This window comes from Neovison vison, chromosome 2 (assembly GCF_020171115.1).
Source record: "Neovison vison isolate M4711 chromosome 2, ASM_NN_V1, whole genome shotgun sequence".
Lineage (NCBI taxonomy): Eukaryota > Metazoa > Chordata > Mammalia > Carnivora > Mustelidae > Neogale > Neogale vison.
In genome coordinates this window covers 6,551,167-6,691,763 of record NC_058092.1, presented here as the reverse complement: position 1 = coordinate 6,691,763, position 140,597 = coordinate 6,551,167, and the positions used below count along the sequence as shown (strand labels likewise).

The 140,597-nt window shown below is 57.2% G+C and overlaps 2 protein-coding genes across 3 annotated transcripts; both read right to left on the bottom strand.

The window, feature by feature from the left end:
• Positions 1 to 31,111: 31,111 nt before the first annotated feature.
• On the bottom strand, positions 31,112 to 94,712 carry SPSB1 (splA/ryanodine receptor domain and SOCS box containing 1). The gene is made up of 3 exons (XM_044237103.1): positions 94,593 to 94,712; positions 40,131 to 40,973; positions 31,112 to 31,735 (listed from the first exon to the last, which is right to left on the bottom strand). Exons 2-3 carry the CDS (start codon positions 40,822 to 40,824, stop codon positions 31,608 to 31,610), a joined length of 822 nt encoding a protein of 273 aa, XP_044093038.1. The 5' UTR covers positions 40,825 to 40,973; positions 94,593 to 94,712; the 3' UTR covers positions 31,112 to 31,607.
• Positions 94,713 to 109,443: 14,731 nt separating this feature from the next.
• Positions 109,444 to 137,463, bottom strand: H6PD (hexose-6-phosphate dehydrogenase/glucose 1-dehydrogenase). Of its 2 annotated transcripts, XM_044237101.1 has the most exons (6): positions 137,124 to 137,463; positions 133,043 to 133,090; positions 128,904 to 129,540; positions 127,708 to 127,825; positions 117,031 to 117,300; positions 109,444 to 115,890 (listed from the first exon to the last, which is right to left on the bottom strand). In XM_044237101.1, exons 1-6 carry the CDS (start codon positions 137,126 to 137,128, stop codon positions 114,527 to 114,529), a joined length of 2,442 nt encoding a protein of 813 aa, XP_044093036.1. In that variant the 5' UTR covers positions 137,129 to 137,463; the 3' UTR covers positions 109,444 to 114,526. The 2 variants fall into 2 exon arrangements, with proteins under 2 accessions (XP_044093036.1, XP_044093037.1); XM_044237102.1 differs by lacking the exon at positions 133,043 to 133,090 and having other exon boundaries at positions 137,124 to 137,462.
• Positions 137,464 to 140,597: the final 3,134 nt, after the last annotated feature.

Below are 140,597 nucleotides of genomic sequence, written 5' to 3'. Positions count from 1 at the left end.
TGTCCGTAGGAACCCGTGCCCACCGCCCACCGCCAGGCAGCTCATTGCTGTTTCACCTCTCAGGCCCTCTGCCTGGGCCCTCACTGCCCGCCCAGGGCCCTGGAGCCCCCTACTCCACCCCACCCCCGGGATCCTAACTTCCTCCGAGCGAGGACTAATCTTTCAATTCAATTCTCCCTACCTTTGCAGCACCCTGTCCGCTGTGGCCAGGGCTGAGCTCAGGCACCCCATCACCACCGTATAAACAGTGGGGAGAGGGTCCCCAGTGAAACTTCATTCCTGTTTTTCTCTTAATAGCATTTCTTGGAATTAAAGATGGGGGCTTTGGTGTGACACCCGTGTGGGTCCCAGGTCAATGTGTTGTTTCACACCGTAATCCTACATCTGGAAATTTAGGGATTTGACTCCACCTGGAAATTTAAGTATATTAAAAACACGAAAGATTTTTCCATGTGAAGATGTTCACAGCGGTGTTATTTTATTTATAACAGTGAAGAATCGGAAACTCCCGTTATGCTAAGATGGGAGGGCAGCCCCACGGCGGAGTACTGTGCACACATAAATAACAGACAGACGTTTTAGAAGAGGGCGTGAAACTTGGTGGTCACATAGAAAAGTTTTGTAGTAATGGAAAACAGTTATGACTGTGTTAAACATACAACACCCCCACACCCAAAGTGTCTCCATAGGAAAGACTGCAAAATGTTAAAGGTTAGCAGTACTTTGGGTCATTTCTGATTTCTCCCTTTCACTTTCTTTTTTTCCCCTTTCACTTTCTGTAACAAGCATGAATACTGACACCAAGATTAATCGTACCTTAATAATCTGTTTTGTTTTTGAGATTTGTATTTGTCTATTTTAGAGAGAGGAAGAGAGAGAGAGTGAGAGGGAGGGGCAGAGGGAGTGAAAGTCTCGATCCCACGACTCAAGAACACAACCTGAGCCAAAAGCAAGAGTCAGACGCTCAACCGACTGAGCCACTCAGCCTCCCCTTGATAATCTGTTTTCTTCTTTCGAAAGTTGTACGTACTTTTGGTAAGACAATCCAATAAGGAAATGAAGAAAATAAACATGGTAATATTTTGTGTATTTCCTTCCAGTCCTTTCTCCATGCATATTTCCACATCTATAAATAGCTACTTGGTTGACTAGGGAAGAAAAATCCCAAGGAATTTTGGAGGCGTTCCCTCTGGGCTAGGACGTCCCAGTTGCCTGGAAGTGTCCTGCGGCTGTGGGAAGTGAGGCCACTGGCCCAGGCTCATGGGCCAAGAGCTGCTCCCCGCTCAGAATCTCCGGCCAGGGGAACCTGCCACTTTCGAACTGGGAGCTGTCCCTTGGGAACCAGCTTCTTGACCCGCTGTTTCCAGGCCCACCTTCTGCACCAGACTTGACCCTGTCTCTTCCACTGCCTTCTAAGGGACAACGAAGCAATCCCTCTGCTAAAGAATCCTGACCCCTCCAAAGTCTGAAGTCTCCCACCAACAGGGGGAGACTTGCCATTTTCAAGTGGTTTGGGCAGTTTTTGGCCGTGGATGGTGGTGGTAGTGGGGATTTCTACCTTGGTTTCATGCGTTGGCCAAACAAGAGCAAATTTGGCCCTGGAGGTCTGGTGGGGTCAGGTCTGCTTGGTTCTGACTTGCCCTGCTCAGGTGGGGACACTTGCCCCAGGCCTCTGCCAAGGTCGCTGTTGCCCTGGCCCTCTGGGAATCTGCTCCAGGATTCAGGTGGCCTACAGGGCTGTGGACTTCTTTAACCCCATAGGTCGGGTAACCTAACTACCCCACCCCCCACCTCCCGCCCTGGTGATGGCCTTTGCTCTTCCTAGGAAATGCCCTGCACCCTGGGGAGGGGAGGGGACAAAGGAGGTGAGGGGTGAGGCAATGTGCTCTCAGCAGAGGACACCCTCCCCTCCCCATCTCCTCCCTCTCCCCACACCCCATCCTGTGGCCACATCTGCCCCCATGAATAAAATCTTGTGATTCAGAGCTTCTCCATTCCTCCCACATCCCCCCTCCTTCTCCTGGCTCCCCCCCCACCCCCCAGCAGCTTTCTGATAACCACAGCTGTGTTTCTGTCTTGGTCAGAGGTGAACATGAATCAAGTGTCACTGGGTTCTGCCCTGAGCTGACTTTCCTTTGCAGCAGCCTGTTTTCACTTAGAAGGCAAAACAGGTCAAGCTGGCCAAGGCCTGCTTACTGGGGCAGGACGAGGACAGGGTGAGGAGGTTGGGCTCAGGACCAGGGCCGGAGTGGGAGGGCGGGACGGGGCCCCAGAGACTGCTGTCTGCACTGCCCTCCAGCGCCCAGCCCGATACCAGGCGCGCAGGAGGCACTCGGAGTATTTTGGCGGACTAGATGCTCCTCCAGAGCCCCGGGGGGATACTGTCTTGATTTTCTTTTTCAGTGATGAGCAGAAATTATTTGGGGTCATTCTCTAAAATCTTAAATTTACCCAAAAAGCTAAGCAGTCGCGGGGTATAGAATCTGTGCTTTGTTTTCAAGGGAAACTTCTGTCATTCTGTTGCTGAACCGCAACTCAGCCCGGACTTGGAGGGTCATTGTCCCCAATGTCATAAGCCCTCGGCCCTAAGGGGGGAGAGCAGGATGCTCTAAAGACGTGGCCTTATGTCCAGGCCTGGGGTGCTGGAATTTAAGTAAACTTCTTGGCAGGCCTGATCCATCCTCTGTGCTGGGATCGGGTCCTTCCGATTTTAGGGACAGAAAGTCCACTCAGGCTTTCTGCGGAGACTGGGGGACCGCTGGAAGGTTAATTGTGGAGTTAAAGCTGGGAGGGCCTCAATCAGGCCACCCCAACCAGGGAGCCCTGCTGTTCCTATAGGCCCAGCTGCCGCTCTAGCAGCAGCTAGAGCGGGAGCCTCACTCTACCGGGTCAGAGAATAGTCTGCCGCTGCTGACACCCCGCCCTCCTCTCCTGGGATGCGCCCAGGACTCAGAGCCTGCCGGTCAGGGTACCCACTCACACCTCTGGCCGAAGCGATTGGCTTAGGAATCCACAATTAACCCAGACTGGTCAATGAGAACCCTTCTGGGTGCTTTTCTGCTGCATGATGGGCTTCTAGAGGAAGATGTGGAGATGTGGAGAACGATGGAGACTGATAACATTATTTGTGCTCCTAGATCATAATGTACCTGAAGCTGAACTGTGAGGTTTTCAAATAAAGCTAACAGGTGTCCCCTCCCCCCAAGCTGGTATGAATTGTGTTTCTGGCACTCTTCAAGTCCACAGTCACTGCTGCTGTTCCCACTGCTGGATGTGGCTTGAGCGTCCTCAGGAGGAACGAGTTCAGGTTGATTTTTCTTAAAGCTAGACCAGGAGGCACTTGGCTGGCTTAGTTGGTAGAACCTGTGACTCTTGATCTAGGAAGGGTGAGTTCAAGTCCCACATTGGACACAGAGATTACTTTAAAGTAATTTAAATACAGAGATTACTTTAAAAAAAAAAGGAGTTATAATGTTATACAAAGGTTAAAAAAAAAAAGAGTTATAGTCTGGTATACAAAATCTTGATCCAGTTTCTTTCTGCCTCCTCGTGGCCCCCCCAGTGCGGCCAACACACTCTCACACATAAGCTTCTCTTGGCTGACCTCAGCGTGGTAGACAGAGTAATGGCCTCTGAAGGTGTCCACACCCCAGTCCCCAGAACCTGTGATTATGTGACCTCACACAGCAACAGGGACTTTGCAGATGTGGTTTGAGTTAAGAATCTTGAGTTGGGGAGACTGTTTTGGATTATCTTGGGCCTCATGTAATCTCAAGGGTCCTTAGCAGAGAGAAGCAGAGGGTGGGAATCAGAGACAGAGATGCGTCGATAGGAACAGAAGCTGGAATGAACTGGGGAAGGGGCCAGAGCCTAGGAATGTGGGCGGGGTCCTCTAGAAGCTGGAAAGGCAGGGCAACACGTTCCCCCCTCAGTGTTCTCCAAACCCCGACTCTAGCTCACTGTGTTACTCTACTGGGCCTGCGGTAGCAAAAATACCACACTCTAGGTGGTTTAAACAATAGAAATTTGTTTTCTTACAGTTCTGGAGGCTCTAAGTTCAAGATCAAGGTGCCAGAAAATCTGGTTTTGGGTGAAGGCTTTCTTCTGGGCTAGTAGAGAGCTGTCTTCTCGCTGTGACCTCACATGATCTTTTCTCTGGTGTCTCTCCCTCTCTTTATAAGGACTCTAGTCTTATCAGATTAGGGTCCCACCGTGATGACCTTATTTCACTTTAATTATCTCCTTAAATGCCCTGTCTCCAAATATAGTCATACTGGGGGTTAGGGCTTTGATACAGAAATTGGGGAGGAGGGCTATAAATCAGCCTGTATCACCCAGTGAGACTGATTCTAGACTTCTGGCCTCTAGAACTATGAAAAAAAAAAAATGAAGCTCTGTTGTTTTAAGCCGTGAAATTTGTGTTAATTGTTTACAGCAGCCACAGGACACTTGTACAGACAGTCTACAACGCTCTGACTTCCCATATGCTGCACCTTCTGCCTGGCACCTTAGCTGGCTAGCTCCTGCCAGGCCTTCATGATTCAGCTCAGGTGTCCATGAAGTTCCTCTTGGTTTCATGAAACCTTCCGTTTATACATTCGTCTCTCTTCCCCCAACCCCCTGCCAGGCCCCAAGCACCTGACTCCCATTCCTCTAGCAACAGGTTTATATTAAGCCCTTGATGTCAGCCCCGCAAAACCCAATGCTCTTGCCCTCTTGGAGCTGTTGTTCCAATCAGGGAGCGGGACGTGGGGACACAGGGCAGGGTCTCCACCTCTCTCCCCTACGTATCCCTGGCACCTGGCAGCGCCAGGCACCCGCTGGATGCACAGCTGTTAAACTGATCCCAGACCCAGTGGTGTGAGGAATGGGTGCCTAGTCCGAAAGAGGCCCAGCGTTCCAGGTCCCACCCGCGCACTAATCCCTAGGGCTGCTGTTCTGGAAAAAGTCCAGACTTGGAGTCTCAAGGCTGGCTAATCAGGCGGGGCGTGCTTTGCTGGCTCTGATTCCCTGGGTCCTTCTCACTTGCCAAGTTTTCTCACTGCTTGCCAGCATCCGAGGCCTGGCCAAGGCGCCATCTGCCACCATGTTATATTCCTTCGAAGGCTTTCTGTTCAAACTCTGTTCTGGAGGATTCTACATGCTGAGGCTGTGAAGTCTGGAGGCCACACCTCCACTGAGAGAGGGTTTTCACTGGTTGGCAGCAAATCCCCAAGCACACCTGTGGCTCAGTCAGGGCTCATCTGAGCCCAGCTCAGGTGACTGGTACCAACCGAAGTCATCCCGGCGTTAAGATCCTCCTGGGAACAAGACTTTGTCCTGAGCCTCTGAGCTTTATAGCATCCTGATCCTTGAAACAGAGATAGTTAAACCCATCGTTTAGAGCTGCGGGGGAATGAAATGTGAGTTCGCCGGAATGTTGGAGCGGGCTTGTACTGGCTCACGAAAGGCAAATGTTGGATTTCCAGGCATTTTGTGAACTAGTTGCTAAATATAGCTATCATTAATAACTCAGTTCTACAAACTTACCAATTAAATGAATTCTATTAAAAACAAAGCTAATAGATGCTCAAAACGCATCCCTTCCTGAATATTTGACTGTTGTCTCTGCTCTCAAGGATATTTATATTGACTGGAAATAAAATCTAACGGTGGCGGCTCTGCTCCCTTTCTCACCCCCCTGTGACACCCCCGGATGTCACATCCGCGGCTTGGAACCAGCACCGGCGCAAGCATCCCCAGCTTGGAAACTGACCAACGCTCTCAGAACGTGCTTCTTCGTTGTTTTGCTGATCGTCTAGATTGAAGACAGTGACAGAGAAAGGGTAACAATGCAGATGAAACCTGAATGTGAGTTGGGTCTCTGGTCCCTCCATCGTGAAGAGCACAGACAAAAACCCAAGGGAAACCTCTTCCAGTATTCAAACCCCGTGATCCAGTTCCACCAGAAAGTGAAGTTCCAATCAGTCTTCACCGTCTCACTTTTCCTTAGTCTTTCAATGGAAGCATCCAGGAAGCTTCAGGTCAGAATCCCGCTCACTCTTCAATCGCACCAACTATTTCTTTTGCTGAGCTGGTTGGTAATCTAGCATTTGTTTGTAGTAAGATTTGTTTAAGTAGGTTCTGTGCCCAGCAGGGCTTGAACTCACGACCCTGAGGCCAAGACCTGAGCTGAGACCAGGAGTCAGGCGCTTGACAGACTGAGCCACCAGGTGCCCCTATTTGTAGTAAGATCTATAATGAACTTAGGCATATATATTTATGGGGTCATCGCCCCCCCCAGAGGACCGATGGTTGGACATCTAACAGCACAGCATGGGACGCGAGCCTGGATGGGGACATTCTTCATGCAGGGAGACGCTTCCGTAGGGTCGGCACAGCCAACAGCCCCGCAGCTGGAGCTCTGTGTGTCTAAGCTGAGGGGGTGGACTGGTTCTTGCTGTCCTGGCCTGGAGGGTCCACTTTCCCTGCCCACCGAGACGCACCAGAGTGGGCATCCCTGGGGCTACATGGCACACACAGAGGCTATGTGCAGGGCACAGGGGAGCATCAGAGAACCCAAGGTGGGAGCCTCCTGGTTCGGGCAGGTTCGAGACCTACCCACTTTGGGACATGGTGCAGAAGCCCCGGATTCACCTGGATGGAGCTTGTGGGAATGGGAGAGTGTGAGCGTGGGTGGCCTCTGGGGGGTAGGATGGGGGTGTGGGAGGCCTTGAGGGACACACTCAGAGTTAGTCCAGTCTAGCTGGCAAAATGTTGGGCACCAGGCCATTTGCACTGAGCCAGTCATTCAGACAGCATTCAAAAATTATCCTGTCTCGGGCCGCCTGGGGGCTCAGTTGGTTAAACATCTGTCTTTGGCTCAGGTCATGGTGTCAGGGTCCTGGGATCGAGCCCTGAGTCAGGCTCCCTGCTCATCAGAGTCTGCTTCTCCCTCTCCCTCTGCCCCTTCCTCTGCTGTGCTCTCTCAAATAAATAAAATCTTAAAAAAAAAAAAAGTATCCTGTCGTCCAGCTCATTCATCTTTCTTTCTCTGGGAGAGAAAGTGTTCTGAGGCAGAAGGACAGGTCCCAGCGGCTGGAGGGCATGGCTGGAATTAGGGGTGTGGTGGTGGCCTTGTGACCAGACGGGGAAGCTGTGTCACAGGGACCATTGTTTATAATAAACTCTGAGCCCCGCTCGCGTGTTGCTGCTTAACTAGTCAAGCTCGGAAGCAAATGCTGGCGGAGTGAAAGCCATCAGGAGACAGAAGCTCACACTTGAACTTCTGGGGGGAAGGAAGGAAAGGTTCTTTAACGTCTGGGAAGCTCCATGAGCTCCATCCCGGGAGGATAGGCCAAGTGGGAATTTCGAAGTCTGCAAGGGTGCCTACCCACCCTCGCAGAAGCTAAAAGGACAATATCCTCAGTAGGACGGAGCTGCCCAGTGGGCTGTTTGGTGCCCGGGTTGGGGGGGAAGGGGTCCTGCCCAAAACCCGTGCCCCTCCCGCCTGGCAGGCCTGGCGTGTGGGTACCGGCGAGGTCAGCAGGGCAACCGAGGGGAACCCGTCACTGTTTCGCACACCCACCCCTAACGGAGCCAGATTTAGCAAGTAGAATAGGACTCCTAATTACCCTTCAACTTCATAGAAACAACAAATCACATTTTCATCTAAGCGTGGCCCCTGCAAGGTTTGGCAACATTGTCGGTCGGGTCCCTCCCCTGCCTACGTGAACCAGTCCCTGGGCCAGCACCTGTCCCCCCAGCCCTCCCCGCTCTGGGGAGGCCGGCTGCTCTGCGAGGTGGGCTGAGCCAGCCCCAAAGCGGGGAACCAGGGTCAGACCCAGATGCAAGGAGGAGACCAGAATCTGGAAGACACAGAGAAGCAGCGGGGTCAGGCCAAACCTGTGGGTGCAGAGCGGGACCTCAACCAGGATCGGGGGCTCAAACTCTTCAACTCTCGCCTGCTGACGGGCGTGCTGGCCCCTAGCTTCTCGGAGCCCTCGTGGTCCCATCTGTGAGATGGGGAGAATGATACTGCACACAGGTGGTCGTGATGGTTGCGGGGCGTGGGGGAGGGCGCTGAGCACCGTGCGTGGTGTATCTCGAGTGTTCACTAAATGGTAGGCATGACCATAGGCTTACCCGTTACTATATATATCATATCATGTCCTTATCAATAATTATTTACCACCATAATAAGCGATTATTGTTCCAGATTGGACTGTTACACGGCCAGCACTTAGAATGATGGGAAGTGCTCAGTAACTATGTGCTGAAGGACTACACCAAGGGAGTGACAGCTTTGCCTCCAGGTGGCCAGGAAGGGACCCGACATCCAGCATCCCACCTGACTTAGCCACCCAGCAATGCCCAAATGATAAATAAACTAGACATGTGGGGACGTAGAAAACCCAGGCTGAAACGTGTGGGTTCATTTCCGCTGAGTTCTGGGAAATCAGACCTTTCTGACCTGGGACAGGAGGTGGGTGGCCTCCCGGTGGGTCTGGGAATCCTGCCTCATCATGGCCCCATGGGAACGGAGCATGTTGTGATCCTGGCCCTCCCCGGCCCTCCTGGCAGATGGAGAGGAACCTGGGAAAACAAATGCAGGACACGCAGCCATAGTTTCTATTCCAGATGTCCCCGTCCGCTCTGGCCCTCACGAGAGCCCCAGCTCCGTGGACCCCAGTGTGCCTGGCCGGCAGTGCCGAAGGACACAGCAGCCCCCCAGCCAGGGCCTGAGCTCGGAGTTCTGGTCTCCCGGTTATTTGGGCAAAGGCGCTTGCAAATTCCTGGAGCCCTGAGACACCCCACAAGCTCCAAACTTGGCATGTCTGAAACGGAGCTGCTGACCTCCCACTCGGAACCTGCTTCTCCCCCAGTCTCTGCCTCTGACAGTGGCCCCTCCACTCTCTTGGATCTCATGCCAGAAACCCAAAGTTCCCTTGACACTCTCTTGCACACCGTCTCTCCCTACATCGGAGCCAGCACCAGGCCTTCTGAGCTCTGCCTCCCAAGAATCTCCTGATTCTTTCCGCGCCCCCTGCCACCATCCTTGGCCGGCTGCATCCTGCCCTCCAGGGCTCAGCCCCACTCAGCATTCCTGCCGTGGCCCCCCAGACCTCCTGGCCCCAGCTTGCCCTCCGTGCACCAGTCCCTGACTGTGAGCCCCTGTCCTGTGTCCCCTCTCCCCTGCTTCCCACTCAGCCTCCTCGAGGAACACCTAAAAATATTCAGGTCAATCACAGACACAATGACACCTCACTCCTGAATATTTCAACAAGTGCCTTCTAAGATCAAGGACAGCGTCCTACACCACCAAAATTCTGTTTTCTTGTCTTTTTTAAAAAAGATTTTCTTTATTTATTTCAGGGAGAGAGAGTGCACAAGCAGGGTGAGCAGCAGAGGGAGAGGGAGAAGCCGGCTCCCTGCTGAGCAGGGACGCCCCCCATCCCAGGACCCTGGGATCATGACCTGAACAGAAGGCAGATGCTTAACTGACAGAGCCGTGCCAGTGCCGTCAAATTCCATATTCATACCCAGGAATTTAACTTCAGTGTGGGAGAAGTATAGACGGTGCAATCCAGGTTTTAATTCCAATAGTCCCTGAAATTGGTTGCTGTCCTGATTTTGCTCGGATCCAGGACCCAACCAAGAATTTCACCCAATGTCTGATCGTGCACTGCTCTTAGCTCTGTCATCCCTCAGGCAGCACCCGAACCTGCCCACCGAGGCATTTATCCCCCTCTATGGAGCTTTGCTCCTGGAAATGGGACTGAGCCTGGCTCGGGCCTGCAGTGTCCCCCCCAACCTCCCGTTCCCTAGAGTTTCTGGCCTATAGACAGCACACAGGCAATGCTTTCTGAAGTTAAATCGAGGAGATGACACACTTCCTGGGTGCTCACAGCTATCCTGTCCCTGTGGAAACCACCCCTTATAAAGGAGGCACAGCTGAGGGGTGCCTGGGTGGCTCAGTAGTTAAGCGTCTGCCTTCGGCTCAGGCTGGGATCCCAGGGTCCTGGGATCGAGCCCCGCATCGCGCTCCCTGCTCTGCGTGCTGTCTCCTTCTCCCTCTCCTCCACGTTTGTGATCTCTCTTGCTGTCTCTGTCACTATCTGGCTTGCGCTTTCTCTCAAATAAATAAATAAATAAATACAATCTTTAAAAAAAAGTGGGGTGCGGCTGAGGAAGCACTTTGAACTCAGACTCTTGCCACCTATGCCGAGGGTAGAGCAAGCCACGAGGGGAGCAAGGGCAGCTCAGTCTTCCTCGGCGTGGCGTCCTTGGTGTCCTTGTCTGGCACAGAGAGAGGCAAGAGCGGACACCCGGTCGGGGATATGGGGAGAAGGGCCAACCAGAACATCTTTCTGGTTCTTTCTAATCCATCGCCTTAACCACTCAGCCACTACTACAGGTTTTCTGGATCTTTCCGAGAGTCATTCATTGGCACCCCAGGCCCATGAATGCCCAGGAGGCCTGGGAGTTCTTGGGAAATGAGGACGCGCAGCAAGGTCACAGAAAATGCATCCTGGATGAGGGACTCCCTGGGTCACTCACTCTTCAAGGCCCTCGAACTGGCAGGGAGAGGGACACGCCGGCTAGAATAACAATGGCCCGGACCGGGTCTTTGGAGGGGCAGGAAGGCTTTAATGGCCCTGCGAGACAGAGAGGTCATTCGGAGTCACCAATATTTATTGACACAGCCATGACTGGTCCTGGGACAGCTGTGAATCAGAGGAACTGCCGGGAATAGCACTCAAAGGCCAGACTCACACTGTCTGACCAGCAGCCCGCTGCATCCCTCCCTCACCCTTGCCCCCAGCCTCGGGGCAGGAACTTCGCTGGGGCCCGCCCTGCCCAGACTCAAGCCCTGCTCCTGGGGGCTGGACACAGCAGGGCGCCTGCTTCTATAGACACCTGCCCCGTGCCAAGACGACCTTCATGCCTTCGCTTGCTCAATACATCCCATGCAGCGTCTACTGTATGCCAGGCAGGGTTCTAAGCCCTGGATCATCCAGTCTACATTTTCTGAGCGCCTACTGTATGCGAGGCATGCTCTAAATACTGGCTTCTAGTTATTGATCCTTTTTTCGTGCACCTACTATGTGTTTGCCCAGCGTGGGACCAGGATGCTTGACCAGGGGCAACTCAAGACCCAGATCCAGGCCCTGCCCTCACTTCCTTTGGGTCTGGATCATGCTGCTGCCTGGGGCTGGGGGGAAAGCAGTTTTCCCTCTGCTCAGCGGGGATCCTTGAGTCCTGATTTGGGGGGCAGCCCCTCAAGGGGGCGGCAGGGGTGGGTGGCCCAGCTCCAGCCCGGGACGGGCATGGCTCCTTGGCGGCTCACAGGACTGCGCGGCCAGGCTGGCTGCGGCTCTCACCAGAGTGGCCCCCGTTGCTGGGAGACACCGTGCAAAACAGTGCTGGCTGTTCTGCAAACCTGGCGTCACCCCCAGCCCCGAGGCCACTGCAAGGAGCCCAGCCCCTAATTAGAACCTGCCGGCTTGGCCCTCGCCCTCCCCAGGCCTGAGCTGACTTCAGTGGCCGTAAAACTTGCAAACTCTTTCCTGTGTGCTCTCTCGGGATACGGCCTGCAGGAGCTCTGGAGGCCAGTCTCTTCCCCTGGCCCGGGACGGGGCAGGTGCAGCTGCGGCCTCTGGCTTCCCGGATTGTGGAGGCTGTGGCTCCCGGGGGTGGGGCTGGCACACTGGCCCATGCCTCGCAGGGTCTGGCACTTGGTGGGCCCTGGGAAGGGACCGCTGGACAAATGAGCACCCTCTCCCCAACCCCGGGCAGAGGCCTCTGTGCGGCATCTTCATGGTTCCGACCTGCTCCAGGCCCGCACCCTGTCCTTCAAGAGTTGGCTCTGGGGCACTTCCTGGGCTCTCCTCCGGCGTCCACGGCCTCTGTGTGGTCATACCGTGTTGCCTGGAATTCCTCTAGAGTAAGAGACAAACTTGCATCCGTCACCGCATCCAGCACCCACCTCTTGGGTCCCGGCTACGGCGGGAAGGAGCCAGCCAGCCCTCGCATCCAGGGCTTCAAGATACCAGGGCTCAGCTTCTTCTCCCTCCAGACCCCTAGAGGCTGAAGCAGCCCAGGCCATCCATGTCTCCAGCCAGGTGGATTGGACTGGCTCCAACGCAGAGGCAACTTCTGTCCAACCCCGGGCCCGAGGTTTCTACTTGGAGAAGGTCCCCATGGTTGGGCTGGCGGAGGACCCAGTTTGGAATTTCTGACTAATCCCAGCTGTCCGACCTCTAGTCCCCAAGTGCAGGGGAGCAGCTGGCATGAGCCTCCCTCCCCTAGGTTCTCCTCGGCCCTGCCCGTGTGAGGGATGGCGGGGAGCGGGCCTGGGCTTGGCACCCAGAGGTCTTCTGTGTCCCCCTTTCGCACCCCACAGCCCATGTCAGTTTGCAGAAGGCCATGGTCCCAGCCTTCCAGAACTGTGTACAGTGGTTTCCAGCTGGGCCAAGCCCGGCTGCAGGTTTTCTGGAAAGATGGCTGCTCTTCTCCGTGCTCTAAGGGGGTGTCTGTCCACACCATTGGGATTCCCTGCTGGGAGGCCGGAGGGAAGGGTTGTCCGCCAAGACAGGGACTTGAGAGGACTCCTCTGGACTTCCTGCCTGGGCCACCAGCTGCAGGATGGGCCCAGCTGCCAGGCTGGGAGCAAAACACGGCTCTGTTTTCTGGAAGCACCACTGAGCAAACAAGGCTGTGCTCCCAGGCAGCCTTCTAATCAGAGTGACCTAGGATCCTCCCCGGGAGTGGGGATGGGGGCTGGCTCCACAGGCGGCAGGCAGAGGCGGCATTTCCCTGGGGCAGAGTAGGCGGGATCCCTGTTCTCTCAGTGTGGGGGACGCTGGCTGGTCCTCGGGTGGCCTCTTTCCCGGGGGCAGGCCGCTCAGCTCACGCTCATGATTAGTTACTCATTTGGGAGCCATCCCTACTGGGACCAGGAGGGGACTCAAAAGACTCTGGTTATGACACATAAGGAGGAGAAGGAACTAGCATTTTTAAGCACCAGCTGCATGCCTGGCTCCGTGCTCGCCCCTGGGATAGAAGGAGGGAGACGCAGCTCCTGACGGTAGGAGAGGGAGGGAAGGAATGGGGAGGCCAGTCCCTGTCCCTGTGGGTGGGGCAGGCCAGTGCGCCCAGAGAATGAGGTCTTCGGTGGGCTGTGGCCCTGGGAAGGAGTGAGTGGAGGAGGAGACCTCTTTCCAGCTTTCCCTCGAGGCTCCAGGCCCCCTCTCCTCCTGTCCCTGCTGTGATCGTAGCAGAGGCTGTGGGGGCCTTCCCATCCCCCCCTCCCCCAGCCACCTGCCTCCTGGTCTCAGGCGTCCCCGTGTGACTCAGGAGGGTGGAGAAGCAGCCTGGATGCAACTCAGCATCCTTTTCCATCTCCCGGCAGGCGGCCAGAATTCCCCACCTTTTCTATGAGACCCGGATGGCCTGCTCAGCTCCTCGGTCCCATGGAGCATATGGGATTTGAACCCTGTTTCCACTCAGGAAAAACCTGGCTTGCCCATGGGTGTGGCTGGCTGGCCTTGGCCGGGGGCCCCGTGCCTGCCGCTGTGCCGCCGCCGGGCCCAGGCTCATACACCCCATACACCCTGAATGACCCAAAGAGTCACTGAAAATCGCTCCAGGGGCACCCGGCTGGCTCCGTCGGGGGGGGGGCAGCTCTTCACTTCGGGGTTGTGGGTTCAAGCCCCCTGTTGGGTGCGAAGATTAGTTAAAAGTAAAATCTTCAAAAAATATAAAACAAATACAATAAAACCTCCGCAGTTGCTGGGCCACTGAGGCCTGGATGGAGGATTCCAGGCTATGGAATCCATCCAGGGGCCAGGCCGCAGGGCCCGGGAGACATCTTTAAGCTCCTGGCCCCGGCCAGGACCTGTTCCTCCCAGAGAAAAGGTGGGGCACAGGCACTGGCCAAGCCTGGTGATGAGCCTTGCCAGATGCTGCCATCGCCTGGGGTCCAGTGTGACAGCACCCAGGGAGGCCCTGGGCTTGTATGGTGTGGCGCTTAAGGACGCAGAAGTTCGCACAATAGTGGGCCTCGGGGCACTGGGATTACTGGACATTCTAAAGAAGCACCTTCCTTTCCTTCTCCCCACCAGGGATGGCTGAGATCCTCCCAGGCCTTTGCCACTGGGGTCAGCTCCCTGCCAACAAGACCATGGCTAGGTCCTCCTGGCCACTCGGAGGCTGCTGGGATCCGCCCATTACACCAGGCAGCCCTATAGGTGCCAAGCCGGGGAACAGAGCTGAAACCCACCCCTTCCGTCCCTCATAAATCATTTACCTTTTTTCTTTTTGTCAATCCTAGAGGAGGTCTTTACTGGGTCCAAAGTTCTGCCCCAGGTAGGTGGATTTGAGATAGTGTAGACAGAGGCTGAGTTCCCTGCCACCCTCCTGTGGGGACTTCCTGCAGGGACAGTGACTCCCCAGGGATCTCACCACCCACCGGGCTTCTGCTCCTCTGCACACACCCCACCCAGGCCCAGGTGTTTTTTGGAGAAAGCTCTCCACGGGCGCTGGGGGTTGAGAGCTGTGAGTGACTTGCTGCCCTAAGTTAGGGTGGGAAGGTAAGGGCGTTAGGATGAAGGCGAATCCAGATAGGGGACGCGCGAGAAAGAAGGAGGCTGCCCAGAGACCCCCATGCCCCAGAGCCCGGGACTATGATACTTAGTGAGGCAAAAGGGACTTTATGGATGTGATTACATTAAGGATCTTGTAGTGGGAAGATTATCTCTGCTTATCACAAAGGTCCTTCCAAGAGGGAGGCAGGAGGGTCAGAAAGGGCAGAGATGGTAGGAATGTAGGAATGTTTGTGTCCCCTCAAAATCCATGTGTTGAAACCCCAGTGTGGCTATATTTGGAGACAGAACCTCTAACAACGGTAAGAGGAGAATGAGGTCAAGGGGTGGGGCCCGGATCCCGTGGGGTTCATGGCTTTTTTAATTTTCTTTTTTTTTTTTTATCTTATTCATTTATTTGAAAGAGAGACATGCACAAGCAGGGAGGAGGGGCAGAGAGAGAGCTGAGAAGCAGACTCCCTGCCAAGTGGGGAACCTGATGCGGGGCTCGATCCCAGGACCCCGAGATCATGACCTGAGCCGAAGGCAGACATTCAACTGACTGAGCCACCCAGGTGCCCGGTTCGTGTCTTGATAAGAAGGGACACTAGAGAAGCTGTTCTCTCTCCCTCCTTCCCTCTGTCTCCCTTCGCTCTCTCTCCTTCCTTCTTTCCCTCTCTTTCCCTCCTTTCCTCTCTCTTTCCCTCCCTCCCTCCCCCTCCCCCAGGGCTGTGTACATACAGAGCAAGGCCCCAGCCCCAAGTAAGAGGCCGGTTGGCTACCAGCCAGGAAGAACGCTTTTACCAGGAACTGAATGGGCCAGATCAGTCCTTGATCTTTACTTCCCAACCTCCAGAACTGTGAGAAATAAAATTCTGTTAAGTCATCCAGTGAACGATATTTTGTATGGCCGCCCGAGCACTAGTGGGGGAGGGGGGGATGGAAAAGGGCCCATGAACCAAGGAATGCAGGCAGCTAGCTTCTCGGAGCTGGAAAAGGCCTGAAGCCTCCAGAAGTCAGCCCTGCCGACACCTTGACTGGAAGACCCCTGGCCCCCAGAGCTGTAAGATAATAAATGTGTGTTGTTTTCAGCTGTTTTGTGGCGGTTTGGGACATTCGCCACAGGAAGGGAACACAGGGGACACATGAGATCTGGCTTGCCCCGTCTGGCCTTGCTTCCCCTTCCCCTGGTGACAGCCTCCAGCCCTTCCTCAGGACACCTCCCCCCTGCCCCCAGCCTCTCCCTGCGTTTGGGTGGAACCGGTGACCTGAGTGTGGAAAGGCCAGAACCGTACCTCTCCTTGTACATCTCCAGCGGGAGGTGGGCTGGGGGTGGTGGGGTGGTGGCTGCTGGCCAGGGAGTTCTGGGACTCTCACAGAAACCAGCCACGGGGGCTAAAGAGAACCGCTGTCTCCACCAAGATGGCTGAGCATGAACATGAGCCTGAAGCCATTGCTGCCCTCTGCGGGGAGAAAGTCCGCCTCGAAGGGGAGGCCACCCAGAAACGGGGAACACAGAATGGAGAATGGAGGAGGACATCCCAGCCAAGCCGGGAGCGACTTGAACTTTGCAACACAGGAGCCACTAGATCCCCTGTTTTGCTTACCCCTATTCAAGGAGGCATTCTGTCCCTTGCCACTTGAGGCCTCCCATGGTCATGTCACTCAGTCCCCGCCATCCATCGTAAGCTCCATTTTCTCAGGTGAGAAAGAAAGGGCTGGCATCACAGCCAGCAGCGTGGCCTTCGTCCCCGCTCTGGCCTGTCTTATCTTGACAGCGGCCGCTTTAGTGTTTGTGGGGGGTAATTAGGAATTACTGCACTGCTCCCCAAATAAAATTGTTTTATTTTATAAAATTTTATTCGGGGAGCTTCCATGAAAACCTGAGCCCTGCCTGTTTGAATATCTTCTACTCATTATGGTTTCGCACGGGGCAGCAGAATGGAGAGAGCAGCCTCTCCCCAGGTGAGCACCTGCTTCCGTTCTCCTGGGCCCCTGGCTGCACATGGAACCCTCTGTTCCAATGTTTTTCATTCATTCATTCATTCATTCATATGAAGTTTCTGCTCCCAGCATGGAGCTCAACGCAGGTCTTGAACTCAGGACCCCGAGATCAAGACCTGAGCTGAGATCAGGAGTCAGATGCTTAACCGACTGCGCCACCCAGGCACCCCTTTTCCAGTGTTTTATTCCATGGTGGTCTGGGAACAGAGTAGGTGGGGTGTGGGGGAGAAAACGCACGTGGCTCTGGAACAATCGTGTGGGTGCACATGTGACACGGCAGAGTAAATGTGTACACAGGCCCAGGCGATCACTATCAGCGGCAGCACAGAAACGGGGCGGGCTGGGCTCCATCGAGGTCCCCGTGGCTTCCGTTCTCACAGCCTTGGAGACACAAGAGCAACCGCTTTTGCTTTGGGGTCCGGGTGTGATACCGCTGTAATAATGACTCGGTATCTTCCACTGGCCCCTCAGATCTTGGCTCTGCCTTCCCCTGCGCCCCTCCTCAAGGCTGCCCTGTGGGCACAAGGGGCTCCCGTGCCCTCCGCCTTCTGGCTGGGACGTCCCCCAGGGAGGAGGCTGAGGACAGGGGATCCACTCGTCCTAGCTTTTTCCATTCCATGCCTATGTTAAGGGGCTGCCATCAGAAAGTACCCCAGACTGCAGGGCTTAAACAACAGAAATTTGTTCTTGTACAGTTTGGGGGATCATTAAGTCCGAAATCAAGTTATGGGCAAGGTCGCAGCCTCCCTGGAGGCTCCAAGAGCATCTTCTCCCAGCTCCAGGTGGCTCCAGGCAATCCTTGGCTTGGGATGACACCGCTCCACTCACAAGGGCGTCTCCTCTGTATCTCTCTGTCTCTGCTCCTTCTCTTAGAGGGTCACCAGTCCGTTTAGGACGCACCCTAAATCCAGGATGACCTCTTCAGCTCAGGATCCTTAAATAATTCCACCCGAAAAGATCCTATTTCCAAAAAAGATCACATTCTGAGGTCCCAGATGGACATGAATTTTGGAGGACACTGTTCGACTTGCTGCAAAGCCCTTTGGGACTGGCTGTGTCCCCTGATCAAAGGTCACTGTCCCCTTCAAGGTGTCCTGATCTGCTTGACCCTTTTATTCCGGGCTTGGATCTTTTGGTGCCTCTGGTGGTAATGGCTCTGCTGACACCAGCCCTGGGGTTCTACGTTCTCTTTACTTGAGGTCCCCCTGGGCCCCACCTTGCAAATGGACACTCCTTGAGTGACCTGGAAGTGCCAGCTGCTTCCTGTGGGGATGCTGATGGGCATACTGACCAGCTCTGGGCCCTTAGGCCATTTCCTTCCACCCTCACAAATAGGGTCTTTTCTTCCCGAATGAAGAGAGACACAGCAAGACTGAGTTCCTGCCTGAAGCTGAGATGGGGTTTGGGTCTGCCTCCTGACCTCTGCTCCCTGCCCCCAGGAATGCCCTCCTTCTCGCAGCATCCCGGGAGGAGCCAGTTCTGTCTCCGAGAGGCGTCCTTTGGGGGCATGGAGAGGTAGGAAGAGTGGGGGCTGACTATGGGACCTGTTCTGGGTGAATGGTACCCCCACTCCAGTGGCTTCAAGCAATAGAGAGAATGTATTGGCTCATGTGCTTGAAAAGTTTGGGGTGACAGCCTCGCCTGTGCAAGTGATGGCTGAAGGTCTGCGTCCCTCCTGTCAGCTCCGGATCTCTGCGCCCACTCCGTTCTTGGGTGGCTGTGCCTGGGAGGGGTGGATTGGGGCAGGACGGCTCCTGACCTCCCAGCTTCAGGTTCCCGGCAGAAAGGGAGTATCTCTCTCCATGGTGGCTGCAGAAGTCCCAGGGGAGACGCTGGTGGATTGGGTCACATGTCGGGCATGTGGCTCCTCAAGGGAAATCAGGCTGTTGCTGAGACTCTGGAAGGGGCAGGTGGGGAAGGTGGGCAGAGCTCTTGTCTGTCACCTGCCTCGGTGGGGGGAAGGAGGGGTCGGGCAGATGTGGGATGGGGGCTCCTTCTGCCTTAGCAGAGGGGTTGTCCCTAACCAGAGACTGGGAAGGAGGAGGTGGGCAGTCGGTCTGGGGAGGGGGATGAAGGTGCTTGGGTGCAGAAGGACACCCTACTCGGCCCCAGGATGTCAGCACCATAAACCCTCCCTAGGGATGGGGGTGCTCCCTCCGAGTCCGCCCTGGCACGGATGGCCCCAGCTGCTCTCCAGGAAGCCTCCGGAAGCTGAGTGAGCAGGATGGCCCCCTCTGCCACATCCTTGCTGTGTGACCTGTGCACAAGCACCGTCGTCCTCCGGGCCTCCGTTTCCATGCTGGATAGAGGGGCCTGCTCCCCCTTGTCGAGAGGACCGATGAGGTTCAGCAAGCATCTGACAGGCACTCTCTGTGGTTCTCGGAAGCCGACCTCCAAGACTCATCTTCAGGCCCTGGAGTCAGGACAGTGCGCTTAAGTGTCTCTCCTGGGTCCCCTTCGTGTCCCCTCAGGTCTTCGTGTGGCCAGGCGGCTCGGAGGCCCATGGACGCTGGCCGCCAGTGGCCTGCTGTCCTTACAGTCACTGTAAGGCCCTCCACCCCCTCAGTCACTGTTTGCGGGTGGCTCGTGTGAGTCACGAGAGGCACGGGAGTGTGGCCACGGGGGCAGGCAGGGGCCCCGCTTTCTCCAGGCCAGCTGGGAGAACCAGGTCTGGTGCCAACTTGGGGTCAGGCCAGCGCAGGCCGTGGAGGACGAGGTATCAGAGCATCTCTAGCTGAACCCAGGCCCTGTCTCCTCCCAGGCGGAGTCACACTTGGGGCCAGCCTGTCCCCTGGGTGCCTCCCTCTCCACCTCTGAAGGGGGGACAGACAATCCCCCAGCAGCGCTGCTGGAGCTGAGCCGGGGTGGAGCGCGCGCCTCACCCGGGGCCGGTCACTGGGTTGGAGGCTTGGTGGCCTCTTGATCGAACAGCCCAGTGTGGTTTGACTTCGTTCCAGTCCCTTGGTCCCCAGCTGGGCTCAGTCAAACCGTTCTCTCCTTGGCTCACAGAACTTCCTTCACTTTCAGTTTGAACAAGCGGAGACCTGGGTGTTCTGATTCTCTGGTGTCCCCGTCACTCTCCCCGCTGCTCTGTCCCCCTTCCTTCTTTGTGTGGGGTCGGGGCCGAGGGGAGCGAGATTCAGGGTGTACGGCCTCAGTCATCCTGGTCCTTGCTGTCTCTCTCTGGAACCCCTGGGCAGGGGTAGTGTTGGGGGGGGGGAGTCATCTCCCCTTGTCCTTGTCCTCTGCTCCTGTCCCTGGTGAGAGACACCCTTGATCCCTCACCTCCTCCCTGGGTGTGGGATCAGAAAGGGTGACCTGTCCCTTCTTGTGTCATTTGTTTGACCCCAGTGGGGCCCATCCCTGCCCCACCACCTCTCTTTGACTCTTCCTCTTCTGAGAGGTCCATCTCGAAGTATCAGCCTCTTGGTTCTTTGTAAATCTCCTTCTTCAGCTTGACCACTGACCCCCCTGGGATTTTCCAGCCCCTACTTGAGGGTGAAATAAAGATTTGACGGACCAAGGAGGAGCCAGGTTTTCTGTTCCAGAGACTCAGTCCAGCTGGGTCTGGGGAAAGGGAAGAGTGGTGGCACAGAGCTGCCTTGTACAGGTGTTCAGGTTATGTACTGCACAAGGGGGCCTCAACTTATACAGACACTGTTGTCAACATAAACTGACCTGTAGGAGGTATGTGGGTAAGTGTGGGCATGCAGGCCCGTGTTTCTGTGTAGCTGTGGCAAGCCTCCTTTATGTGAACCCCGCATTGTCCTGGATACGCTCAGGGAGGCTCCTGTATCCTGCTGGCGCGTGCACACACACACACACACACGTGTGTGTGCAGCTGTGCCATCTCCTGCTGAGCCCAGAGGATGCCTTGAGCTCCCTCTACCTGCGCGCTGCTCCTGCACCCAGTCCCCACCCTCACTGGGCTCCTCGGAGGCAGTCCTGGGGCAGGGCTCAAGGAATAAGTAGAGGCCAAGTAAGCGAACGAATGAAGGAAGGGGCAAAGTAACAGGGAGAGAAAGGAGCGGACAAGTCACTCTGGGCCTGGCTCTGCAGCCTCTCCCAGCCTAGACTGGGGCCTTGGGACCAGTGGGTGGAGCACTGCTTTTGGAGTCCATACCCGCACCCCGTCACCTCAGTGTCCGCGGCCCCTGCAGCTGCTGCAAGCCACGGACAAAGGGAAGCCCCAGAGATAGGGCAGATACTTTACTGGGGACTCAGCGGGCCGCCTTCCTCCCTCCCACAGGCAGCATGGGCTCGCCGGCCCCCCTGGGAATGGGGCTGGGGACTGGGGGCAGGGAGCCGGGCCAGCTCTGTCCCCGCCAGCCCACGGGGAGGCTGCGGCCCCTCCCCGGGCACCGATGAGAGAGTGGAGCGCAAATCTATTTTTATTTATGAGCGCGTCAGCGGGCTGGCCTCCGTCTGGACAGCTGGTGCTATCGTTCGAGGCCATCCTGGAATGCGCGGCCCCGTTTATTGAGAACAGAAGACTGTGCAGATTAAACAGCTCATAAAAATAAGCGAGGACCCGACACTGGGCCAGGCAAACAAAGGTACCCGGCTAGGTCAACTGTCCGCGTTGGTTTTGGACACTGGGCTGTTTTCAGAGAGAACGAGACTTGGTGTGGCCCCCGGGGGAGCCAGCAGGCTCCGCTGAGGCCCTCGAAGAGATGCCCGCGGGGAGGCTGCTGGGTCTCCAGAGTCTCTCTGAGGAGCCGCGGGCAGGCAGCGATGAAGGAGAAGCCGTCTTGCTCAGGACAGGCGCTCTGGGACAGGTGGGACTCTGTGGACATGTCACCGTCCCCAGGGCCACCAAGCCCCCAGAGCCCCTCTCCTGAGGCTTCTGGCTTCAGCCCAGAGGTCAGTGCTGGCCCCCCCAGTTATCTGCCTTCACAGGGACCCCAGCCCTGGGTGACTGACAGAGGGGACCCGTGTGCACATTCGCCCTGAGCCCTTCCAGGTGCTCGGCGGTGGCTCGGGTCTTGTCTTCATTCAAGTCTTCTCCGGACAGGCACGGGGGAGACGGGCACGGAAACACGGGCTCACGGCGAGGGGCTCCGTGCTGGGGATTCTCCCGTGACCTGCTGCTGTCCCTGCCTCAGTTAAAGGGCGACCGACTCTGTGCTTCTGCGGGAGGCAGCACCCGGCCGCCTCGCTTGTCCGTCCCAAGTCCGGTGCTGCGTGCGGGCGCCCTCCAGGCGCTGATGACGTCCACTCTCCCCGGGGGTCCGCTTTGCCCATCCAAGGAGCTCCTTGCTCAGAAGCCTGCTTTTCTCCTCACCCCCTTTTAAAAAAAGATTTATTTATTCGTTTATTTTTTTTTAAGATTTTATTTATTTTTTTGAGAGAGAGAGTTCAAGCAGGGGGCGCAGTAGGCAGAGGGAGAAGCAGGCAGGGAGCCTGACGTGGGACTTGATCTTACCACCCCGAGATCATGACCTGAACCCAAATCAAGAGTGGGTCACTCACTGACTGAGCCACCCAGGCACCCCAGAAGCCTGTTTTCTGAGTCTGAATCCCTGGCGTCTCTGTGTGTCTGGCACAGATGGGGGGGGTCACGACACCTTTGCCAAATGGGACAACAGAGGCGGCAGCCCATCTTCTCTTCATTCCCCCAGGGCTTCCTGGAGGAAAAGGTGGCTAGTCTCCCTCATAGGCGGCTGGGATCCCCTGGAAAGCCTGTCCTCTGGCGGTGAGTCTGGGCTGGTCGGCAGCTCATCCCAGCTTATCTTTCCAGGAAACTAGGGGTGGGCGATCCCCAGAAGGCAGGGGGCTATCATCTTCCAGGGTCAGCTGCAGGATGCCTGGGGAGAAGCCATAGGACCAGAGGGAGGGGTGTCCCTCGGAGGGGCAAGCATACCCAAGATGCTTCTCTCTCCCACTTCCTCACAGGCAGAAGTTAGAAGACCTCGGGCATGTGTGGGCTTTGCCCGCTCTGTGGGCAGTAAGGCTGCCCCCACCCAGTCCTCACTCAGCCTTTGCAACCCCAGGGGCCTGGTTGGAAGGTATCATTAGTCCCAGCTCACAGAAGAGGAAATCGAGGCTCCCAAAGGTGACGTCCAGAGTCACAGGATCGGTGATTCGTACCCCAGCCCTTCTGTCCCCTCGCCTGGGTCTACGGGGCCCTTTGCAGATGCACCCCGCGTCCCGCCAGCCGGGATTCCACCAGCCTTTCCGGTTCTCCGGTGAGGGTGCCCTGCTTGTGATCTCCTCTCTTCCCAGTTCTTGGGAGGACTCAGAAGTGAGAACGGATGCAGGGGCTGGGTGAGGGGGGAGGCTGGCAGGGAGGAGTTGGGCTCCTTAGGTCCACCGGGAAAGGTGGGCTGGAGGTGTCCCCTGGAGCCCCAGAGGAGCAGGGTCCGGGGACCCACAAGCTATTCCTTCTGTCCCCCAGCCACCAGTCCCGGCTCCTCCCAGCGCAGCCTTTGGGACGTCTCCTTAGTGGGAGAGCCAAACCCCAGCGTGCTCATAGAGGATGTTTTCCTGCCCAGTGGACAAAACATTTCTGGCGCTTTCAGGAGGGGACTGAACACTCTGTCCACTTTGGCCGCGTTTGGGTTCCTGGACGGACACAAGCTTGCTTTCCCATGCAGCGAGATTAATGACACAACCTCCAGCCCTCCCAGCTTCTCACCTGCCCCGCCCCTTCCCTTGTCACCCGCTCCCTCCAGAGCAAACTTCTGAGAAGTCATTCCAAGTGGCCTCAGGAAGTGAGCACTTGAATCATGGGCCTCCTGCGGGAGGCCTCCTCCATGGTGGGGAGGAGCTGAGAAACACCCCCACCCCCACCCCCAGCCGCCCTGAGCCCCGGTGAACCCCAACCGTGTCACGTTGGGCACATCCCATCCCGACTGGCAGGCCTGGTCTCTGACCTGACGCAGTGGCCTGGATCCAAAGGTGGGTCCTACTGGTGCCTCTCCGAACTTCCCTGGTTCATTCGAGTTTCCAGAGGCTTGAGAATGTTCCAGAACCCCCTGGATGAACTCTGGTCCCAGCTCTGGTCCCCCGTGTTCTTCTACACACCATGGAAAGGGGCTGGCCTCAAGTGGCCACAGTGAAATCAGTGGGTGGGAGCAGGAGGGTCGATCAGGAGAGAGAGGGAGAGGTCCGTGTCCGGGCCTCCCAGGCCACACCCAGGGCTTGGGGGACAGCCCTGGCTTGGAGGGCCTGCTCCAGGGATGCCTCTTTGCAAAGCTGTTCCCGAGGTTGTGAGTTCTGTTTTAGACCCTGACTCTCCCAGAGGGCCCAGCAGTAAACATCAGGCAGAACATTCCACCAGCTCAGGGTGCTGGCAAGACACCCCGAAGTCGGGGCCACTCTGCCACCCCAGGAAGGCCGGATGCTTGGGAAATCGGGCTCCTACCCTGGCTCCACTCAGAGGAGACCAGGCTCGGGCTGCGTGGGAGGGAGGGGCAGCACCGCTCTGCAAGGGCCCGTGGGCCGCGGCCAGGGCCCTGAACCCGCTGGGGCAGGCTGAACCCCGGCGGGAGGCAGGCTGCTAACCAGTAAGCAAGTTGTAAAAACCCAACTCAGACACAACATCTGGCAGCTGCTTCAAATAGTTCTGTGTCTGAGGCCGGAGTTGCTCGCGGCCCTCCAGTAAATCAAACCATGTGCACAGAGGAGCCCGCCCCGACCTGAAGCACCCTGCTTGGCCAGGCCCCAGCCATGCCTCCAGGCCCTCTTTAAATAGCCTGGGGCTCACATTCCATTTCCTTGTACGATCAGTTCGGAGCTGGCCCGGCCGCAGAGGCTACTGAATGTGAGCTAGCACCCTCGGTCCCAAGGAGAGATGGGGGGGTGCATGGCCACCGAGAGGCCTTCCTGCCCCCAGTGTGCAGCCTCTGTTCCTGATGACCGCTGAGCAGGGCTGGCGTCTTCCTAGACCCCGGACCCCTTGCTGTGGCTGGCCGGAGGGAGACCCAGGGAGAGCCCCAGGGCTCCTCACATCCTGGCCCGAGCCGGCCCCCATGACTCCCACACGCAGCCTGGATGCCCAGCCCAGGGAAGCACAGTCACCCGTCTTAGAGCGGGTCTGCTCTGGTGGCACTGGCCATGAGGGGCAGGGGCAGAAGGGAGATGCAGGTGCCTGGCCCCGGGGTAAGTTCTCCACGCTCATCGTTCAATCTAAGAGGGGGTACACCTATGAACTTTATTTTTTTTAAGACTTTTATTTTTTATGAAATCTCTACACCCCGTGTGGGGCTCGAACACACAGTGCCCAGATCAAGAGTCACGTGCCCCACTGGCTGAGCCGGCGGGCGCCTCTATGAGCTTTGTTCTAAAGATACCTGTAGAGGGTCAGACGATGGCCCTCAGAAAGATGTAGGCTATGTTCTAACCCCAGAACTAGTGAATATGAACTTATTTGATAAAAGGGTCTTTACAGGTGCCATTGAGTTAAGGATCCCCAGATGATCTCATCCTGCATGGGCCCTAAACCTAGTGACGGGTGTCCTTATGGGACAGACACAGAGACACAGAAGAGAAGACCATGTGACCACAGAGACAGAGGCTGGAGTGACAGGACAGCAAGCCAAGGACCGCCTGGGGCCACGAGAAGCTGGAAGAGGCAGGAAGGATTCTTCCCTGAAGCCTCCAGAAGGAGGGAGCATGGCTCTGTCCACACCTTGATTTTGGATGTCTGGACCCCAGTAGCAGAAAATAAATGCGTATTGTTTTAAGCCTCCCAGTGAGTGGTGCTTTATTCCAGCAGCCACAGGAACCCAATGCCACGTGGAAACCGGGGTCAGAGACACGGAGCGGGGCCACCTAGCTCTTTGTCTCCCTGATTATGAGGCTGATTTTTTAGAAAACTGACCTCATTTCCATGCAGCAGGACAGAGGCTCTGGGGCCCAGGCAATGTCTTTGCAAGATGCCTTCCTCGGAAAGGCTTGTCGGCCGACCTCTGAGCACACGAGGGCCCGGGGGGGGAGCCGCAGGTGGTGCGCGAGGCTTCCTGCTAGCTGCCATTGCTACTGACCGCGTACTGTGGGCCAGGCTGTGTTCTAGGTCCTTTCCGGACACGGGTTCCCGGAATCCTCGCAGGAACCTCCAGGGAAGACATTTTCTCTCTGTTTTACCAAAGAGGGAAGCAAGACAAAGGGAAGCCAAAGCGGGGGGCGGGCGTCGGGGAACGCCCCCTTGGAAAGCCAGTTGGAGGTGAGAGAAGTGGGACCTACAGGGTGTCATGGTGTGTGATGCGCTGATCGGAACGGCGCGAGGACCGCTCGAGTCCAAGTGTGCATGGGCGGTTGCTGGGGGCTGCGGAGGGGGAGTGGGGAGGGACTCCCCTGGGGGGATCAACATGTTCTGGAAGCAGATGGGGGGGGTGGCTGCCCGTCATCAGGAATGGGCTAATGGCACTGAAGCGTACTCTTGAAAGTGGTGAATGTGATGTCCTATGAGTTTCACCACAGTTTTTTAAAAAGCCGGTTGGAAAAGGGTGAGGTGGGAGGTCCTTGCCCCCAGGACCTCGATGCGTCCCACAGTACGCTTCCAGTGTCTCAGAGGGCCTGGGGAGGCAAGTGCGGCCACCATGTCCCAGGCAGACACGGCAAGCCTCCTGAGATCCTTGTTGGAGGTGACCGTCCTGGGTGGGCTGGGGAGCTGGGCGGGAACCCCGGGCTGTCCTGGCCCCAGAGCCCGGGCCCTCTCTGTGGTCGCACAGACTCGACACACAGGCCAGCTCGAGGGTCAAGTCCTTTGTTTTTCGCCCGAGGCTTCTTTTACCTGGGGTCATCGCTACCCCGACAGGGGCTTTGTTCAACAGAATCAATGGGAAGGAACTTCCCAAAGTGCTTTGGTTGAAAAATCTCTCAAAAGGTGGGGCCCAGGGGTACAGGTGGAAGGAAGAAATGGCTCGTCTGCTCTTCATGACTTAAAGAGGGGAGACACGAGTAGGGAGAGACCTGGTCCTGGGTGGTGCTGAGGTCATGGGGCAGACCCAGGGCACCTCCCAGGGCACAGCCCCTCTGGACGGCACTTATGCTGTGGCTCCAAGACCTCCATGCAGGCTACGAGCTGCTGGTTCAGCTTTCCAGGGCTAATTTCCTTGGGGAAACTGAGGCACGGGGGACAAGCCCAAGGCTGAGGTTTCCTGCCTCCACTCGGGTATATATATTTTTTTAATTTTCTTTTTTAATTTGAGAGAGAGAGTGAGCACAAGCAGTCGGTGGGGGGCAGAGGGAGAGGGAGAAGCAAACTCCCCACTGAACAGGCAGCCTGACGAGGGGCTGGATCCCGGGACTCCAGGATCGTGACCTGAGCCAAAAGCAGACACTTTACCAACTGAGCCACCCAGGTGCCCTCAGTCTGGTATTTTTCTCCGACTGTACAGCTCACTCTTCTGAGACAAGTGCTTCCTTGCCCAGGAAGAGGCTGCGGTGTGGGCCCAGCTCTGAAAACCTCAGCACATGCTCTGAAACACAGGGCAGGGAGAGCTGATTTTCACAGAATCTCCAGGCTTCTCTGAGTCACGGCCCCTGTGAGCCTCTGAGGGGAATAGGAAAGGCCAGGGGTCCAGCCCTGCTTCCACCCTGGGGCGACACATCTGACTCAGCTCCAGGGTTGCACAACACAGATGCCTGGGCTCCATTTACTGCATCAAAGTTTCTGGAATTTTGCGTTGTTCCCAAGGTGCCCTCATGATTCCAACGCAGGAGGTACCTGTGAACTCCAGCCAAGGGCCCCCATGCCAGGTCCTGCTCTCTGTGTGTTTCTAGAAGACACAATCTCGGGGACACCTGTAAGGCCCACCCTCAGAAGAGTCAAGGGAGGGATAAAGGAGGCCTTTGCCTTTCCTGCCTATGAAGGAGACCCTGAAGGGGCAGCCGCTGGGTTGGGTGGGGAAGACAGAGCCAAGGTAAGTCAATGCCACCTTCCATCCAGCCAGCTGCCCTCAGCCTGGGCTTTTCCCCCGGGAACATTCCCTCTGCTTAGCAAAATCATTATCAGACCGGCAGCGGCAGCTGTGCTCTGGCCCAGGAAGAAAGGTTCCAAAGAAGTGTTAGCTTTCGGTTTTCTTTAAAAAAGAAGACGAAGAAGAAGAAGAAGAAAGGCAGAAAAGGGAAAAAAGAGAAGGTCAGAGCCCCGCAGAGGACACGGAGATCCGAGGCTGGGGCAGGACAGCACGGAGTACGCCGGAGGACCGTAAGGCCGGCCTCTCCGCCAGCAGCTGAGCCCTAAGAAGCCCTCGGAGAGCCATGAGCGGCTTCCTCTGGGCTTGCTCGGCCGGGACATCATTTGTTGATTCTAGAGCCCAATCCCTAGCTCATGATTTCCTCCCCGGTTGCCATGGCCCCATACAGAAAACACAGCAAACTCCTGGCCCCGGGCAGCTCATTTATTTCAAATATTCCTTGCAGCTGGACTCCAACCATGTTTGGGTGTCTGGACTGGAGCATGAACTAATTGCTCTGTCTTCAGCCCCCTCCCCAGCTCCCCCAGCATACTTTATGGTTCAGTAAAGTCCACATTCCTCATCTCACCGCGGAGGAGGCGCGGGAGGAAGGGCGGGAGGGAAGCCTGGGCAGGAGAGGGAGGGAGGGCTCTTCCCATCTCTGGCCAAGCCCCAGGCCGGCTACCTGCTCAAAGGCATGGTATTAATTACAACCACATGGGCTGGTCTGCAGAATGGTTTTATGAAGACTGCTCCCTCCAACTCGAAACCCTGCTCCCCGAGAAGTCTCTGGGCAGTACAAAGAGCCTTATTTTCCCGAGGTTTCTAAACCTCTCAAACCCCACCCTGCCTGATCCCCTTCCTCCCCCTGGCACCTCCTTCAAAGCCAACAGAGTGCCAACTGCAACCCAGACATGAACTCCAACCGAAAAATAATTTCAGGCCACCCCTTTCCTCCAAACGCATCTGGGGAAGGCATCTAGGGCTCCCTTTTCCCCTGTACCCACCTCGATCTTTGGAGACTTTACCCAAGAAGAACGAACATTTATCGGAAAGTTGGTTTAGGGATGTTTGGACCATTTTCCAGAACAGAAGTGCATGAGCTTTAAAAGCATCTGTTTGCACATTTGCTGGTATGCCAGGCCCTGTTCGAAAGCCTCATTTCACCCTTGCTACCCTCCTACGAGATGAGCACCGCATCCAAGAGCCCACAGCGAGGGAGGGGTCAGAGCCAACATCTGAACCCAGGTCTGACTCAGGAGTCCCTGTTGCTCGTCGCTGGGCCAACCCACCAACACACTGAAAGAATTTCCCTTTCCTCAGCAACTTGTCCGGAAAAAGAGCTGACACAGTCACAAACAGTGGTCTCCAAACTCTTAGGCAAGGTCACTTGGGGAGTTTGAGAAAACTGCAGATCCCTGGCCTGGCCCCAGAAACGCTGATTTGGTTCAGGTCGGGCAGAGCTCTGAGAAAACGTGCATTTTAGCCAATACCTCCCAGGGGCATGCCAGGGCAGGTGGTCCGAGGAAAGCTTGCTAGGAGGCGGGCAGAGAAAGGGACAGGGGACTTTGGTCCAAGGGCTCCCAGGCCCCCAGACCACGCCACTTTTCACAGCACCAGGAGATCCTGACGGGTCCACGGGGAGCTGAACTGCATTCTTGCCAATTCTTTGCAGACTAGTCATGACATGCGATCGTATCTAGTAAATGTCTTGATTATTCACGTATCGCTCACCAGTCCGCTGAAGAAGCCGGATTTTCCTGTCTCCTCTGCTAGGTCATGGGGTTGGGGGGATCCTGCCCACAGCAGCGGGGAGAATAGGTTCCCTGAAAAAGCTTGTCAGTGTCACTGCGCGCTTGGCACTGGGGACACAGAAGTGAGTAAAGGACCAGCTCCTTCTACTGCATGTGCAGAGCTTGGACTCAGAGAATGCCCCCTCGGGCTTCTACTCTGCCCCTAAAAAGCCCACTGTCAACTCAAGCTGTAGGACACTGATGAGCCAGAGGTCTCACCAATGGGTAGAATCCTTCTTATCGGGCTCAGAAAGACTCAGTCTGGGCTGCAGGCTCACGAACTTCTGAAAAGGGATGGAGACATTTTAGGATCACCTCTCTAGGATTCTCCTCCTCATGGGGGCTCTGGCTGGCCTCCCATCCTCGGCTATGGGGTCCCAAGGGATCACCTCATTATCTATTGAAAACTGGACCCAGGGAGGGCTTGGCCACACCCCTTTCCCTTCCCCCCAAGGCACAAAGAGGGACTCAAAGTGGTTTGGTATTTTAATAAACTTTCCTTTATTAGGTTACTATTATTAATCATCATAAAATAGAACGGAAGTTTCAAAACTGTACAGGTCACAAGGTTCTGGGCGGAGAGGAGAGAAGGGTGGGGCTGAGGTCTGGGAAGCCGGGGACAGAGGGGCAGAGAAAGAACCAACAGCCCACGATTCATCCAGCGCCGGCGGGAGGACGCTGGGTCCAGGCTCCCAAGTAAGTAAGTAAAACTCTCTTGTGTGCAACATTCATGAGAACATGACCCACCCTGAAACAGAAGTGAGGAAAAGTCTTTAAAAGTCTTACAGGTAAGGTTTCTCCCCCGACTTGGAAAAAAAAACTCAAAATAATAAGGGGGTAATTTACATTCCTCACCCAAACTTGGCACCAATTTTGTGCTTTAAAAAATATACTCCACTGGAAGACTTTTTTTTTTTTAAAGGTACCCTACAGCAGCTGTTTAAAACATAATTCTTACAGACAAATATATATGTATATATATTAAACATTTAAACAAATAAAGTCATCTATTGTACCTGTACAGAAATGAACAGAAGTCAGATTCGAAGCGAGCTGACTTCGAGATCAAAGAAGCGGTAAACGCGGCTGCAGGGTTGGGGTCTGCTACTTGGGGGGGGCTGCGGCAGGGAGCCAGGAGTCCTCCTCCTCCGCTTGTTGCCCCGCCCCACCCCGCCCTGCTCCTCGTATGGCTCTGGGGGGTCGCAATGAGCTGAGGCTGCTCCCCCTGGGCACAGAGCCCGGACCGGGACACTAGGCGGAGGCCTGCATTGGCTTCCGAGGGGCCTCGACCTTACTCTGGGCTCCCTGCCCCGCCGCGCCCCTGGCTTCCCTGGGGCTGGAGACCTGCTCATCCTCCCTGCTTAGTTCCGGCTCTGGGAGGCCAGAGTTTCTGAGGATGTGCATGGGAGGTCTCCGCTGGGAAAGCAAAAGCAAACCCCTCACAGAAGACTAAAGAAGGAAAATCACATGCAAAGATGGATGTCTCCTGGCTGGAGACAAGGGGCGTGCCACAGCCCTTGTAGACAGGTCCCCCAAGACCCTCATATTGCATGGGCTCAGGAACCCGGAGCAGAGCCCCTTGGGAACTGTAGGTCCAGGGACCCACAGGGAGACACTGTTGTGCCCACGTAAGGACACACCACAGCCACAGCCCGACAAGAGGGACAGGGGAGACGCACACATGCCGGGGAGGGGCGGGTAGAAGGGAAGCAACAGAACACTCCGGAGAGAGGGGAACAAAACAAGGTTTCCTTTCTAAATGGAATAAATAAATGGCTTTTTGTTATTGTTAAAAGAATAAATACAGGGTACCGGGGGGCTGACAGCCGGGGCTGATGCTGGGGGCTTGTGTGCCTGTGGAAGGTCCCATTTTGGCTTCTGCCTCAGTGTCCGTGAAGAGCTTCCGACGTCCTGAGTGTGGTCTGCTGCGGCGTGGCCCCGCTGGCCTCAGCACCAGCCCTCATCCGAGCACCTCTTAGTGGCCCTGGGATCTGCTCTTGGAGGAGGCCGGGGTGCCTCCTCCTGGGCCCTGCCAGGTGAGGGCAGGGGGCATGGAGATCCTCGTGCCACCCCGAGGGTGGGCTGGAGCTCCGTGGAGGCCTTCCTAGGAGTCTGTTGTCTGGGTCTTCTTCCACAGAGGGACTGTGGAAACGGCGTGCAGGGGGCTTCTGCCAAGGTCAGGACGGGGAATGGAGGAGCCTGTGTCGAGCTGTCGGGAGCCAGCAGGGGCAGCAGGGGCGGATGGACAGGGGGCCAGGGGCCGCTCCGAGGTGCGGGGCACGGCGGCAGGCCGGCATGGTGGCACCGGGTGGCTGGCGTGCCGGCGGTGCAGGGGTGGAGCATCACTGGTAGAGGAGGTAGGCCTTGAGGGAGGCCGGCAGTGGTAGCGTGTGGATGTCAGCCAGACGCTCCTTCCCCAGGGCCAGGCGCACCGAGCGGCGGCACAGATCCATGAGTGGCAGGGGCTCGGCTGGGGGGACGGAGGAGAGAGCGAGGACAGGTTAGCATGGCTCTGGATGGCTCTAGAAGGAACAATGCGAACAGCAACAGCCACCCTAGCGGTACTATGATGTGTTACTATACAATCAGCAACGAGGCAACCTCACATTTTCAATCAACTGTTAATGGCAAGCATGGAGAGAACCTGCTCTGGGCCAGGCCCCCTGTGAGCCCCCTAGAGACGAAAACTCATTGAAGAGTTTGTTATGGTTCATTAGGACAGACTTAACAATCGCAGGGACACATCACTATTATCGTCCCCACTAAAGAGATGACACTGAGGGACAGAGAGCCCCAATAACTTGCCCAGAGTCACGGCGCTGGAAGGAGAAGGAGCCGGGTCCGAGCCCAGGCGGCCCCTCCTCTTACCCACCCGACAATCCTTCGCTGCGTGTCCGACCACAGCGCATGGAAGCCAGCCGGTCCCAGCACGGGCCCCAGCTCCAGACCCCACACAGGCGCTCGGAAAGGGAATCCGCGTTAGCCTGGTTGCTTGCGGGTTCCGTAGCCGTCCCCACCACACTGGTGAGGGCGCTGAAGCAGAGGGGACCCCATGCGTCCAGGATACGTGCTGGGGTCCGAATCCAGGCAGCCCGGCTTGGCAACCACATCCTTGGCCACCAAACCGTGTTGCCAAGGAAGATGGAAGAAATGCCCAGGAGGCAGGCCCGGCCATCCCACGGCCCAAAGGGGCAGAGTCCGCAGAAACCCTAAGTCCTTGCACTTCTTTGCATCTGACAGGGTGAAGGTCAGGGGCCCAGGCCAGGGCAGGTGACAATGCCAGCCCAGCCTCCACAGCCGGGACCCTCGAGGCTGCCCCCGGCACCGCCAGAGCATCTCACAGCCAGGGAAACTGAGGCAGGGCTCATGGTGCTGCCTCGGGCACCTGGATTTGAGAGGAATTTCTAGCCATAGCCTGCAAAAGCACTTCGGTCCTTATGTCCCCAGACAGCCTGGACCTGTCTTCCCCCAAGAGAGGCTCCATGCAGCCCACGTCTCAGATGAACTCTCCTCTGGGGGGGGGCAGGGGGGGCCTCGCTCTCCCTGCCTCCCTGCAGGTGACTCTTCCTGGCGAGCACACCTGCAGCTGCTCGGGGCTGCCCTGCCCTGAGATCCGGAAAAGAGATCTGGAAAGAGCTAAAGAGACGAGCATCTGTGGCTTCGGCCACAGTCTCCCCTTGACACTGAGACTCCCCCGTGGCCAAAAAACTGAGAAAAAAAAAAAAAAAAAACAGCATTTCCCTCGAGACCCCATGTCTTCAATGAGAAGGGGATCAAAGTGTGTCTCAGAATTTTAAAAATAACATTGAAAAAACTCAAGTGTTGAGGAGCAAATGTTACAGCTGGAGGCTTTGGGAGGAAATGGGGGAGTGAGGGCTGTTGAGGTTTTGGAGGGGCCATGAAGGCGTTCGAAAGCCGATGACACAGAGGGTGGCCTAGTGGTCGCGCTCTTTAACCATGGGACTGGTACGGCCCGTGAATTACATCCCGACCAGCTGCTATCAACAGACTCGGGCTCAGGCTTGGTAGCACATTTCCTACATTCCCGGCTTTGAAAGAAGGCGGGCAACTACTCTTCATCTCCCGTGGGCCGTCAGCCACAGCGAGACCGGAAAGGGAACCGAAATGGTCAGTGTTTTTCATGAAAAGCTTTGAATCGGGGCCATTCCTGGACAGCCCAGGATGATCAAGGGGAGCCTCAGTCAGAGGCAGGAGGATGAGCTAAATTATCTTCTGTCTGTCACCACCTTTGAGGTGGTGAGCATTCCAGACGCCTGGGGAGCAGGGGGCGGGCTTCTCCCCAAGCCCATGGAGCCCTGGGTCTCCCCCACCGTGGTATCCTGCGCGCATGGTCCTTGCTCTCCTCCACTCAGGAGCTCTCTCCATCTGCCACCTTGGGCCAGCCCCTTCTCCCTCCAGAATGTGGTTTGGACGCCCATGGGGAGGCAGAGGGGCTTTCCCCTGGTTGGTTGGGGACCCTTAAGAAAGTATCAAGAACCACTGACTGTGGCCAGAGTGAGGAGCAGGGCTGTGGAGGGAAGGTTGAGACGGAGCTCCCATTATACCCTCTTAGCTTAATGGTTTCCAGGCATCCCATGGGGACCCTCACTAAGAAATGCTTCTAAACGGCAGAGCCCTGCACACCCCCTGCTCCAGCTCCCTTATTTTTGGTGACAACTGACCTGAAATTAACATCAGCAGCAGCAGGGGCGCCTGGGTGGCTCAGTGGGTTAAAGCCTCTGCCTTCAGCTCAGGTCACAATCCCAGGGTCCTGGGATCGAGCCCCACATCGGGATCTCTGCTCAGCAGGGAGCCTGCTTTCCCCCCCTCCCCTGCCTGCTTCTCTGCCTACTTGTGATTTCTCTCTGTCAAATAAATAAATTATATGTTTAAAACATCACTAGCAGCAACTTGCGGGCCATGAATGGAGTGCCTGGCAGGGACTGTGGCCCCTGCAATCTACAGATGGGGAAATGGCTTGGGGAGGGGGGAGCCCAGGGCGAGAACGTGGACATGCACCCACATTCAGCCAATTCCATAGTCGGGCATGCGGAGGAAGCTCCCAAGAGCCGCTGCGGTTTACCCTAAGGGGTGAGGATCTGTGGCTACCTCCTTCCGCTCCCCCGGAAAGCCTGACCATCTTAGGACCACACTGAGTAATCCAGGTGGAGAGCGGTTGTGAGCCCGGAAGGGATGTGTCTTTCAGATGCCCCAGTCCCGTCAAGATGAGCTTAAAAGCCGCAGCCAGCAGATACAGTGACGCACCACGAGCTGAAAATACGACCAGTCACGCAAGCATCCCACGGATGGGTCTGTTCCTGGGGGACACAAACACGTGCACAGGTCATCCCCCTCCCTCCTGGATCTCGTAGGGGGCAAGTGATGCACAGGGTCATGGTCTGGCTGCTTTCCAAAGGCTGGGCAGAGAGCAGGAGGGCAACCGGACTTGGGTACCGGGCCATGGAAAATGTCTGTCCTGATTTCAGTTGGTCACTGATGGAACCCAAGAAGGCCTCCCCACCTCAATGCCTTGGACGGGGGCCTCCTGACTCTGTATCCAGCTCCATCCACAAAGCCAGGAGCCCACTGGAGTTCCACCCTTGAAGTTCCCAAACAGGGAAGGCCAAGGTTTCTTTGGAGAGTGAATCAGGTGCTGTTTATGGGAGCTGAAGGTCGAGGAAGGGTCTCTGTGCTGATTTCCACGTTTCTAGGTTTCTAGGAGGAATGATTACTGGGTGGCCTGTCTGACCGTGCGTGGCCCAGCACGCCGACCCGACCTGTCCACACTCCTTAGAGAGGCTACAACCCCACTCACACCTCCAGGGCCTGCCCCTGCCCTAGCTCACGAGCTCAGGGAATGAACTTCAGGTCAGTGAGGTCAAGGACAGGAGTCTCACTCATGTCAAGAAGCACTCCTGATCCAGCCACGTTCTCGTTCCCAGCCACCGCCTTCACCGGTCCCGAGACTGACCTCCCGCTCACTCCTGCAAGAAGCTTGCACTGACAGTGCTCCGTGAAATGGATTCTAGGAAGTCATGGGTGGAGGTCGGCCATCGTGGAGGATCATCAGCCTATGTGCGCGTTTCCCCTCGACATTAAGAGGTTCTTACAAAAAAGAAGCGAAACAAAACACGACCCCTTGTTCTTGGCAGCCAGGAAATGATGCCTGATGCCCAGCTGGGTGGCTTGGCAATTCTGGTTCCCTGCTCCCTCCACTCTGAGAGCCTACTGTCCTCATATGCCAGCCTTTCAGGGGACAAGGGGCCTAGAAAGACCCCTTCCCTCCTCAGTGGCCTCTCTCCCCGGGAGGAAGCCCCTGCAGGTGGGAGTGATTAGCGTCCCTGACTAGGGGCTTCCTGGAGCGCAGGGGGAACAGGTGCAGGTAGGACCCACCACTGGGTGAGGCACCCCGGGAGGGCATCTAGGGAGGCCAGGAGGACCCCAGGAGGAGGCCACCAAGTCGAAAGTCTCCTGAGGAAAAGCGCGGAGCCCTTTCTGAACCCACAATCATAAAAAACCTCACCAAACTTAACGGGGAGCTATAAAAGGGAGAATTTGAAAATGGAGGAACGTAGGGGAAAGCTTTCCTCAGCGGGAGACGCGGTCACAAGTGGTGGGGGCAGGGAAGACCCATGGGGCAGGGACCCTCCCTTGGATGGTGGTCAGCCTACAGCTTGCAAGTGGGTCTTTCCTTTTTGTGTCTCAGGGAGGGGGCAGGCAGGCCTGGAGGCCACAGTGGGCCCTGTCTCCTCGCTACAATGATCATGTCCCCCCCTTCACCCCAGGAAAGAGGAAAGTGACACCACAGTCCCTCTGGCTGTCGCTTCAGGCCCAGAAGGTCTCAAGGCCTGAGGTGGTCAGAACAAGTGGCCTGTGGTCAGAGCCGGCTGGACGGTGGCGGGGGGGGGGTGTCACATAGGGACACACTGATCACTAGCTCTGCTTTTGCTCTGGCTCTGGCCTCAGTACAGGGACAGGGACTCTGCTAGGAGGGTCTGACCAGCACATGGGGGAAGGGGACAGGGACTCTGCTGGGGAGGGTCAGGCTGGTGCACGGGGGAAGGGAACAGGGATGCTGCTGGGGAGTGTCGGCCTGGTGCACAGGGGAAGGGAACAGGGATGCTGCTGGGGAGTGTCGGCCTGGTGCACAGGGGAAGGGGACGGGGCAGTGCTGGGGAGTGTCGGCCTGGTGCACAGGGGAAGGGGACGGGGCAGTGCTGGGGAGTGTCGGCCTGGTGCACAGGGGAAGGGGACGGGGCAGTGCTGGGGAGTGTCGGCCTGGTGCACAGGGGAAGGGGACGGGGCAGTGCTGGGGAGTGACAGCCTGGTGCACAGGGGAAGGGACTACGGACTGCTCACTGCGGTGAGCCCTGCAGCACGGGGGAGGCCCCGTTTAGCAAGTCTGGCTGACCAGCTCTGCAAACCGCTGCTCCCTGTAGAGGTCAGGACCCGGTGTCTGGGGCAGGGTGGGGTGGGGCGGGGCAGGGTGGGGAAGGAGGGTGAGGATGACTTCCCAGACAGCCCAGGGAGGGCTAACAAGTCAGAACGCCTCCAAGGCCGTGACCCCAAGATAATGTCTCTAGCCAGCCCTGGCCAGATTTTCTGCTTTTCACACTCTGCTCCCGGTGGACCACAGACCCCGTCTTGCCATGATATTCCCCCTTCCTCAGTGACCTTGGAAGGTAAGGCAAACTCTCATGGGCGGAAGACTTAGGTGCCCTTCAACCTCACCCAATGGGTACCCCATCTGACTACCGTCTCACCTTCCCCTCAGGGGGTGGCCTGGGGCTCTCATGGGAATGGCTAGGGTCACTATCTCCACATCTCTCTCTATATATACATAATGGGGGGATAGTGTCCCCCTCTTCTAAATTCAGAAGCACCTGGAGCCTCAGAATGTGGCCCTCTTGGAAATAGCATCTTTGCAGATGTCGTTACTTAAGGTGAGGTCATGTTGGAGTACGACCCGGGCTGGGCCGGGCCCAGAATCCAACGGCGAGCGTCCCGGTGAGATGAGGACAGACACAGGAGGCCACATAGGGACGGAGGCAGAGACGGGGGAACGCGTCCACAAGCAAGGACTGCCGGCAACCCGCAGGAGCCAGGACGGAGGCCTGGGGAGAGCCCCCCCGAGCCCTCAGAAGAAACCAATCCTGCTGACACCCGACTTTGTAGTCTGGGCTCCGGAGCGGTAAGAGAACGCATTCTGTTGGTCTAAGCACCCAGCGGCGGTCATCCGTTCCAGCAGCCCCCCGAATCGAACACACCAGCCTCCTCGCTCCTCTGCAAACCCAGTGCTCTGTCAGGCATCTGACCCCACCCAACCCTGACAACTTCAGTCAAGGTCACCAGTGATGGCCTCGTTGCCACAGCGGATGGGCACCTCTCAGCCCTCCCGGTGCTCGACCTGGCACCGCCTCGTCTTTCTAGAAGTCCTTCTTCATCTGTTGTCCAGGCCACGCCTCTCCCCCAAGCCCCATGGCCACTCTGCCTCGTCTCCCTTTCATTGAAACCAGTAACCAGAGAGTTCACGGGACTGATCACAGTGGCAGACTCCCTGCGCAACTTTTTACCCACACCTTTTCCTTTTGCCTTTAAGTTACCCTGGCTCTCCCTTCAGGGAGCTGGATTTGAGGCTTGCCTCCGGCTTCCTCGTCTGACTGCCTCTTGAGTAAATCCTTTCCTTGCTGCCTCCCAGCAATTGTCTTGGCCGCCCAGCAGGAAGGCAGACTCCGCTGGGTTATAGCATGACATTTTGGGGGGCAGGGAGGGTCCTCATCATTAATCAAGAGAATCCAAGGTAGGCTCAAGCCACCTGGCACTTGGAGTCTCCACCCAAGACCCAGAACCCAGATGCAACCCTCAGCACATTCCCACGCCCATTCCCACTCCCCTTAATCCCTTTCCATTTCCTCCCGACAAGAAAAATTACAAAATCACTCGATCTCCCATATGATGCAGAGCTGACGACGGGCCTCTGTCTCTTTATAAGACGCCCATCTGGGCCTCCAGGACTGTTGTGGCAGAGCCTTTGCCGAGGCTTGCCTTGATTCAGCAGAGGAACAATCCTGCTGGGGTGTGCCCTGACTTGCCACAGTGAACAGGCTAGTGTCCCCCTGGGCCCCTGGGCGGTCTGTGTTCTGTATTAGAGCTGGCTCTGTGAATGCGGAACGCTGATGCACCTGTTGCTGGAGGGGGTGACGGCTGCACTGCTCTTGTGGAGACCAGCAGACCAGTGACAGCACGGGCAGCCCAGCAATCCGTTCCTCCATCTGCACAGAATGGGCAGTAAGTTACCGAGGGCCATGGTCACTCCTTTGCCAGGGCTAGGGCTCCTGAGATCCTAGGTTCTGGGCAGGAGGTGTCTGGTTCTCCTAAACCCTGCCCGTCCTGGCCTAGGGCAGATTTGACTATGGACTTTCTACTACCACCACCTGGGGAGACAGACTCACGGAACTTGCTCTGCTGGTTCCTGAGACCAGATCTGAAGTTACCTCCTCCGGGAGGCTACCTGCCAGAGGCACAGCTCATTGCCTCTGCCGTGAGTCTGATGACCCAGGGATACTAGACTGCACTGGTGAGGTCACTGCCATCACCAGGCCAAAGGCAGAGGCAAGGAGCAAGGGAAAGACGGGTAGTGGCAGCTTCCAAAGAGAAGCGTTTAAGAGGTCCCTCTGCCTTATGTCCTGGATATTTTCTCCGATATTCTCCAAGGCTGAAGCAGGGAAGAGGTGTGGGAGAAGCTGACGATTTGGACGCTGCAAGACCACAGTAAGCATCTGTGCTTCTGACCCCGGCAGTTGACAGCTCACCTGGCCTACTGGGTGCCAGGCCAAACCTGTCTTGTAGGGACAGTCAAGACGTGGGTGGGCAAAGCTTTCTGCCCCACCCCCTTTCCAGGTTGAGGTCTGAAGATGGTAGAAAGGACCTATGGAAGACTAAGGGTCAAACATGGGGATGGATAATTCTGGAACTCTGGGATCTCCTGTCACCATGGGTCACCGCCATGAAGCCAGAGTCCTCTACCTCCTAAACTAAGACATGTCACCACATGTCCTATTTTCACGTGTGGTCTGAGAAAGGCCACTCCCTTTTCCAAAGGACTGGTGGAAATCATTGCTGATTCAGCCTGTTTCTCATCCACATGTTCTTCTCTAAAGGCCTCCTGACATCATGACTAAACAAGCTCCTCCCAGGGGACTTGGTCTAAAGGAACCAACTCAGAAGCCTCTGGCACCAGAAGAGAGAGTCCCTAAACCTATCTAATGAGCAAGAGAGGTCACTGGCTTTCATTTATGTAAGAGGTCCTCATAACCCCAAAATGGCAAATCCCAGTTCAGTAGTATGTTGGCTACTGTGACAGAATTTGGTCAACTGCAGATCAAAACTGGAGGCAGGTCAACCAGAAACAAAGAGCATCTAACCATGTACCCATCCGTCCACCTTCCCATTCATCCACCCATACAGCCATCCATTCATCCATCCATCCATCCATCCACTCATCCATCTGTTCAACCACTCATTTATCCATCCATCCATCCATCCATCCATCCATCCATCCATCCACCCACCCATCTAACCATCCATCTAACCATCCGTCCGTCCATCCATCCATCCACTCATCCAGCCACCCATTCATTCACCCATCCGCAAGAAGCTATCAGGTAATCTGGCAGACTCCAGTTAGAATTCTTCATTGAAGCAGAGGCTGCAAAAACAGCCTCTGAGGATCTGAATACGCTGGGATAGCTACTTAAAGACTTTCTAGTTCCAGTGACTGTAAATTTTTGGGCAGGCGCAGCTAGGACCCCAGGGCCACAGGGAGTCCAGGAACCCTCACACTGGACAAAACACAGGACACTTACGATCGAGTCCATTCAAGTAGCGCATGCGGATCTCACAGTGGCCCCACACGGCACTCACTACAGGATACAGTTTTTTGCCCTTGAGTCCTCGAAAAGCCACTCCCATGTACTGTCCGTCCACAATGAAGCTCAGGGTGCCATCATCCATGTCCAGGGCCACGAGGAATGAGTCAGGGACAATAAATGTTTCATCCGGCTCCAAAAAGGCCGGGTAAGTTTTGCTCGGTTGGTTTTTGCCATCGTGATAGAGCCGGTTGCGCCCCAAGTCCCAGCCCCAGGACTCGTGGTTATTCCCCACGAGGGTCGTGTACCCCACGGAGTGCAGGGGGGCATCTGCTGTCGCCACCCCCACCACAGCGTGTGTGCCCCGCTGCCTCATGGCCCACGTGATCTGCCACACGTGCAGCCCGCGTGTGTACCCGACCTTGCCCCTGATGGCGTCCGTGCTCTGGGCCACCGGATGCCGGTGAAAGATCAGCTTGTCGTCCTCCTTCACAAAGACGTTGAGCGATCGGTCATTGTTGTTCCACGAGTGGAGCAGCTGGACGTCGTAGGACACGGGGGGCATGTCCAGCAGCAGGTCTAGGCGGGTGGGCTTGCAGTAGTCCAGACCCTGGAGCTCCTGCTTCAGGGGCCGGTACGTGGGGTCCCTCATGTCCACGGTCTTGATCCCTCCAGTGACCTTCTGACCCATGTTTGCCCTTGGTTTCACCTTTGCATGGACTCCTGGGGCAAACTCCTTAACCGTGGGGCCTCCCGTCCAGTTTGCTGATGAGGCTCAGACAGTGGTCCCAAGGAAGGGTGGTGGGCGGCCTCTGGAGACAGCGGAGCCCTCAGTGTTGCCTGATGGATGGAGAGAGAAACAGGAGGCTGGGTGAGTAGAGGTGCGGGAAGAAGGCGAAAGTTGGGAGTATGAGGCAGCCCGCGCAGACACGGCCCAGCAACCCGGCTCTGGGGCTCCGGGCACACCCGAGGCGGGACAGGCTGCGGCCGTGGCTCTGTCCCTGAGACCACCGCGAGGAAGGAGTTGGCGTGGAGAGGGGGGCCTGTGAGTGGGCAACATGCTCGATGGTGTCAGCTGCACGACCCTCACCAAATACCCCACCACGGTCTCTCAGGGCAGAAGGCCAAGTTGGCACGGGTCCTGAATCAGGCCTGAGGCATTGGGTATCCTCCTTGGTCAAAGGAAGGGAAAAATTATTTCCCTTGTCTACAGTCTAGGGGGAAGTGAGGCCGTGAGAGGCAGCTGAAGGGGCAGGACCCCATTTCCCAGCTCCTCTTCTTTTCTAGCACAGCTGCTTCTAGGGGTTCATGCTAGGGAAGGGAACCCCAGTGTAGCCAGAAAGCTCACCTGGGCTCTGCATGGGTGTTCGGCTGGGAGGCCCTAGGGGTCCCCTGGCTTGCTGGTCCCCAAGGCTGCCGTGACCTCTCCAGCAAGTCCTATGTCCCTCCTGGCCCAGGCCACCAGTGACCCTCTTCTCATGGCCCCCGGGCTGGCCCCTGGTCAGGTGAGGACAGAGGCTCTCATCCCCTGCCCTCACGTAGTGCTGGACCAACACTTCAAGGGCTGCCACTTTCCCCAGCCACACCCTTCAACCAGCAGCCAACATTTGGCCCCTTGGGTCCCAACAGCCCATCTGGGTCGGAAGTCGGAGAGACCTCACTGTGTCTGTCCTGGTGTCTCCATCGGCAGTGCCAAGGAGGGGGGCCTGAAATGTGGGGCCAACCGACCACCGCTGCCATTCCTGTCCTCAGTGTCCAGTCTTGGATAAGGGAAGAGAACACGCTATTTGGGTTTCCTGAGCCTCACTGGGGAAGAGCTTCTTTCGGCCATCACAAACCTCCCTGGCCTGTGGGGCTGCCTGGTCTGGGGGACGGGCTCCTGGGACCAAGCAGACAAGGGAGAAGGTAGGCTCCAGGCTGAAAAACTGGAACTGAATGTGCATGAGGGGCGAGGGGCCTGGGAGCCTGTGATGAAGAGAGTCCAAAGTAGCCCGCTGGGGGGGCGCTGCGGGAGGCCCCTCTGTGGGTGGCAGGGGCAGGGCACCTGCTGGGAGAGGGGGGCAGGCTGGGCAGGGGAATCTGGGATGGGGGCCAGCAGGAGCCGGGAGGAGGGGGCTTGCTGCCTCTCATCGCCAGTCTTCTAGCGGACCCAAGCCGCCTCTGTCCTCCGGGACCGCATCTTCAGGGTGGCCAGGCCTCTAGGAGGTTGGCTCTCAGGAGGGTGAATGTTCCTGTGTGTGTCCCTCCCCCGCCCTCACTGAGCACATCAAGCTTCTCCTCGGCCCCTCTCTGCTACGGAATGGACGCCTGCCTGAGGCATGGTCATTTCTTCAGAGCCAGGCTAGGACCTCTTGTGTCCAATGTATGCAAAGTTGCTACAGAGCAGAAGTGTGCCGCTGTGGCTAGAGGACCACCCCCCCCCGCCTCCCCTGTTCTGGAAAGTTCTGTGGATATCGTGACCTCACGTCCTGAAGCCCCAGGACATTCCCAATTTCAAGCCTTCAGGCCCGTTGACTCCTGAGAGCCATCAAACTCTTCAGGACTTGCCTGTGGCCCTGCAGAGGGGGCCCCCGTGGCATCGGCACCTGCTTGCCAGGCTGCGTGGGGGTGGAGAGAGCCGGGGTTTTGGTGTGCAAACATGGTCCTCATAACTATAAGTCTGGGGGTCGCGTGGCTGCAGCCTCCCCTGACTCCTCTCTTCTATGCCTCCCTAGACTCCATTCCAGTAGCCTCCTGAGCTGGGCAGGGTCAGTTCCCATAGTCGGAAGCATCCATACCCTCCTTGCCTGGACATCTCACTCTGGCAGGTGCCCAGCGACCTCCCTGTACTGGGCTCTGTGGGAAGCCCTGTTTCTGGAGCAAAGCGGTCACTGCCCCTTTGGTGGGCTCTGTCCCAGCATCTCGGTGCTGGAGATCCCAACCCCACCATGGGCCCAGGTGAGGAGTGAGGAGGAGGCTGGGGGTCGGGGGAGACACTGGGCAGGCAGAGGTGTGGGAGAGGGAGGTGGCGCGGAAAAGTCCTTCCAACACGTTAATTTATCTACTTGGAGAGAAAGGGGTGGGATGGAGAAGAACTGGGAAGGTGGGGAGAGCCGGGGCAGGTCGAGGGTGGAGTGGGGGAAGGGTGATGGGGGTGAGCAGGGGAGAGAGGGAGGGAGGTCTCAGGGCCCTGAGCCGGGACCTGCACGTGTACATCCATACACACAGCAGGAGTACGCGAACTACTGCAGTGACGCGGTGACGGTGCCAGACAGTAAGTGTTCCGCGTCTGCGGCCAGGCAGCCTCTGCCAAGCACTCAACTCCGCAAGCAGCCACGGACAGTGCATAAATCAGTGGGCAGGGCTGAGTTCCAATAAAACTTTATTTGTAAGAATAGGCTGCTCCCTGGTCTAGACTAGGGGCCTCCCTTGGGCTAGACCAGGGGCCCCGCAACGTCATCCCCAGTGAGGACAGAGTCTTGCAGGAGTCCCTGGGAGGAGGGGAGACAGGAAAGAGCATGTGCAGGCCCGCTGGAAGCTCCCGTGCGAGGGCACCCCAGGGCCTGGCCAGGGGCCGGGGCCAGCCCACTCGGCTGCTTCTGGGCCATCCTGCCTTCAGAATCGCCCCCACGGGCCAAGCACTGTAGCAACCCTGGAGCCACTCTCGACACACCTGTCACCTGTCTCTTCCCACCCTGCGTCCAGGCTACGGTCAGAGCCGACACTTCCTTCTCGTAGACCTCCTGTGGTCCATACCAAGCCACCTCCTTGCCGCGCAAGGCTGCGAAGCCATCCAGCTGCCCTCTCCTTCCTTCTATTTTTTTTTTTTTAAAGATTTTATTTATTTATTTGACAGAGAAAGAGAGATCACAAGCAGGCAAAGAGTCAGGCAGAGAGAGAAGGGGAAGCAGGCTCCCCGCCGAGCAGAGAGCCCAATGTGGGGCTCGATCCCAGGACACTGGGATCATGACCTGAGCCAAAGGCAGCAGCTTAATCCACCGAGCCACCCAGGCGCCCCTCCTTCCTTCTATTTTTTTTTTTTTTCTTCCTTCTATTTTTAAATGTGGCCGCAGAGATCTGCCCTTCTGTGGGTCTCCTGGAGCTCCGCTAGCCCCGTCTTGGGGATGACCAGTAGGGTTCTTCCCCCCCATTTGCACCTCCCTACTTTGTCCTCCACCACCGGCACGGCTGCTGGGGCTTCCAGTCCTGGGGGGAACCTGCTCACCCAAACAGCGCCTCAGGCCACTGCCTAGGACTCTGCCTTAGCTTTCCCGAAGCTCCGTCTGCTACTCCATTAAGACGGGTGTCCCATGCTTCCTAAGGCTCCACTAAGACAATATTCCAGAAGGACCTAGTACAGCTGGCATTTTCCCTTTTGTTTTGTTTTTATTTTTATTTTCTAGGCTGTGTTCTGTACACTGAACAAAGATCACTGTTATCCATCTTCTTGGTCACTGCACTTGGCCCTGTGATGGATGCTGTTTTTGAGCCAAGACCCAAGTATCTGAGCAGATCAAATTTAAGGTCCCTTCCAAGCCAGGGGCTGGCAAACGTGTTCTATCAGGGGCCAGACAGTAAATATTCTAGGCTTTTCTGACAATATAGAAATGAATGGGCATGGCTATGTCCCAATAAAACTTTCTTTACAAAAAACAGACAGTGGGCCAGATTTGGCCCAGGGTCCATAGTTTGCTGACCCCCGTTCTAACCCCAGGCAAATCGGCTGACGCCATCTCCAAAATGCCCAGACATGTTGCGCCACCCCCCCAGGTGTGGAGTCACAGAAATACTGGTTTGGCCTGTGCAGCTCCTGTCAACACTGGGCCGAGGAGAGAGTCCCCAGTGGATACCGAACTTCAGGGAGGCACCAGAAGCAGCAGCACGGGCCCTAGCTCTTGCTTTCTGAGAGGCAAATGCAGACGTCCAGGCCTTTCAGGGCCTAGGGTTGTCCTGGGAGTGTCAGGGCCAGGATGACTCTGCAAGTCCTTAGTGCGTCCCCATGAATCAGGAGGACCCAGACCTTGTCCCTTCAGGAGAAACAAAGCTGCAGGGGTGTGGCTGTGTGGCCGTGGAGTGACCCACAGGCCTAGAACAGGAGAGGCGGAGGACAGAGATGGCCCTGCCGCCATCCCCACCTCCTACGAGTCACACGCAGCCACACGCAGCTGCAGAGTCAGGGCTAATGAGCAGGACGGGCGCCCCATGCAAGTCCAGGCAGTGCCGGCAGCAGCTCCCTCATTCCCCCCTGCCGGAGCTCTCGTTCCGAAAGCTCAGACACACATCCGCCGCAGGGCCCCCAAGACCAGCTCTGCCTGTCCCTACCACGGCCATCCCAAGCCAGCCCTCAAGACAGTTTCTTGTACCCCTCCTGCCCCGCCAACCTCTGATTGCCCAAAGAACACACTGTTCCGCCTGTCCTCAGTCCCTGGGGCTTCCCGAAGACCAAAGCCACACCTGGAGCAGGGGTGAGGAGGACTCCAGCGTGACCCGAGGCCTGGGCGCGGGGGGAGGCAGGGATCTGCCCACTGGGTGGCGGGAGAGTCGCTGCCCTCCCGGACAGGCACAAAGGCAGCAGGATGGGTACTGCAACCAGGAGTAACAATGCCCTGTGTACATACAGACACACGCGTGCACACAAACACACACACATGCACCCCTGTGTGCACAGGCACTGAAATGGAACCAAAGCAATGTTCAAAGGAGCTTGAACTGTAGGACTCTTTTTTTTTTTTTTTTTTTTGGTAAGATTTTATTTATTTATTTGTCAGAGAGAGCAAGCACAAGCAGGCAGAGAGGCAGGCAGAGGCAGAGGGAGAAGCAGGCTCCCCGCTGAGCAAGGAGCCGATCCCAAGGACTCGATCCCAAGACCCTGGGATCATGACCCAAGCTGAAGGGCGCAGCTTAACCGACTGAGCCCCCCAGGTGTCCCATGACTCTTCTTACACGCCGTTCTGGGTTGGAAGCTCCCAGCAACATTTTTCTACAGGTAAAATCAGATTAAAGACCAAAAAGAGTCCGAGGAGAAAAAGAGCCGGAAGAGGGTGCGTTGGAAAGGGCCCGAGAGAAAGGACGCTCCCGACACAACTGAGAGGGCGTGAGTCCTAACACAGAACTGTGCCTTGTTTAGGGTCAAGTTCTAGGGCCAGGGCTGGCGCAGGGCTCTGTGCAGTCCAAGTCGCCCGAGGCGGTTCTGGAAATGCCGCGTGGACACGGCCTTGGCTTCTCCTTGGTCAGCTGGGCCACACGGTTGTCTGCCGCCAGGGGGGGAGCAGCTGGGGTGGGGGGTCACTGACACTGAGTGTGCCCCCGAGTCTTCCACTCCCCTCTGCTCCCGGCTCAGCCGGGTCCCTCCTCCCCCACCCCAAGCCGGCACAGCACCCCCGTGTGCCACAAGGACAGCGAGGGGAGCACCCACCCCCAAGGTCAAAGCCAAGCACGCGGTGTGAGTGTCTCCAGCACTGGAGGGCTGGGTGGGGGCGGTGGGGGAGCACACGGGCCAGGGAAGGAGGACTCACAGCCACAGGGCAGGGACACCTGCACGTCACAGCCTTGCCCTGTAAACGGACTTGTTTGACCCGGAAGAGGGACATAGAGAGACGTGAGCAAACATACTCTAGAAGCTTTAAGATTTGGCATTTACTTCGCGTGTGGATAAGATGAAAAGCTCTGGGACTAGGGGTGAGGACTCACAGGGGTCTGCTATCAGCCCAGATGCCACTAAGCCCTACGATTTGAGCCGGTGGGGCCCCTTTCCCTCGACTGAACACCCCTTATCTCTCCCTCACTAATGCCAATATGCCTCATCTTCGAGGGGTCAAAAGTCAGTTCATGGGTCACGGCAAAAGGGGATGCCCCTGAGACCCTCTAGTGGGCAAAAGCATCCCACCTAGTCCACTCTGCAGCCACCATGGGGTGGGATGACCCGTGGCTCCAAGACCCATCAGAGCCACCTGTGCACGATGGCATTCCAGGTGGGCTTGAAGCCGATGAGCTTTCCAAAGCCTCCTGCTCCCACCGCTGCTACAGACAGCAGGTCTTGGGATGTGCAGTGTTCTCGTCTCCCTCTGTGAGTCACACAGTCAAGGGACGCTGTCAGAGGACCATCTGTGACAGAGGACAGAGAGCCATCTGGGATGCTCAGGGCTAAAAAGCTTGGGGAGATCTCGAGAGAATGTGAGAGAAAGTCACTCATGCACAGGTGTGCGGGTGTGTCCAAGATACACCCCCAAGTGTAAAACACCCAGCAACCCCCATCCCTGCAGGATCCTGTCTAGGAAACCCAAGAGCCCGGCACAGGGATGTGTTCACTGCCCTGTAACCCCCTCAGCCTTGGAGGGAAAGAGGGAGTCCCTCAGACTGCTCCTGACTTATCAAATGCAACGTGATGCTGTTACATTTTAAAAAGTAAATTGGAGAACAATATGTGCTCCCATTTCTGTAAGAATAGAATTTAAGAAGATTCTATCTGTGCGCATTTACCTGTTTGTAGGCATAGAGAAAGGTTAAAGGAATAAACAGCTAACCTTTCCCAATGGTTAACCTTGGAGGGTGGGGTGGGAGGAAAGATGCGTTCACTGTGAACTTTTTTTTTTAAAGAGACAGAGACAGAGACAGAGAGAACACAAGCCGGGGGAGATGCAGAGGGAGAGGGAGAAGCAGCCTCCCCGCTGAGCAAGGAGCCCGACATGGGGCTCCATCCCAGGACCTGGAGATCATGACCTGAGCAGAAGGCGGACACTTAACCATCTGAGCTACCTAGGTGCCCCTGAATTTTTTTTTTTTTTTTTTAAAGGCTCCATGCCCAGCATGGAGCCCAAAGTGGGGCTTGAACTCACGAGCTGGAGACTGTGACCTGACCTGAGATCAAGAGTCAGATGTTAGCCGACTGAGCCACCCAGGTGTCCCGACTTTGAACGTTTTTTGAATTGAAAAATTTTTTAAATGCATGTCTTACTTTGGTCATGAAATGATTTTTAAGCACACACCGAAAAGAATAAAGACTGAAAAAATACCGACTTCACCCTTCCACCAACAAGCTGTTCCCAAAGCAATCCCTAAAGGCTCCCCACTCGTGTCCCCTCTTCTAACGCAAGCACAGGTCAGATGTTTGATCTCCCCGGGGACATACACTGGAAGGACCCAGAGTTGGCAGGAGGGCATTTAAAATAAAGGACGGGAAGCCCTGCGTACAGCCCTGGGGCCATCCCAAAGAGGGAAGTTATTTCTACAATGATTTCTCCCAAGACGTCCAATTGCACGGTCTGTAAGTCACAATTTTATTTTGCCCGGTTAAAAAAATAGGGTAGCTACGGTCTCCGCTGGCCCCAAATAAGAACAGAACTGCTCTGTCCCGAACCCTGAAACCACAGTGGTTCTGTGCTCAGGGGAGGCCGGACGAGGAAGGAGGACCTTGGCGTTACCACCCTTGGCATGGGCAGGACCTACTAGTCCTTCAGTTAAAGCCATCTTCCCAAAAGCCCTTTGGGATCCATCAGTCCTGGAGCCCACCTCTACTAAAAAGCATAGTCCTGTCTGACAGAGACACATCCAAGGTGACGGGTGGCAGACGGACGTGGTGGTGGGGAGGGGACGGGCACGCGCCGAGGGGGCCACCAGAGAGTGGCAGACACACACTCACCTCCTTTTAGCCCAAGTCCCCCTCCGTGTGTCCGACTGACCCCAGAACAGTAAAACCATTGTTTTGACCCAAGATGGGGAAAGAATGAAATTCAGGATGCGGAACAAGGTGACCTATTGATAAAAGCCTCCTTTCACCTGAAGATCAAATAAACTCCCTCCTCCCATCTCCCCCACCTCACACGTCGTGGTTGCAGCCCAGAATTTTGCAAGAGAAGCACCCCCGGAGCGGTCTGGTACTACGTCAGCACAACCTCTGCAGCCTGGCCACATGGCTGACCGGCTCTGCCTGCTCATTAGGGGTCCCGGCTCCTCGGGAACACGCTTTGGCAGGGGGCGCCCTCGGGGAGTGCTCCCGGCCAGCCTGGCCACGGAGACCCTGACAGGGGGTGCCACTGCTGCCAGGACGCGTATCCCCCACCGTGTCCCACCTGCCCGCTTGAGGAGAGACGTCTGGGGACACCCAGGAGGGCTGTGTTCGAAGTAAGGCTCTGCTCCTAGAACCAACAGAAAGCGTTGGTCCCTTCTGGGAAGTTCTGACGAGTGATTTTGGAGAGAAAATCCCGCACGGTCCAGAGCCCTAGGCTCTGACCTCAAAAGACCAAGAAGGCACCTGTTGTAAACACCTACGGAAGGACCCAAATTACTCATGGCACTTTCAGAAAGTGCTCGAATCAGTTGAACCTTGCCCCTGGGAAATCAGCATTACATTCATACAGAGACTAAAAATTAAAATAAAGAGTCACGCCCCAGCCCCAGGCAAGGCGGTGACGGCAACTACCTGTGCCTCGTTCGGATGAGAAGCCCTGTTCTCAGAGGGCCTTAGTGACATGCAGTGACACACAGTGACACACGGAGATCTAACCAAAAGTCTACCAAGATAGAGAGCGGCCAAGGAGCCTACATCGGGGGCTGGGCACCCATCAGACTGGGCCCGCCTGGTACCCCAGAGACAGGGACCAGAAAGGCAGAGCAGAGAGTCGCCCTCGGCCAGGTCCACGGGGACCATTCACGGGAGCCCAGGGGAAAGGCTTGGGGACATTGGGCCCTTCTTGCCCCAACCTGGCTGGGGCCCCCGGAGGAACTGGGGGGCCTCAGCAGTGAAGGCTCCCCTCCCTGAGGCAGGTGCCCAGAGGGGCCTCCACAGGGAAATAAGTGTCCTCCCAGGAGCCCTGGTGCCCCTGCAAGACACTCGCTGGCCCGCTCGCTCTGGAGCCCACTGGCCGGGAGCAACTCCCCCTGCCACCTGCCTCAGTCATCCCCAGGAGCAGAAATCTGACTGAACCCAGGCTTTAGGGCCCAGAGGCCTGAGTGGGAGCGGGTTATACTCTTTCCTCCTCCGGGGGGATGTGGGAGCCAGGAAAGGTCACCCCAAGACTCAATGGGCTGGCCACCAGAGGGGTGAGAGGGTTGGTCTGGTCTGCCTCTCCCACCCAGCAGATAGAGGCGATGCTCTCAAAGCACCCGGGGGTGGAGAAGGAGGAGAAAGCAACGCTCAGGACTCCGATGTGGAATTGAGATGCTAAAGCAATCGATACGGCACTGGGCATACATAGTAGGTGCTTAAGACACACAGTAGGTGCTTAAGACACTCTGCACCTGGCCTTCTCCAACCCCTTTGTAACACCAGAGGACACGGATGGGAATCTTGAGTGTCTAGTGCAAAAAAGCAGTGAGCCAGGGGATACCATGGTAGGCACCGGTTATGGCCTTGTGGGGCAGCCTGAGGAGCCCAGTCCTCCAGAGGGGGCCAGATGGCAGGCATCCTCCCCGGTGCTGCAGGAAGCATGTGGGGAGGCAGGAAGCTCCGTGTGGGGATGAACCACTTCCAATGCTGCAAATGAAATAATGTGAGCTTCTTGGGTCAAGAGCAGGGCAGAAGTCCCAAGAACTTTCTCCAGAAGGAAGAGGCGGCAGGGGTGGTCTCCAATGATTATGGTCACAGGAGTGGTTCTCAAAGTGGGGGGGGGGGTCCTCCGGACTAGGAGGTCAGCATCACCTGCTGGAGAAGCGACTGCTTGGGCCCTGCACCTGACCCCTGAATCAGAAATTCTGGGTCTGGGGCCCAGCAGTCTGCGTTCCACGGAGCCCTCCGCCAGGTTAGGATGCTGTGTGTGTGTTCAAGGGCATCACAGCTCAACATTTTGGAATCTCAAATCCATACGAATGAACTTCTGGGCTCAGATTTCCAGCAACCATTTTTTAAGCACAGCTTGTTCCATCTCGATTTGAAATATTTCAAATGTTACACAGGCTCGTAAGAAATCGCAATCCAGAAACGTACACAGAAGACATTAAAGCGTCCACGGGGGACAGTCCACTTGGAGCCAAGGATCACACCCACATACCAGTCCCCAGTTTGTTTATCCCAGGTCATAATATATTAGTCCCTGTGTACGACCATCTCTGTCACTTGTCTGTAGAGATGAACGTCAGAGTTGCTTGTAGTGGCGGTCCCGTGTGGGATAAGGGATTTCCCACAGCAGGCTGGCCTTCGACAGCTTCCTCTCACAAGTTGGTGGCCCCCTCTTCCCATATCACTCTCAAAGTCTTGGACCTCAGGGCCCCTACCCCACTGTCGATTTTTAGAAGAAGAAGATCAAATGTCAAAGCGACCTCCCACCGGGCTTCCTGGTCTTTGAACTGGCTATGGGGGCTGAAAGGGGCTCAGATTTCTGCACGGCCCCGCCGGGCTGAAGACTTGTCACCTGGACCTCGACTGGAGTGCAGCCAAGGAACTTGGAAAGGATTCTAAAAGGAATCAGGGCTTGTGTCTCCTAGTGCAACCTAATCACCATTCCCCGTGTGCAATTTCACGGAACTGAACCGGATGCCGAGGGAGAGGTAAATCCCCACGCCTCACAGGCCAGCCGACAAAAGAACTTAGCCCTATTTCTAAAGCCACAATGGCTCACAGACTTCCTGTTCTATGTTGCTGGACCTCCTCCTCCTCTCCTGTCCACTTGAAAAGTCCTGAAACCCCGGGCCACCCCTGGCTAAGAGGAGTCTCGGCAAGTCCAAAGGCAGCAAATCAATCACTCCTGAACTTCCAGGCTGGCCCAAGGGCCCAGCTGTCAGATCCCCACGGCACCAGCCTGTCACGGGAGGGTGTGGGTAAGGCAAGGAGGCAGGAAACGGCCTCCCCCGCTGGGGCTCCTGGGGAGAACTATGCAGCCATCAAAGATGCTGGCCAGGAGGACCATGGCAGCAGAGGCAAGGAAAAAGGTCTGCGATGGCAACTGAAATGAAGAACACCAACCCTATCTGCCCTAACACTGAATCTAGAACATACTATACAGGCATGCGCGGGAAAAGGGAGGAAAAGGAACCCAGAAAATTGAAAATGTGTCTGTGTTTCAGGTGATGCGCTTTCTTTCAAATTTCCTTACTGTTGTTTTATTACTTTGGCAAAAACATATGTGGACAGACCCCCCCCCCCAGGCCCACCGGCGGATGAACAGGTAAGCCAGCTGTGGGACACACACACAACGGAACGTTATTCAGCCATAAAGAAGAATCGAGGACTGACACATGCTACAACCTAGACAAACCTCAAATGAAACACTGATGCTGAAACCAGATATAATTCAAGGTCACGTGTGGTATGAACCACTGACATGATAAAGCCAGAACGCGTGACTCCATAGGCAGGAGGTGTCCTGGCGGTTGCCAACGGCCGGGGAAGGTGGGGAGGAAGTGGGAATGACTGCTAACGAGTCAGGGTCTCTTTGCAGGGGTAAGAATGTTCTGGAACTAGCCAGAAGTGGTGGCCGCACAGCATCACGAACATACTAAAAGCCTCTGCACGGTACTGTTTTAAACCGTGGTTATACCGTGTGCACCTCACCTTGACAAACAAAAAAACCATACACGGATGACAAATGTCCACCTGTCCAAAACCCGCAGGGCGGGAGGTGGGTGAGGAAGGGATTGCAGTGCCAAGGGAGGCCCGGAGCTTGAAGAGGTCTGGCTGGGGGAAGGAGGCCCATAAGCCAGGGTTCCACGCAGGGCCACGGACAACGGCATTCCCAGGCAGGGCGTTAGGAGTCTTCTAGAGCTGGGCAGTTGGCGCTCAGGGCTCCCCACCCCACCCCCCTTCCTTTCCTCCACAAGAAAGAGCGCAGAGCTGAGGTTTGGCACGCCCGCAGCCTGGACCCGGCACCTGCAGATCGAGTTTCTCCGGAGGAATCTGGAGAGCGTGCCTGCATCTCTGCGCCGCACCCGCAATGTGCTGGGGGGCGGGGTGGGGCGGACGACAGACACAGGTACTCCCGGTCCGAGGACGAGGTCATGGAAGGACCCCCCACGGCCCAGCGATCACCATTTGCACCCTCCCCGCTTGGGGACTGAGGCGGGCCTGAGGGCCATGCCAGAGCTCCCAGGCCCCTGCTCGGGCACAGAGCCAGTCCACACCCCGAGGCCACTCCGAGCTGGCTGAGGCCGCGCGCTGCGATACCAGGAAACCATCCCCACGGTGCAGACCCTGCTCGCTCTGTCGACGATGTTGGTGCCCACCAGCCAGCGGCAAGGCCCGGGCTGGTGCGCAGTTGGACGGGACCCGTCGCTACATGAAAACCTGCTCCCGTGGGTTGATTTTCTGGGCTCTCAAGAGGATTCTTGCTCACAGGCCTGGAGAGACCTAAGCCTCGTGGGCTGGGCACCATGCTCTCCCACGACCCTTTCTGGCTGGACTCACTCATGAAAAACATGGGAAGTTGGGAAAACGGGACCATGCTCAAGGCCTATGTGCATACAGCAGGTGCTCACAGAGTATCCGGGTTGCATACTCACCCCATCCCAGAAGCACCTGCTGAACCCTGGCGTGGGGGGTGGGGAAGCACAGGCTTCCCAAGACCCTTTCCTTGTTCCCTAGTCCCTAAGGACCCCCAACTAAGTGGATGATTTGCAAGTGTGGGCCACACGTGGTCAGTTTCCAGGTGAGTGCAACAGTGTTCCACCTCTCTGTGGGCAGAGAGCATCTACTGCAGGTGGAAAGTGGTAAGAACGGGCAAAATTCAGCAGACAGTCGCCAGCAGAACTGATCCAACCTCAGAGGTGGAACACACCTGTTCAGCTGAAGAACACTTGGAAAACACCTAAGTCCAAATAAGGCGCCTTAGGGTCTGCATTCATTCCAAAAATATTTATTAGGCACCTACTGTCTACACACAGGTAGAAATCATGGCCTTCACGGAGCTTGGTCTAGGAGGGGAGACGGCTAGCTAGTGATCCTTTGAACAATTAACGCAAACTTCAAGGGCAGAGGTTGGTGTCTGTTGTGTTCACTGTGGCAGCCCCCAGGCCTTGCACAGTGCCTGGGGCATAGTAGGTGCTCAATAAGTAAGTGTTGAATGACAAAATATCTAATGCAGGGTCAAGCAATATGTGTCAAAGAAAAATAAGGCACAGTAGTAAGGACGGAGCAAGAGATGGGAGCAGGGGGTGAGGGAAGGTTTCCCTGATACCGTGAGATGTGGACGGAGACCTGGCGGAAGGACAGGACGAAAGCGTGTGCCTTCTGGGCAGAGGGAACGGGAGGTACTAAGGCCCTGAGGTGTCAGCACACTTGGCATGCTGGGAGAATAACAGCGGGGCCGTAGGGCTGGAGGGCAGGGAGGGAAGGCTGTGGAAGGAGGCCGGGTAAGGGCTGTGCGGAGCCCTGCTGACTCTCCAGAGTCAGGACTCTGGACTCTGTCTCCAGTGTGATGAGAAACCAGCAGAGGCCTTTGAGCCGGCAGAGGACCCAGCCTGACTTCTGCTCTCCCGGAATCCTTTCAGGCTGCTGTGTGGAGACGGGGCTGCCGGCAGCCCGAGTGACTGTGGGGGACCGTCTGAGGCATCAGTGCAAGAATGCAGCCTGAACCTAAGGGCGGTGGAAGCACCAGGCTCCAGAATGTAACCGGAATGAACTACCACCCAACAGGTGACATTAGGCCTTGTCCAACGGAAGGGCTTGTTGAAGAGAGGGATTGTTTAAAAAAGCTGGTGGTGAGTGAGAACACAGACCTAGCACCCAGGAAGATAGTGGCCTAACTCATGGACCCAAGGACTCTTGTGACCTCTCTGTCTGACGACAGCGGAGATACCCGGTTACAAAACAGGAAGGCCATTCAGCCTTGAGCTGTGGTTCTGTGGTTCCCATGAGCCACGTCTAGAGGCGAACACACATCTTCAGCACACTTGACTGTCCTTCTCTTTACTGTATGTGAGCAAATTACCTCAGGCTTATACCTCAGTCTCTTGTAAGTTTGGTGGCTATCTCTAACCTGTATCAAAATTGGAGACACTGGGGGAAATAACCCGGTTCCTGAATCTACAGAATGTGGGTGGACCACAGTGACCCCAAGGGCCCTGCTGGCCCCCTTGGGATTGTCATCTGAGCAGCCCCACTCCCTCCATCCAAGACTTCTTGGAACCGAAACAGGATCAGTCAAGGGCAGCTTGTTTACCAAGTGCCTACAGAGATGGAGAAGACCCAGGCCGTCTGAAGTTGGGCCCTTCGGGCTTCAGCTCCAGGAGCTGGGAGACTCTGGGCAAGTCCTCCGCCCTCTCTGACCCTCAGGTTCCTCCACCACTGGATTGGGGAGACGACTGCTCGATGTCATGGGTTTGACTTGAGGGTTAAATGAGGAGCGGGTAGAAAGCCTGGACTCAGTAAAGACCCAACACTGGCCATGCGTTTGTAATTTAGGGGTTTGAGGAGAAGGAAGGAAGAGGGGAGGGACGCCGGGAAGGTTTCTGGAAAGAGTGTCTCTGGTAGCTCTCCAGTGGTGGAATGCGGCCATAGCACAGCCTCAGAGATTGGCAGGGGGTGTCGGTGACTCAGCTCCGTGGCTGCCTCTCGCCACCTCAGGCCTCCGCAGGAAGCGCTCAGGTGCCAACGCTGTAAGGCCAGGAGAAGTCTGCCTCTACCGGATCCTCCCTGGTGCCTCCCCCATCGCCCCCCGTGGTGCCTGCCCCAGGACACGGTGGCACCTGTGGGGGTGGGCCTGTGGTGTCCTGGGCTCTGTTGAGGCCAGGTGGCTGAGACACACACATCTGGAGAAGTTTCTTGGGAAAGCCATTTGGACCTGGGCTGATGTCTATCCCACTTGGGAAAGCAACTTCGATCTGGGCTGAGTCTATCCCACTTAACACATCTGAGAATGCCAAAGGAAGAAAAAGGAAGTGAGGAAAAAGGGAAATTGGCCTGATAACCATTTAATGGGTTAGTCCTGGAGGGCAGTCAGGACAGAGGAAGAAGCAGCCAGAGTGAATGTGTTTGCTTCTCCAGCAAGTGTATTGGTACGACTTTAGAAATGCAAGTAAGCAAGTCCCAGATCGGCCATTTGGGCTGGGCTCGGTCCCCCTGGTCCTAGGCCCCCGTGGGGGCTGCAGGCGCCTTCCGTGCTGGCCTCGGCAACATTAGCCAGACCAATATCAGAAGAGTACTTCCTCTGCAAGCAAGACTTGCCATAAAATACAACCGGCAGGAGGGAAATGAGGGGCAGAGGACGTGCCCCACACCCCTCAAGGTCACGGACTCGGGGCAGCTCAGACCACAGCCCCAGGTGCGGGAACCCCTCTGCTGCCCCCCTCCCGCTGTGGCCGGCCCCAGGGACGGCCTTCCTGGCTGGGCGGTGAGTTTCCACAGCTGGAGGAAGACCACAAGCTCTTCTCTCCCGCCGAACACACTGGATGTTTCTAAGACCGTCCCAAGTTTCCGTTCCCATATCAAGAGCGCCTCTTTTCTGCTGAGGCAGCAAGACCTGCCAACAAAACAAGCGGCCGGGACCCGCGTTTTCGTAACACAACGCCCTCCCTTGAAACGTGCTGCAGTGAATCACTGAGGTTTAATGGTATCGGCAGCTGGGCCGGGGGAAGGAATCCGTGTGCAAGGCGGACGGCGCAGCCCGAGCCGGTCCCCACCCACAGAGCCCACCTCTCTGATTGACAGCCGCCTCTCTCCGGGCCCCCAAACAGAAAACCAGACACGACTGCGGTCCTGCACGGGGAGCCGTCCAACTCCCTCCCCGAGAACACCCTTCCGGGGCCAGGGAACAGTCACCCCACCCCGCCACCTACTGCGCCCCGCATCTGGCAACGCCTGGAGCCGGCTGGAAGTGCAGAGTCCCCGGCCCTGCCCAGGTGCTCTGGGCCCAGGTCCCAGGCGGGCCGTGGAGCAGGCCCTCCCCAAGGCAGCGGCCTGGACGGAACATGCACCAGAAAGGGAACGGAGGGGTGCCCGGCCCTCTCCAGGAAGCAGTCTCGAAACATCACTGGCTCCTCACAGACCAAATCTAGAAGCTGACAAGGTTCACAGAAGTAATGGGCACAGCCTGTCAGGGAGCAGGGGCCCATAAACAGGCTGTCAAGTCTCTGGCCCACACCTTCTAGAAGCCCCCACCACGCGCAGTCTGAGAAGACCAAGGTTTTGGAGCCCCTGCTGCAGCCCCTCCTGGTCTCACAGTTCTTCAGGGGCTCCCGTCCGCCCGCCCTCCAAGGCCTCCGCAGCTCTCCACATCTCCTGCCCTCAGCAGCGAGCCGCGCCAGCCTCGGCGCTCTCTGGGAGCCTCCCTCGGTCTTACGGCCACACCTGCTGTGGTCCCGACCCTTTCACTTCAGACAACCCCACCCGCTGGAATCCTGTCCCTCTGTCTGTCCTGGCACTCTCCGTCCTAGAGCCTCCCCCGGTCAGCCTCACGCCCTTCTCCTTCTCCCGCAAAACCCTCCCTGCCGAGTCACCTCGGGACCCTGGGTCCTGCCAGAACCCAGAATGCGGGTCCCCTGTGGCCCCGGGGAGCATCCTGGCTGAGCCCCACAGCCCTGCCCGAGACCCACCCCACACGGCCCGCCAGCAAGGGGCCTCACAGTCTCCCGGACACCTACCGGCAGATCCAGAATTCTGGAAGGTTTCGGGCCGGTGTCTGGGGAACACGTCAGGAGAGAAGCCCGTGGGCCCTCAGGTTGGGGGTAGAACTGAGGAGGGGAGGCAGCCCCCGGAGCTCCGGGACCAGGGTGCCCTCCCTGCCAGCAGCCAGGCCCGCGGGTCCCCCAGGCCTCCTTTGCCGGGGCTGGATCAGCCCTGGCCTGAGTGAGCTCCACGGTCACCAAGGGGAAGCGGCCCTTGGTTACCACCGGCCTGGAGAACACAGAAGGCCAAACAAACACTGGAAAGGCTCCTCCACAGACTCACTCCTCGCTGCTGGGAACAATTACAAGGTAATAGGCCAGTTTTTAAAAGCCCTCCAGAAGGGAGGCTGTGGGCCCAAGGGGAGGCCACTTTGTAACCCGTTCCCTTCCTGCTGCCGCTGTTACCGCTGCTCCTGGACCCAGGGACCCTCCCTCCGCCCCCTTCAGGGAAGCCCAGAAAGGCAAGGCTGGAAGTCACAGAGGCAGTGGGGCCAAGGCAGAACCTTACACGGATGCTGTACCCATTTCAGCAGCCAGTAAGTCAAGGTTTCAAAATGACAGGTGGGCCCCGCTTGGCAGTGGTGGAGGTGATGCCCCTGTAGACCTCAGCCCAGCCCGCAGGGGCAGCCTCATTAACAGCTCTGCTCCCTTTGCCCCCTTCCCAGCCCCCTCTGGCAATGACCAGCTCTCTTGTCCCCAAACAAGTTGTCAAGAAATGAACAGAAACTCAACAGCTACTGGGGGCTCCTGGTGGGGCTGGCGGGCGACGGGCCAGGATCACACCCAGGCCACGGCTATCCCCACGCAAGGCTATGCTCTGGGGGGAGGGGGGTGCTTCAGGCTCAGTCTGGGCAATGATTACCACCTGCCTCCTGTCAGAGCAGACCCGGAAGCCCAGTCCCCGGGGACTGTCCCCCAGACGGAGGCACCTCCGGGCCAGGGCCTCGGCGACGTTCCAGGTGCCCGTGAGCAGAAACCATAGGGGCACTACGGTGGGGACAGGGTAGGGGAAGACCAGAGGGACACTCCTCCAGCCCATCTCTAGGTGTCCCTCAGGTGGCGGGGGAAGGGGCACAGGTAAGGAGAGGGTTTTCTGCCCCCCACCATCCGCCACCGTGGATGTATATAAGAGCCTTTAATATTTTCCGGCACTGATTCAAGCCAGGCTTTTTCTCCCCTCTGCCGCACTGAGAAGGAGGGAGCATCCCCCATTTCCTCACAAGGGGCAGACTGTTAGCTCTGGACAAGGAAAGTGGCAGCAGGTCCAGATCCCCAGCCAAAGAAGAGACCCCTAGAATATCTGTCTTACTCTGGGATCCCCCACCCCACAGGGCACTCGGGCAGGTGTTCCACCATCATACTCTGGGATCCCCCACCCCACAGGGCACGCGGGCAGGTGTTCCGCCGTCTTAGTTTATTCATGCTGGTCTCAGGCTAGAAGAGCCCACCCTGGTTTCAGGGGCCTCCCGGGGCACAAAGACAGAAGACACGAAACACACAGACTGGCAGAGATGCAGAGTCAGAGACAGAGATAGAGAGAGACACATAGAAACAGTGAGAGAAAAACAGATACAGAGAGACAGAGACAGAGGCAGATAGACAGAGGGACAGAAAGGCAGGATGACACCGGAAAGGAAGCACAAGGGACAGGAGGCAGGAGGCCTGAGGCCCCGAACCCTTAGCCTATGTCCATGTGGGGCCCCAAGTGGCCAGAGTGTCCCCACCAGGAGGGCAGGGCTGAGGATGTGTGTGGGAGTGGCCAGAGGACCCTGTCCCAAGCCAGGCAGGAGGGTGAGCGCTCAGGAGGGAGGAGGGAGGGGGGAAGGGCAGCAGACAGCGGGTGCACCTCCACCCACCCCCAGCCTCACCCTGCTCTGTCACCCCCACAGAGAGGGTTTTTTGTCCCCAAACCAGGGGGGTCTTAAAGTTAAGACAAGCCAAGGACCTCATGGACCAGGCAGGCCAGGGGCTCCAGGGCCAGCGAGGGGTCCCCTGGTCAGGGGTCCCCAGGTCCCCTGGGCCATGCTTTGGGCAGAGAGGGCGTAGCAGCAGCTGCGGCAGCTCCACGGGGAGGGCCTGCACCTTGCGGGGTGCCCCCTCTCCTTTGAAAAGAAACCAGTACCTTTCGAAGTGAGGGCCTGGTTCCCCCAGGTACCAGGAGCCAATCTCCCAGTGTCCCTGCCCCACCTGGCCAAGTCCCTGCTTGTCCTAGAGGGACCAGGGGCCACTTTCCACCGCCTCCCTGCCCCTGTCCTAGAGCGGTTCTCTCGGGATGGAGGATGGAGTCTCAGGTCCCCACTCTGACATGCTGGGAATTGAAATGGAGCATTTATTTCTAGGACAACCAGACAGAAACTACCAGAAAGCTCCTCCCCTACTCCCTTGAGCTAATGTGGTTTCTTCCAGATCCTCAGGTGTGGACTTTGTTCTGACAGGGGGAGGGGAAGGGGCCAAGAATCACTGGACTAAGACCCCAAATACCCCGGGAGCCCCCCTTCCCCTTCCTCCCTTGAGGACTCCCCCCACCGGGCAAGGCACCAATGCAGCTTTCCCCAGCAGAAGCCCAGCTAGGGAAGATGTCACTGAGCGGTGTCTTCTGTTTAAAAACCCATAAACCGCCTTTCCCTTAGTAGTCTTTCTCCTCACACAGTGAAGGGAAAACGTAAACCTTCAGGAAAACGTAAAAAAAGCTTGACACTGTCTTGCTCTTTTCTAACCACGAATGATCGCCCAGCAAAGGCGACAGTCTGCTGGGGTGGGGAGATCGAGGCCAACAAGCCACGGCTGTCTGCGGCCTCAAGGGAGAGTCACAGCAGAAGCAGGTGCATGGCCTGCGGAGGGCTGCAGAGACGGGTGTGGGTGGAGGACGGTGGGATTCGCCGGGCTGTGCCCTTTGAGCGGCCCCGACAGAGGGCTGAGGTTGGAATAGCAGAGCTGAGCCGAGGAAGGCAGGCCGGAGAGACACTCTGGGCAGAGAACCCGGCCAATGGCGATGGCCTATTTGGGACCCCGAGGAAGGTCAAGTGATGAGAGCGGCAGGAGCATTTGGGGCATCAATGAGAGAGCACGCGTGAGAGACCGGGTCTGGAGCAGGAAGGTTGGGGGGCCGTGGTAGAGGAGGGGACCTTCCTGGGTGCCACTGCCCCGAACACTTCCATCAATGTTTCTTGCTTGCTTTCCTGTCCTTGGGAGGAGGCAGATTAAGAACCAGGAAGGAGGGATTCGAATTTTTCTTTTAGGTAGACAAAAGCGCGTTATCGACCCAAGAAATACCACTTCCAGCCAGCAGCGTGAGAAAGCATTGCTGATTTTTTCACCCAGGAAAGCGAGAGTAACGAACACGTCATCTGCAGGAGGGCGGAGAGAAGGGAAGACAGGAATGCACAGGAAGAGGACAACCCTTTTCCCAGCCCAGAGCGGGTCCTCAAGGCAAACAGTACCGATGCTCCCAAGGACCTCACCGTGAGGGGGACACTCTGGGGCACTTTGCACCTGACACATACTAACGTATTATGTGGCGTGATAATTACCGATCGCACGATCGGCGGTCAAATCCGAACTCCAAAGGTCATCTCCTAGCCACTGACCACGACACCAGAGAACTGCCACCTTCTCTGAAAGCGCCAAGAGATCTTAAAGCCCACCCGGCCAAAATGCTTCGTTTTGTAAAAAAGCGCAGCTGCTGTGGGAGACGGCATGGTGCGCCCCCAAAAAAAGGAAAACAGAAAATTCTCGGTAACATCTGATCCACGGCTGGGCATATACTCAGGAGAACCGGAAGCAGGTTCTCGAACAGAATTTTGTTACCCCCACGTTCATGGAAGCATCCTTCACGACAGCTACCCGGCCGAAGCCCGCCGAGCGTCCACGGACAAATGAACGGATAAGCCAAGTGTGGACAATCCCCCACAAGGGAACAGAATTTAGCCTTAAAAAGGAAGGGCATCTGACAGCACGAGGACAGGAAGCCCGATGAGGGAAGCAAAAAGACAACTAGCGACAGCTCCATAACTAGGAGGCTTCTACAGTCATCGGATTCATGGGCGGCACATGCAATGGTGGGCACGATGGTGGACGCAGGGGCCGCGGGATGGGAAGGGGCGTTAGTGTTTCATGGGGACAGAGTTTCAGTTGGGGAATTTGAGACCGTTCTGCAGGTGGATGGTGGTCAGTGTGAATAGGCTCGGTGCCACTGAACTGAGCACCTAAAAGTAGTAAAAACAATAAATTGCATGTTGGGTATGTTTTAGAAGCACCTGGGTGGCTCAGTTGGTTAAGTGTCTGGCTCTGGATTTTTGGCTCGCGTCATGATCTCGGGGTCCTGGGATCGAGCCCCGCTTCAGGCTCCTTGCTGGGTGGGGCGTCTGCTTGGGGTTCTCGCTCTCCCTCTCCCTCCGCTGCTCCCCTCTGTGTGTGTGCTCTCTCTCAAATAATAAAATAAATTTTTTTAAAAGACTTTATTTATTTATTTGACAGAGATCACAAGTAGTCAGAGACACAGGCAGAGAGAGGGAAGGAAGGCTCCCTGCAGAGCAGAGAGCCTGATGCGGGGCTCGATCCCAGGACCCTGAGATCATGACCTGAGCTGAAGGCAGAGGCTTAACCCACTGAGCCACCCAGGCGCCCCTAAAATAAATATTTTTAAAAATGCTTTGTTTTATATGAAAATAAGGAAGAAAAACCTGAGGCACAGAAAAATTAAGTGAGGAAAGCGGGGGTCCCTCCACCCCAAGCTACCAGAGGAAATGCTGAATAAGGTTTGGCCAGCCCCCTTCAGCCAACCATGGCCATGGCCGTCCATACATTTTTCCCAGGAGCCAAGCTGGAGGGGGAAGTCGGCCCAAGCAGAGATAGTATGTCACCATTTATTTGGCTAACGGGCTCCTTAGCTCTCTTTGCCAACCTCCCTTTCCCTCAGAATAAGGAAAAGGAGGCCTTGGCTTTCGGCAGGTAGCTTCCAGGCGCAGTCTGTGCGGGAAGCAGGGAACCGGGGAGGCCCACCTGCTTTTCACACCGTGGGTGCCTCACAAACCTGACAGGGAGGCAGCACGGGCAGGAGATACAAGTGGGCTTGAAAAGGAAGATAATTTATGGAAGGCCGAGCCCAGAACAGCTAAGAAGCTGGGACAGGTTGCTGTCCAGGAAATGACTCATGTCTCCCCTGGTCCCTCGGGGCTGCTCTGGGAACAGACACCACAGTGAGGAGACTACGGTTCTCGGGGTTCTCACAGGAAGGCGGCTTCTGGCGGAGTCTGCCCTGGACTAGAGACCTCTAAGACACATGCGGTGGCTGGCACCCCGCACGCCCCATGAGGGCAGCTCGGTCCTCACTCCCAGCTCAAGGGCACAGAAGCCACCGGCCCAGGGTGCCCCTGGACTCGCTGCCCTCTCCTGCCACCACCCACACTTCCTGTGGCCTCTGTCACCCTCCACGCCCTCAGACTGCAGAATCGAACGAGCTGACTTCAGGCCCCAGCCGCCTCTCAAGTCGTGACCTCCTCATCAATAGACTGAATGGCCCCAAACAGCATCTTCTCTGTCTCTCAACTGTGTGTGAAAATACTGACCATGGCCTTGACCTTGAAACACTGGTTTCCTGCTTGGCGAGGCTCCCACCCCAGGTCCCCCACAGGCTCTGCCTCCTGCCCCTTCAACACGTATTCTTGACGGCCCCTCCCTCCCTGGGGTTCTCTGCTCTCTCGGCTCTGGGGAGCATCTCCCCTTGACCTTGACCCGTCCAGCAAAGAGCATCGCTCTAATGGCAACCCTGCCCCCCCCACACAGCTGCCCCCATCCCACCCCCAGCCTCCACGTCTTACCCGATTTCTGTCCTCATTCTCCCCATTGTTCACCAGATTCACACCCCTCACTTCCCTGCACTACTCTTCTTGGCTTCCCACACTGGCACCAAATGGTATAAACACCTTCTCCCCCACCATTGCTCCAGTCTGTCCCCACTCTCATGGTTAAGTCACCATCACCGGCAAGGCGACCACAAGAGTCCCCAGACCGGCCTGCCTGCCCACAGCGTCTCTCCGACCCAGCCCACACAATCCGTCTCCCTAAAACACTCTCATTTGGATGGCTTTCTTCTTTCCGAAAATTTGTAGCTCAAAAATGTATAAAAGGGATGTGTATTTTCTTTTTTTAAATTAATTTATTTTTAAAGATTTATTTATTTATTTGACAGATTGAGAGAGACAGAGACAGCGAGAGAGGGAACACAAGCAGGGGGAGTGGGAGAGGGAGAAGCAGGCTCCCCACCGAACAGGGAGCCCGATGCGGGGCTCGATCCCAGGAACCTGGGATCGTGACCTGAGCTGAAGGCAGACGCTTAACAACTGTGCCACCCAGGCGCCCCAAGGGACACGTACTTTCAACACCTAAAATGAACAGCTGTCGACAGTCTGTCACATTTGCTTCTGGTCCTTTTCCTGCACAAAGGTCAAACGGCCAGAGGACCTGCATAGGCAATTCGGTGGCGGCGGGGGGTGGGGAAGGTAAATAAGCAAAGGGCAAAGAAACTTGTATGAGAAGATGCCCGACCTCCCTGGTGGCCAGAGACCCACGGAACTGAAGTAACAATGAGCTACCGGTTTGTACCCCCGGGTTTCTACACAGTCAGTGCAGAAATCGTGCCGCTGCTGGTGGGGAGACAGGAGCGCGCACCCACGCGGCCTGGGCCGTCTGAATCGGCAGAGCTTTGGGGAGACGAAATCCAAATGGAAATCATCTGAGTGGTTGCACTCCTGTGGTTCCGGCTCACAAGGATCAAAGCGCCCGTCCTCAGGATGGCTGCGTAATGTCATTACAGACCCTGCCATTGTCTGCTACTCCAGGCTAAGTGTGTTGTCCCGGATGGAAGAGCCATCAAGTGGACAGCTCTGGCACATCGGTCATGAAGCACTACACTGTGCCGCTGACCCTACGATGCAACACTTGTACCGCTAGGCATTTATCCAAAGGTTATGGAAATAGTGATTCAAAGGGGCACCTGCACCCCAGGGTTCATAGCAGCCATGTCCACAGTCGCCAGACCAGGGAAAGAGCCCAGATGGCCATCGACAGATGAATGGATAAAGAAGATGTGGGCTATACATACAATGGAATACTATGCAGCCATCAACAAGAGTGAACTCTTGCCATTTGCAATGACGTGGATGGAACTAGAGGGTATTAGCGCTAAGTGAAGTAAGTCCATCAGAGAAAAACAATGATCAGACGATTTCACTCACAGGTGGAATTTAAGAAACAAACAAATGAATGTAGGGGAAAGAAAGGAAAACTAAAATGAGATGAAAATAGAGAGGGAGACAAGCCACAGGAAATAAAAATGGCTAAGATGCGCTCCATACTCGCAGGGTGTGTCCCCCAGAAATGCATATGTTGAAGTCCTAACCCCCACTGTGAACCTATGAGGAGATCAGGCCTTTGGGAGATGCTGAGGTCAAGAGGGCAGAGCCCCGATGAACGGGGTTAGTGCTCTTCCAAGAAGAAAGCCTGGAGAGATGATCTCTCTCTCCACCAGGTGAGTCCGCAGTAAGACAGCTGCATGCCGGCCAGGAAGAGGGTCTCGCCGCACACCACACCTGCCAGCACCCTGACCTTGGACGTCCAGCCTCCGGAACCATGAGACATGCCCACTGGTTAAGCCCGCCGCCTGCAGTACTGTCTTAGAGCAAGCCGAGACGACTAACACAGATGGTAAAGCTTATTACGCGGGTTACACTGCAATTCAAGAAAAAGAAGGCTAGAAAGACAAGCTCTGAGTTACCATCAGTTTGGGGTGGGGACGAGAGGGACCAAAGGGAAGCGGGTCGTAGGCAGACGCGCAATAATGCTCCCAGCGTGTCTGCCTGAAGATGCGAATGTGTGGGTCGCATCAGCCCGGCACGGTCGGGGTCAGAGGGCTCGTGCGGGGACCTCAGGATCAGGTGGTGCATGCTTCTTTGTATTTACACATCACACACCACTCAGAGTCCCCACGATGCGTGCACACTGTAAGCAGGCACAGGAAAGGTATTTTCGTGGTGGAAAAAAGTTACATACAGAAAAGCACGCGGGTTGAGAGCACCGAACCCTGTATTTTTCCTGTGCAGAATTGACGACTACAAGCCATGCCGATTCAGATCGAGTCGTGTCTCCTGGGAGCGCATGGTGAAAAAAGCCCCAGCACCATGCACATGTCATCTCCTTCACACGCCACGTGGGGCGTTCACCATGATATCCTCGCCCTAAAGCCGTCGGTGGCTCCATCCTCCCTCTAGGATCAAGTCCAGACTTCTGAGCTGGGCACCCCAGGCTGCTCCCACACGCCTCTCAGCCCCCTTTGTCACAGAAAGGCTCACTCTACCCCTTTGCTCGCTCCCATCAGCTCCTCCCAGCCCCGCTGCCCTCCGTTCGGCTCACACAACTGCCCATGTCAGGTCACCCTACTCACTGACCTGGGAGGCTGTCACTACAGAGCCAGGTGGCCCTCCGGAAGCCCCTGCAAGTTCCACATCACCTTGAATGACAACTAACTAACCAACTAACTAATCCGCCTACCCACCAACTGTAAGGCGCTGTCCCGTTCCTCTCCATGAACTAGTTAGTCTGGGAAGAAACCCTGGTGTATGCCCCACCCTAACTCAGACACCTAGCAACTGTTCCACAACCTTCGGTGAGAAAGGACACCCTGCCTACACAGAACGGTGCTGTGAGACCCACGCAGACCTTCTGGTTTCTCTCTCTTGGCATCGACATGGCCACCTGCCCGCAGGCCACTCCAAACCAGGTGTGTCACTCAGTGCAACTTTCCTCCCTAGACTCTGCGAAGCAGTCCGAGAGAAGGCTCCAAAAGCTTCATACCACCAAAGCTTCGAGAAGAAAATGTCTGTAGCATGACACCACCCACAGAACATTGCCCACAACCTCTCGTCCACACCCAAGCTCGCTGTCATTCCAGCTGATTGTCCAAGGTCTCCCAGACTCCAGCACCGCCTTCTCGGTCGGCTGTGAGGTTCACCTTCCAGAAGATTCTCCATCCCACTGTTCTGTGCCCTCCTCATACATCCCGCCCACTACCCTGCATCAGCACTCCTGAACATTCCATCACCCCCTGCCTACAAGTTCATTCCCCTCCTGCCCTTGCATGAAGTCCTCTGCCCGGGGCACACGCCCTCCATCCACTCCAGATTTCACCTCTGTCCCCCTCTTCTGCCGTGTCTCCCCATCCAGGAACCACTCAACAGGTGGCCACCAACCATGATGCAGCACAGAACCACCGTCGTACTTTCTCATGCCTTCGGGACTCTTTAAGCTTCCTGCCTGGGCTGCCTCCCTCATTGCCCTGCGTCCCCCGGGGATTCTCTATCATCGGTCAGAGCATCAGCCCAACTTTCTACCACGATCAGCGATCCCAGAAAACACAGGGTCCACGCTTACTAGCTTAACTAAGACACAGCAGTGATTCTCAACGGGGGTGATTTTACACCCCCCCCAAGGGTACGTTAGGCCACACCTGCAGACATTTTCAGTGGCTGTGACCTAGGGTAGAAGGTGTCTACCTTCTAGTGGTGTGTACCCTAAATTTCATCCAGAGCAAGGACAGCCCCTACATCAAAAAAAGATCCTGCCGGTAATGTCACCAGTGTCCCAACTACAAAGCCAGACGGGAACGGACGCAGTGCACTCCTGGACAAAACTGTCTTTGTGTCGCCATGGACAGAAGGCCAACCTAGGACACCAGCATCTGGGACTCTATCAGGGCGGGGAGGGGGGCACCCCAACTCCATGGCTCTCCTGAGCCAGGAGGGAAGATACCGAGCACAAACTCCATCCCAACACTGTCCCCAGCCCTCTGTGTCACTCTAAGCGAGACATTTCAACCACATTTCGACTGCCATGGGCCTTACGTTTCTGTTTCTTTGTGATTCTACCATGACCAGGGGCCCCGCCTCCTCCCGCTGCCATGATTATCTGGTTCGAGAGGACCAGAACAAGAAAGTGCTGGAGTTGGGGGTGCTCTGCTATGTCGTGGAAATGGGACACTGACCTGCCCCAGCTCAGCAAACTCTCTGTAGGGTCCACACCCCCTGAAGCCCACGCGTGCATCTGGCTGGAGCACTCATCTGTGACGGCAAGGTCAGGGGCTTGCTTTTTGGTGGGTGACAGCAACTGGCTCTCAGCCGTGCTGGGCCCCATCCTCTTAATCCAGACCAGTGTTTGGCCAACGATGCCCCATGGGCCAGGCTGGACCACTGTCAGTTTTTGTCCATAAAGTTTTATCGGTACGCAGCCATGCCCTTCTGTGGCCATACCATCTCCTGGCTGCTTTCCTGCTTGCTAGAAAGATCCCATGGTCCACAAAATCCAGAGATCCCATGGTCCACAAAATCCCTGAATATTTACTCTCCGGCTCTTGGAGTTCAATGACCCTTGGTCTAGACCTTAGGAAATGGTGTCTACCATGGAAGAAATGGGCCAAACCTCTCCCCCCAAATTCCTCCAAGAGCCCGTCCCACCAGGTTCAGGGCCCCACATCCACGTGCTCAGGATGCGACATGATGCCCGAGCCCAGGGTGGGGCCCGGATGCTGCTGTCCCCTGCGCCCCGCCTACCCGCACCCTCCTTCCCCGGACCTCGGGGGTGCCTCCTGCCTTCACGAACCACAGCCCCGCACGTAGCACCACGTACCAGCCTTTTTTGGTCATGCACGGGATTAGCGAACTTTTCATTACGTATCTCCCGAAAGATACATTGTGCATACATGATACTCACCTGTTTTTGTATCGAGAGATGACGTACATTATGAAACACACATCACAAAAATAGAAATCAAACAGGAAGAGGTTAAAAAAAAAAATCAAACTACGAATTTCTTCCCCCACCCAGGCAGACCATCTCAGGAGAGTGCCCGGGAGGCCTCGGGTTCCCAGCATCAGGCGGCACCAGCAGGGGCTCGGGCCTCGAGGTCGGGCAGGGGGCTAGGCTTCTTCCCAGTTGGATCACAGGGCAATCATGCCGCTGTCTACCCAGCCCTGAGCACCCGTCCCAGGGGAGGCCTGGGTTGGGGGAGGCTGGGGTCTCCGAACCCAGAAGCCTCCTGGCTGCAGGCAGGAAGCAAAGGATTAGGGACCGCACCCCCCCCACTCCCACCCCAGAGAAGGCGCCAGTTCCTCCTTCAACGGCAAACTCCGTGGCACATCCAGGGGGATTTTTGTGTTTTGACTCAGAGGCAATAAGCCTTTCAAATTAAGCCAACGCAGACCGAACTGCAGTAATGAGGAAAGCCCCTTGGACACAGCCAGCTCGGGGTTCGCGCCTCTGCCAGGCCGGGGAAGGAAGATGGCGGGGGCATGGGGGCGGGGAGCGACCTGTGCCTCCCTTCTGGGAGGTGTTTCCTCTGGCCCAGCAGCCTTGAGGGGTTCTCAGGCCTAACCCCTAGTTCCTACACTGGGCCTCCAGCAGCCCCCGCTGTAGCTCCCAGGCCAGGCCACCCACCAGGGAAACACTGGGCCATAGGCAGTGACCCCAGGGGAGCTGCTCAAGGGGCACTTTGGGGCCCTGACCAGATGCCACCCACTGACCTTCTGTAGACACTTTAGGGGGCTCCAGGGGGTCCCACAGGGTCATCTGGTGGCCCCTTGGTGCAAGCTCAGACAAGTGACCTGAGCAGCCCTGGGGGAATGCTAGAACCAAACCCAGGCCTTCCCCAACAGGCCCGCGGGGCGACACCTCACTCCCCAAGAAATCTCAGGATACCAACGGCCCCACCGACCAAAGGCAGGGAAGGACAAACTCGGCCCCGCAGAGAACATTCTGTGTGACCTCTCCAATGCCAGGGGCTAGCCCAACCATACCCCCGGGGACACACTCTGACCTCAGGGACTCCCGACCCCTTGTAGCATCTTCTCTCTCCCAGGAGGAGTGGGGCAGACGCAGGGACACAAACACATCTTCCCTCGAGGTTTCTGAAGCAAAAAAATTCAGCCGCAGGGAGCTTAGTGCCAGTCCAGGAAGCAGGGCTGCCCAAGGGAAAAGGGGGCCCGGCCTCACTGGACAACAGGCTGCTTTTCGAGAAACACACCAGCTCAACCGCCACAAACATCAGCCTGCGGCGAAGAGGGACGTGGAGGCCACGGCTCCCCAGTGCGAAAAGGGCCGTGAGGATGAGGACGCCGGGCTTCAAGTCTGCCACCCGAGTGGGTCTAGACGGCCTCCGAGGGACAGGAGCATGAGAGCCAGCATGAGGACCCACCACCGAGGAGGCGGGAGCAGGATGGGCCTCCCCTGCCCCCAGCCATGCGCGGCGTCTGCCCCCGAGGTCCTGACTGCTCGCGTGGTCCCAGGCGGTCACCAGCCCGGCCCGGGCCCTGCACGGCGCCCCTTCATGCACTCATCTCCCCGTGCTGCTTCCCTGCTTGGAACCATCTGGAGGCGCCCATGAAACAGGTCATCACAGCTAAGTTCGCTGAGCAGCCACAATGTACCAGGCACGGGGCCACCTCAGAAACAACGGTCAAACTCTCACATGCCCTGGTTCTGACTACCTCTCTGGCCTCCTTCCCAATCCTTCCCTGCCACCAGCCTTGCCCACCAGACACAAATAACCACCCGCTGAAAACAAGCACGGGGTCCCTAACAAGTTGGGGTGGGGGTCTTCACGTTCCGGTGATGCAGCTCGATTCTGTCGAGGAGGGCTCCCCCTCCCCACCCCCTCCCCTGGGCCGGGGTAGGTCCTGCTCTACCCTAGGCTCTAAGGGTGGGCACCTGGGCTCGGGCGACTGTATTAGGGCATCACCCACTCCTGTGACCGTGAGACCACTCAGAACCAGTCCTGGGACCTTGGCTTAAATACCTTCTGAGAACAAGGGCAAAAACAAAGAAGGCAGGTGCTTAAAGACCAAGAGGCACTAGCTGATGCTGAGGTTTGAGCCCCTGGATCCAGCCATGCCTGAAACCGCTGGAGTTTCTAGCGCCTTCATCCAGTTCAGCAAACCAGCTTCTTTTTGCTTAAGGCTATTTGTACTGGGTTGTCTGTCCTTTGCAAATGGGAAAGTCCAAATGGACTCACAAGACAAGCTTTTTGAAGACTACTTTTTTGCTCATACTGTTTCTTCCACCCAAGCATCCTGGGGTTACCAGACTTCTTTTCACGGAGACTTTGAACAGACATGTTCTCTCTGGCCTCCTCCCCATGTCACATAGATGCTCCTACTCTGTGCCTCTCAGCACCTGTGTATTGTTTCCATTCATTAACTGGTCTCTCGAACACATGCTGAGCACCCGAGCCCTGCCCCTTGGTCGGCTCACTCCAGCGAGAGACACCATGGCTGGTTTTCTTTCCTGGCTCCCCCTCCTTGAAGCAGGCACCAGGCTGCTCTAGTACCCAGCCCAGAGCTTGGCAAACAGCGGGCACCAAATAAATGTTTGCTGAAGGTGGAAGGAAAACCGTGCCTCAGAGCAGCGCACCTTATCCATCGACATGGTATATACAAGTGACAAGGCAGGAATCCAAGCCGGTCCAGGAGCAAACCCTACCAGGCCTACCTTCCATGCATCCAGACCACAGCCATCTTCCCCACATCACTGGCCTCTCCTGGGCCTCAACACCAGTCTCCTCTGCCCAGACTCTCCAGTGGTTCCACTCACTGAAGAGTAGGTGTCTCACAGTGGCCCGCAGGCCCCCACGGCCCAGCCCCGTGCACACCCTCTCCCTTCTCCCCTTCCACACTCTGTCCTGCCTCCCTGGACTTCTGGCTGTTCCCAGCACATGCTAATAAGCCCCTACCTCTGGGTCTTTGCACGTCCCACGCCCTCTGCATGGTACCAGGTGCACTGGCCCTGGATACCCGGATGGCTAGCTCCTCACTTCCACCAGACGTCTGCTCAAAGGTCGCCTCATCACAGACGCCTTTCCCAGCTACTAATTTACATGGCAAACATTCTCTGCCCCCAGCACGCCCATCCCTGGACCCCACTCAGCTCTTCCCCACAGCACTTTCTGATGACATTCTTGGTTATCTGCTTAAGATCTGCTCCCCACTGAGAACATCTGCTTCATAAAGGCAGGTGTCTTGTTTACCTCTATGTTCCAGGGCCTGGAACAGTCCTGGTACACAGTAGGTGCTCAATGAATACCTGTAGAATGAGTGAGTAGCTCCTTCCATTCCACAGTGCCACCGTCCACACTGCCAAGCTCCACGGAAATGCTACCTGCATGGACCGCTTCTGGAAGGTAGAGTCAGGCACCCCCCTCTAAGTCCCCTATCTGCTCTAGAAACCTCCCCCAATGGATCTGCAGACTTTCTGCCCCCACTTGCCTTCCTGCCCCCTCATTCCTTGAGAACCCGGTCTCCAAACACGGCAAGAGCTCACCCCTAAACAGCCCAAACCATCCCTAGTGGGCAGGGCAGACGAGCCCAGACAGCAGGAGACAGTCTTGGCCCCTTTCCTCTCTGCCTGTGCCGCCTGCCCTTTGGTGGAAAACCCCGAGTCAGCAGTGGGAGCAGAAGCAGGGCTCCGTCAGCTGCCACACACTGAGCCCTGGGGTCCTAACTTCGAGGGTGCACACAAGCCCCCCATTCAGGGGCAGCAGCTGGGCTTCCAGATAGGACTCCCGCAGCCCCCCGCCGCCCGCCTGGCACAGACCCGCTCACAGGGCACCTCCCATTCCAGCCTTGTCCCTACCACCCGCCCCCACTCGGGTTTCCAAGAAAGAATGTGTCTGGTCTGGATCCGACAGTGCTGGCCCCGTGACACGGAGAACAGACTGATTGTCCCAAATGCGACCGTCTGGCCAGTGTCGGCTCCCAGAGGTCAGGGATCACAGGAGTTATCATCACAGCGGGCGGCGGCTCCCAGGCGGCACACCCGCTCCCGGGGAGAGGCTGGGTGCTGGGAGGCGCCGGCTACCCTCTCCTCCCCGCCGGCGGCCACACACAAAGTTCCCTTTATGGGAACACGGCGGGCTGGGCACTGGCAGCTTCAGCCACAGGGAAACCAGGTTTGGGTTTTCTCCGAGGGCACAACTAGGCCTTTGTCTTGACGCTGCTGCATCCCCAGCCGTCTGGCCTCCCTGTCAGGGACACAGTGTCCGGACCCAAGCCCTTCCAAGCGGACCCTTCCGAGGCTGGGCCCAGAGACACCACAGAGGACGTCAAGGGACATGCCAACAGCACCGGACGCAACCCACGTTCCCCACCAAGACCTCGCTGAGGACCTACTGTGCGGCGAGCTCAGGGTGGCGGTGGAGCCCGCCCCAGAGGAGGGCGGCAGGTGTGACCATGGCGCATCGGGAGGCAATGCACTGACGTGAGGAAACGTGCGGCCCCACTGTGTGCCAGCGCCGAGCCCGCAGTGGGTCCACATGGTGAAAAGACGCCAGTGCTTGCCCACCCGAGCCCGTGCCAGCTGCATCTGCCTCATCGACTCGCAGCTTGCTAAGAGAAGCACGAACGCAGTGGTCGTCCCCTGGGATTTGGTCCCCTACTTTGGCACACATCAAAGATACGCCCTAAAAAGCGTAGGAAGAAGAAAGAGAAAAAGCCGCCCGGAACCGTGACTGAATGCAGTAGCCAGGGTGCCCCGAGCAGGAGTTCTAGAGCTGGATTTCAGGTGCCCTCCCCATGGCTGGTGTGCATCGAGCCTGTATGTGACCCCCTGCCCCTTGGGGTCTGTATCCTGGTTCTCCTTCCTACAGAAAAAGATTCCCCCGAACTTTCCACTGGCTACAGGGAGGAAGGAGGGAAAAGGCACGTAGCCCGTGGCTCTGAGGCCCCGATCGGCAGGGCCCTCCCACCTGTGAGCATCACAGCGGACCCTGACGACTCACCCCCTCTCCGGACACCCAGCAGAAGCGTCAGTGACGAGGACATGGCCTGGTTTCCTGGAGGCCGAGGAGCCCTAGGGATCTGCAAAAGCCACTTCCCCAGAATCTGCCCAGTGGGGCTCCAGCACCCAAAGACACGGGGGCAGTCAAGTGTGAGAAAAAACGGCTCCTCGAGGGCAGGTGGGTCTCGCGTTCCCCATCCTCGGCTTCACGCACTTCCGGATGCCAAGACTAAAAGTTAAGCCCGAGTTCAGCCCTCCATGGCAGACAGAGCTCCAGGCCCAGGTGAGGCGGCAACGCAGCCCAGCACGGCCCTCTGGGCATCAGGACACGAGGAGTGGGGACCTTTGGGGTCAGCCTTGGCGCCCAGGCTACACGGGAACGTCTCCCAAGACCCACCATGATCTCCACCTGCAGGCCCCGAGGGACGGCTCCCCCAGCCAGCCGGGGAGAGACAGGAAAACCCCAGGGATTTTTCGGAAGGAAGGTCCACTGCTGAGCGCCAGGCAGAGGGGCCAGAGGGCCAGAGAGGGGCCCGGTGGGGCCGCCCATCTGCCTTGGCTCCAACCCAGCAGGAACTGGTCTGTTCTATCTAGACAGTCCGAGCCACCAGCCCAGCCGGGGCGCTTCATGGAGAGGAAAAGTCTGATGCTCAGAGGGTCAGGACTGTGGATTTCCCCTTCCCAGCGTGGCCGAGGGGAGGAGGGGCCGCAGAATGCAGAGGTCCAGGGAGGCCAGAGCAGAGGTGGGGCGGGGCAGAGCGCCTTGCCCCCAGACATTTGCAGCCCCTCCACAGACAGCATCAAAGAGGGACAGCCAGACACAGTCACCACGGGGAAGGTCACATGTGGGTCAGTGCCAGCAGCACGGGAAGGGAGTGACCTCTTTCCAAGGCCCATTCAGGAACCTCCCTGCAAGCCCAGACGTCTGACGCAGCCGGACGACAAAGGAAAGGGAGGCTGGGGTGGGGGGGGAGGTGTCTGGTGGTCCAATATGGCACTTCCCCCCATCCCAGGGGCCCCCACGGCTGCACCTCCACCCCTGCTGACCCTCGGAGTGGCCAGAGTGGGGCTGATCAGCTCAACAACTTGCCACCTTGCTCTGGTTCTTCTGGCCTTCTGGAATATTCTGCCAATTTTCAGCCTTGGTAGAACCAGAGGTGGTCCTGGCCTCCCCAGAATGTTGGCCCAGGAGCCCGTACACACACCTCTCCCCAAGAATTACACCATCTCTCGTAGCTTTGAGGAACACTCATCACTCTGGGCCTTATTCACAGACACCTGCTCTCAATCAACCATTAGTCAGGTCGCCCTATAAACGGGGGAACAACCAACACTAATCCCCCCAAAACCAGTGAACATCAGAGATGGGTTCAATTCCCAGCTCTGACGCTTCCCCAGCGAAGATCTGAGATGTTCGGGTCCTCTGTTTCCCCATCTGCAAAATGAGGACAAGAACCTTATCTGTGTCCACAGGGGTGGCTTCAGGGTTAGGCGAGGCCGGCGCACATGCCTCCCGGTGCCGGCTTTGTACTAAGTGCTCCTGAAAGGGAAGGCACAGAGACAGGTCCAAGGCAAAGAAGGAGCTCCGGCCCCAGGGACTAAGCCCTGAAGATATGAGTCATTACTAAAGGATGGGAGCTCAGGGGAGCAGGTGCTAGAAGCCCCTGCCCATTGCTAGTCCCAGGTGCGCATTACCCAGGATGGCCTCTGCCTTTCTGCACAACAGACATATCGCGGCTGCTCCCCGATTGGGTTGGAGGCTGCAGATCCCAGCTGCAAACACACCCAGTGAGCCTGGACCTTGCTGCTGCTGCTCACGGCCCCTATCCCACTCTGCCCATGACCTGCCACCCAAGTTACCCCCCCGCAGCTGAACGAACGTCCCCCATGAACTTGACCATGCCTCTGGCCAGTCCAATGCCCCCATTCTGCCTCTCATGACTCAGGATGACTCACGGTTCACATTGCTGAAATCAGGCTGGTCCTGGCATCCATGACATGGTCCGGTGACCCTCGGCAGCTTATTTAAAAAAAAAAAAAATGGGGATGCCTGGGTGGCTCAGTTGGTTGGACGACTGCCTTCGGCTCAGGTCATGATCCTGGAGTCCCGGGATCGAGTCCCGCATCGGGCTCCCAGCTCCACGGGGAGTCTGCTTCTCTCTCTGACCTTCTCCTCCCTCATGTTCTCTCTTACTGTCTCTCAAATAAATAAATAAAATCTTAAAAAAAAATTAAAATTAAAATTAAAAAAAAAAAATGGTGACCCTTTCTCTCCGTGGGTCTCAGAGGCGATCACGTACAGCACTGAGCGGCCGTGTCTGCGTCCCTCGCCACTGCCTACACGGTCCCGCCGGAACTCTCACCCACATCTGGCTGAATAGTAAGCATTCGGAGCTGCCCAGACACCTCCCCGGCAGGTACCAAGGTCAGGGCGTGCCTACAAAGGTCACAGAGGGTCTGCTCTCCCCCCAAGAACTCGCTCTGAGGCTTGGAGGCCACCCCATGCCATCCAGGATATTTGGAATTCCACCACACACATGCTTTCTTTGTAAAGAGATCTGGCTTCCCGCTCCCTGTACCACTAACCCAGAAACTTGACACTCAAAGCATCGGGCTAAGTCCTAGGAATGCAAATGCTTCAGGCGCACCGCCTGGGATGCCTCCGCAGACTGAACTAGAAAGATTTAAAAGCTTTTGTCAGGTGTGGGGGGGGGGGTCGGAGGAGAAGGTTTGTGGGGGGACAGGACTATCTCCAACACCTATAAGCACACTGATGGCTTTTTCAGCCAAAGTGTGTCCCTTGTCCAGTCTAGGGAGTGGATCAGAGACTCGGGGAGTCCGAGATGTGAATGGAGCAGAGGCAAAGATGCTTGTTTAAAAAGGGGGAGAGGTTTTTCCACTGGAGTCTTGGGGGTGACCCCTCCCAGTCACACCAACCTTTCATGAAGCAGAACATCCCATAATTCCATCCCATCTCAACAGCCACAGGAGCAGGTATGGCCTCAAAACCGCCAGTGACGTAATTGAAAACCCTCCTCCCCCCACCAAGGAAATAAAGAGACACAGAGCCCATCCACCGGGGCACCTTCAAAAGGAAAGTCATGATCAGCAGGAGTGGGGTTCATTCGGCAAATTCCCACCGAGCCTCACAGTGTCCCAGTCACAGTGCTAGGACCAAGGGGTCTGCCCTGGCGGGTGTTTCAGCAATTCCCACCACATCTCTCAAGACCCCATGGTGCCTCCTGTCTTCCTCACAAGTCCCACGCACAGGCACTGAGCAGGGAGATCGGCCCCAGCTCCTATCACCAGGCGAACCATTTCTCCTGCTCCACTGCCTGAAACACAGAGCAGAAGGGGGGTGGGTACAGGCTTCCTCTGAGTATCAAGGAATAAATCAGGAACCCCGAGCAAGTCCACTGTGGGTACAAGATGCCCCATCAATTGCGTGCTCTGGGACAATAAGATACAAAGGGGTTTCCTGGCTCTCTAGAACCTTCCAAGACCTGCTAAACAGGAAACAGGGACACCACATCTGTAAAGGGCAGTGGGGAGGACAGGTGAGAGGGGGTTAAAGCCCAGCGGGGGGAAGGAAGGAGGGAGGGAGGGAGGGAGGGAGGAGGTGTTGCAGATGCCCCAGACACAATGAAGGTTAATTATCACCCTTGGGTCTGTTTTGTTTCTGCTCTGACCCCCTGCCTAAAACAATGGCTGGCACATAGCGGGTGCTCAGTAAATATTTGCAGAAGGCAGTTTCTGCTACGAAAATTTCAGAGGGAGGCAAAGAGAAACCAAAGTGGGGGGGGGGGTAGGAGGCGCCCAGAAAGAGCCAGAAAGAGACACCAGCTGGACATCTGGGATCCCTGGCAGGGGGCTCTGGCCCTGTCCTGAGCAGTATCTGCGTGCCACAACAGAAGTCACTTGACCCAGTGGGAACTGAGAGCACAGATTCCCCTTCACCTTTTGGAAAAGGAGAGTACCCTGCTTCTGACCCCAGGAGCAGGCAGGCAGGTGGCCAGCTCAGGGCCAGACCTAGCCAGGGTCCTCCCAGGAAGTCTGGGGCTGGAGGCTTGGGGACAGGCTTCCCACCCAAGGCCAGCAGTTCAAGCAGCCGCAGGACCAGTGGGTATGGACTTTGGAGCTCTCTCCAAATGGGCTAACCTGTCTCTAACCACCAGGCTGGACATATTTTGAAGTCCCCCTCTCTATGAGAGGGGGCCCTATCCACGCCCCCCCCAAACCACGCCAGCCACACCTGGGTCTGGAAGGATCTGATGCCTCAAAACCACATAAAACGCATCACCCCCTGCCACCACAATCCAATTCCCCCCTGCCCTGTCGCCCCATACCCCAGGAGGCCTGGAGGCCAGGCAACCTCACCCAGCCTCTAACCCAAGATGGTCCCACCTCCTCCTCAACTCCCAGGGAGGGGGCAGAACAGGAGGGCCCCCGGGACTGTCTTTGTCCCTCCTGCTGGCCTCTCCTTCTGTCTTTGCACTTCAAGGCTCCAGATGGGGGTTAGCGTGTGAGGTGAAGCCCTGATCTGGGTGGGGGGCGGGGGGGCATGTTCCACGGGCAAGGTGAACGACATGAGGCCGGGCCTCTGCCCACCTCCTCTCTGGCCGGCCCGCTGGGTCCACACGGAGCTGCAGCCCCGGCATGCTGTTCCTGGGCTCCCCACGCCACCCCCTCCCCTGGGGCTCCCACCTCTCCAGTCCCTACCACTCCTCAGGGCTTGCTACAGGACGACCCTCCCCAGATTGCGTTCCTGGGTTCCCTCCTGTTAGCTTTCCCTGCACCGGTCACACGGTGTTGTAATTACAGCTCAAGTGACCGTCCCCACCACGGACGGCAAACCCTCCGGGACAGGTGCCTGCCTCGTGCGGCTGCATCCCCAGCCCGCACCGAACGGGTGAGCCGCCGGACGGCTGCACGGGCCGGGGACCGACTGTCTGAATGAAGCAGGGAACTGGCCACGGGCCAGCCCCACACGACCCTCGTGGAGCCCCTGTGATGATTCCGCAAGGTGAGCTCTCACGGAAGTGGAACGTGCGACTCAAAAAGGCTGACTGGTCTGGGATCCAGGCCAGAAGCCAGAGTCCAATCCTCGTGGTCTCCCCAGGACGCGGGGACCCCGAGAGCGGCAGCCGGAAGGGCCGTGCTCAGGAACAAAGGTTCCCACAGGTGTGGGACGCTGCCCTCCTTCCCGCCCCCGTCCCCCCTGTAGACAGGTGCTGTCGACGCCTCGGGCCGGGCAGCTGGGGAGGGACCGGAGCGGGGGTGGCAGAGCCATGGCTCTGCAGGGCAGCCGTGGCCCCGGTGCTCTCGCCCGCCTTCACCCGCACCCGCCCGCGGCCCCGGCCCACAGCCCCTCCCTGGCCAGGCCACAGGAAACACCATCCCTCCCTCCCCACACCGCAGCTTCCCAGAACACACGCCACGTCTCCCCAACCTGCCCGGAAAGGGAGTGAGCGCACCGGCTTCCTGTGGTCCCCACCTGGCTGTCAGGGGCCGAGCCTGGCCACCGCGCTTCCCCTGGCTCCTGGGGGACGCCCAGTCACCCCATCTCACCCAGTCCGGGCTCGCCAGGGCAGGCCCAGGGTACTGGGCAGTTCCAGAACAGCACGGGCTTAAAAACCCAACACAGGCGAGGACACGGAGGCGGGACTCCCCTTTCGGTCTTGGCCCATGTCCGTGTGTCTGTCTGTATGCCCCGCTGGGCAAACCAGGGCAGAGCCCGGCACACAGAGGCTTTGGCCAACATGTGGGATGAAGGGAGCGCGGATGAAGACTGAGATTCACCCATTCAAGAAGCCTGTGGAAGTGCAGCCCTGCGGCAGGCTGCCCTTCTACCCCTCACCCCCCACCCTAGGAAGGCCATGAGTGTTGATTCTAGCTTCCACCCTGAATCCCAGACACATTGCTTGGCCTCTGGGAGCCTCAGTTTCCACATCTATAAAAACAGATAAAACTACAAAAATAGGTTCCCAGATACCTAAACTAAAAATCCCAGAGTCCTTGATTTTGAGGATACTTATTAAGCACTTACGCCACACTGGGTACCCTCTGTGCTCCTAGCGGAGTGGCATATGGACAGCCTCTTCCACCAGTGACAGATCTTTTCCCTCCTTCTCTCTCTCCAGTTCTTACATATCCTAAGGTTCAGCGTCAACATCACTTCCTCCAGGAAGCCCTCCTAGATTTGCCTGCTAAGAGTAAACTCGGAATCCCAACTAAGTCCTCCAGAACTCCTCTCACTGCTCATTGCCTTTATGACCCTCTGCCTAGGACAATATTGTTGGAGAGTTAACTGTCTATTTGCCCTCTTCCCTTCCAGAGAGCACACTAGGCAAGTTCTCAAAGGCCAGGACTAAAGATTATAAATTCCAAGACACGTTCCCTCAGAGCAGGAAGGCACATGGGAGGCCCCGTGCCACCTCAGGCCTTGAATCCCAGTTATGGGAAGGACAGCACCTAAGTTCACCCAAGTCAACGCACCCATCCATGGGGTACTCTTACATCGCCATTTCACAGATGGGAAACTGAGGCCCAGATCACAGGGGCAGGTACCAGAGCAGGACGCCAGCCACCTCCACGTGGTTCCTGAGCCAGGCTTCTAACTGCTCCAGCTCCCACAGCCAGACTATATACAGCTTCCCAAGGTGGTTTCCTCCGGAGCAGAGACCCACGCCCCAGAGACCTCACACAGGGCTGCGTTGGTGCCCTGGGCCTGTGGAATGCATATGGGCTCCCAGATGCCCCAACAATCCCTGATCTCTTGGTGAAAAGCAACTGCCCTGAACCCGCAGGCATCCCCTTCACCAATCAGCCCCTTTGCAGTAACCTTCATCTCCCCACCCTCCAGCAGCTAAAGGGGTCACGCCCAGGATTCTGCCCAAGGCTGACACAAAGGCATGGCCGGTGCCCACGCCAAATCAGCAAGCTGATATTATCTGGTCAAGCCTCTGCGGGAAGACACACCCACGCCCGCCCACACCACCCCTCCTTTGTCCCCTGGGGACGGCCTCTAACGTGCCCGGGCACAGCATCCTCCCCAACTCACCTGAAGCTGGGGGCAGGCCAGCTGGGGAGCGTCTCCTTCCCAGGCCAGTTCCCCCTGGGGGGTGCCGCCAGCCCCACAGTGGGCGAGGCCGGCTGTCCCACCTGGCACCACCACCCCCCACCTCCCCTGCCTGCAGGGCCGAGTAGGGAAGAGCACAGGGCCCGGCACCTCCCTGACTGCCGGCACCTCCCTGACTGCCCGCACCTGGTCCCCCGCTTGTACATGACTAAGCAATTTCTCCCTCGGATTCCGCCTGCCAAGTGGCCCTGCGGGCAGTGGAACCGCACCGGGCCGCGGGCCGCCCCGGGGCCACACGCACTAAACCCATAATTGGCGAGTCCTCTTCTTGGGAAAGAAAACCCCCTCCATGTTTTGTTTTGTTTTGTTTTCCCCTTAAATGAAACAAATCCACCCACATAGTTACTGGAAACTGAAGCATGTGAAACTGAACCGTTTGCAAAGGGAATTAGTCAGCAAGCTCGTGAGCAGCGCAGTGGGTCCCGCAGTACGTGGGGCCGCCTGGGCTCTCGAGGTTCCCAGCCAGAGTTGGGGGGGGTGGCGGGCAAGGTCCCTCACACTGCAGGGGATGCCCCGGGCAGGGCCGAATGTGAGGGCGGGTCCGCTCGCACCAGGTCCAAAAGGGTGAAATGCACTCCTTGCTCTGTGCCCATCCCCCACTTTGGGAAACTCGGCGATGAGAAGCCCTGGCTCAGGCATCAGCTCCCACCCCATCCAGTCAGTTGAACCCCTGCGGGTCTCAGTTTCCTCATCGGTGCAGTGGGGGCAACAGAACCTACCAGGAGCACTGCCGGATCACAGAGACCATCTAGGTGAGGTGCTTTGGGTCATGCCGCCGACAGGCAGCAAGGCAGGGACTCTGCAGTAGGTAGGTGTCTTTTGCTGAGAGCTACAGTGGCGGAAGGACTGTTGCAGGGCTCTGTCTCTCTGGGTCCCCTCCTTGCTGCAGGGCAATTGGCTGACTTGGTTTCCAGCCCTGCTGCCTTACCCAGGAGGCGGCCCCGGGGAGGTGGAGACGGGCCAGGCCAGGAGCCCACAAGTACAGTCCCAGATACCTGAGCCCTGAAGCTCCGTGACCCACTGGCCTCCGTGGCCTTGTCCTCCTCACCTGCACAGGGAAGGATCAGACATTGTATGCTGTGTCGTTTCTTTGACAAAAAACCCACTACATTTTCTGCCTACATTAAAAAACAAAAAACGCCTGAATTCCTGGCTTCTCTTAGGGGGACAAAGAAATGGACACTTCAGTGCATTGGACCCCACTGCCCTGGGTAGGAGAGGCCACTCCTGGACAGAGGACAGACGTACTCTGCTTTGCCACAGTCCTCCCCTCCTCCCTATAGCCTTCCACCTTACTCGGGTGTTGACGCTTCATTTGCGCCTCTTTCCCGGCCCCTGGGGGCATCTGAGTTTGTGACCCAGTTTAAAACCCTAATTTTATGTAGGAGCACAACCTCAGCCACTTGTCAGTAGAAATATCCACAGGAAGTGTCCCTCGGGAAGGTAAGTAAAGTCTGATGCTGCGGGCTGATTTTTCTTGTAGAAAAACAAGGTGATGTAAGAAGACCACTACTACAGCCTGGCCGAGGGGAGCTCGGGGATGAGATAGTAATGTCCTGAAATTCTTTTTTTTTTTTTTCTTTTTTAAAATTGTATTTTTTTATTTGACACAGAGAGAGAGAGATCACAACCAAGCAGAGAGGCAGGCAGAGAGAGGAGGAAGCAGGCTCCCTGCTGAGCAGAGAGCCTGATGCGGGGCTCGATCTCAGGACCCTGAGATCATGACCTGAGCCGAAGGCAGAGGCTTAACCCACTGAGCCACTCAGGAGCCCCTGTTCTGAAATTCTTTATGGGATTTAATAGACAATGAGCAGAACCAAGTGTTGGGGGTCCTGCCCTCACTTCCCTCATTTCTTCCCTCTCCTTTTGCTTATGAACCAAAAGAGGGCATCGCTCTGCATTTCCTCCCCCTTAGGCATGCAGAAGGTGGGCGGTGGGGGGTCAAGGTGCTGGGATTCAGGCCTCCTAGGAGGGCTGCTTGCAGAACCAGAAGCCCCCGCCCCACCCCCGCTCCCCCAGCTGGCCAGCTTGTTTTGTTTATTGGAGGGGCCAGGGGAAGTAGGATTGCATGGACACAGCCGGATCTAGACACAGCCCAGCAGAGATGTTGAAATGTCAAGAGAACATTTGAGGGCATTTTCAAGTTGTCTTGGTCACTCCTGAAGGGGAAAACACAAGATTCAGGATCTGAGTACCTGCTAAGGGTTGGCCAGCAAGACACAGAGGGGACAGGCCAAGGGGAATGCGTTCTCACCTGGTCACCTGGTCTGTGCTCTGGCACCTCTTCCCCCTGGGGACCCCTCCTATGCCCTCCCCTTTGTCTGGCTAAGGCTTCTCTCCTCCAGAAAGCTCTCATCCCCTGGAGCACTCCAGACACACCCGTATCACATAATGTAACACCGTGTGGTGACCCAGTGGCTCCTGCCTTTTGACCCCCTCCCATCCCAGATCAGGGGCTTCTACACACTCAGAGGCCTCGTGGGGGCGTGATTCAGAGCACAGACAGGGGCTGCACCCAGCCTGACTTCTTGGCCGTGTGATCCCAGGCAAGGTATTTGACTTTTGGGTCAGTTTTCCCATCTGTAAAATGGGCATAACCAACTCCATTCACAGGGCTCTCAGGAGCAGTACATAACTTGTACGGGAAGTGCCGAGCATGATTCCTGGCACATAGCGACGGCTCACTGTAACAGTGAGCAAACGGGTCTAAATCCAGGAGGAAAAGGTGGTCAGTGTGTGCAGTCCACTGGGAAACACACACACAGCTTGGGTCCAGCTTTGGACAATCAGCACGCACTACTGCCGGTCACCCCTCCCCTTGATAACCTCTACACAGCCCCAAACCCTTCCCTGGGCAGCCTTCCACAGGTGCTTTCTGGAACTGTGCCGCTCAGGGAGATGACAGGGGAGAGCTTGAGGAGATCCTTGAGGAGAGCAGCCCGTGAGCTGCTGACCCAAGAAACTTCAGGACGACACTGTCTCTACCAGTACAGGCGCTCGCAAGAGCCGCAACTGCAAACCCCGCCCCCCACCTCCCGGCTCCCACCTGCAGATCGCGCTAGGGTAGGGAGAAGTCATGAACTCGGGGCTGGCGCTGCTGGCCGCCCCACTGCACAGTCACTAGCAGTCATCGGAGTGGACATTTACAATGGGTAAGCAGCATGGCGTGTGAATTTGATCTCAGTACGAATCCTGGATTAGCTCCTGCTGTATACACTCTGAGCCCCGAAGAGACAGCATCCCACTATAATAGCCAGAAAAGTCGGGTTCCACCTGCTTTGTCTTTTTAAAAATTCAGGCGAAACAAGGACAGGAAGGCAAAAACTTGGCCATCGCAAGGGCCCCCGTATCTCAGTGATTGCTTATTCTCTGGCTTAAGGAGTGAAAACCAACTCCATTTTTCTACTTTGTCCGAACACAGCTCTTTTATCTGGTTCCCCATGGAGGCTCCAAACCCATTTCCAGAAGGAAAACAGAGGTCACATCCCTAACATCCAAAACATGGCAGATCAAGCCACAGCTCAGACCCAACACCCAGCCAGTCAGGGCAGAACCATTCTGCCTGGCTCTGACATTGACCTTAATCTACTCCTGCCAGTTTACCAAAATGTTTTGGGGGAAGGGCAGAGGCAGGAGGAGGAGACAGAAGACCACCCCCTAGTCTGCTTCTAGGACAGTGGCCCCCAAACATATTTTCAGCAGTTTAATTTCCCCCAAGAGTTAAGTGTTGCACAGAACCCTACTCCCCACCAAAAAAAAAGGGATCAAAGTCAGACTGCTCTAGTTCAAGTGACCCGTCTTCCCACTCAGGGGTAGAAGCCTAAGACTCTGCACGAAACCAGGGCCAGGTGATGTGGCATCCGAGTCCCATCTGGTCATTTCTGGGGCTTTGCTGTTAATCCCTGAGCAGCGCCTTCCCAGACAGATGGGTGTCTCGTGCACAGTAAAGAGACACAGGGACAGTGGTAACGTCGTACCCGGTCACGGACACATGGGGCTCATGAGACCCCCCTGCATGTGTTCCAGATCTTCCATTAAAAAAAATGCACATAAACACAGACAGCAGAAAGCAGGGGCGGTGAGAACACCTGAAGGAGGGAGGCAGCCCGTCTCCGTTCAGGACTCTGCTCAGACATGGTCCCCTGGGTCGGTGCTGTCTGGACCTCTCCCTCGGCGTAGGCACCGCGACAGCCTGGACAGCTCAGGCATTCAGCGAATGTTGGCTGAATGATGAGGGAATTTAAAACAAACAAACAAACAAACACCTTTATCCCAAGCTGTCTAGACACCCCCAAGTGTGACACAGTGGTGAGGAAGACAGGCTTGCTGGAACCCTGCGGGGTGGGTAGGTACGGGGTGGGGGGAGGGGGGACAAAACAGACAAAATACAAAACAGCTCAAATTTGACCCAATAGATAGAACTGGAAGGGGCGGGGGGAACATCAGTATCTTTTCGAACACCACGTTTCTCCAGAGATGATGAAAGTTGGTTCAAAGAGACCCTGACATTTATAGATGATTTACGCATCATGAAACACATTCCACACTGCTGTTGCCCCTTAAGATGATTCTTTCCAAGCTTCACAAACGCAAGGTGACCTTTCTCGTTAGAGCTTCTCGAAATCTCCAAGCTGCAAAGACCCTCGGACAAGTAAAAACCCTCACAGGTCTCCCCCTACCCCCAACCCCAGAGTAATTAAGCAAAGGTCTTCTGATTCCCAGATCTTCCGGATCTGTCCAGGGGCTCGTCCCCCAGAAGTCCATGTAGGTGACCCCAAGAATGTGGCACAGGGCCCCTCATCCTGCCCCCAAAACTGCCATCCTCCGAATCCCATGTTTTATGTCCAGGATCGCATGAGGCTCCCTGGGATCAACCTAGCCCGCAGATCCCACCAATGTGGCCCGTTGCCCGTGTGGCCTTCCAAGGGCGGGAAATCAGCTCCGGCGGGTGCAGGAGAGCCTCCCCATGCTCCCCAACCCCGGGAGAGGTTGAGGTCACCGGTGCAGCACCACCCCAGCCAAAAACCCCAGCCTTGGTCGGACCTGCAGCCAAATGACCGATGGTTAGTGGTCAGCTGGGAGAGCCCCCCGGAGCGTCCAGGAAAAGGACCAGGGGCTTGATTTGGACTAAGAGGACCCGGCCAGAGTGTTCCATGAAGGAGGCAGAGGCAGGTGGAGACAAATGTTTCTAGTTTATCGGTGCCTCCTAGCTTTTGGGGTGCCTGGGGCTGGGAAGGGACGCAAGGACATCTCCTATCCACACTTAGGCCTGGCATTCAAGGCCTCCCCGCTCCCCAGGAGCCTTCCCGTGATCCTCCTCCTCCTTGGGGTCACTCTACCGCCCCGTGCCCCAACATGAGACCCTGCCCCCCAGCCTAGCACGGAGGCTCTCTGGGCCCGCCCAGCACACCTGACAGTGAGCTAGTGTTTCCTGCCCACACCTGTCATCTCCACCTGCTGCAACACGGACGCTCGAGGCCTCAGGCAGCTTCGCACCCCTCCAGCGTCAGGCCTGGTGCTCAGAAGGGCTAAATGAGCCCGGCGTGTGGAATCAGGCCAGCCTTCCATCAGCCACGCGGCTGTGTCCCCTCTAGTGACTTGGGAAAGGTCTCTGAGGCTCACTTCCCTCATCTGGAAAGGGGGGGGTCGACCCTCCTTTTTTGAAACCCATCGACAACAGCACGCACAGTGCCTCACACCCAGCAGGCGTCCCATCACGGTCCATGCTATTTCTGAAAGAATCCAACTCGGTGCACACAGGAGTAGAGACAGCCTCACGGAAACAGTAGCCAGAGAATGGGCTAGAAATGGCAGAGGGGCAAGTTGTCAGGGGCTCCAACAACGAAAGAGCCAACATGCCCTGAGGTGTGACAGGTCAGGTCTTCTCCCGTGCTGGGGGGCAACCCAGCAGTGTTGCCTCTACAAACGGTCCCCCACCCCATCCATGATGATGGCACCGTGACTCTGCAGGGACCCCCGAGGCAGGACCCGTGGCTGGGGTGCCGCTGACCCAGGCAAGGGTGGACACAGAGCAAGAAGCTCCATGAGTTACTGACCCCCAGCCCCAGAGCCGGTCCTAGGGGACATGGGGGACCCATGGGGACACATGGAGCATTGCTGCTCTAGGTAGGGGGGTGGCAGCACCAAGCGGACCTGAGACGAGGTCATGCCACGTCTGAGGCCATGTCCCGGGTTTGGGAATGAGAATTTTCCCTAAGAGCAGCATTGCTGTTGACGTGCTTCAAGACAGGAGTGGACCTCATCAGGTGTTTTTAAAAGATCACTGGAAAAAAGTTTAAAACAATGAAAAAGACGGCCGTCAGCAGTCAGCAGGACAGCGCCTGGGTCTTGGGTGGGGATGGACACGGAGAGGGAAGCAGGTGTTTACACGATTCTAGGCGAGGGTTTCAGACCAGCCGTCTGAATGGAGCTGTCCCCACCTCCCAGTGGCCCCCAAGCGAGCCAGGAAGGGAAACCCAGCTTCTATTCAGGAAACACTGCAATCTTCCACGCCAAACGTAATTAGCCAGAAGCCAGACACAAAAGGTCCCAGAGTGGATGGTTCCATTTATAGGAAATGTCCGGAATAGGCAAATCCATAGAGACAGACGGCAGACCGGTGGCTGCCAGAGGCTGGGGGAGGGGGCAGGCGCAGTGACCGCTAGCGGGTCCCAGGTTTCCGTCTGAGGGACGATCATGCTGGGAAGCAGGCAGAGGCGGCCGCGTAGATTGTGAATGTTCTAGACACAACTGAACCACTCACTTCAGAATGGACTGCTGTAGGGAATAGGGAATTCACCTCAATTAAAAAAAAAAAAAAAAAGGAGTCAGCACAGAGCGTGTTAAGAGGCCTCTCCATGGAGCCCCCGATCCCATTTCTGCTGGGGGTACCGTCGTATCCCCACAAGCCGGGGCCCCCCGACTCTCAGTGACTCTTCGCGTCCAGGGTACAGGCCGCGCCGACGGCTGGTCTAGCCTCTCAAGCCACTCACTGCCGCTGCTCCCCTTCTTGGTGGTAGAGTTTGGTGGGTGCAGGTGCAGACCCGGGTGCAGACCACAGGGCCGGGCTCCCTGCTCTTCCCCTTCTGCCTCCCCTTCCAAGCCTCTGTCTTCTCGTCTGTAAAACGGGGCAGCACCGCCCTCTGGACCTCACCGACAATATGAAGACCGACTGGGACCCGCCAGCCTCCGGGTGGTCGCCGCTGTCACTGGGATCCCAGCCTGAATTTCTGCGACCGGCCCCTCAAAGCTGCCTCTTCTCCACCTGAGCTCTGCACGTGCCCTTTGTCCTCCATTACGTCCAAACCACCCAGTCCGCCCTTCCAGCGTCCCGGCCCATCATCCTCCCCCCAGGTCCCCAAGACTCCATCCAGCTCCACCTCCGCTCTCTGGGCTGGAGGGCGAGGGGCCTCCCGCAGGAAGATGAGTTCTTCCCAGCCGCCCCCCCCCACTCCAGCTCTGCCGTGCCCAGAATGTTCTCCCAGGCTATTTATGGGGAACACGTGCTGGGCAAACTAGCGCAGGAAGCTGCATCCACCACGAGGAGGCTATCCCGCTGTAGGGATCCATGGCCGAGAGGGTAAAGAGGACGGAGCCAAACGTGGTCACCCCAGAGTCGCCCCTCAGCCACTGCCTTGAGGAACCCACATCAGAGCTCACCCTCCCAGAGCATCCCGTGCCTCGGCCCCTCTCCCCACAGGCCCCCTCCCAGTGTCCTCTGGCCCCTCTGTTCTCGCTCAGCCCCCACCCGGCCACACGCCAGGCCATGCTCACCTCCCACACCCACCGCCCTTCCACCTGGAACGCCCACCAACCCCCCAGCCCCCCGTCAGCCTCTCCAGCACACCCTGGGAAGGTCATCACCAGAGTCTGGCCCGTCTCACCCACTAGACGGAGAGGTCTCTAAGAGCGACACCCCTCCCCTCCATCCCTTGTATCCTCAGCCAAGCAGATTGGCTGCATACTGTAGGTGCTCAATAAATGTGTGAATGGAAAAATAAATGACGAGCAGTCCAAAACACCGAGGAGAGGGGGCTTGTTTTGGACGGGGGGAGTTCTGGTCTTCAAACTGTAAACTCGGCACTCGGGTTCTCAAACAGTGGGTCCATGGGGGGCGATGCCACCACCCACCAGCATGTCGGGACTAGGCACCGTGGCCAGTGCTGGAGCGCGTCACCTCCCTAAGACCTCACGGCCGCCCCACAAAGGGGCTGTCACCCTGCATGATCAGAGCGGCAGAGGCTCTGAGGGAAAGCCCGGGTCTGGGCTACCTGGACGGCAAGGGCTGGCGCCGCCCCTGAGCCCAGATTCAGGTCTCCCCAAGCCCCCTGCCCAGAAGCCCCACCCCAGAAGCCGTGCCCGCCCCCCATCCCCCAGTCCAGCGGGGCACTGGTCATCCTCCCTGTGGTGTCTTGTGCAGGGGAGTGTGTGTCTGGCTTGGGTTTCTGGGTGGACGCTGGAGGCCCCGCCGACTGCCGCAGGAACGCCACATGAGCCAGGAGGCCAGGGAGGAGGGAGACGTGTGGAAATCAGGTTTTTAAAATTAAGTGAGACGAGTTTGCATAGCATCGAGGTAGGAATGTGCTGGGCTGGTGAGCATGGGAATGAGGCAGGGTGGGGGCAGGAGGGCAAGGCTGGGGGGTCAGTGAGACATAGATGCAGGGGATGGAGGCTACCAGGGACATCAGGAGGCGGGTATGTGGGAGAGCTCTAAGGACAGGGACGGGCGCTGGGGAGGTGGGGAGCAGAGAGACTGCGGTGCTGGGAGGGAAGGACCCGGCAACTGGTGCAGAGTATTCTCGAAGCAGGAAGGAGGGGTGACGGCACCAAAGCAGCAGGGTCAGTGAGGAGCAGCAGTTGGGACAGTGACATCCAAGATCTCCTGGAACTATCTGGAAGTGCCAGGGAAGTGAGGAAGTAGAGACCCGTTGTACTGAGCTGGGAGTGGGAGGCAGGACAGCAGGCAGTGGCTGAAGGAGCTGCCCGCCTCTTGCCCCGAGGGCAGCTCTGGGGGCTGTGACCAAGGGGATCCAGAGCCCTGGGGCTCCCCCCGCCCCCCACATACTCTAGGCTCCCCAGGCCCCTGTGAGCTCCCACAGGCAGCCTCACCTTGTGTCTGACCAGCAGGAGGGGGCAGCAGCCTGTGGGGCTGGGCCGGTTGCATCCAGGAGGGGCAGGGATCAGGGCCCCCTGGACCCGCACTCTCCCTCCCCCACCCCAAAGGCCCACGAGGCCCCTCCCAGGAGCCGGTGCTCCCAGGCAGTGCCATAAACAGAGAGGCCGTGTTCCTCCACGGATGAATGTGGTAACTCCGCACAGTAGAGTTTTCATCGGCTGGGAAGAGTCGGGGAGGTGGACGTGGGGAAGGCCACACACCACATGTGTGCTTCAGCCAATGGGGCATGAGCGGTGGCTATGACGGGAAGTGTGAAGTCATGTGCATTTTACCATAGAACGAGGTTTAGGTATGAAACCCCTGACCCAGAGGGACCTTCCCACAGGGCCCTTGGGCAGCTGGGCACCCACCGTGGGGATCCTACACACACCCTCGCTCTCGGAACAAGGAGGAGCACATGGCCCAAGGTACGAGGGTCTCCCCCGGTTCTAGAGGAAAAGGCCAGAACAAGGGTTCTACTCCCGGGCACGTGTCCTCACATGCCAGAGGCCCCTCAGCTAACCCCCCTTGGAAAGAAGGTTCCACAGTCTCTGTCTCCAGCCCAGGCTTCTCTCTAGAGCCCCAGGCCTAGCTGCCATCTGGACACACCCACAGACCCTTTCCACTTGGGAGAGGCTCGAGGCGGCTCCACAAGCCTGGCCCCCAGCCCTCTCTCTAGGGTCACCATCCAGACTGACCCTAAACTGGCCCGGAGGCTCCCAGACATCTGCAGGTCTTTACACGTCTTCACACCCCGTGTCCAAATAGTTACCCGGCCTGGGGACTCCACCTTGAAAACACCGCCAGCCTCCGTCCCAACCAATGGGAAACAGATGCAGGAACGCAGGGACACGGTTTAGTAATCACGGGAGCCAGAAGCTGTTTGGCCACAGGCAGCCTCTTTGGCAAAGGCTGTTTGCAGCTGTGGCCATTGTCAGGACCCTGTCACCAGCTAGATCCTGGAGCCCCCACCCTGTGGCATTTATGTCCCCCACGCCCTGAGTCTTGGGCCTAAATCACCCACTGCCTCCCCAGGGTGGGAGGCACCTGTGCACTCCTCCATTGGCTCCCCACACGGTGGGGACTTCAATCAAGACGGTTAAGTTTGGGCCTAAGCTTGGGTTGAGGACCACGCTTGTTAACGAACCACTTACACATCCCCTGCAGCCCAGGCCCTATCTCGGATGCCCGTGCCCACCCAAGGCCCAGCCTCGATGGGGGCGTGAGGCAGGGCTGTGCCTTTCAGGTCCCTCTCCCCATCTCCAAGGGAGGCCCATGGGGAGCTGAGGTCTGTTGTTTTTGTGGGCTGTCTCACGACCAACGGACTCATTTATTTGTAATGCTGAGCAATGAATGGGGCTTTTAAAACACAAAATAAGCAAGAAGCTTCGCGAAGACTCTGGGGGGTGTGGCGTCCCAATGAGCTGTCCTCCCCTCGCCACAGCCAGGAAGGACCCTCAAGTCCCAGCCAGGCAGAGTGTGCTTACCCCCACCTGTCCCCCGGGTGTCAGTCTACCTCTTCCAGGCTTGAGATCTCGCTTGAATGCTGAGCGAGCCCTCGCAGCCTGATAGCACGTCTGAGGTTTGCTTCCGAAGAGTCCGGCAGGAGTGTGTGCACGTGTGCATGGACACGTGTGTGGGTGTACACGGAGGTGTGTGGGGGGGGGTGTACGCATCGACACCTGAAGCTGCTGGGGGAACCTAACACCCCTCCCCCAGCTCTGCTATATATTTGCAATTTTCCATAATAATAAAGTTTTTCATTAAAGAAAAGTCAGCACATGCTTCTTGAAGAGAAGGCCACCTGTACTGATTCAGGGAAGCGCCCTGTACTGATTAAGACAGCTTGAGCACCAAAGTCAGGGGTAGGGTTTTGCTCCGCTACACGGTAGCAGCAAGACGTTGGCCAAGTCGTATGGCCGGCCGTTCTGACCCCAGGACGAGGTGGATAGAAGGAGAACCTGCTCGCTGCCCCGGGTTCTTAGGAAAAGTACGAGGGTTAATGTGTCAAGGACTCAGGTCCGAGCCTGGCACTAACACGGGCTATAAAACCGTTTCCTACTATCACACCACCATTATCGCCACCTTCATCATCCAACAACGGCAGGCCTGGGAAGCACATGGCGGGACACGCCCTGCACTTGACCAAGAGCTGGACTTTTAGATCAGGAGGGACTCACTCCAGCAGAGGCACACCGACACCTGCCCTGGGCTCCTGTGTGATGAAGATCCTCGTTCCCAAACTCCTTAGGCACCAAAAAATAAACTGATTATGGCCACGAGCCACAGCCTATTTCTTGAAAAGAACCGGTGTGAAATTCCTGGACAAAACTCTCAACGTTGTAGCATCGGAGGCTTTGCTAAATGTGAAAACGCATCGGTAGGCAAGACTCTGCTCATCCCAGGAGGGGGAAGGTCCAAGAAGGGGACCAGGCCCAGCCAGGAGAGCACAGTTTCCACGGTCCCTAGTGAGGAGGGGCAGCGCTGGCCTTTGCCAGCTAGCCGTGTCCTGTTCCCAGGCTCCATAGGACAAACAAAGCCTCTACGCTGATTGCCCAGGGGCCCAAAGCGTTTCAGGAGGCAGCCCCAGGAGCCCACTGGAGGGCGGTTTCAGTCTTGCTGGAGCAGACCAAGGAAGGCAGCCTCGCCCAGCAACACAGTGACATCATCCAGGGCCCCCCGGCAGGACCACTCCTTCCTAAGACCCGTGCAACCCCCAGAACCCACGATCTCCCCACAGCCCTGATCTCCCTGAAGCCAGGTTGGCCCCCGCTTGGCTCATAATTGTCAGAACCACTGTGGCTGATTCTTTCTACTTCCCTGGTGGTAGCCAGGCTGGGAAAGAAAGGATTGGTAAAATCATTGCATCGGGCCACTCCGCACCTCCCCACCTGCAAACCCTCTCTTTCTCTCTCTTTCCTGCGTAAAGCACTCTGTGCAGAAGAGAAAGCAGTAAGAAAACAAGAAATGCTTAAAATGATCTAATCTAGTCCATCACCTCACAGCTGCGGAGACCTGAGATGTCTGGCCCATGACCTCAGCACCAGAGGCAGTAATGTGGGGCAGCACCTGGGGCTCCGGAGACCGTCCATGGCCCCGGCTCTGCGGTGTGTACGAGTCAGCCACCCTCTCTGGGCCTCTGCCGGGAGGGAAAGTTTGGCCGACGTCGATGCCCTGTAAGTCAAACAGGGCTTCCCTAGCTCCGGGATGGATGCCTCAGCAGAGAGAAGCCAGTCTCTGCCCCTCATCTAGCACTTTCCACCACCCAGAGGGGAAGTATCAAAAAGGTATAGGGCCGAGAAGGGATGTTTGCTGTCCTCACACCCAACAACCAGGAATGAGGTTCTGGGCCCCTCTCCAGCTGCCCTACCCCAGGAGAGAATTCTGCCAAGGACAATGAACTGCGGTCCCCGGGGACGGAGTTTTTCACCATCACCACCTGTTAAAACTCGGCTCATGACCAGTTTCTGATGCTACCGGCTAGAGTGTTTAATTAAATGTTACTCACTCAGGAAGCCGCCCCTGCCAACTCACCCCCAAACCGCCTGGTTCATTTTCAGAGAAAAAGAGAGGGAAGGAGAAGGAGCTTGTGTTCTCCTCAGCCAACACCGGAGGGGCGACAGGTCTGCACGGCCCACTTACGAGAAAGAACCAAGCAAGGAAAGTCAAGCTAAGCAGCTCTGGTCACCAGCAGCCCCACTGCTGGGTTACCGTTGATGGCACACACACATACACACACACACTCACCCCAGGCACACACTCACTCACAGACACACAGAAACGCTCAGAGACACACAATCACAAACACACACTACATGCACACTTAATCTCACACAGACACACAAGCAGACACACCACTTCGACTGGCTCGGACACACCCACACAGGCAGGCTCAGAGACACACAGACAGACACAGGGTCACCAGACCTCGCACACACACACAGACGCACACTCACTCACACACTCACTTGCAGTCTCCCCGCTGGGCAACCCACCCCGCCAGGGGCCAGTGAGCATTCCAGGAGCCTCTGCCTTGAACGGGAGCAGGACAGTTACCCAGTCCCCACGCACCCCAGCCGCGCGCTGAGCCGTGCCGCGGGGCCACCGACCGACCCAGGCTGCTGTGGTTTCTCTGTTTCAATCGATCCGCTGACACAACACTCGGCTCCCCCCTGGTTGCCGGGAGAAGCTGCGGCGGCTCCGGGACGGCGGAGAGGGAGGCGCCGCCCGGGGTGTCGCCCCGGCGGGCTCCCCGGGGGAGGCGCGGCAGGCAGGGCGGGGGAACCCCGAGGGGGCCAGTAGGGCCGCGCAGCAGATCCGGGTCCCGACTGGCGGGAAAAGCGAAACTAACTTCGCGGAGCGGGGTCGCGCTGCCCCCGTGTGGGAGGGGCGGGTTAGCGCCCCCGGCTTGGCCGCAGGGACAAGCCGCGAACACCGAGGCCGGGGGGGGGGGGGGGGCGCCGGGGCACCTGGACGTCGGTAAGCGCCGCCGCGCGCCCAGGGTCCCCTCCTCGGGTCTGCAGCGGCCGAAGCTCAACCCCGGGCGCGACGGTGGTCGCGGCCGCCGGGACCCCTTCCCTGACTCGCCCTCGCAGGTGGGACCCCGGGCCCCCGCGACCCGCAGGAGCCCGCAGCCGCAGAGGCGTTGGGCGGCGCCCTCGCCCCCCTCGGCCGGGACCTGTGGCGAGGGAAGGGCTCCCCGCGGCCCCCAGCCGGTCCCCAGCGGGACCCTCACCCACCAGGTCCCCCGCGCCCACCACTCAGCCCCCGAGCGCCGCGATCCCCCGCCCGGACCCCCGCCCGGACCCCCGCCCGCCCGGTGCCGGTGCCCCGCGCTGCCTACCGTGCCAGGGAGGCCGCCGCCGCAGCCGCTCTCCGGGGCCGAGGAGGCCGGGGCGCCCGGGCCGCGCCCGCCGCAGGGAGCGCACTCGCCTCCTCCCGCGGCCCCGGCGCCAGCGCCTGGAGCCTGGATCCTGCTGCGAGCGCGCGGGCGGCCCGAGCGCGACTTCTGTGCGAAGAAGAAAAAGCAGGCGAAGGCTTTAAAGTGCGGGGAGCGGCGAGCGCCGGGGGCGGGGCCCAGATGCCCCGCCCCGCCCCGCCCCGCCCCTCGGCCGCGGCTCAGACTCCGGCTCCGGCTAAGGCTCCCGCGCGCGGGTGCTGTGCGCCCCAGGGGCGGCCGCTGGGCGCGGGGCGCGGGGTGACGGGGGCGCCCCCCTGCGCCGGGCGCTCCCTCGGCCGCCCCGTCCTCCGCCCGCGCCGCCGCCCCACCTGGAGGCCTCTGGGGCCCGCGGGACGGCACAGGAGCTTGGGTCTCTCCGGAGGCGTCCTTGGGAAACGCCGGGCGGCCTCCACCGGGCGAGAGGCCGGAGTTGCAACACCCGGAGGGCCGCGACCGTGCGGGGGAAGGGGGCTTCCTAATAATAATTTTTTAAAAATCTCTTGGGAGGGTGGGGTTTGTTTCAAGAACCTTGGGAGCAAGGCCTTGCTTGCCTCATCTAGAATTCCCAGAAGTTTACTGTTCCTTAATTCGAAGGCACAGGAGAGGAGGCTGTAGGCCGGCAAGATAATCCGGGGACTCTCCGCCCTGCCCCCGCCCCCATGCCTTTCCCATTTGGTACCCACAGGGACTGCCGGGGGAGCGGGGAGAGGGCTCTCTGAACTCCCGGACCCCCCGGCCCCGGCCCCTCAGCTCAGAGCATACAGCACACGGGGCCTCCATGAGTGTTTGTTGAATGAATGAGTGAGCGATTGCCTGGTAGGTCCTGCAGCCCCAGGACTGCTTACGTAGTGTCTGGTGGCTCTTGCTTGGCTCCTCAAGGGAATTTTCCTCTGCAGCCCTAGAACAGGCACGTAGTAAAGAAATCTGCTTTGGGGCGCCTGGATGGCTCAGTCGGTTAAAGCCTCCGCCTTCAGCTCAGGTCATGATCCCCAGATCCTGGGATGGAGCCCCGCATGGGGGCTCCCTGCTCAGTGGGGAGTCTGCTTCTCCCTCTCTCTGCCCCTCCCTCCACTCATGTTCTCTTTCTCTCTCAAATAAATTTAAACAAAATCTCTAATAAAAATGAAGAAATAATAAAGAAATTAGTGTTTTAAGAGCAAAATCTCCCTGTATTTCTCCACCCCATGTGTGGTGTCCACTGAAGGGGATGGGAGTTAGCATTATTGGAGCTGTGACGCCTAATGTGGTTTCCTGTTATTTCATCTTTACCATAACTCTATAGGGCATGACAGTTGTCACACTCCTAAAGTGAAGGAGCCCTACCTGGTGCAAGGGTCCTGTTGGATCAGAGCCTCAAGCCCAAATGGACCCTGTTATGGTTCCAAGTTTCTCACATCCTCATGCCGAAAATCACTTCTGTTTCGTTTTGAATTTAAAAATGACTAAGGCTGGGGTTCCTGGGTGGCTCAGTCGCTTGGGCATCTGCCTGGGGCTCAGGTCATGATCTCAGGCTCCCTGCTCAGCAGAGAGCCTGCTTCTCCCTCTCTCTCTGCTACTCCTCCTGCTTGTGCGCTCATTCGCTCTCGCTCTCTCTCTCCAGGCAGAGTGAGCTTCAGTGGTCATTCTGGTGGCTTAGTCAACAACTCCTGGTTCCAGTTGTCTAGGAGCCCAACTGGGCAGCCACTGTCAACAACCCAGGTGCGGTTGGGATTTAAAGAGAGCCCAGGACTCCCTTCAGCCACTTCACAATGTGAGAACTGTTAGCTGTCCCAGGATGCGATGGTACGTGGGAAAATGGAGAAAACATCCGGGATGGCAAGGGTATCTTTCCAAGTTACTGGTATACCTTGGAGTTGACTAATTCCTAAAAAGTACAGCCACCTCTGTGCTTGGGATCTCTCCCTTGGAGGAGTAAGCATGGTGGGCTGGGCTATATAGGAAGTGTGTGCCCCTTGTCTGGTGCTGTCCTCTCCTGGGGCTGGGGGTGCGGCTTGCTAGTCCCAGGGGCATGCCGCTATCAGCCTCCTGCATGGGATTCCTCCAGGCTTTACCTCTTACTCTGGACGAGACCGACTGGGGCAGACTGGGGCAGACTGCGTGTAATTCAAGTGGCGGCATCTGTTGAGTGAGGGCTGGAGACCCCACCTTTGATGTGAGGGCCCTGAAACATATGGTTCCCAATTAGGAGTCCTCAGTACTCCCACTCCACCCTCCTTCAGCATTAATCTCGAAATCTCAGCTCTGAGCCAGTCAGATAATTAGATCCTGCTGACCTAAATTTCCCAAAGGAATCTCTGGGGAGTGAACCTTTCTCTCCGCCAGGACTCTGGGCAGGTAGGTAGGACCAGGCTGGAGAGCTGGCCATCCAGCAGTGACCCACTGCGGCACGGATGGAGCATTGTTGTGCAATCACTGAGGCCAGATTGTGGGAAAGGGGTGTATACTCATCCTATCAATGTTGATACTGTTATTTGCTAAAAAGATACAAAATCTTGAAACATTGTGACATCAGCTGATAAACATCTAGGAATTTGAAGACTGACTCATGTCTTAAACTAAGTATCTGTGCTCCACAGGGGTGAGTAGGGAGGGGGGTGACTCTGGGCTCCTGGTGATGCCATCCCCCGACTCCACCCCTCACCCCCCACACACATTTCATCACTGGCATCAGCACACACAGTTTGTTCCCTTCTGTAATCTGTTTCAGGAAAATGACGGGAAGAAATTAGTAGATAGCAAATTACTATCAGCTGCTTTTTTGGATGATGGGAAATCTGTCCAGAGATGGCTTGGACACCTTTGAGTCCTATGAGCAGAATCTGCTGTCCTCACAAGATCTTGTGTCCTGGAGCACCCATCTTCTCTGGATCCCTTTTGCTGCCTGGAATAAATGGACGGACAAAGAATTTGGAATTAGATAAACACCAGCACTGCCTGTAGGATGTAGAGCAAGTTACTTAACCTTTCTGAGACTCAGTTTCTCCATCTGTAGGACAGCTCTATGTGTGCCCCAGGATTTGCTGTGAAGGAGAGGGGCAATCCTCCTACAAATATTGAGAGCAACATGTGCGGGGCAATATGTTAGAATGAAATCAGAGATCTTTGAGGAGTTTCAAAATAATAGATGCATTTTAGAAATTATTATTATTGACAGTTAAAAAAAAAACCTTTTCTTGTAAAAGCATGGATCTAGAACACCAAAGCATGGCAAGAGCCACCAGAAATGAAAGAACACTGAAGCATATTAATGTAGGCCCATTCTGCACCCCCAACATATCTCATGAAATGCAACTGAAATAGAGGGGACCTTATTTCACAGAATTTTGATCTTACAGCATTCACCACCTGGTTCATTTCATAGACTCTCACCCTTAAAAGGTTGTGGGGCTCCCACGAGGTCATGTATTGTTAGACAGCGACACCTGCTGGCAGAGGGTGATATTGCAGTGTAGCTCTATCAGACATTATTAATGATCTAGAATGGAGGAAGGGAGGCAAAGGGGAGTTTCCGTAGCTTTAAATGAGACACTAGGTGATAACCAAGATTGAGGAGACTTCCTGTGACCTTGAGAAGAGATGATCTTGGGCTTGTGACACTACGTATCGCAAAGTTCTTCAAAAACACTTCCAGAGAAGTAAAAGTGAGCAGCGGGGATCTCGGTGCCTGTCTTAACTCTTTACCAGTCTTTTGGTGTGTTTTTTTGGACAACATCTTCAATACTACGGAATTATAAAACCCATAGTAGAAGCGAAGTACCCTCCAAGAATTTACTCATTTTCCTTTCCATTCCTTCCATTTCCTTCCATTTATTTATTCATAATTCCTTCAGTACTTTTTAAAAACTTAAATAGTGAGGGACTGAATGAACAAATATTGAACAGCACTATTCTGCATGCTGGAGGGAGAATAGTAAACAAAACAGACCAGGTTTCTGGCCTTAGAGAATTTCAGGTTAAGGGGGAGAGACAATGAGCAGTAAGCGAGAACATTTCGGATAGTAACACGTGATCATAAATAATCACTCCATGTAAATTTGCTCCATGGTCTATTTTCTTTAGACAGAGACCTGTAGTCAGTGGCCTCAGTTCATACTTTCAGACTCTGCCTGAAGATTCTAGAAAGTTCATCCTTCTGTTCCCAAATAACAGAGCAGAGACCTCCAATAGTCGGGGACTCGTTTTTCCTTCCTGTCCCCGACATCAGGGCTTGATGTGATTGGTAGACACCTTGAAAATGAGTCCAAACTGCCTGGTCCAGCCTCTCTGTTCCATCTTCAGCTCAGCGTGTCCTGGTCCCCAGCCAGGGGGTCAGCCCCCACCCCCACCCACTCAGCAAGCACTTCCTGGGAAGAAGCTGTGTGCTCCTCTGGGCCAGGAGCTCGTGAGGTTAGTACTGATCCCACGGGGACCAGTATGAAGACAGAGGATGGACCAGTTCCCATTCCGCCTCACTCCTAGACGAGCATCTCCACGAACGAGGAACACGGGTCCTGCCGCGCTTCTGCACAGAGCCTGGCCAGTTCTGGCTGGGCTGTTCCCTCATCAGGGATGTCCTGAATCTTTCTCTCCAGGGGATAGCAAGTTGGAAGAAGGAAGAATTAAGGCATCCAAACCCATACAATGGCTACATATATATATATATATATATATATATATATATATATATATATATGTATATATACACACACACACATATACATATATATATAATATATACTATATATTTTTTAGAGCGACCATTTATTGAATGATGACTACCTGACTCACCCCAACACTGCGATTTAACCCTGTTCTGAAGCTGGGAGGAGAGTGCGGGTTCCCATCAAGATGATGTCGAATATAATAATAATAATGGTCAGCACTTGCTGAGAGCTTACGTGCCAGGCCCAACAGGCACGGGCCGGGACACTGCCTGCTCCCGTGAGCCTGGGGTGGGGGGTGAAGATGATGACCCCACACTACAGATGGGAAAACCGAGATCCGATGGAGGAAAGAACTTGGCCGGGGGTTGCACTGTCCTAAGGGACAGAGTGACAGAGACTGGTTTTGACCCAGAGGGGTTTGGCTCAAAAGTCCACACCAGTATTCTGTTAGTATAGTTTCTGTGTAGTTTCTTAGACCTGAGACAGCTCGCTAAGGTCAAAAATGAAAAAAAAAAAAAAAGGAAGAAAGAAAGGAAAAAAAGAAAGAGAAAGGAGTAGAGGCAGGCTATTGAGAAATATGGCAATAAGTATTCAAAATGATGGCTAAAAAGAGTTGCAAGCAGTCACCTCTTGGGTGTTACCACTGGGCGTGGGGGGTGGAGCAGGAAATTGCTGGGGTGTTTGGTTTTGCTTGTAGCCCTCTGGTATTTTAAAAACTATTTGCATGTATTATTTTGATTCAAATACAAATCAAATCGAGAAAAGGAGCTTCAAGGATACACAAGGGATCTCCAGCCTCCCCCCACTGACCCCACCCTGCCCCACAGCCTTCCCCCAGAGACAAGCCCAGATCTGGGTGGCTTCCTGTGTGTCCTCCAGATTGCTACCACGGGGCAGGCACACCCCACCCACCTGGGTCCCCCTCCTGCATCTCTTGCATTGTCTGTCGTGGAGACGGCTCCCATCCGGGCACAAGCGTCAAGTGTCTCTCGAGTGTTGCCCTGTGGTCGTGGCTGCACGCCTAGCCTGGTCTGCCGGCCGCAGGGGGCCCTGGGTGAGCTCATCCCCAGGGGCCTGTGGCCCCATATGGACTCAGCCACCAAGTCAGGAGCAGAGACATCAAGCCCAGTGGCCTTTCGTTCCAGGCAGAGTTCAGTTCCAGAGCGAGAGCTGCTGTCCCGGCCACTGGCCACTTTTGGCACAGGCCCACGGAGGGATCGAAGTCAGTAAGCCCGTGGCCCTGAGCATCAGAGCCTCCCCGCCCACTTCTTGTTCTATGGGCCATCTGGTTGCCCTTGTCCTGCGACTTCTGTGCTCCACGGATGCCCAGTGTCTGTCTGGATGAGTGGTGCCCTGGGATCCTGGGTCAGCCACGTGCCAGCCTGGTCCCCCAGCTGCCCCAGGAATCCCCTCAGGAGCGAGGGAGTCCCCTCCCTGTCCCCCACCCCCATGTCATGGCTCCATCCCCCCGAAGAGAGAGACAGCTGCATCAGCTCCGTGTCCAAGAAGCTAAGTCTGGGTGAGGTCCTCAGGGCGCCCACTCAGAACCCAGAAGGAGGACGACTGGGGTGGAGTGAGCTGAATTTCCTTTCTATTTAAAGAAAAAACCCAAGTCAATATTTTTAGTTGCCAGCTAAGACGTAGCCTCCTTTGCCCAGGGTCCTTCCCTGTGGTGTGGCTGGGTGGTAGCTGACCCAACCTGCCGGGGTTAGGGGCGGTCAGGGGAGGCAGAAGCCCAGGGAGGGGAGTGGTCTGTCTCCTTGAGCTGTTTCGGGACACATGCTGACATCTGGTTTTAAGTGAGGGGTCTGTTTTTCTCCTCATTCAACCAGTGGGTTTGCCTGGAGCTCCAGAAGAAACCTTCAGGAAATTGGTGGCAGTTTCGAACCCGGGCTCCTTCTAGCCTCTGGATTTGGTTCAGACACCAGACCACCCAGGCGGCTGGCACTTAGCGAGCGTAGGCTGAGCCCTGTCTGGAAGCCACATCTGGGAGACACTCCACGGCGGATGCCGAAATCCAGGGCCGTCTGCAGGACTGTCAACCTGTGTTTTCTGCGCCCAGTGGGCCGGGCTGTAAGAAGATGTTCATGGTGGGGGGCGGGGGTCAGCTCTGTCTCCCAGGGCAGCCAGTAATGACCCAGGGACCAGCAGAGACCCAGCAAGAAGCTCTGCACCACCCTTACCCCCCAGCTCCCCGCCCCTCAGAGGGTTCTGGGCTTTGGGGCAACATTAGGGAGGTGAAACCTCAGTTGTGCTGGGCAAAGCGAGGGCAGGGGAGAGGCTGAGGGGCCTGCCTGGGCTGGGCTGCCAGATGGACAACTTGGCTGGTGAACCGGGTCCTTGGCTACTGTTGTGGCCGTTACGGGGACACTGAGAAGACGACTCTGTGTCCTCCAAGGGACCAACACATACCTGTAATGTGAGATCCAAACTGCTGATTGGTGGCCTCTGGGCCACCTGTCCCTGGAGCCCTGCAGCCACTTGCCCCACACGCAGCACCAGAGGGAGGATCCTCTGTTCCCGGGTTCGAGTCTCCTGAGCATGGGGGCTGCATCTCAGTCACCGGGAGACGGATCCCGGCTCACGGGGCATCTGCAAGTGTTAGAGGAACAGGCTTGGTGGGTGGGCTCATGGCTGTCGCTGTGCCTCTGGCCCCACGGACATACTGTGGGGGTCTGGTGCTGAAGGCCTCTTTGAACCCCCGCTCTGACTCTCCTTCCCAGAAAGCAGGGTTTGTCATCCTGGTTCATAAAGGGGGAACTGGGCTCACGGGGGTCCAATCATCCCCACTGGTCGGCAGCCGAACAGTAGGGCCCAGATTTGAACCCAAATCTTTCTGACTCCAGGGGCCAACTCTTCCCCTCCCAACATGCAGTCTCTTCCCCGTCATCCCGGAAAGGGCAATGTCAGTGAGAATCCCGTGTCCTCACCCCCAGCATTCTAATGAGGGGACAGAAATGTGCCACAGGCGGTGTGTAGTGTTACGGGCTGCGGGGCGTGGCCTCAGGCCAGAAAGGAAGCCGTTGTTGGCAGCAGCCCCCCTGAGACCAGGAGAGGGAGGTGTGGGCAGAGCCGGCAAACCCCGGCCTCTGCCGCTGATACAGAACACGCGGCTACACAGCCCGATGACCTGCTGCTGATCCAGTCAGTGACAGAGTCAGCAAGCACCTATTTGGCACCAAGTGTGTACCAGGCGGGGGCGGGGCAGACAGGCACAGCGATGAGGAGTCAGCCCTTGCTGGGCTGGTGGGGAGAAGGCCGGGCGACAGATCATAGCTTGGTGTGGAAAGGGAGGCCCCGCTACCTCCTTCCTGGCAGAGCCCCTGACATGCATCACTATTTGGGACATGAATGAGGCCGGGGTGAGCTGGTTTGGCCGCCGGGCCGACCCGCTCCTTGCTGAGCCCGCACACCACGGCCAGACCCGGCGGGACCCCTCCTGCATGAGAAGCATCTTGATGACCCCCACCACTGGGGAAGTGATGCTGGAACTTGCCCCCCAAACCACCCTCACCCACCTCCAGTGAGACTATTTTGCAAGTCTTGTGTGGTATATTGGAAAGGGATGAAATTTTGCTTTTTGCCCAGGGTGGGTTGTTTTAGCATAAAAATAATATTTTCGTTCAACTCTTGCAGCAGGGTTTTTTCTCCCCCCCCCCCAGGACTTGGTGTATCTTTGGTCCTGTGTCTTCAAGTCTCCCCAAATCTGGTGGTGACCCAGTCCAAGAAGCTGGGACCAATCTGGGAAAACGTCCATGCTTCTCGGCTGGCTTCAAGGCCTGAGGGTCCGGCTTCTGTCACCTCTGCTATCCGCATGCACTGCCAGGATGGTTCCTCTCCGGCAGTCCAGGACCGCATGCAGCCACCTACCCCATTTGGGCTGCCTCGGATTGCCTGGGCGGGCCCCCACCCCCTCTCCAGGCCCATGTCTCCTCAACCTTCAAGACTCAACTCAGCACCTCCTCCTCCAGGAAGCCCTCCCAAGCCCCAGGTAGGGCTCAGTGTGCTGCCCGTGCCCTCTGTGATGCACCCACCCCCCAGAGGGTTCTGGGCTTTGGGGCAACGTTAGGGTGGTGAAACCTCCCTAGTATTGAGCTTCTGATTTCGTTTTAGAATGAGGTTTCCTACCTGTCCACATCATATTACCCAGGACTCTTCAATTGCAAATGACAAAAATCCAACCCGATTAGTTTAAGCTGGAGAAAAATGTGAGATTGGGTGGCTCACAAAACTGGTGAAGGCATGGGAGAAGCAAGCCTTGGGGGACAGGGACGTCAGGACCCCTCGGTACCCCTTGTCTACCTGGGTTCTTTCTTGGGGCCGGGAGCCCTGGCTGCCTGCGCCCCAGGCAAACCCACAACCTCTCCTCAGTCACAGGAGAGAACTCTGTTCCCACCAGCTCCAGGTAGGAAAATTCCAGGGACGGTCTCTCAGCCTGGGGCCCAGGCTTTGGGTGCACATGTATTGGGGTAATTTGAGCCGAGCTGTGTAAGCAGCTCGGTAGGAAGGTCTGGACCCATAGTGGAAACCACAGGGGGCTGGGGCAGGCCAGGGCTGTGGGTCAGGGAGGAGTGCCGTTCCCACCCCCTGGGCCTGAAGGGGAGAGACACATGGGGAGGCGATGCTGCACCAGCCCCCAGACCTTCCTTCAAGGACGAGGGCACCCTTCCCAGCTGGGGTGATAAATGGCCCACCCCACTCTTGGCCTACAAATGCACCCCGCGGGAGACTGTGCAGCCCAGATTCGGTGGGGGGAGGCCAGGAGGCCGATGAGGCCGGAGCAAACAGAGGGGAGGGTGGGCGAGCAGAAGACACCTGGGCATCAGCCTCCCCTCTGATGGACCCAGCCTCGGGCATCGGCCCTCCTTTGGGGGGAGGGTGTGAAGGGGTGTTGGAAAGGTCGACGCCATAGTCCTACATCCCGTCAGCACACATTGGACCACTGGGGTTGGGGCCTACGGCAGGGGCTCCTCTCCTCAGGGTTTAGGACCACGGATGAGGCCCGCCGGCAACGGGGGCAGCGCTGAGCCCGGACAGGTCCGCTTGTCTCGAGGGGACCCTTTCTGCAGGGTGTGGGGGGGCAGGCCGAGGTGTCCTGAAATCAGGCCCTGCGAAGGGGCCCGGGGTCACTCTGCTGGGTTGGGCTGGGCCGAGCCACCTGGGCAACTCGCCTGCCAGAGGGGGGCTGCTGGGCAAATTCTGGGGTGGGAGCAGGACGACAGGGTGGCCTGGAGCCGGTTGAGGGAGAAGGGAGGACATCAAAGGAGCCCCTTGTTGGGACGAAGGAGGCCTGTTTCTGGAAGAGTCACCTGAGCGTTGGTTCTCGGGAAGCTCTCCACGGGGGACCCTCCGCCGTGGCTCTCAGAGAACAGGCCGCAGTCCCAGCCCAGCCCACGGCGGCCTCTGTGGCCCCTGACGTCCAGCCCCGGGGCTTCCCACCTCAGGGGACCAGCCCTCCGAGCCGGGAAGGTCACCCCATTCGAGACAGCAGCGGCGCCTCCTCGGTCCGGGCCCCCCTCCGCTGCATCCTGCGGTTTGCGACAATCCCCCAGCATCTGTGAGGACCCGAACGTGGCCGAGAAGGGAAAGGGTGAGGAGGCCTTGGGTGGGAGGCCCTAAGGGTAATTTTAACCGTTTGTTGAAGGATGTCGGGGGATGGGGGGGCCGAGTCCGTGTTGGAGACCGGAGGCCACTCCTGGGTGTCTCCCCTGGAACTCCACTCTCGGCGCGGGGGGCGTCAGGGCAGGCCGCCCAAGGAACTGGGCCTGTGAACACGGCCCTGGTTTGGGTGTCTCGGGGGATGATGGCTCCTGAAGTAACTTTATAACTAGAAAACCTTTCGGGTGGCTGTTTCCGTCTCTGGAACACGGAATACCTGCTGAAACTATTATTTCTATTAACTAGACTGCCCAGATCTCTAAGGACCGACGGGCACCGAGTGAGACGTGTGAAACTTTCCAGCACGTGACAGATCCATGTGGGGCTGGGGCCAGCACGGTCTCCTGGGGGAGCGGCCTGCCAGTTGGATGGATCATACCCCCCATCCGAATCCAGCCATCTGCTCAGAGATGGGCCCTACACAAAGCCCCAGGAGGAGAGACGGGGCAGGGAGAGGGACCAGGAGAGGGAACACGGGGCTTGCCTTGAAGCTTCATCCACGTAAGACTTGACAAAGACTGAGAACATCTTAACTCAGCCACATCCGAGACTGTTCTCCAGGCACCTGCTGGTGTGGCCACGGCAATGACCCACGCTGGACACACCAAAGTCCTCCATGGGCTCCCAGGCAGAGCCATGACCCCACACTCTTTCTTCCTCTGGAGTCTCGGGCCATCCAAAAGCCGTGAGCTGTGGCTTCCTTTGCAGGAAAGCCTGTCTACACACACCCAAGACCCCCAGGTAAATTGGAATTTCAAATAAACAACAAATAATGCTCAAGTATACTATGTCCCAAATGTTGCATGGGCCAAATGTCTACTAAAACTGTATTTTTTTTAAAGATTTTATTTATTTATTTGACAGACAGAGATCACAAGTAGGCAGAGAGGCAGACAGACAGGAGGAAGCAGGCTCCCTGCAGAACAGAGAGCCTGACGTGGGGCTCAATCCCAGGACCAGGATCGTGACCTGAGCCGAAGGCAGAAGCTTCAACCCACTGAGCCACCCAGGCGCCCCTAAAGCTATATTTTTGTTCTTTATCTGAAATTCCTATTTACCTTCATGTCCTGTAGATGTCCCTGCTAAGTCTGACGACCTTAATGAAAGCGAGCTGAACTAGGTCAGCTTCTCAGCAACACAGCCTGACCTCCCTGAATCCGCAGCCTTCTACGGACAGGAGCCAGGCGCTTCCTTGTTCTTCCGGGTCTGGTCTGAGTTGGGTTTCTGTCACTTGCGACCAAAGGAGTCGAGATCAGAATAGCCAGTGATGGCCACAACTGGGGGAAAAAAGCAACCTGGGAATCCAAGGGCTTGAAAATCCAGAGAGAAGCACCAAGGGCTTGAGAACTTGTAAAGGAGAATTTCTGGGGCTGGCGCCCTGGCCTGCAGCCCAGCAGGCAGGTGACCCGCGCTGACCTGGAGCCTTCCGGCCTCCTTCTGTCTTCAAACTCTCCCCTCCTTTTCTTCCTGGGCCGCTGATGATTGGTGTGGTCATCGCTGTCCTACCGGAGTCTGTTGTCCCATTGCAAGGTAATTCATGTTTACTGGGTCATTTTAAACCACACACTTCCATACATTTAAAAGAATTTTGCGGTATAAAACCCTTTCGTTACAACATTGTCTCCAGTAGGCAAATGCTAGAAAAAACATATGTGTCCAGTGACAGGGACAGGAACTTCATCAGGACGCTTCTCTTCCTGGGATATAACACACGCGTGGAAACCCAAGTGTGAAGACATGAGGAAACACAGAGAATGTTCGTGAAAATACAGGTGTACCGTAAAGCAGCTTACAGAAGCCTGGCATGGCAAAGATCAAGTGCCTGGAGGGGGACCCCTGAACCCAAAAACAATAGGTAGAGTGACGGGCAGGCATGGCGGATAATTTTTCCCATTTCACAGTTTTTATGGTATTTTTAACACCATAAACAACTAGAAAATTCACCTCTACGAAGTCGCTTTCCCTCTTGGTTGGAAGAGGGAAGGGGAACAGACCTCAGCTTTGCAGCCCTTGTAGTTAATGGAGGGGCCAAATGAGGAGGCAGTGACGCAGTGAAAATCCGGTCACCCTCCCGCCCAGCCCCCACGTTGCTCTCAAGTTCAGCGGTCAACCCCCCCCACCCCAGTTCTGTGATCTTTCTTTCCAACGATGCTCCTTCACACAAAAAACATGATGACGGTGTCCACAGGCCCGCCGAGATGGCGGGAGCAGAGTGGCAAGGTCCCAGGTGCAGGGGGCAGACCTTGCCCCCCTTTACCATGCCCCCACCCCGTCACCCCAACATGAGTGCTGGGCCCGTTGCCGCCACTCCAGGCCACTGTGAACGTGGGAGATTCCGTCTCCCCAGGGCCACACCCGCCTTGTCCTCCACCCATCAGCCCCTGGTGTCGGCTGCCCCGGCTTCAAGAAGCTCAGTGGACCGAGCCCTGAGGAGGCCTCCAGGTCCCCGGCGACAGCCCAGTTCTCTCCGCACCCACAGACACCTGCCTCGGGGCCCACAGCAGACCTTCCTGAGCCTCCCTTGGTGACTCACCCCTGCTGGGGTGGCCTCCGGGTGTTACTGAGACGGCCCTGCTCAGTAGCTACCCCCGCAGGAGGCACACATGTCCGGGCGTCGTGTGAACAGGGACATCTGGACCGTCCCTGAACCCCCGAAGCCGTGGCTGACGATTCGTCCCGTTTTCACGGTTGTCCTCCAGCCACTCACGCACACGTTTACCGCCCGGCCTCTGCGGTCTTGGTCCCCGGCGGGCCGGAGAGCAGGTGGGGGAGTGGACAGAGGACCGCCAGGGGCACCCAGCCATGCTGTCCCCTTCTGCTGGGGGCCCGGCAGGCAAGCAGACGCCCTCCAGGGCTCTGGCTGTGGTTGCACAGAGCTCGGAGACTCTGGAAAAGGCCAGCGCTTCCTGAGCTTGTCCACCGAGAGCGCCTTCGACTATCTGCACGTCCCTGCCTTCTGCCCTCTGGCCGGCTGGGCCAGAACCTCAGTGAGGAGAAATGGTTCAGATGAAGCAATACCCAGCAGCCAACGTGGTCTAGCACAGCGCCAGCCAGCACCGGGGGGCCTCCCCGGACTGACCAAAGCCTGGCCCCAGACGGGGAGCTCTGCCCTCCCGATTGGCCCCAGCCCCCTCGGGCCAGCACGGGGTTTCCGCTGGGCTTCCTGAGACACCCCGCAGCCCCCCAGCTCTGGTGTCTCTCGTGCACTCCCAGCACGGGCGAGAGCCCTCTTCTCACCCTGCAAATGGTCAGCAGGCAGAATCCCGGCACGACCGCACTCGGGGGCTGGGGAGGGCTGCTTGGCTCTGCTCTCTGCCGTGTCCCTCTCTCTCAGGCTCCCCGTGGTGGGCAGAGGGTCGTCAGCAGCTCCAGGGCAACTGGCCCTCAGGTGGGCGGCCAGGGACCCGGAGGAGCTTTGGCCCCCATCCTCGAATCATTCTGGTTTGACCAACCTGGGCCGCAGGTCGCCCGGAACCAGTCGCTGCAGCTGTGGGCGTTGGGGGTCTTGACCCGCCAGGACCCTGAACACAAGCACGCGGAGGCTCCCCAAAGTGGGGGGGAAGCAGGTACCTGTGACTCTCAGGGCTGCCTTCACGGCCGCTAGCTGGGCCCCCGTTGTCACGAGGGCCGGTAGGCGGGGAGCCTGTCTCCCTGGGTTTCTGCAAGGACAGCGCCACCTCCCCAGCAGGGAGTGGGAAACCGACACTGGTTTTTCCCCCAGCTCTGGGCCATCTCCTCCAGGAAGCCTGTTCTCCGTGTGCTTCCCAGGCGGAGGCACAGTCATGGGCCGCCTGCAGCCTCTGGTTTCTGCTTTTGTTACTGCCTACGATCCTCCCTTCTTCCCCTGGGGACTCTGGGCATGTGTCTGTCCCCCGTGCCTCTTGGCCCCTAGGGACATCTCCCCTTCTGGATTAAGCCGGTGGTTCCTGTCGCTGCCTTGTGAAGTCACCACTCAGCTCGGGTCCCACAACCCAGAAGTCTCCAGCTCCTCTGTCCCCAGTGGTTCTGCAGTTTTACTGAACTTCCCCCCCAAAATCTTTATGTTTCTGGGAACACGACACAGGTGGAAGGTGAGAATCAGGCAGAGCACACAGAAGAGACCAACGATGGTATCAGGCCCCGCGGCTTTCAGAGCTGCTCCCTCCTGGCGTCTCCCTCTGGCCCAGGGCTTCCCCAGCTGGTGGGCTGCCAGCAGTGTTGGGGGGGACGGCTGAGGGACCCATGAAGCCCGGTCACCTGGCCCACCGAGGTCTCTCCCGGGAGGCCTACGGGCTTCGAGCAAATGGGATGCAGCCACTTTGCCGAGACACACCTGCGTGTGAAGAAGGGACGTACGCAGGTCCTCCCTTGGGGACCAGACTCTCCCCTCCCCTCCGCCAAGTCCCACTCACAGCACAACGACCAGGTCTGTCACCCACACACCCCGTCTCCTGCAGGAAAAAGGAGAGCACAGCTTTTGGCAAAACAATTTTATTGTTTAAAAAATACATGTTCCATTTGACATACAAAAAGTCATTTTAAAAACCCTGTTCTGAATGTGTCTCACTGTCTAAAACATCTCTAAGTGTCCGCCGCTTCCACAGAAACCAGGGGCGGTCGGCCTCTCCTCGTGAACGAAGACAAGGCACATCCCTGCCACTCGCCAGGGAGGGCTTCGCGTCTTGGGTTTCCCCACCGCACAAGGACACGATCCCTCTGAGAAAGGAGGTTCTCGCCTCTCTGCTTGCCAGGCAGAAGCCCAGTACGGAGTGTCCCAGCACAGGACGGCCGGACACGGTCTTGACCGCGACACCCACTGGTTTCCATGCTGGCCCCGCGCCCCATCTAGGTCTCTTGCCGGCCCGGGATCAGCTCGGCCTTCCCGGCTGGAGACAAGACCCCGCACTCAGCCCTTGGTTGCGGGACCGGGAGGAGGAGGCTGTACGGGTCCCACCTCGGAGAGCTGATGCACTCTGGGCCCTCGACCGGACCTAACCCAGCAACCCGTCCTTTCCTAGTTAGGTATCTCATGATGTTTTATGACCGACCTCTCTAGACTTCCGTAGCGGTACAGCAAAACACCACACTGACGAGTTTATGCAGCATCTGTTCGCACTTCCACTTCCACAGCGAACTACTAGCCTTTCAAATGTGCTCCCTGGGCTCTCAGCAACCGAAAATGTGTCTGTTTACCCGGCCTGCACCAGAGGGGTGAAAAGATGCAGAGACTTCCTGCAAAACACCCGAAAGCGGGGCAAGGGGTGTAGACAAAGACCATCCTAGGGAACGAACACACAAGCAGAAGCGTAACTCATCTAGCCCCCCGCCCCGTCCGCCTTCAGGTCACGCACAGACACAGCCCCTGAGGGTCCGCTTTGCAAACAGAAGCTCCCCAGGGAGGATGATTCCCCAGGGAGATCACTCTCCCCAGCTCGCTAGGATTTCAGAAATGCCTCCTCCAGTCCCGTGCTGGCGACAGCACTGGTGAGCTTGTGCCTCGCTTAGCAACGAGCCGTGGATGCCGCGCTCACACCTCACCCGGGCTGCCGACTGGGGGCCACGGAGCACCGCCTCTGGAGAAGACATCTGCCACTGCATGTCCCCAGAACGAAGGGACCCTCACTTCCACGGAGACGCCACAGGGTGTGAGAGGGGCCCACGGCCCGCCAGCGCCCCCCGCAGGCCCCCTAGCACCAGACGGAAGCTGGACAGAGCCGGTGGCTCCGGTGAGCTGCAGCGGGCAGAGGGCCGGCAGGGCCCACGGGGGAAGCCAGCCACACTTCCAACCAGGTGACACTTGTTGCTGGAACAAACATTCCCAGAGCCTCTGAACACCGGGCGGACCAACTGAGCCGCTCGCCCCTGTGATCCGGCCGGACGCCCCCTTGGGCTCCTGTTAGCAGGCGACGCTGGTGTGGCTGGAGGAGGGGACCCTGGAATGAAGCGAGCAGCCCCTCGAGCGCCCCCAGCACGGGCTGCAGCTGTGGGCCCAGCAGAGGGTGGCAGGAGGTCCCGGGGTAGGGGCTGGGGGTGGTACAAGCAGGGAGGCTGACGGCAGGGGACGGCGCGGCGACACTGGGTGGCAACTGCCCTCTCACGGCCCTTGGCCCTCTGGGTTTGTCTTTCAAGGGGCAGGCGGCCATGGATGGCACAGGCCGGCCACCACGGGCCTCTCCCTGGGCCTCGTGCGTTCTCGAACACGCCACCAGGCAGCTTCTCTACAAGTGGCCTGAGGTCTGCAGGCTCCTGTCTCCTTAGGAGAAAAACCTAACCGGATAAAACCGACCCAGACTGAGTCTATGCTGCTTCTGTGAGGCCCCATGTGTTTTTGTTGAAAATAAAATTTTTTTTGTCCCTGGAAAACTAAACAGCGGGAAACCACCCCTCAAGGGCCTATGAAAGCTTCCCCCCTCCTTTCTCTGCCACACGGCCCTCAGCTCTCTGGACAAACGGGGAAGCGAGGGAGTGAGGCAGAGCAGCCGCGAGCTCTGGGCCCCGGGGACAGCAGGCCTGGTCCTCCGGGGAGACGACCCGGGGAGGGGGTCACTCTGACCCGCCAGGCCCAGGGTGGGACTAGAGCTCTGTCTGCAGAGAAGCGAGCAGCAGCGGCCAGCGCGACCCGACTGTTGTGACTTGAGGTCAGCAGAGAACCGTGCTCCCAGAGCAAACTCCGAGTCTGGCTCTCGACCACCTGGAAAGCCCCTCCCCCCCCTTCTCTCCCCACAGCACACGGCGAGGGGCTCGCTCTAGAGATGCTAATACCAGCCCCCCCAGGTCCACGAAGACAGGCAGGCTCCCGCCCGCCCCTCGGGGCACCGTGGCCTGGTGGCATCAGACAACTGCTGTTCTGGTGTCCAAGTCTCTGCAAACAAGGACCCCCTCACGTTCCTCACTGGCCGCATGAGAGAGTGGAGGCCACAAGCACAATGTGTCATGCCAGCCGGGTCCTCGTCAACCCCTTGAGGAAGGGAGCTGAGCACCCGGCAAGGGGGGGGGGGCAGAGCCACGCTGGGGCCACAGCAGCCTCGCTGCAGCAGGCGGGCCCGCGGCACGAACCTGGGGAACAGCCCGGGGAACAGCCCGGGCTCCCGTCCCAGCGTGCTCCCTCGTGGTCCCCGGGGGAGCTCGACACACGGGCTCCCTTCTGCCCCTCAGGGCCTCGGCTCACGGACAGCGTGAAGTTGGATCAGAGCAGCATTTTCCGAACAATGTATCAGCTCGATCTAACAGGCTCTAAGCAGCTTTTCTCAAACACAAAAAATAGAAACTGGAGGGCGTCTCACGTCCTAAGGTAAGAATCCCTTCATGGGACTTGTGCGTGGGGCAGACTCGCACACGAATGTGATCACGGACTCCCGCGGTAAGGTGTGCTTCCGGCCGTGGGTCATGGTCCAGAAAGGCGGAACACCACGAGTCTAGGTGGCCCAGTACGGGACGAGGGAGCAAGCGGACCCAGGGGAACACTGGCAGGGTCTCCTGGTGGACTTTTCTGCTGTGATCTCAGGACACCACTTGGCCCCCCTGCCCCAGCCTCCGCCCCTGACCCAACCACGGATGAAGGCAGGACCCTCCCCTCGGACGGGAGGTCCTGGGCTCAGGCCCACACGGACTCACTATTATTCAGCAATGGTGACATCAAGAGCCTGCTGGCCTAGCTGCAGCGGTGTTACAACCACAGAGGATGAAGTTTCTGAAGAACACATGGGGGCGTGTTCAAGGCCAAGGGCTCCTGGGCTCCCGGGAGGGGAGGGGAGGGCAGGGACGGTGCAAGAGCGCCCCCACGTGGCCACAGGCGGCACCGGGCCTGCAACCATCCGTGTCCCCTCAGGAGCACGAGCCCTGGAGGCAAAAGAAAACAGCTAAAACGCAGACCCCCAGACACAGAGACTTGCCGACCCGGCAGTGGGAGAGCTTTGCCAAGGTCAGCTCTCCCGGTGGAAGGAGAGCCGTCCTATCGGAGGGTCGTGGAAGGCCACGGGGCTTAGAACACGAGAGCCTTTCCCACGGAGAACCCCCAGCTCAGGCCCCGGAATTCTTTTCAATCCATAGCCTTGAAGAAAGTATAAACAATCAAAAGCAGAGAAATACGTCTGCCGATGACGTATTTCCTCACCAAGGAGAGCCCTCAGGGTGACACCAACAAGTGACACAAGGTGTGACTGTAAAACAAGAGAGCAGCCACCCGGGAAAAATCGGGCTCATTCCCTCCCAGTCCTGCCTTGGGAGCATGAGCGTGTGGGCAGCTGAAATACCAACTAAATGTGTGAGAATACTTCTTAAAGGGATTTCAGAGAGACACCCCACCCCCCGCCACTGTTAATGGAGAGCAGAGCCCCCACCTCCTCTCAACAGGGGCTTCCCGTCTGTCTCCCCAGGTGGTCAGCGTGTGGCGGTGCAGGAGATGCAGCAGGAGGGGCCAGCAGACAGCAAGCAGACTCCGTGCCCCTGAGAGGTAGTGTGAAGGGGGGGTGCTGCAAACTGGTCGAGTCCCTGAGAAGCCCGTGGGCAGCCAGCGCCGCCTGGGAACCGCAGCCGCCCTGTGGTGGAGGCCCAGCCCCTGTCTGGTCAGATCAGAGCCCCTGGGTGGTCCGGACGATTTCCCTCACATCTCTCCCCACAAACGACGTGACCCCATCACAGAAAGACTTAACCGGATCTTGCGTGGTAAAGCAAGAGAGTGGAAACGCCCACAGGAAGTCTGAGGTGTAAAGGACCCTCTGGAGTGAGGGACCCCTGGAATGGCCGAGTCATCTATGCCCACTGCGTATCACGAAGGGGGTTGGCCAGAGAATGGAGAGTGGGCAGGGGGCCTCCCCCACACAGAGAAGTTCACCTACGGACAAAGGGAGCTCCAAACACCACTTGCAAGAAACTTCCCACTGTTTGCCGCTGTATCACTGCTACCGCCCTTCATCTGTCTGCGGGACAGCAGGAAGACAGGGGGAAAGGGAACCCAGAGAGACAGAGCAGGAGGAAGCAGCCACAGAGAGGGCAGGACAGTAGGCTAAATGCCAGAGGCTCGGGAAGAAAGGGAGGGATAGAAGAAATGGCCAACTCGAGGTCTCCAGACGGTTTCTAGCACCTGCTTGGCATGGGCACTGTACCTGATGGACACCTGTGCCCCCGTCTCACTACTATTCAGTCTTCTTTTCCCCAGGAGTCAGTTCAAGGATCACCTCCTCCAGGAAGCCTTCCCTGATTAACCTTAGCTGTTGCATTTCTGTTGAAGTTGGGAGCTTCCACAACATCTTATTTTGTGCTGGCTGATGTTATCGTGTAACTGCTGCTGGTATGTTCTTAAGGTGGCTATTCCTCTCCTGACTTGGACTGGAAGCTTCTCAAGAGCAGAGCCTCCATTTCTTCCCTGCGTCTGTGTCCACCCACCACAACTGGATAGAGATTGTCAAAGGGATTGGGATAAGGCCTGGTTCTTTCCTCTCTGGGGACTTAACCCTGAGGCATCAGATTCCAGAGGGCCAGGGCAGGTGGCAGGACTAAGGGGAAGGGGACAGGACAGGGGAAAGTAAGCGTGGGAGTGCGCAAAGACCAGAGGCACCATCATCCCAGGAAAGCCTCATAGTCCATATACCAAACCAGCTGGCCAGAACTAGGCAGGACCCCCGAAATGGGCCACTTCTTAGGCTCATGGCCCACGCGGCTCACCAGCAAGGTGATCTCCCGCTTCATCCTGCCCATGACCAGGATGGCCACCTTGCGGGCACGGTTGATGAGCGGCAGGCTGAGGCTCATGCGCTGGTGTGGCTTGGAGGGGCTCCTGGTCAGCACCACTGGCTGTGGGCCCTCCAGGCCGGCGGGCGACTGCGGGAACAGAGAGGCCGTGTGCCCATCCGTGCCCATGCCCAGCAGCACCAGGTCGAAGCTGCTGTTGGTCACCAGGGCCGAGATCTCACTGGCATACATCTGGGCGCCCTGGTCCTCCTCGGCACAGAGGCGCTGGTGCAGGTGCACTGGCATGGGGTGGACGTTGTAGTAGGGGACCCTGATGTGCTGCAGCAGGTGCGCCTGCAGCCCCTGGAAGTTCGACTCAGGGTCGCGAAGCGGGACGCAGCGCTCATCCACCAGCCACAGGTGCGTGTGCGCCCAGGGGAAGCCGTAGTGCCGGGTGGCGAGCTGCTGGAACAGGGGCACGGGGCTGGAGCCGCCTGACAGCGCCAGGTGGAACTCGCCGAAGCGCCGCACCGCCCGCATAGCCGTGGCCTCGATGTCATCGGCCAGCTTCGCGATCAGCTCCTCCGGCCAGGCCGAGATCAGCGGGCTGTCCCGGTACTTAGACTGGAGAACCTGGAAGTCGCTGGGACTCGGAGCGGAGCCTGGCCCTGGCACCAGCTGCTCCGGCTGCTGCTGGGAAAAGCGCAACTGGGTGCCAGTAAACTCGAAGTCCAACAGGTGCCCGTTCTCAGCTCCTCCTGGGTAGAGGCGCGGGGCCTCATGGGCCAGGCTGTCCAGCAGGGGGGTCCAGAAGGCCCAGGAGGCCAGCAAGTTCTCTGTGGTGATGAACGAGTCCTTGCGGCCGTGGAAGATGTGAGATATGAGGACAGAATAGGCGTCCTGCTCCCTCACGGGGCTGTACGCATAGAAATCCGACAGGGGGCGGCCAAAAAGGCGGAGCCCGGGCCGGTCCTCCACTTCCTTCCAGCTCCCGGAGGGCAGGAAGGGCCTGAACAGGTTCCGACTGACCAGCACGGCGGGACTGCCCAGCTCACCGTGTCCGATGTAGAAGACGATCTGCCGTGGCAGGCACTGGCTCTGGTCCGCCACCCAGCGCGTCTCGGTCTGGGCGCAGTAAGCCTGGTTCCGGAACAAGATCCGCACGTAGCCCACTCTCTCATCCAAGGCTTTGCCAGACATCAGGATGAAAGGGACGCCCTCCCAGCGAAGGTTGTCCATGTGAACAAGGATGCCTGAGGTGACAGGGGACAGCGGAGGTGACACTTGGGCACAGAGAGCCCAGGACTTCCCAGCACACCCACCTTCCCTACCCTCCCTCCCCATCAGCCCTTCTCGTCTCTGAGCCCCTCCTCTAGGCAGGTGCCTTTGAAGCACCCCAGGCCTTGTCATGCTCAGCCTTTCTAGCATCTACTCAATGCCCAGTCCGTGCTCGAAATGCAGCCTCTGGACCACCTCAGCCACCCCTCTGTGAGGCGCCTTATGGTCCTAGCCTCCCTACCCCAGCAAAGAAAACTGAAGTCTCATGGTGGGGGGGTGGGGATGCTTCCCTCCTACTTGCAGAGCACCCGGATGTGCCTGAGCCAAGGCCAGACAGGGGAGAAGGGGCAGGGCCGGGGCTCTGAGCCCACAGCAGGGTGGTGAGCAGGTAAGGGGGGGCGTGCAGGGGCAGGCATATGGCAGTGGGAACCAGGAGCTCAGTGCCCTCCTGACTCGGGTCCCCAGCCTGGTTTTCCTACATACTGCCTCCACGTGACCTTGAGCAAGTGTCTGAAGTTCACGGAGCCTCTGGTTTCCTGACCTCGGAATGGGAGTAGTGTTGCTGCCTGCATCCCGGGTCCGTGCCCTCAGGTATCTAGGAGGTGGCCTCTAGCCAGGGCCTGGCATGTCCTCAGTGCCCCACGGACAGCTGCCGCTCCTGGGGAGGAGCTTATTACCTGCAGCCTTAGGGGGCCGGGCCTCTCCGGGGGCACTCTGGGCCCGGGAACGGTCCACAGCACGGCTCAGGAGGACGTCTGTCTGAGCAGCAGGGAGGCTGCCTGCTGGAGGTGCCTTGGGCTGTGGCCGGACCGATCTGTAGCCTCCCTGGGGGGCTGGTTATAGGCGGAAGCTGGGTCTGTCCCCAGCTCAGAGAGCTCCAGAAGCGTGTGTGGATGCGGACCGAACTGAGACCACCACCGGGGTGCCCGTCACCCAGAACGACCCAACAGGTAAGCTGCTGCCGAAAGACGCCGGAAGGCCAGAGAGGCGAAGGCCCTTCCTCCTTGGCGACGAGCCCCCTTGTGCATGTCCCACCTGAGATCTCTTCCAACCCACACCAAAGGGCGTCTGGACTCGGGAAGCTGCTTCCAGTCGGGGGCAGCCCCGGGGCCCACCTGCGAAGGTCGGCGTCAGGCTGTGGAAGCTGTCTGGCTTCTGCTGCTCTCGGCGCACCTGTCCGCTGTACGCCTGGTACTGGCCCAGGACGGCACTGTCCTTGTGCAGGCCCCGCAGAGCCTGGAAGGCCTGGAGCTTGTGCCGCAGCACGGCCTCTGAGCTGCTGACGTTGTAGGGCAGCTCCATGGCCACGAGGGTGAGGATCTCCGTCAGGTGGTTCTGGAGCACATCGCGGATGACGCCGTACTCCTCGTAGAAGCCAGTGCGGCCTACGCGGGAGGGGGTGGGGAAGCAGGGGCAGTGAAGAATCAGCAAGGTGCCCGACCACCCCGAGGCACTTGGGGACCCCCTACCCTGCACCCCAGTTCTGCGTACCCACTCTGCAGCCGGCGACCTCAGACCCTGGGCCAGAGAGCTTACAAAAACGACTTAAGCCAGAGCCAACCTCAGCGAGAGAAGGAAGGAGGGTGTCTCTGAGCATTCTAAGTGAAGCTGTCCAACTCCTTGGGCCTTCCCAGGAATCTGCGTGGGGAAGGGTCTGGTGCCAGCAGAGGCCAGAGGGCGTTTATTGGCAGATGTGAGGCCAGACTCCTGCGCCCCGCGTCCCACCCCCGGCATCCGTCTGCAGGTGTGGTGCTGCTGGGGGCGGCGGCATCACGGCAAGGGCGTAGGCTCTGGGGTCTGAGTGTCGCTTAGGAATGTGTGATCCCAGGCATTTCCTGACATCTGGGTCTGATTCTGCACCCTACCATTAAATGGGGTAAATGGAGAGAGCCGGAACATCCACACTCACAAGATCATGATGTCGAGAGGAAGAAACATGCTCACTTTGATAACATGAAAACCAATTTTGAAAACAGGATATAAAACGACCGGGGTATTTAAACTTCAGTAAATAAAAAACGCAACTGGATATTGGAAATTCAATGGGTAGGTTTTATGAATTAAAAACAGGTGGAAAGAGTCATTAGAAGACAGATCTGAAGAGATCATCCTGAATGTAGGATAAAGGGACAAAACACATGGTATGCATCTCCTTCAAAACTAAACAACAAACTGTCTAGAGAATCTGACTACATAGAAACAATAAAGAGAAGCAAAGGAGTGAGCTACCCAAAATCTGGAATAGTTAAGGAGAGAAGAAAGGATAGGATTTGGGGAAGGACACAATAAGGCTCCTTTTAAAAAGCGGCTTGGTGGGTACACTGGGGTCTACGCTACCGTACTTCTTCATGTTATGCACATTTAATAGGAATTCTTTTTTATCTAGTCAATGTTTAATTCAAACAAGCAAAAAGCAGCGGCCCCTGGTTTAGACCTGCCTGGTCCCGCACACTCCCCTACAGGGGCCACCCCGGGTCCTCGGCACCAGCGCTGAGCCACCTGCCCCAGCCCGGCCCATGGTGCTCGCTCACCGCCAGCTGGACGGCGAGCAGGACCAGCCATGACTGGCAGAACGTGCCCTGAATGCAGCCCAATAGGCCACGTGTCGTGGGGCAAGAAATTAACCCAGAAGCCCGCTCCTAGGAACGCACCTTTGTCCTCAGCAATAGGAGCCTGACTCTCGTTCTCAGACAGAACCTGACAATCGAGCCCAACAGTGCCTCCAAAACGCCACCCCCCCACCACCCCCCACTGCCGAAACAATGTCTGAGTACCCCAGCTGCACAGGGTTCTGGTTTTCAAAGTTCTTACAGTGTGGCTGAGAAGACATCAAGAAAAGCCAATAATTCCAGTAACAGTGTCTAGCGGTCCATTTACTCCTAACAGTCATGATCTGTAAGGAGGTCTTACTTTTATTTCTTTTTTTCAAGATTTATTTATCTATTTACTTGACAGGCGGAGACACAGCAGAAGAGGGAACACAACAAGCAGGGGAAGTGAGAGAGGGAGAAGTAGACTTTCCGCTGAGCAGGGAGCCCAAAGTGGGGCTCGATCCCAGGACCCTGGGACCATGACCTGAGCCGAAGGCAGACACCCAACGAATGACTCACCCAGGTGCCCCAGAAGGTCTTACTTTTAAAACACAAATTTTAATTGTAAAAACACAAGGAAACTGGGATTCAGAGAAGTTAGGTAACTTGCCAAGGGCCACACAGCTGACAAAGGAGTAAAAATGAGACTGAACGCAGAGCCTGCCATTCTTACCACCCAAAGACCCCCCCCTTTCAATGTCCCACTACTCCCACCTGAACCACCACACAAGTGAACATGAAACTCAGGAGGGGAGCTGAATGGCACAAGTACCAGCGGCTGGTGGGAGTAGCAAGGAGAGGCAGGCAGAGCTTTGCCAGAAGGATGGATCTAGGTCAAAGGTCAGGGACCCCAAAATCCTAGTGGAGCAAGTCACAGCAAGACAGGGCAGGGATGGTGTCCCTCAGGACCGTTAAATGCCTCAGCTGCAGTCCAGTGGTGCCTCACAGGATGATGGGCCCTGCGTGACCAAATCTTCCCGATTTTTAGGAGAATATAAAGGTTTGGATTAAGTAGAATCTCGTGATTTTTTTTTTTTAAAGATCCTATTTATTTATTTGCGAGCGAGAGCGCAAGGGAGAGGGAAAGAGAATCTGAAGCAGACTCCACACTGAGCACAGAGCTCAACGGAAGGCTCAACCCCACAACGGTGAGATCATGACCTGAGCCAAACCGTAAGCTGGACACTTAACCGACGGAGCCACCCAGGTGCTTCAGAATCTCGTGATTGTTAAGTGTGCACAAATAACTGATTTTTTTTAATGCTGTATATCTCAAAGAAATACATATGTGTGTGGACTCTGCCCTGGGCCATACCCTAGCTGGGGTACACATCACAAACCAGAGGACAGAGGCCCCAACACACAGTGTGTCCGACAGCGGGAAGCCCGGCCTGGCAGAAGCAGTGGTCTGTGATTCAAAATAGCAGAAATCCAGAACAGACGGAAAGGGACTTGTAAACGAGGCTGAGAAGTCTCCAGGGCTATTAAAAGTTCTTTACTTCTACCAGTTAAACAGAATTACCATGTGGTCCAGCAATTGCACTCCTGCGTGAGCACCCGAGAGAAATGAAAATGTAGACGCACGCAGACATGGGCACACAAACTATTCACAACGGCCGAGGACTAGAAAGAACTCAAATGTCCATCATCTGATGACGGGTGGATAAAATGTGGCCTATGCAATAGTCTGCTGCACATTATTCCCACGAACGACAGAAGTCCCGGTGCCCGCTGCCATGCAGACGCACCCAGAACCGTGCCGGACGCCGTGCGCTCGGCGAGCGAAGCCAAACCCAGAAGGCCACCCGCGGTGTGAGGTCGCCTGGACAGGACGTGGCAGGAACAGGCAGATCCACAGACACAGAAAGTGGGTCGGCCGTTGTGCGGGGCTGGGAGGGAATGCGGATGAGGATAAGGGGTGCGCGTTTCTTCTGAAGACAATACGAACGTTCTAGGGCCGCCTGTGGTGGCTGCCCAGCTGTGAGCATATTAAAATCCACTGCACTGTATGTTTTAACGGGTAAATTGTCTGATATGTGACTTGTATCTCAAATAAGACTTTTTCAAGCAAGTGTTAGAGCAGGAAGGGGAACCACGACAGAGGTGCCGTGGGACGCGGCCCTCTCCCACCCACCTGCCGGACGACCTTCCTGCGAGGGGCCTGGTGGTGATGCAGCCAGCAAGGCAGCATTTGGGGCAAATCCGGGACGTAACTAGGGCCACAGAAAATGAAGTGACAGCAAAACGCAAGGAATCAGTCAGGAGATGAATAGAGGCTGTGCGGAGGCCGATCCGGGTCGTGACCTGGAGTGTGGTCTCCGGAGGCGGGAGGGACGGGTTCACGTACCCGCTCTGTCGCCTTTCAGCTCTGTGACCCCACATGAGCAGTCCTCACTCACTCGTAAGTGGGGGACAGTGGCATTCCGCCCCGAGCAGTAACGAGTTAACCCAAGTACGGGGCTGGGAACAGTGCCTGGCACACAGGAGGCGCTGGGGGGTCCCGGCTAGGATGTGCAAGAGAGGGGCTACCGGCCAGGCGACACAGGGGACCGTCACCACCTGGAAATAAAGAAGTCTGAAAACGCAGCTGGTGTTTCCTGAGAGAAATTCAACGACCGTTTACATTCGAAATCTGCTGAATGTGCCGTGGTGACGGTATCGAGAAGGCCGCAGGCCACGAGGTCTAGAGATATCCTGGATTTCATGAAATCGCAAATGCCCACGATGGCAAAGGCATCACTGTTTTACGACGGCTAAGGAACAGACGGGCCGCTGGCCATGTCAACCACGGCGCCCCATCAGTGGTACATGCGACTTCAGAGATGGTCAAGTGTAAAAAAAAGAAGTGTCCTGGAATCAGTGAATTACAGGTTTAAAAGTATAAATGGGATATTTAAAGCTTCGAGAACAGATGAATTTTGGATAGAGGAACACAGCAGGATCCTTAAAAGCCCTGTATCTGTTTACTACTCATTAGCTTAGCAAACCCCTCAGTAGCCCTCTTCCTATTTTTATCCTCTCTCCATCCACGGGGAGAATGCACTTCGCAGGTTTGCCACCCGCTGGGTAAAAGAGAGCTTCCTTTACTCCTTAATTTCAAGCTTTGGGGAGGCGCCCGTGTTTAGCACAGCCTCCCATCCCTTCCTGGTTCCTTCCGCCTTTTCGCCTCGCCTCTGCCGGAGAGACAACCACAGGACAGGAAGTCAAGACAATGCCAACTGCTCTGGTTTATTCCCTAGTGACCACCAATTATTGTGGCTGATTTTTCCTGAAATGATCTATACGGACTCCTGCTAGCCTTTCCTAGACTGAAAGCTGAGGGTGAAAAACCCACTGACGGATGGACAAGGACAGAAAAGTCTCGACCACATCGGAAAAGTGGAAGCAAGCCCTCCAACAGCCCGGCTGCCCCACGGCACCGTCCAGCACCGTCCGACATCACAAGATCGCAACATTGCCAGCATGGGAGACCCGCTTTGCCCCACCGCTGTGCTGCCGCTCAAACCTTCGTGGGTTAGCATCCCATCGAAGGCAAGAGAAGCAGTGTCCCACCTGCTCAAAGACGACTCCCAAGGGGCGCCTGGCTGGCCCAGCTGGTAGAGCACACAACTCCTTATCTCAGGGTTATGAGTCTGAGCCCCACGTTGGATGTAGAGATTACTTAAAAATGGGAGCTTAGAGGGGCGCCTGGGTGGCTCAGTGGGTTAAAGACTCTGCCTTCGGCTCAGGTCATGATCCCAGGGTCCTGGAATCGAGCCCCGCATCGGGCTCTCTGCTCCGCGGGGAGCCTGCTTCCTCCTCTCTTTCTGCCTGCCCCTCTGCCTACTTGTGACCTCTGTCAAATAAACAAATAAAATCTTAAAAAAAAAATACGAGCTTGGAAAAAGTGGGGGGCCGCACTGGGCTCCCTGCTCAGTGGGGAATCTGCCTCTCTCTCTCTCCCACCCCCCTTCTTGTAGTCCCTCTCTTGCTGTCAAATAAATAAATAAAATCTTAAAAAAAAAAAAAAGAAGAAGAAGAAGAAGATTCCCACAAACCCACCAAACTGGCAAGGACAGGAAGGACAGGAGCACCCCATGCAGGCAAAGCTACAGGAAAACTAGACACAGACACACTGTTGCAGATGTTCTAGAAAACAGTCTAATAAGATGCAACACGAGCTACAAAGTCATTTCCACCGTGTAGCCCAGTAATTCCACTTCAGAAGCATACTCAAACGGAAAATATTTTTTTAATGCTCATAAATGTTCTAGAACAACAGTGGTTGAACAACTTTTTGAATACGTCAACTACTGAACTGTACACTTTAAGAGGGTACATTTTCTCTTTTTATTTTTAAGACTTTATTTATTTATTTGACAGATAAAGATCACAAGTAGGCAGAGAGAGAGAGAGGGAAAAACAAGCCCCCTACTGAGCAGAGAGCCCGATGCAGGGCTCGATCCCTGGACCCTGGGATCATGACCTGAGCCGAAGACAGAGGCTTTAACCCACTGAGCCACCCAGGCGCCCATAAAAGGGTACATTTTATGACACGTGAATTATATCCTAATTTTTTAGAAGCTTGCAATGTCCTATTTAAAATAACAAAAAGTGAAAACAGCCAAAACACCTCATAATGGGGCGATTCATTTTCTGTGACACAAACAGAAACACAGAGCTTATACACTGTACAGACTGTCAAAACATGGAAGTTTAAATACACATTCACATACATATATGAGACAGAGAGACGCTATCAGGTGAAGGACGACACAAAGGAGCATTAAAGACCAACGAGGGTCTATACATCAGCCAGCATGGGTCACAGTGAAGTCACGGGGAACCGTGAAGAACACTGCCACTCCCTCCCCTTGTCGGCTTGGAAGAACAGCATTCTCCTTTGTCAAGTATTTCCACGTATGTGATTTCATTTCATCCTTAAAACAACCCCAAGAGAGGTAACGGGGGTTACCGTCATCATACAGAGATGTGCTGCGGAACACACGCTTCAGAACCGGGACCAGAAACCCCCTCCCCATTGCCTCCATGCTGTGGAGATCTGGATCTTCCCAGGAAAACACAGAGTTAAGAACAACAAAACTGAAAGCTCGCTGTGATCCCTCCCAGGACCTTCGGGGTAACGAAGAATAAAAAGCAGGGAGGGCCGAGGAGAGAGCAGGTCTGCGGGTTGGCCGGGCTTCTCTCCAGTCAGGAGGCCTGGCAGCTCCCTGAGCTCAGCCTGAAGACAGCCCTGCAGGAGGGGACGCACCAGGCTGGACGGCGGGACAGCGGGCACGCAGCTGGGAGGACCCAGGCCGCCTTGGTCCCTGTGCGAGAGGCATGACGCAGCCACTCTGACCCTCAGAGGTCAGTACGCACCACGCTCCTTCCCCCCTGTGGGAACAGGGACCCTCTCAGGCAGGGACAGCCACACCATCCTCAGGAAGTCTCCCTCTGTCTTCCTGCCAAAAAAAAAAAAAAAAAAGCCGTCCACGCAGAGGAGAAAGTAGGGCAGCAAAGAGACGCAGAGACGCTCCGAGCACATCCCGGCAGGAAGGCCAACTGCCAAGGGCCTGGGCAGACCCTGTGGCCACAGGCACAATGGTCAGAAACTGGGGTTCTGAGGGGCCACAGACCTTGGATCACATTCCTGCGCCCCCAGAAGAGAGGGCAGCCCAGCCTGGACGGCTGTTCCTCGGGCCACTCGCAACGCAGCCCTCCTTCCCACGGGGCCCCCCGGTGGCCACAGGGAGGACCAGCAGGGGTCCTCTCCACCCCTCGGCAGCTGAGCGGCCCAGCCAAGGTCACTCCTGGTACAGCCCAGGGTGCTGCAGCTTCAGGACAGCCCAGCCCCCCAGGGTTTCTGTGGCTCTGAGAGCCGTGGTGCCCCACATGAGACGGAGAGGAGGGGGGACCCGGGACAGGGAAGGATGCTCTTCCCTTCCTTCCCCCCTTCCTGCTCTCTCCCTCCTGCTGTGCGGTGACAAGGCAGACAGGCCAGCTCCAGGCTGCGGCAGGGAAGGAAGAGCTGCTCACACAGCCCCAGAAGGGGGGGCAGCCAGCCTCACCGACTCGGATGTTTAGGGGGTGAGAGGAGGCCTCCAAACGACCTTGCCACTCGGAAGTCCCCTTTCCAGGGCCTGCAGAAGCTGGGAACCGGAGTCCTCCTGTTCCCAGGCCTGGCGTGTCACCAACAGCCGGGCCACCCTGGAGCCTCCCTGCCCAGGAGTCAGCAAGGGCTGCGCAGGCCCTGGGCAGGGGTGGGGAATCCGGAGAAGGGAGACGGCCACTGCACTCTGCCCTTCTGAAGCTTCACGTCAGAATACTGGGCTCTAAAGCCCGCCTCCGAAACTTCCAGACCACGCTCACTGTCACTGCAGCAGCTGGCCTGCTAAGCACACTGAACCGCAGCAAGGCATGGTGACCTCCAGCAGGAGCGCACCGAGCCGCAGCAAGGCATGGTGACCTCCAGCAGGAGCGCAGTCCTTCCTCTTGCCCTTCCCAGCCCCGACCCCAGCAGAAGGCCCAGCCCAGGCCCGGATATGCTGGTCACGGGGCTCCCTGGGCATGGGAGGTAGGTGCAGGGCCCACATCTCCTGCCCTCTCCCTCCAGCCTCAACTGAAGTCTGTCTGTAAGGGCCCCCGAGGGACGGGCTCCAAAGCAGGACCCAGAGGGGACAGCGAGGATTAGTGTTTAAGGCCCCAGAGCTGCACCAGGCCACTTTCCCAGCATGCAGAGTACGCTTGTCCTTCTGGGTCTCCAATGCTCAGGAATCAGGGAGAACACACAGTTGCCAGAGGCCCCACTTGCTATGGGGATGAGCAGAGTAGTGGGCAGTCAGCCCCCATGAACCTGGTCTGGGCCTGAGTATGCAACCTGCAGACAAACAGCCCAACCAAGGAGAGCCAACCCCCAGAACAGCTGCAGTCCCACGGGCCATCTTCGACAAGCACAAGCAGCTGAAGCAGCCCGCTGACCGCCCCCTTACTGGTCCCAAGCCCCTCCGGGGCTAGTGGGTCCCCTGCTGCCTGCTTGCTCTGGGTCTCTCTGTGCCTCTGGGCTGAAGGCACAAGGCCCACCGAGTGAAAAAGCCTTGTGCTCTGGGGCATGGCAGCAGGGAGACCTTCTCCTCAGAACCCACACCCTTCAGGCAGCTGGGCCTCTGCCTGGGTCCCACCCGGCAGTCTGGAAGGCAGAGCCACTATCCCCTCCCTCCTGGAGCACCGCTGTGCGCTGCTCTCCAAACCGGAGATTCTCCCTGCCTCGGGCCAGGCCTTGGCAAACAGACCTGCCCAGGCCTCTGTCTGCCTTTCGGTCTTGCTTTCTCCTTTCCTTTTTCCAAAATCCCAAAGTACCTTTGCTGGGATGAGCCGGCGTGCAGTTTGCCTGGCCCCTGGCTCTGCAGGGTTCCCGCAAAAAAACAAAACAAAACAAAACCCAAACCTACAAATGATGTGAGAAACCAAAAGGGAAAAGAAAGGGGCGAGAGGGTTGGAAGGAATAAGGGGCAACAGCACAACTGGTAACCCAGACACCACAGCCCCTCCCCAGCCCAGGTGGGCCCAGGAAGGACTTGCCAGAAACGGGGGCGGGGACCCAGTGTCCCAGCCCTGCCGGTGGCTGAGACAAGTCCAGGCAGGAACCGGTGCTGGCCTACAGAAGGGGTGACAACGGCACCTTCCCAGCCTGCCCCAGGCTCTCAGCCCCGGGTCTGAAGCTCCTCCCTCTGCAGATAAAGCAAGAACGATGCCCCGCACTCGCCCCAACAAGGACAGGCACAAGGAGGCTCAGCCTGAGCCCTGCTGAGGACAGGAGGGAAAGCTGGGAGGGTCGAGGCGGTTTCCTGAGACTCACAAAGGCTCAGCGCAGTGGAGAAAGGGCCTCTGCTCCGGTACGGGCTCCCACCGGAGAAACCAAGCTCCTCTCGAAGACAAGCGATGCCCTCAGAGCCGTGGCTCCCGGGCCCCAGGCCCCCAGCCCTCCCACTGCCTGCCTGTGGGGTTCATTTTAGAGTCTCTCCCAAGCGACCCTCCCCCCAGTGAACCTGCGCAGTGGCGGGGGCAGAGCCGGGCCTCATACCCTCCGCACGGCCACCTTCCTCACACAGAGCCTCTAGCACGGGACACACTTGAAGGAAGGGAAGCTGGAGAGAGTAACCGAGGGAAGGAGAAAGAAGAGGAAAAGGCAAATAGAAGGACACAGACCTCCCGGATCCCCCAACCTGGGCCTGGGTGGGTCAGCGGCCTCGGACCCTCCAGCTCCGGCTGCAGAGAGCAGTCCATGGGACAAACGGGAGGCAGCGGTGCCCAACCTGGGGGCCAGAGCCAGACCGTGCCCTGAGGGCCCGGCCCACCACCTCCTGCCCCGTGACCTCGGGCATGTCCCCAAACCGCACCTGTAGGCGGAGGCTAATGAGAACCCACCTCATTCGGCCCCTGGGGGGACTGACACAAGAATAATTAGCTTTTACAGTCTTGGGTAAGAACAGATGCTTTGAACGTAACAACACGCTCCCAGCAGGTGGAGAACTCCCCGAAGGCCAGAGCTCCGGGCACCCTCGGGAGCCATAGCCGTGTCCACACCGCCTCACCGAGCAGGGAAGCGACATGTGCCGGGGTCACCTAGCAGAGAGAGGCCCCAGGCCCCAGGCCAGTGCCGCTCATTCCCTTGGTGTTTGCTCGGCCGTCTGACGAGTGTGCCAGGGGCCAGAAAGGAGGGGCCTGCGCCCAGGGTCTGCAAAGACGCACACGGGCCCGGAGAAAACCCAGAAAAGCCTGGAGGACAGAGAAGGGAGGCACGTGGCCATCGGAGAGCCTGATGGGAGCCGACCTCGTGGAGAAGGCCCCTGAGCAAAGCTCCCCAAGAGAGCGGCAGCCGAGCTGGAACCGGCAAACAGGAGGGAGGGGAGCAAAGGAGCAGGTGAGGAGAAGCATGGAGACAGCTGGCGCCACTGCATAATCTCAGAGTCCGAGGGGCCCTCATGCCGCCCAGAGGGTCTGTACCGTGTCCACGTGAAACTCAGGTATGTGCTCCCGGAGGGCAGCGAGGACCACGAGGGCTTCACCTGCAGGCGCCCCAGGGCTTAGCCCAGTCCAGAGCTGAGACCACACGCCAGGCAAAACCTCCCTCCCAGAAGCACCGGCCATGGGAGCCTTCAGCCCACCACCTCATCAGGCACAGGGCCGGTGGAGGCCACGGAGCGGGGGACCCTCACGTACCTTCTGCGTCCACCGTCTCCTTCATGATGATCTCCACCCGCTCCACGTGGTGCCGGTTCCAGAGGCCGTCCAAGGCCTTGCGATTCTGGTCTCGGAAAGGCAGGATCTGAGCCACGGCCTGCCAGGGAAGGAGACTGGTTATGCCATCGGTTCTCAGGGTGAAGAACGAATCCTGACTCCAAGGAAGGGCCCCAACTCCTCTACGCCCCGCTCCCAGACGCTCTCAGGAGCCCTCGTCCCTGGGCCTCAGGACATCCTCGCTTCATGCAGACTCCAAGAACTGTTAAGTGACCTCCACAGGGTCAGCAGCATTTTATTTTGCAAGGAAAAGCAAATTTAAGATTACTTACCTTCTATCACCATCAACTTCTCATAAAAGAAAGCTACTTTAACGCCAAAAAAGGAGCAAGAAAAACTTTGGACTGGATGCGTTCAGGAAGTGCGCTTTTCTCGCTTTCCCAGAAGCGAGGGGGAAAAGCTCTCCAGGCCAGACCCTGGTCTGAGGCGCACTCTTCGGGAACGCTGCAGCCGCAGACAGGGCTGGCCAGATGGCGACGCCTCTGTCCTGGGGGACTGGGAGGTGTCCCCCCACGTGCCCGCGGGCCCACCAGCCTGGTCGGTACTGAGGAGGACTGCGCTGTGCGCTCTCTGCTGCGGTTTCTAGGAAGAGACGCTCCAGTGGCACCTGGAGGGCAGGGCAGGCTCGGAGCGAAGTGGCCACGCGGCCCCCCTCACCCGAGAGCTCAGCCCCAGGCTCCGCCACGGAACCGTAGGGTCCCTGCTCACTGGAAGATCTCGTTGCCAGCCTTCTGGCTCAAAACAGAACTCAGGGGGACAGAGACACTAAGAAAAGGCAGATGGGTATGGAATAAGTTCATTCTAATTCCCACCCCACGACCCACAGGAAGCCAGGCAGACACCTGTGCAGGGGCCACAGGGCAAGGAGAAACAAAGCGCTGGCTACGCGGACGAGGGCTACGCGGACGAGGGCCACGCGGACGAGGGCCACGCATCCTGGCCTGGCTGCTCGGCTCTTCCTTCAGCCTCCCGCCACCTGCCCACCTGCGGGACAGCCACGGGAGCTCCGATTTCACAAGGGCTCCGGGCCTCATCCCACAAGCAGCAGCGTGGCTGTGTCAGTGGGTCTCCCATGCCCAGCTCGCGCCGTCCCTGGCACGCTCCCCGCTGAAGCTCACCTGCTTGCCCAGGTAATGGTCCACCCGGTACATCTCCTCCTCTTGGAAAAAGCTCCTAAGTTCCGTGGCCAGCTGCTGGGCTGAGAGGCGGTCGTGGCCAAAGGGCTTCTCCAGGACAACCCGCAGCCAGGCGCCGGGGCCTGGGCGGCAGCTGCTGTTGATGCTGCGGGCAATGTCCGCATAGGCAAAGGGCGGCACCGAGAAGTAGAAAATCCTGCCAGCCTCCCGGAGGCCTTCGTGTTGGAGCTGTGCCTCGATGTCCTTGCTCAGGGCCATATAGTCCTCGCTCGTCCTCAGGCGGCGGTACTGGCTCCGCTGCTGGAACCGGCCCCTGAGTTCGGCACAGCGCTCGGGTGCCACGTCCTCAGGACAGGAGAGGGACTCCAGGACCTTGGCAACGAACTCCTGGCCCTGCTTGGTGGATGTCAGAGCAGCCCCGTGGAAGCTGAAACTGTAGCCCTTCCCCACCTCATCCAGGTACAGCTGGAACAGTCCCTGCCATAAGTATTTCTTGGCCAGGTCTCCAGTCGCTCCCAGCAGGATTACGGAGACATGTCCCTGGAGATCCTGGGCCTGCAGGCCGGCCAGAAGGACCATGCACACTGCCACTGCGAGCATCTTCCAACAGCCAGGCCGCCTGGGCAGAGGTAAGACACACAGGGAACAAGGAAGGATCAGACATGGGTCAGGTGGCTGGGATCTGGAGGTAAACACATTTCTAGGTCATCGAACATTTCCTGCCTGGCAAAAAACCACCACGTGTTTTCTCAGAAAATGTTATAATCCCACAGCCTGCCCCTCCCTCTGCAGCAGCCTGGCTTCTGTGCCAGGAAGCTGGTGGGTAGGGAGCCTACCCTGTAAACAGGGACTATGCCTGCGAAGGTGGTAGGCTCCCTGCTAGAGATGGGCCACGGTGTGCGGGAAGCACCAGAGAGGCCCTCAGGGCAGCCAAGGGATTGGAGCTGTCCACTCTCCGACCACGGCCAGGCTCGTCTGTGAGCACAGGGCGCCAGGACCACTGGGGCACGTCAGGAATAGGGAGCAGGCCTTCAGGCGAGACGGGCCAGAACTACGGGAAGCTACGATCACCCCCTCTCACTCCTCCCTTTGTTTTCCCCACATTCTCTGGGCTCCATGCACAAAATGATTATCAGTCACTGCTACAGTGCAGTGATAAAAAACAAAGACACTGGGGGCACCTGGGTGGCTCAGTCGGATAAACTCGGGTCTTGATCTCAGGGTCGTGAGCTCAGGCCCAACACTGGGCTCCACACTCGGCATGAATTTAATTAAAATAAAACACTAAACCAAAAACATAATCTCTGGAACCAGCTGAGGTCGAATCCCAGCTCAACGCCTTACTGTTGGACTTTGAACAAGTACTCCGTGCCTCAGTTTCCTCATCTGCAGTGGGGGTAACAGTGACCTACGCCACACGGTTATTACAAGGACAAATGAGCTGATATTTACAAATGCTCAGGACACTGCCTAGGACCCAGGAAGCACTCGAGAGGCAGCGGCTGTCACGGTGGTCGGCCAGTGACAGCAGCAGCGCTCAGCTCCGTCCTTGTGCACAGAAGAGCTCGCTGCATCCGGAAGAAAGCCCTGGAAAAGGACCAGCAGCATGGATTCCATGACAGTTTTCCTTCCGCGGACGGCGAAGCCGATGCCTGGGTGGTGAAGGGGCCCGGGCGAGGAAGGGGCAGCAGGACAGGCACTGGGCTCTCTGTCCCCTGAGCTGCCACCCAGCAAATGCCTGTCGCAGCCTCCCTGAGGGGGGCCTCCCCTGGGCTGGTTTCCAGCCTCGCTTACAGCAGCTGACACACAGGAAAGGCCAGAGGCCTCGGACCTGCCACAAAGTCACCAGTGAATTTGCTTTCCGTTGCCTTCTGCTCTGACCAAGGCTGTGGGGCTTAACGTGCCCCATTCCTACTCCTCAGCTCCCCTGTTCGTTTCCCAGCAAGGCCAGTGCTTTGGCGTAAAGGGAGAAGTGGTGACGGGGAAAGTCATGGTGGCCAGCGACTCGGCTCTCCAAAATCACCGGATAGGGGGCGCCGGAGCGGGGATGGAGGACTCAAGATCACAGACAGCAGGCATTCCCAGATGAAGGACTAGCCCAACCCTCGACCCAGAGGCTCTAATCTGTTGTTCAGGTAGGGAAACTGAGGTTTAAAGAGACACCTGGCCAGCCTGCCTTCCTGCACGCCTATGCTGTCCTCCATCTTGAGGGACCGGAGATGCCCTGACAGCAGCACCCCGCAGCCCACCTTCCCCTCTGCCTCCTCATCTCTGGGTCAGTGGCCGAACCAAGGGGAGGGGGGGCCACAGCAGTGTCCGCACACCGGACATGTCCACCCTCGGGGCTCTAAGCGGAGGCTCCTGGGACCAGCTGAGCGGCCTCCCGGGCCTCACCTTCCACTCTCCCCCACCTGCACGCTCACTCCCAAATCAGATAGGCCGTGGGACCATTCTACTTTCTTCTCCCGCTTCCCAATCCCTGTCCTTGGCCCTTCATGCGTTTCTTTCTGAACTGGCAATCGCCCCGTCCAGAGGGAAGAAAAAGCTGCAAGGTCAGTGCAGGAAAGAGGCGGCGAGAAATCCGAAGCCCGGAGAAGAGCCCGGGGAAGGAGGAGCCTCCAGCTGGCAGGCGGCGGCTCAGGGCTCCTGATCCGGCACCGGCAGCCAGGACCCTGGACGCGCCAGGGACAAGAGGCGGAGCTCGGGAACCTCAGAGAGCCCGGACAGGCAGGTGAGGGAGCCCCAGGGGCCAGGACCTCTACTCCCACCCCAGAAGACTGCCGAACTGGCATGTCCCAAAGCCGGAGCCCCGAGTCACTGTGCCCAGAAGTTTCCGCAGTCCAGTGCAGGAATGCGGCATTTCGGGCCGAGGACCAGGCTCAAGACCACCTCCTCTGAGCTATGGGATCTACTTAAGTCACCTGCTCAGTCTGGGCCCTCATTCCCTAACTACAGAACAGGGCCAATACCACCAAACTAAATGGGGGGTTGGAAGGATGAGCTGAGGTGACACAGGTGACAAACCCCTATGTTGACTACCTGAGCTAAATGGAAGGCCCCTCATGGCTCCTAAGGTGGGGGGGGGGGGACACAGGGCCACTAGTGTCAGAAGAACCCACGCACGGCCCCCGTCTCAGGGGCTGCAGAAGGCAGCGTGGAGGGACAGACTGGCATTCCCGTCCCACTGCTCAGCCCCATCCCAATGCCCGGCCCTGAGAAGGGGCGGCCAGCGACGGGTACAGCTGTCCTCCCTGCTGCCCCCACAGGGACATAAACAGGCTCAGAGGAGCCGCCCACCCAAGTCAAGATCAGGGTCCCAGCCTGGGAGCAGGGGAGAGGCCACAGGGAAGGCAGATGGTTCTGACCCCCGCGCTGCTCTTGCCTCTGCTGTGCCACAAGGTTCTCGAAGGTCCTTCTGCGGCCCTGCCTCCCGCCTCCTGCTCCAGGAGAACAGGCCTGGGGACACCTCCTAACGTTACACACTCGAAGTGAGCCCGGAAGCATGGATGTGGCGTTCTAACAGCCGGGACTGCCCGGAGCGGTTTCTATTTTTAATTAACAAGTCAGTAAGAAAACCGCTGCTGGAAGAGCTCCCGCCCGGAAGGACCGCGGGCCCAGCCCAGGCCGCCGCTCCTCGTCTACGACAGGAAGACACTTGGCTGGAGGACCGCCACCTGGCTGCCCCCAGATCCCGAGCTCTCCACGGAGAGGAGACAAGCCCCTTCCTATCAGGGAGACGCCGGCTCCGCCTGTCCACGCCTGTCCACGGGGCGGTCAGGGGCTGAGACCTCAGCCCCGCGGCAGGGCCAGGGAAAGAGCACTCGGCGGGGAGCAAGGAGCGGCTGACTTGTGTCATTCGGAAGTTCAGACAAACCTCTCTGAAGCTTTACCTTCAGGGAGGATGCAGTTTCACTTACAACGATTGTTACTCAAGGTCCTTGCCGGAAACACTGCACCAGGAAGCGCAGGCACGCGGCTGTGGGGCCGGAGGAAGACCTCCTTTGGACAGGCTCCTCTTAGCAGCAGGCCTGACTGCAGCCACAGTCGGGGGGCACATTCCAGGCGCCCCCCCCACCCCAGCCCAGCCACAGGGGCTCCCATCAGGCATCTGGTAGACTCACCTTTTAAAGTACAGCTCGGCCAACATTCCCAGAGCTGTGAGCGCTGACCTGGCCAGACAGAGGGTTTGGATTAGAACCAGGGTTCCCGCCTTTGTTTCTGGGGAGCACCCCCACAGCCGTGCCTGACCCGTCTGAGCACGGACACAGCGTGTGCTGGCGCTCCCAGGGCAGGGTGGTTTCCGGTGAACCACGGGAGGAAACAGCTCTGGTCCTCTATTCCCAGCAGACAAGGGGCGGGAGAAAGGAGCGAGGAGGTAAAGGTCGGTGGCTGCTGCAGCCCTGTTTTCTTTCCCAACGCCACACTGACACCTTTGACCTCTACCTTGTTTGCCAAGCAGGAAGGAGGGACGTTTTCTCCAAATCACAGCCTGGGAGTTTGGAATTTTTGAAAGAATGCGTGGGAGTAAAACAAGACTTCAAACTGAAGATCATTTCTAACCAAAGTGGGTGAGGGGACACAGGCCTAGTCCCCTCTCTGATCACTGACTCCAGGGTTTTTCCTGTGTTCTCCTTGTTCGGGCCCATCGGCACCAAACACAGTCACGTTTGGTGCAAGTCAAGCCCTTCAGCTGCTGCAGACCTGTAACCCTGTAACCCTTCCCTACTTGTCCCCCTTGGGACGAGACAAGAGCTATAAGACCAGGCTCTGGGACCCTTTTCCCTCCCTGATCTCAGAGAAGCCTTCACCTATCACCTCTTTCGTTGTCTTGGGTTCCCGTGACCCGAGGGGTGTGTTCAAGCCACCCTGCACTGGGACACAAGATTCAGCTGCTGCATTTTCAGGAATTTTTCAAGCCAGGTGTTAAATACAGCCATTATTAAAAACCAAATCATGCAAACTTATAAGCAAATAAACTGTATTAAAAACAAAAGTAATAAATACTTATTACTGCTCATCGTTTCCTAATGATTTGAGTGCTTTTTCCTCTCCACCTGTGCTCCTGACATCATTGGCAGCTATGGTATCTGTAAGGTGAAGATATTCCATACTGGGAGGCTTGCCGTGGCCAGCGCAAGAATATTGCACCACAGATATTGGCAAATGCTGTAAATCGGGCTCCTTCCCCATCACCAACCCCCGCCCCCGCTGAGTCGTTACACATTTACCAGCACCACAACACCAGGCCTTCATCTCCATTCTGGGCTTTCTCCCCCTCAACTCCAGGCTCACACCATCAGCCGGGACTCCGACACCAACAGCTGCGTGCCTACAAGACTTAATTCTGTTCAAAACTGAACAGACTTCTCCCCCAGCCTGCTCCAAATGCAAATTTCCCCAGCCTCGGTAAATGACAACTCTATCCTTCCAGGTGCTGAGGGTAGAAACTTGGTGGGGGGAGGGGGGTGTCGTGGGATCTGTTAGCACATCCTATAATTTCTGTCACCAAAATTTACCCAGAACACAACTACTCACCACCTTCCGCCACCGCACTCTGCTCCCAGCCACCATCACCTCTGTCTGGATTACTGTAGAACCATCTAATTGGCCTTCCGTTTCTGTCCTTCCCAGAACATGACATTCAGTGGCCTCTTCAGTGCCTTCCACCTATCACCTCCTTGCTCTCCTCTGCCCCTTGCCCCTCTCTAGGCTCCAGCTTCCCATCTTCCTGCCTCAGGGCCTTTGTACTTGCTGTTCGCTCTCCCTGACCTACTCTTCCCTGCCGATGTCCACACGCTTCACTCCCTCACTGACTTGAATTCTTCGTTGAAATGTCACCTTCTCCGTGAGGCTTTCTCAGCCGACTCCGGAAAACGGCAAACCTCCCAGCCCCCTCCCGCTCCCTGCTTTCTCTCCGCAGTACGTATCGGTCTCTAATACACTGACTGTGGAAAGTGTATTTGTTTGGTTTATTCTCCGCTGCCCCTTCCCTCAAGAATGTAAGTGCCAACAAGGGCAGGGGGTTTTGTGTTTATCTTCAGTATCCAAAACGGGGCCCGGCACACACAGAGGTTACACTCTGAGGATGTGCTGAATGAACCAATATTATCCCATCAGTAGAAGGTTCCTGCCACCCGTGTAGGAGCCATTTGCATCTAAACGATGGCACGAAGGAAAACGTGTCTACAGCTGACCTCAAGCACTGTGACAGGGCACCCAGGCACAGCAGCTTCCTAACTCTACCAACACTGTTACTAGTAAGAGAAACATTTACAGAGCATTTCTCTATACGCTGGATATGAGAGCTACACATCCACCACTGGAGTTAAATTCTTGCCACAACCTATGAGGTAGGTATCATTATTATGCCTATCTTAGAACGGAGTACAGAGGAAACCGAAGTGCACCAGGGGAAAGTAACTGTCGGCAGGGCAGGCAGCTCAGAGGTGATGGGATGTGAACACAGGCCGTCTGGCCTCAGCACAGACCTCCCGCCTAGCAGGAAAACCCGGGACCACAAGCCCCAGCGGTGAAATTTAAAACACTGTATTGGCGTGGACACTGATTCGGCTCCAACAGGGGTGTACAGAGTCTATATTTCTCTCACGTGTTGCAACCACAGAGTAGGAAAACAAGTGGGTAAGTAGCAGAAAATGGGCAATCCCTATAAAGCACGTGGCACAATGCTTGGCATGCGGTAAGCTCCCCAGAAATGTTAGCTTCTGTTATGATTAAACCAACAACAGCATGGGTAAAGGTACTTTTCTTGCTAGCTTCTTGGAACGGCTACAAGATGAAGTGAGCAGCCCACAACAGAAAAAATATGCCAAGGAACAGCTCAACAACAACTTCATGACCTCCCAGTCATACTGACAAAAAAATCAAAGACACACTATGTTAAAATGGTTCAAAATCCCCACTCCAGCCCTCAAAGGATTTATTTATAATCTGGCCGTAAGAATAGGAGTGTAAACCCCTTCACTCTGTAGCCACAGGCCTTTCACCAACGACCCCAGGACCTCTTCTCCAGCTGTGAAATGGGGATCCATCCACCTCATTTCAACATTGGGCCAAAAAAGCTCAGATCATGGCTGTGAAAAATACTTTAGGGGGCAATGATGTTAAGAGTTCTCCCAGACAGAGAGCCACCTGGCTCCCAACTCAGGGAAAACAAAAAGCAAAAACCAGACTTCCTGCTCTGCCCCTAAGTCAGGGTCTGGCAGAATCCACAAGGAAATCTGGCATCCGACCTGACATCTTACCTTGTTCAAATTCCACCAAAAAAGTGAGAAGTGGCTAGGCCACTGATGACCACAGGTGCCTTTTGGCTTCCCTTTTAGATGACCTAAGACCATCTGACTGTAAAAGTAACTTAGTGAACTCCAGTCTTTGGATAAAAATAACTTGAATGTTTGCCTAGAGTGGTTATTGGTTGGGCGGTCATGGACCTCAAAGAAAAGTTACACAAAGTCCTCTCGGAAAAATGAGCTCTGTTCGTGCCAAACAGGGAGCATTTTCATCTCAGGTGCTCCCAAAACTTCCCAAAAGATTAGCCTCATAGGCTCAAAAAGTCTGCCCACCATCCATCACCGCAAAGAATGTAGAAAATAATTTAAAATATGCCCACTCTACACCCGTCTCCCCCAGTCCGCTCCCTTTCGTGAGCCACGGCCCCGTTGGGAGGACAGGGGGTTGGGTGGGCAAAGAATTTAGGTTTATGATCTTTCCAGAAGTTCTCACTTCCGACTACATTCGAGTTTAAGCGAGCTGGTTTTCAGAGATGCAGATAGGTTCACTTCTGGGAAACTATTCACTGGATGGGGTCTTGCCCACGCTGACTGAAACCTGAGGACTAATGCCCAAGATTAAGCGGATCCCAGGGGAAAAAGCACCGGAGTTCCTCCTCTGGTCGAGCTGCTTTCCAGAAAGCCTAGGGACCTGGCTGCCCCCTGCAGCCAAGGGGTCTGCACGGGGGGAAGTGAAGGATTTATTTTGAGGGCGCGGGGCTGGGAAGGAACTCGGGCGGACGCGAGACGCTTCCCAGCCAGAAGCCCGAGGAGCTCCCGCCGCGCGCGCCCAGCCTCCTGGGCCAGGGGGCCCACCGACCTCGGGCTCGGCCCCGCGCGAGCGCGCAGCCGCCGGCCGCCACCGGCGACGCCCGCGGCCGAAGGAGCCAGAGACCCAGCGGGGGAGGCAGCTTACTTCATCTCGCCCGTCACTGCCGGCCGCTTCTCCGGGAAACGTGGGCGGCGGCGGCGCTGGGCGCGGGGCTCGGCGGGCCGGGCTCGGGCCAGGCCCGGGCCCCGCGCATCTTCTTCCGCAAGCGCCGCCCGCCCCGACAGGTGCGCGTCACGCGGCCCCGCGTCGGACGCGCGCTCGGGTTTCGCCGAGGGGAGCCCGGGAGGAGGGGCGACGGGCGCGGAGGGCGCGGGACCGAGTCCGTCCGGCCGCCCCTTCCCTGCCGCACCCGAGCCGCGTCGGGCCGGGCAGCGCGTGGGGCCCGGTGGGCCTGGGCCCCAGACCCCGGTGGCCTCGCGCGCGCGCGCGCAATGGGGCGGCTCAGGAGCGCGCGCGCAGTCGGGTCCCGGGAGAGGGGCAAGGGGCGGAGGCGCAGGCGAAACCACGCCCCCCACCTCAGGGTCGCGGGAGCGGGGTGGGGGAGGCGGGGCCTCCCGAAGGATTTCTTGGTTGGCGTGGATAGGGCGGGACTTCAGAGCCACGTGGGCGGGCAAGCGGGCCTCCTGCTCTCCGGCCTCCTGCCCTCCCCGCCCCCGCGCGCTGGGTTCCGCTGTGCATCGGAGATACTCCAGCCGCCGGGGTAGTGGTGGTATCGTGGAGGGAGCCGGGAGGTCGGGTGGCTGGGTCCTCCCTGGGACCTGTCGTGAGCTCTGGACCAGGTTACCCGACCTCCTCTGGCCTTGCCTTTTTCCATCGGCAGAGTAGCTGGGCTCGTCCCACCTCTGACGCACCGAAGTGGTGATTCGGGGGTCGCAGAGCACGCTAGGGCCATCTCTGCTTACACCCATGTGACCTGAAGACCCAAACCTGTACAGTGGGGGCAGTGGGACAGTTTGCCTCAGCGGGGACCCGGCCTGGGACAAGTACTCAGTAAATGGGCGCTTGCACCTGGGTGGCCTTATTTGCAAGAGAGTAAAAGGGACTCGGCCTTCTCTGCAGGGTGGTGGCGGGGTGTGTACGTGAGATGACATGGTCAGCGGCGTCTTTCAGCACACAGTGGACAGTACGCCAGTGCTCTACCCCTGTCCTCACCACGGTCGTGCAGTATCTGACCCTCACCTCGCAGCCACCTCGTGCCTGCTTTTCTTCCAACCCCAAAGAGCTATCAGCGCCCCTCGTGGCGCCCCGCCATGAGCGAGGCAGCTCCTCCTTCCCGAGTGAAGATCCTGAGTGACCTCGGGTTAATGAAGGAAGGGCCACCCAGGACCGCTTCCTGGATGTAGACCACCTCACCCCCACCCCTCATCCCTACTCCTGGAGCATCTTCTTTCTGTCCCTCCTCCAGACCCACCTTCCTCCCAACACCGGGACAGGAGAATGCAGGGTCACCTCTGCTGAAGGGTGCAGACCACCCAGGAGGGGGATTCTGACCGGAGAAGAAAAGCCTGTAGCAGCTTTTTAGTTCAGTAAGGTTCCTTTAGAGATAGAGCATCGAGAACTAGCTGAGGGAACTTGGCAGTGGCCAGCAAAGCTGAGCGGGGCCAACAGGCATGATTACCACACAGGATATTGGGCAAGAGGGTTCCAGGAAGGCCGGGAGGCTGAAGGGGGTGGGGCCCCACTGCAACCAAGGCCAGGGGGTCATCTGGGGGCCTGTAGGGAGCTGCCAGGCCTCAGGAAGAATTAAGGCCATCCTGGGTGGGACCCGGGTGGAGGGTCAAGGAGCCAGGTACCCACTGGGCTAGAAGGAGGCAAGAGGGTCTGGGGCAGGGCGGGCCAAACAAGTCTGGATAATGCTGGGACTCGTGGCCAAGAGCCCTTCCCATGTTCTGTAACCCTGTGTGCGCCATACCTCACACAGCGGTGTAAACTGAGCCCAAGGGAGGTACAGTTGGGAGAAGGCAGGTGCCCAAAACTGAGTTGAGCCCAGGGGATGTTTCCCAGGTCCCTAATACGACCATCAGAAGGGTGATTTGTGGGTTCCTTGAGGGCATTTTTTTTTTAAAAATCCCATGGGGGCAACTGGGTGGCTCAGTCGGTTAAGCATCAGCCTTCAACTCAGGTCATAATCTTCCCAGGGTCCTGGGATCAAGCCCCACATTGGGCTTCCTGCTCAGTGGGGAGCCTGCTTTTCCCTCTCCTACTCTCCCTACTTGTGCTCACTCTCTCTCTCTCTCTGTGTCAAATAAATAAAATCTTAAATAAAGAAAATATCCCATAACCAAGTCAAAAATTTTTTAATTAATTTTTTTAAAGACTTCATTTATTTATTTGACAGGGAGAGAGAGATCGCGAGAGAAGGAACACAAGCAAGGGGAGTGGGAAAGGGAGGAAGCAGGATCCACTGAACAGGGAGCCCCATGCGGGGCTCAACCCCAGGACCCCGAGGTCATGACCTGAACCGAAGGCAGATGTTTAACTGACTGAGCCACCCAGACACCCCTCAAGTCCTCTTTTTTTTTTTTAAGATTTATTTATTTATTTATTTATTTGACAGAAATCACAAGTAGGCAGAGAGGCCGGCAGAGAGAGAGGAGGAAGCAGGCTCCCCGCGGAGCAGAGAACCAGATGCGGAGCTCGATACCAGGACCCTGAAATCATGACCTGAGCCGAAGGCAGAGGCTTTAACCCACTGAGCCACCCAGGCGCCCCCCTCAAGTCCTTTTTAAAAGGATTTATTAATTTATCTTAGAGAAAGACCACAGGCACCTGCAAGCAGTGGGAGAGGGAGAGAGAATCCTGAAGCAGACTCCCGGCTGAGCCTAGACCACCCCCCGCCACACACACAGGGGGCTTGATTCAGGCATTCCAAGGTCATGACCCGAGCTGAAAGCAGGAGTCGTCCACTTAACCGACTGAGCCACCCGGGTGCCCCAGTTATAAGCAGCTTATTAAGAAAATGCGTGCGCCCACTTAGGTGTCGGGGGAGCGGGGTCTGAAGACTGTCGTGAAATGAACCTCGGATGTTCATTCCTGTGCTGGTCCTTCCACTCCCACACAGGGATCTTGTGATGTTTTCATTTCTCTACCCTCCTCCCTCACTTTCAAAGTCCTTATCTCAGGCTCATCCTGACTCTTTAACCTTCTAGTCTGATCTGGACCATTGCTTCGCTTTCTTTCCATCATGCAAACAATTTGGTCTCATTCAGGTGCAAGAATTTTGCCTCCCCCCAAACGCACAAACCTAAAACCTTGTCCATTTGGGCCTCTGGCATTTGCCTCCCTGAAGCTTTTCTCATTTCTGTGCTCCCGGCAGCTACAAGACACTCTAGGCTACATCACGGGGGTCCAGCTGAGCCCCAAGCACCCTAGAGGGAGCCAGAAGAAAGGAGCAAAGCCCCCTGGGGCCTCCCACAACCCAGACCGCGTCGGTGGCTTCCCACCTCTCCAGCAGCACCCTCCGGCTCTGTTCGTGAAGCTGATTTTTTCCTCTTCCTAAACTGGGGAGTAGGCAGAAGTCAGGGTTAACTCAGCCTGCTTCTCAGGCATGGAAAGTGA

Bases quoted from the DNA above. Each gene is read 5' to 3' on its own strand.
- H6PD (XM_044237101.1), bottom strand. The intron at 127,826-128,903 runs GTGAGCTTCAGC...CTTCCCTGGCAG, and splicing joins ACCATTACCTGGGCAAGCAG to GCCGTGGCTCAGATCCTGCC. The intron at 115,891-117,030 runs GTGGGCCCCGGG...CTGTCACCTCAG, and splicing joins CCTGACGCCGACCTTCGCAG to GCATCCTTGTTCACATGGAC.
- SPSB1 (XM_044237103.1), bottom strand. From the start codon at position 40,824: ATGGGTCAGAAGGTCACTGGAGGGATCAAGACCGTGGACATGAGGGAC. The intron at 31,736-40,130 runs GTAAGTGTCCTG...CCGTCCCCCCAG, and splicing joins CTACTTGAATGGACTCGATC to CCGAGCCCCTGCCACTCATG.